The sequence below is a fragment of the Balaenoptera ricei genome, chromosome 1, assembly GCF_028023285.1.
Source record: "Balaenoptera ricei isolate mBalRic1 chromosome 1, mBalRic1.hap2, whole genome shotgun sequence".
Lineage (NCBI taxonomy): Eukaryota > Metazoa > Chordata > Mammalia > Artiodactyla > Balaenopteridae > Balaenoptera > Balaenoptera ricei.
In genome coordinates this window covers 126,014,938-126,159,116 of record NC_082639.1, presented here as the reverse complement: position 1 = coordinate 126,159,116, position 144,179 = coordinate 126,014,938, and positions in this window count along the sequence as shown.

Below are 144,179 nucleotides of genomic sequence, written 5' to 3'. Positions count from 1 at the left end.
GTGGTAAATGTACCATATGGAATAGTAGCTTCGCGAAAAAAATGAACAATGCCGTTTTTACGACTACAGTGGAGCCTAGAAATAATCATATAAGGTTAAGTAAGTCAAAAGGGTATGACAAATATCCTATGATATCATTTATACATGTTATCCTAAGATTGCTACCAATGAACATATTTCCACAGAAAAAGACACTCACAGACTTATCAAATAAACTAATGGTTAGCCAAAATGAAAGGTGGGAGGATGGGTAAATTAGGACTATGGGGTTCACATACATATACTAATGTATGTTAAATGTATATAAACATATAACAGATAAACTTTATGAATTATATAATCACGAATACCTTTAAAATATACATTCTGTGATCACATACATGGTAACAGGATCCGAAGATGAACAGACATATGTAGGAATCATGAAGCAGATTCTGTACAGCCAGACAATCAAAACACTCCAATCAAATTTACCCCGATAAGAAATAGAAATTATATTTAAAAAACAAACATAAGTAAGGAGACATAAACTTCTGGGGGCATGTTCAAGCACATTCCACTCTAATTTACAACCTCGGAACCCTACCTCCAGGAAGACTCTGTTGCCAAAGTCACAAGAGTTGAGAACGTAATAATGCTGCTGCCTTGTGGCTGTTTCCCACAAGAGCAACTTTAAACCCAGTGCCAATGGTTGCTTATATAGTCACAAGGACTGCAGGGCTGTAAATGACACAGGCCCTCAAAACATCCCCTGGCATAGGGAATAGGCAAGAAAATTCAAGACATGAGAAATTTTTCAAGAAATCAATAAGAGGAGGGAAGTTGTACTCTCTCTTTAAAAAAAAGGAAAAGAATAAAAAGGACATGCGTAAAGCTCAGTATAAGGAATTATTAGCCACATGCAAATTCAAATTCAAAAAGGTTTCAGCTCACACCAGTCAGGACCATCAGCAAAAAGTCTACAAACTATAAATGCTGAAGGGGTTTTAGAGAACTGTGTACCTTCTAGCTGCTGGTGGGATTTAAAGTGGTAACAGCACTAACGCAAACTGAATGGAGCTGCTTGAAAAGGTAAAAATTGAGCTATCATATGATGCGGCAGGGCACCTTTTGGGCCTATAAGACCACCAGAATCAGAAAGACAGAGGCAGGCAAATGTGCACTGCAGCAATACTGAAATAGCCAAGACATGGAAGCAAAAAAAGGTCCATAAACAGATGAATGGACAAAGAAGAAGTGGTACATGGACAGAATGGAATGGTAGCCGTGGGAAAAAATGAACAATGCCGTTTTCAGGACGACAGTTGAGCCTGTAAATAGTCATATAACTTTAAGTAAGTAAAAAGGGTAAGACAAATATCCTATGATATCATTTATACATGTTATCCTAAGATTGCTACCAATGAACATATTTCCACAGAAAAAGACACTCACAGACTTATCAAATAAACTAATGGTTAGCCAAAATGAAAGGTGGGAGGATGGGTAAATTAGGACTATGGGGTTAACATACATATACTAATGTATGTTAAATGTATATAAACATATAACAGATAAACTATATGTATTATATAATCACCAAGACCTTTAAAATATACATTTTGTAATCACATACATGGTAACAGGATCCGAAGATGAACAGACATATGCATGAATCATTGAGCAGATTCTGTACAGCCAGACAATCAAAACACTCTAATCAAATTGACTCCGATAAGAAATAGAATTTAAACTTAAAAAACAAACATAAGTAAGGAGACATAAACTTCTGGGGGCTTGTCCCAGCACATTCCACTCTAATTTACAACCTCGGAACACGACCTCCAGGAAGACTCTGTTGCACTACTAACAAGAGTTGAGAACGTAATAATGCTACCGCCTTGTGGCTGTTTCCCACAACAGCAGCTTTAAACCCAGTGCTAATGGTTGCTTATATAGTCACAAGGACTGAAGGGCTGTAAATGACACACGCCCTCAAAAATGCCCTGGGGTAGGGAATAGGCAAGAAAATTCAACACATGAGAATTTTTTCAAGAAGTCAATAAGAGGAGGGAAGTTGTACTCTTTAAAAAAAAAGGAAAAGAAAAAAAGGACATGCCTAAAGCTCAGTATAAGGAATTATTAGCCACATGCAAATTCAAAGTCAAAAAGGGTGCAGCTCACACCGGTCATGACCATCAGCAAAAAGTCTACAAACGATAAATGCTGAAGGGGTTTTAGAGAACTGTGTACTTTCTAGCTGCTGGTGGGATGTAAAGTGGTAACAGCACTAACGCAAACTGAATCGAGCTGCTTGAAGAGGTAAAAATTGAGCTACCATATGATGCGGCAGGGCACCTTTGGGCCTATAACCTAAGACCACCAGAATCGGAAAGAGAGATGCAGGCAAATGTGCACTGAAACAACATTGAAATAGCCAAGACATGGAAGGAAAAAAAATGTCCATAAACAGATGAATGGACAAAGAAGAAGTGGTAAATGTACCATATGGAATAGTAGCTTCGCGAAAAAAATGAACAATGCCGTTTTTACGACTACAGTGGAGCCTAGAAATAATCATATAAGGTTAAGTAAGTCAAAAGGGTATGACAAATATCCTATGATATCATTTGTACATGTTATCCTAAGATTGCTACCAATGAACATATTTCCACAGAAAAAGACACTCACAGACTTATCAAATAAACTAATGGTTAGCCAAAATGAAAGGTGGGAGGATGGGTAAATTAGGACTATGGGGTTCACATACATATACTAATGTTATGTTAAATGTATATAAACATATAACAGATAAACTATATTAATTATATAATCACCAATACCTTTAAAATATACATTCTGTAATCACATACATGGTAACAGGATCCGAAGATGAACAGACATATGTAGGAGTCTTTTAGCAGATTCTGTACAGCCAGACAATCAAAACACTCTAATCAAATTTACTCCGATAAGAAATAGAAATTAAATTTAATAAACAAACATAAGTAAGGAGACATAAACTTCTGTGGGCTTGTCCCAGCACATTCCACTCTAATTTACAACCTTGGAACACTACCTCCAGGAAGACTCTATTGCTGTAGTAACAAGAGTTGAGAACGTAATAATGCTGCCGCCTTGTGGCTGTTTCCCACAACAGCAGTTTTAAACCCAGTGCTAATGGTTGCTTAATAGTCACAACGACTGCAGGGGTCTAAATGACAAATGCCCTCAAAAATTGCCCTGGGGTAGGGAATAGGCAAGAAAATTCAACACATGAGAAATTTTTCAAGAAGTCAATATGAAGAGGGAAGTTGTATTCACTCTTTAACAAAAAAAGGAAAAGAAGAAAAAGGATATGCCTAAAGCTCAGTATAAGGAATTATTAGCCACATGCGTATCCAACCTCCAAAAAGGTTTCAGCTCACACCAGTCAAATGGCCATCAGCAAAAATCTACAAACTATAAATGCTGAAGGGGTTTTAGAGAACTGTGTAACTCCTAGATGCTGGTGGGATATAAAGTGGTAACAGCACTAACAAAAACTGAATGGAGCTGCTTTACAAGGTAAAAATTGAGCTACCATATGATGCGAAAGGGTACCTTTTGAGCCTATAAACTAAGACCACCAGAATGAGAAAAACAGAGGCAGGCAAATGTGCACTGCAGCAATATTAAAATAGCCAAGACATGGAAGCAAAAAAAGGTCCATCAACAGATGAATGGAAAAAGAAGAAGTGGTATATGGACAGAATGGAATAGTAGCCTCGGGAAAAATATGAACAATGCCGTTTTCAGGACTACAGTTGGGCCTAGAAATAATCATATAACGTTAAGTAAGTCAAAAGGGTATGAGAAATATCCTATGATATCATTTATACATGTTATCCTAAGATTGCTACCAATGAACACATTTCCACAGAAAAAAGACACAGACTTATCAAATAAACTAAAGGTTAGCCAAAATGAAAGGTGGGAAGATGGGTAAATTAGGACTATGGGGTTAACATACATATACTAATGTATGTTAAATGTATATAAACATATAACATATAAACTATATGAATTATATAATCACCAATACCTTCAAAATATACCTTGTGTAATCTCATACATGGTAACAGGATCCAAAGATGATCAGACATATGTGTGACTCATTGAGCAGATTCTGTACAGCCAGACAATCAAAACACTCGAATCAAATTTACTCCGATAAGAAATAGAATTTAAACTTAAAAAACAAACATAAGTAAGGAGACATAAACTTCTGGGGGCTTGTCCCAGCACATTCCACTCTAATTTACAACCTCGGAACACGACCTCCAGGAAGACTCTTTTGCACTACTAACAAGAGTTGAGAACGGAATAATGCTGCCGCCTTGTGGCTGTTTCCCACAACAGCAGCTTTAAACCCAGTGCTAATGGTTGCTTATATAGTCACAAGGACTGCAGGGCTGTAAATGACACACGCCCTCAAAAATGCCCTGGGGTAGGGAATAGGCAAGAAAATTCAACACATGAGAATTTTTTCAAGAAGTCAATAAGAGGAGGGAAGTTGTACTCACTCTTTAAAAAAAAAGGAAAAGAAAAAAAGGACATGCCTAAAGCTCAGTATAAGGAATTATTAGCCACATGCAAATTCAAAGTCAAAAAGGGTGCAGCTCACACCGGTCATGACCATCAGCAAAAAGTCTACAAACGATAAATGCTGAAGGGGTTTTAGAGAACTGTGTACTTTCTAGCTGCTGGTGGGATGTAAAGTGGTAACAGCACTAACGCAAACTGAATCGAGCTGCTTGAAGAGGTAAAAATTGAGCTACCATATGATGCGGCAGGGCACCTTTGGGCCTATAACCTAAGACCACCAGAATCGGAAAGACAGATGCAGGCAAATGTGCACTGAAACAATATTGAAATAGCCAAGACATGAAAGGAAAAAAAATGTCCATAAACAGATGAATGGACAAAGACGAAGTGGTAAATGTACCATATGGAATAGTAGCTTCGCGAAAAAAATGAACAATGCCGTTTTTACGACTACAGTGGAGCCTAGAAATAATCATATAAGGTTAAGTAAGTCAAAAGGGTATGACAAATATCCTATGATATCATTTATACATGTTATCCTAAGATTGCTACCAATGAACATATTTCCACAGAAAAAGACACTCACAGACTTATCAAATAAACTAATGGTTAGCCAAAATGAAAGGTGGGAGGATGGGTAAATTAGGACTATGGGGTTAACATACATATACTAATGTTATGTTAAATGTATATAAACATATAACAGATAAACTATATTAATTATATAATCACCAATACCTTTAATATATACATTCTGTAATCACATACATGGTAACAGGATCCGAAGATGAACAGACATATGTAGGAGTCTTTTAGCAGATTCTGTACAGCCAGACAATCAAAACACTCTAATCAAATTTACTCCGATAAGAAATAGAAATTAAATTTAATAAACAAACATAAGTAAGGAGACATAAACTTCTGGGGGCTTGTCCCAGCACATTCCACTCTAATTTACAACCTTGCAACACTACCCCCAGGAAGACTCTATTGCTGTAGTAACAAGAGTTGAGAACGTAATAATGCTGCCGCCTTGTGACTGTTTCCCACAACAGCAGTTTTAAACCCAGTGCTAATGGTTGCTTAATAGTCACAACGACTGCAGGGGTCTAAATGACACATGCCCTCAAAAATTGCCCTGGGGTAGGGAATAGGCAAGAAAATTCAACACATGAGAAATTTTTCAAGAAGTCAATATGAAGAGGGAAGTTGTATTCACTCTTTAACAAAAAAAGGAAAAGAAGAAAAAGGATATGCCTAAAGCTCAGTATAAGGAATTATTAGCCACATGCGTATCCAACCTCCAAAAAGGTTTCAGCTCACACCAGTCAAATGGCCATCAGCAAAAATCTACAAACTATAAATGCTGAAGGGGTTTTAGAGAACTGTGTAACTCCTAGATGCTGGTGGGATATAAAGTGGTAACAGCACTAACAAAAACTAAATGGAGCTGCTTTACAAGGTAAAAATTGAGCTACCATATGATGTGAAAGGGTACCTTTTGAGCCTATAAACTAAGACCACCAGAATGAGAAAGACAGAGGCAGGCAAATGTGCACTGCAGCAATACTAAAATAGCCAAGACATGGAAGCAAAAAAAGGTCCATCAACAGATGAATGGAAAAAGAAGAAGTGGTATATGGACAGAATGGAATAGTAGCCTCGGGAAAAATATGAACAATGCCGTTTTCAGGACTACAGTTGGGCCTAGAAATAATCATATAACGTTAAGTAAGTCAAAAGGGTATGAGAAATATCCTATGATATCATTTATACATGTTATCCTAAGATTGCTACCAATGAACATATTTCCACAGAAAAAGACACTCACAGACTTATCAAATAAACTAATGGTTAGCCAAAATGAAAGGTGGGAGGATGGGTAAATTAGGACTATGGGGTTCACATACATATACTAATGTATGTTAAATGTATATAAACATATAACAGATAAACTTTATGAATTATATAATCACGAATACCTTTAAAATATACATTCTGTGATCACATACATGGTAACAGGATCCGAAGATGAAGAGACATATGTAGGAATCTTTGAGTAGATTCTGTACAGCCAGACAATCAAAACACTCCAATCAAATTTGCTCCGATAAAAAATAGAAATTAAATTTAAAAAACAAACATAAATAAGGAGACATAAACTTCTGGGGGCATGTTCAAGCACATTCCACTCTAATTTACAACCTCGGAACCCTACCTCCAGGAAGACTCTGTTGCCAAAGTCACAAGAGTTGAGAACGTAATAATGCTGCCGCCTTGTGGCTGTTTCCCACAAGAGCAACTTTAAACCCAGTGCCAATGGTTGCTTATATAGTCACAAGGACTGCAGGGCTGTAAATGACAGAGGCCCTCAAAACATCCCCTGGCGTAGGGAATAGGCAAGAAAATTCAAGACATGAGAAATTTTTCAAGAAATCAATAAGAGGAGGGAAGTTGTACTCACTCTTTAAAAAAAAGGAAAAGAAAAAAAAGGACATGCGTAAAGCTCAGTAAAAGGAATTATTAGCCACATGCAAATTCAAATTCGAAAAGGTTTCAGCTCACACCAGTCAGGACCATCAGCAAAAAGTCTACAAACTATAAATGCTGAAGGGGTTTTAGAGAACTGTGTACCTTCTAGCTGCTGCTGGGATTTAACGTGGTAACAGCACTAACAAAAACTGAATGGAGCTGCTTGAAAAGGTAAAAGTTGAGCTATCATATGATGCGGCAGGGCACCTTTTGGGCCTATAAACTAAGACCACCAGAATCAGAAAGACAGAGGCAGGCAAATGTGCACTGCAGCAATACTGAAATAGCCAAGACATGGAAGCAAAAAAAGGTCCATAAACAGATGAATGGACAAAGAAGAAGTGGTATATGGACAGAATGGAATGGTAGCCTTGGGAAAAAATGAACAATGCCGTTTTCAGGACTACAGTTGAGCCTGTAAATATTCATATAACTTTAAGTAAGTAAAAAGGGTATGACAAATATCCTATGATATCATTTATACATGTTATCCTAAGATTGCTACCAATGAACATATTTCCACAGAAAAAGACACTCACAGACTTATCAAATAAACTAATGGTTAGCCAAAATGAAAGGTGGGAGGATGGGTAAATTAGGACTATGGGGTTAACATACATATACTAATGTATGTTAAATGTATATAAACATATAACAGATAAATTTTATGAATTATATAATCACGAATACCTTTAAAATATACATTCTGTGATCACATACATGGTAACAGGATCCGAAGATGAACAAACATATGTAGGAATCATTAAGCAGATTCTGTACAGCCAGACAATCAAAACACTCCAATCAAATTTACCCCGATAAGAAATAGAAATTATATTTAAAAAACAAACATAAGTAAGGAGACATAAACTTCTGCGGCTTGTCCCAGCACATTCCACTCTAATTTACAACCTCAGAACCCTACCTCCAGGAAGACTCTGTTGCCAAAGTCACAAGAGTTGAGAACGTAATAATGCTGCCGCCTTGTGGCTGTTTCCCAGAAGAGCAGCTTTAAACCCAGTGCCAATGGTTGCTTATATAGTCACAAGGACTGCACGCTGTAAAGGCCACAGGCCCTCAACAATGCCCTGGGGTAGGGAATAGGCAAGAAAATTCAACACATGAGAAGTTTTTCAAGAAATCAATCAGAGGAGGGAAGTAGTACTCACTCTTTAAAAAAAAAGGAAAAGAAAAAAAAGGACATGCGTAAAGCTCAGTATAAGGAATTATTAGCCACATGCAAATTCAAATTCAAAAAGGTTTCAGCTCACACCAGTCAGGACCATCAGCAAAAAGTCTACAAACTATAAATGCTGAAGGGGTTTTAGAGACCTGTGTACCTTCTAGCTGCTGCTGGGATTTAAAGTGGTAACAGCACTAACGCAAACTGAATGGAGCTGCTTGAAAAGGTGAAAATTGAGCTACCATATGATGCGGCAGGGCAACTTTTGGGCCTATAAACTAAGACCACCAGAATCAGAAAGACAGAGGCAGGCAAATGTGCACTGCAGCAATACTGAAATAGCCAAGACATGGAAGCAAAAAAAGGTCCATAAACAGATGAATGGGCAAAGAAGAAGTGGTATATGGACAGAATGGAATGGTAGCCTTGGGAAAAAATGAAGAATGCCGTTTTCAGGACTACAGTAGAGCCTATAAATATTCATATAACTTTAAGTAAGTAAAAAGGGTATGACAAATATCGTATGATATCATTTATACATGTTATCCTAAGATTGCTACCAATGAACATATTTCCACAGAAAAAGACACTCACAGACTTATCAAATAAACTAAAGGTTAGCCAAAATGAAAGGTGGGAAGATGGGTAAATTAGGACTATGGGGTTAACATACATATACTAATGTATGTTAAATGTATATAAACATATAACATATAAACTATATGAATTATATAATCACCTATACCTTCAAAATATACATTCTGTAAACAAACACATGGTAACAGCATGTGAAGACGAACTGACATATGTATGAATCATTGAGCAGATTCTGTACAGCCAGACAATGAAAACACTCTAATCAAATTTCCTCCGATAAGAAATAGAAATTAAATTTAAAAAAGAAACCTAAGTAAGGAGACATAAACTTCTGGGGGCTTGTCCCAGCACATTCCACTCTAATTTACAACCTCAGAACACTACCTCCAGGAAAAGTCTGTTGCCCTATTAACAAGAGATGAGAACGTAATAATGCTGCTGCCTTGTGGCTGTTTCCCACAAGAGCAGCTTTAAACCCAGTGCTAATGGTTGCTTATATAGTCACAAGGACTGCAGGGCTGTAAATGACACACGCCCTCAAAAATGCCCTGGGGTAGGGAATAGGCAAGAAAATTCAACACATGAGAATTTTTTCAAGAAGTCAATAAGAGGAGGGAAGTTGTACTCACTCTTTAAACAAAAAGGAAAAGAAAAAAAGGACATGCCTAAAGCTCAGTATAAGGAATTATTAGCCACATGCAAATTCAAAGTCAAAAAGGGTGCAGCTCACACCGGTCATGACCATCAGCAAAAAGTCTACAAACGATAAATGCTGAAGGGGTTTTAGAGAACTGTGTACTTTCTAGCTGCTGGTGGGATGTAAAGTGGTAACAGCACTAACGCAAACTGAATCGAGCTGCTTGAAGAGGTAAAAATTGAGCTACCATATGATGCGGCAGGGCACCTTTGGGCCTATAACCTAAGACCACCAGAATCGGAAAGACAGATGCAGGCAAATGTGCACTGAAACAATATTGAAATAGCCAAGACATGAAAGGAAAAAAAATGTCCATAAACAGATGAATGGACAAAGACGAAGTGGTAAATGTACCATATGGAATAGTAGCTTCGCGAAAAAAATGAACAATGCCGTTTTTACGACTACAGTGGAGCCTAGAAATAATCATATAAGGTTAAGTAAGTCAAAAGGGTATGACAAATATCCTATGATATCATTTATACATGTTATCCTAAGATTGCTACCAATGAACATATTTCCACAGAAAAAGACACTCACAGACTTATCAAATAAACTAATGGTTAGCCAAAATGAAAGGTGGGAGGATGGGTAAATTAGGACTATGGGGTTAACATACATATACTAATGTTATGTTAAATGTATATAAACATATAACAGATAAACTATATTAATTATATAATCACCAATACCTTTAAAATATACATTCTGTAATCACATACATGGTAACAGGATCCGAAGATGAACAGACATATGTAGGAGTCTTTTAGCAGATTCTGTACAGCCAGACAATCAAAACACTCTAATCAAATTTACTCCGATAAGAAATAGAAATTAAATTTAATAAACAAACATAAGTAAGGAGACATAAACTTCTGGGGGCTTGTCCCAGCACATTCCACTCTAATTTACAACCTTGCAACACTACCTCCAGGAAGACTCTATTGCTGTAGTAACAAGAGTTGAGAACGTAATAATGCTGCCGCCTTGTGGCTGTTTCCCACAACAGCAGTTTTAAACCCAGTGCTAATGGTTGCTTAATAGTCACAACGACTGCAGGGGTCTAAATGACACATGCCCTCAAAAATTGCCCTGGGGTAGGGAATAGGCAAGAAAATTCAACACATGAGAAATTTTTCAAGAAGTCAATATGAAGAGGGAAGTTGTATTCACTCTTTAACAAAAAAAGGAAAAGAAGAAAAAGGATATGCCTAAAGCTCAGTATAAGGAATTATTAGCCACATGCGTATCCAACCTCCAAAAAGGTTTCAGCTCACACCAGTCAAATGGCCATCAGCAAAAATCTACAAACTATAAATGCTGAAGGGGTTTTAGAGAACTGTGTAACTCCTAGGTGCTGGTGGGATATAAAGTGGTAACAGCACTAACAAAAACTAAATGGAGCTGCTTTACAAGGTAAAAATTGAGCTACCATATGATGTGAAAGGGTACCTTTTGAGCCTATAAACTAAGACCACCAGAATGAGAAAGACAGAGGCAGGCAAATGTGCACTGCAGCAATACTAAAATAGCCAAGACATGGAAGCAAAAAAAGGTCCATCAACAGATGAATGGAAAAAGAAGAAGTGGTATATGGACAGAATGGAATAGTAGCCTCGGGAAAAATATGAACAATGCCGTTTTCAGGACTACAGTTGGGCCTAGAAATAATCATATAACGTTAAGTAAGTCAAAAGGGTATGAGAAATATCCTATGATATCATTTATACATGTTATCCTAAGATTGCTACCAATGAACATATTTCCACAGAAAAAGACACTCACAGACTTATCAAATAAACTAATGGTTAGCCAAAATGAAAGGTGGGAGGATGGGTAAATTAGGACTATGGGGTTCACATACATATACTAATGTATGTTAAATGTATATAAACATATAACAGATAAACTTTATGAATTATATAATCACGAATACCTTTAAAATATACATTCTGTGATCACATACATGGTAACAGGATCCGAAGATGAACAGACATATGTAGGAATCATTAAGCAGATTCTGTACAGCCAGACAATCAAAACACTCCAATCAAATTTACCCCGATAAGAAATAGAAATTATATTTAAAAAACAAACATAAGTAAGGAGACATAAACTTCTGCGGCTTGTCCCAGCACATTCCACTCTAATTTACAACCTCGGAACCCTACCTCCAGGAAGACTCTGTTGCCAAAGTCACAAGAGTTGAGAACGTAATAATGCTGCCGCCTTGTGGCTGTTTCCCACAAGAGCAGCTTTAAACCCAGTGCCAATGGTTGCTTATATAGTCACAAGGACTGCACGCTGTAAATGCCACAGGCCCTCAACAATGCCCTGGGGTAGGGAATAGGCAAGAAAATTCAACACATGAGAAGTTTTTCAAGAAATCAATCAGAGGAGGGAAGTTGTACTCACTCTTTAAAAAAAAAGGAAAAGAAAAAAAAGGACATGCGTAAAGCTCAGTATAAGGAATTATTAGCCACATGCAAATTCAAATTCAAAAAGGTTTCAGCTCACACCAGTCAGGACCATCAGCAAAAAGTCTACAAACTATAAATGCTGAAGGGGTTTTAGAGACCTGTGTACCTTCTAGCTGCTGCTGGGATTTAAAGTGGTAACAGCACTAACGCAAACTGAATGGAGCTGCTTGAAAAGGTGAAAATTGAGCTACCATATGATGCGGCAGGGCAACTTTTGGGCCTATAAACTAAGACCACCAGAATCAGAAAGACAGAGGCAGGCAAATGTGCACTGCAGCAATACTGAAATAGCCAAGACATGGAAGCAAAAAAAGGTCCATAAACAGATGAATGGGCAAAGAAGAAGTGGTATATGGACAGAATGGAATGGTAGCCTTGGGAAAAAATGAAGAATGCCGTTTTCAGGACTACAGTAGAGCCTATAAATATTCATATAACTTTAAGTAAGTAAAAAGGGTATGACAAATATCGTATGATATCATTTATACATGTTATCCTAAGATTGCTACCAATGAACATATTTCCACAGAAAAAGACACTCACAGACTTATCAAATAAACTAAAGGTTAGCCAAAATGAAAGGTGGGAAGATGGGTAAATTAGGACTATGGGGTTAACATACATATACTAATGTATGTTAAATGTATATAAACATATAACATATAAACTATATGAATTATATAATCACCTATACCTTCAAAATATACATTCTGTAAACAAACACATGGTAACAGCATGTGAAGACGAACTGACATATGTATGAATCATTGAGCAGATTCTGTACAGCCAGACAATGAAAACACTCTAATCAAATTTCCTCCGATAAGAAATAGAAATTAAATTTAAAAAAGAAACCTAAGTAAGGAGACATAAACTTCTGGGGGCTTGTCCCAGCACATTCCACTCTAATATACAACCTCAGAACACTACCTCCAGGAAAAGTCTGTTGCCCTATTAACAAGCGATGAGAACGTAATAATGCTGCTGCCTTGTGGCTGTTTCCCACAACAGCAGCTTTAAACCCAGTGCTAATGGTTGCTTATATAGTCACAAGGACTGCAGGGCTGTAAATGACACACGCCCTCAAAAATGCCCTGGGGTAGGGAATAGGCAAGAAAATTCAACACATGAGAATTTTTTCAAGAAGTCAATAAGAGGAGGGAAGTTGTACTCACTCTTTAAAAAAAAAGGAAAAGAAAAAAAGGACATGCCTAAAGCTCAGTATAAGGAATTATTAGCCACATGCAAATTCAAAGTCAAAAAGGGTGCAGCTCACACCGGTCATGACCATCAGCAAAAAGTCTACAAACGATAAATGCTGAAGGGGTTTTAGAGAACTGTGTACTTTCTAGCTGCTGGTGGGATGTAAAGTGGTAACAGCACTAACGCAAACTGAATCGAGCTGCTTGAAGAGGTAAAAATTGAGCTACCATATGATGCGGCAGGGCACCTTTGGGCCTATAACCTAAGACCACCAGAATCGGAAAGACAGATGCAGGCAAATGTGCACTGAAACAATATTGAAATAGCCAAGACATGAAAGGAAAAAAAATGTCCATAAACAGATGAATGGACAAAGACGAAGTGGTAAATGTACCATATGGAATAGTAGCTTCGCGAAAAAAATGAACAATGCCGTTTTTACGACTACAGTGGAGCCTAGAAATAATCATATAAGGTTAAGTAAGTCAAAAGGGTATGACAAATATCCTATGATATCATTTATACATGTTATCCTAAGATTGCTACCAATGAACATATTTCCACAGAAAAAGACACTCACAGACTTATCAAATAAACTAATGGTTAGCCAAAATGAAAGGTGGGAGGATGGGTAAATTAGGACTATGGGGTTAACATACATATACTAATGTTATGTTAAATGTATATAAACATATAACAGATAAACTATATTAATTATATAATCACCAATACCTTTAAAATATACATTCTGTAATCACATACATGGTAACAGGATCCGAAGATGAACAGACATATGTAGGAGTCTTTTAGCAGATTCTGTACAGCCAGACAATCAAAACACTCTAATCAAATTTACTCCGATAAGAAATAGAAATTAAATTTAATAAACAAACATAAGTAAGGAGACATAAACTTCTGGGGGCTTGTCCCAGCACATTCCACTCTAATTTACAACCTTGCAACACTACCTCCAGGAAGACTCTATTGCTGTAGTAACAAGAGTTGAGAACGTAATAATGCTGCCGCCTTGTGGCTGTTTCCCACAACAGCAGTTTTAAACCCAGTGCTAATGGTTGCTTAATAGTCACAACGACTGCAGGGGTCTAAATGACACATGCCCTCAAAAATTGCCCTGGGGTAGGGAATAGGCAAGAAAATTCAACACATGAGAAATTTTTCAAGAAGTCAATATGAAGAGGGAAGTTGTATTCACTCTTTAACAAAAAAAGGAAAAGAAGAAAAAGGATATGCCTAAAGCTCAGTATAAGGAATTATTAGCCACATGCGTATCCAACCTCCAAAAAGGTTTCAGCTCACACCAGTCAAATGGCCATCAGCAAAAATCTACAAACTATAAATGCTGAAGGGGTTTTAGAGAACTGTGTAACTCCTAGATGCTGGTGGGATATAAAGTGGTAACAGCACTAACAAAAACTAAATGGAGCTGCTTTACAAGGTAAAAATTGAGCTACCATATGATGTGAAAGGGTACCTTTTGAGCCTATAAACTAAGACCACCAGAATGAGAAAGGCAGAGGCAGGCAAATGTGCACTGCAGCAATACTAAAATAGCCAAGACATGGAAGCAAAAAAAGGTCCATCAACAGATGAATGGAAAAAGAAGAAGTGGTATATGGACAGAATGGAATAGTAGCCTCGGGAAAAATATGAACAATGCCGTTTTCAGGACTACAGTTGGGCCTAGAAATAATCATATAACATTAAGTAAGTCAAAAGGGTATGAGAAATATCCTATGATATCATTTATACATGTTATCCTAAGATTGCTACCAATGAACATATTTCCACAGAAAAAGACACTCACAGACTTATCAAATAAACTAATGGTTAGCCAAAATGAAAGGTGGGAGGATGGGTAAATTAGGACTATGGGGTTCACATACATATACTAATGTATGTTAAATGTATATAAACATATAACAGATAAACTTTATGAATTATATAATCACGAATACCTTTAAAATATACATTCTGTGATCACATACATGGTAACAGGATCCGAAGATGAACAGACATATGTAGGAATCATTAAGCAGATTCTGTACAGCCAGACAATCAAAACACTCCAATCAAATTTACCCCGATAAGAAATAGAAATTATATTTAAAAAACAAACATAAGTAAGGAGACATAAACTTCTGCGGCTTGTCCCAGCACATTCCACTCTAATTTACAACCTCGGAACCCTACCTCCAGGAAGACTCTGTTGCCAAAGTCACAAGAGTTGAGAACGTAATAATGCTGCCGCCTTGTGGCTGTTTCCCACAAGAGCAGCTTTAAACCCAGTGCCAATGGTTGCTTATATAGTCACAAGGACTGCACGCTGTAAATGCCACAGGCCCTCAACAATGCCCTGGGGTAGGGAATAGGCAAGAAAATTCAACACATGAGAAGTTTTTCAAGAAATCAATCAGAGGAGGGAAGTTGTACTCACTCTTTAAAAAAAAAGGAAAAGAAAAAAAAGGACATGCGTAAAGCTCAGTATAAGGAATTATTAGCCACATGCAAATTCAAATTCAAAAAGGTTTCAGCTCACACCAGTCAGGACCATCAGCAAAAAGTCTACAAACTATAAATGCTGAAGGGGTTTTAGAGACCTGTGTACCTTCTAGCTGCTGCTGGGATTTAAAGTGGTAACAGCACTAACGCAAACTGAATGGAGCTGCTTGAAAAGGTGAAAATTGAGCTACCATATGATGCGGCAGGGCAACTTTTGGGCCTATAAACTAAGACCACCAGAATCAGAAAGACAGAGGCAGGCAAATGTGCACTGCAGCAATACTGAAATAGCCAAGACATGGAAGCAAAAAAAGGTCCATAAACAGATGAATGGGCAAAGAAGAAGTGGTATATGGACAGAATGGAATGGTAGCCTTGGGAAAAAATGAAGAATGCCGTTTTCAGGACTACAGTAGAGCCTATAAATATTCATATAACTTTAAGTAAGTAAAAAGGGTATGACAAATATCGTATGATATCATTTATACATGTTATCCTAAGATTGCTACCAATGAACATATTTCCACAGAAAAAGACACTCACAGACTTATCAAATAAACTAAAGGTTAGCCAAAATGAAAGGTGGGAAGATGGGTAAATTAGGACTATGGGGTTAACATACATATACTAATGTATGTTAAATGTATATAAACATATAACATATAAACTATATGAATTATATAATCACCTATACCTTCAAAATATACATTCTGTAAACAAACACATGGTAACAGCATGTGAAGACGAACTGACATATGTATGAATCATTGAGCAGATTCTGTACAGCCAGACAATGAAAACACTCTAATCAAATTTCCTCCGATAAGAAATAGAAATTAAATTTAAAAAAGAAACCTAAGTAAGGAGACATAAACTTCTGGGGGCTTGTCCCAGCACATTCCACTCTAATATACAACCTCAGAACACTACCTCCAGGAAAAGTCTGTTGCCCTATTAACAAGCGATGAGAACGTAATAATGCTGCTGCCTTGTGGCTGTTTCCCACAACAGCAGCTTTAAACCCAGTGCTAATGGTTGCTTATATAGTCACAAGGACTGCAGGGCTGTAAATGACACACGCCCTCAAAAATGCCCTGGGGTAGGGAATAGGCAAGAAAATTCAACACATGAGAATTTTTTCAAGAAGTCAATAAGAGGAGGGAAGTTGTACTCACTCTTTAAAAAAAAAGGAAAAGAAAAAAAGGACATGCCTAAAGCTCAGTATAAGGAATTATTAGCCACATGCAAATTCAAAGTCAAAAAGGGTGCAGCTCACACCGGTCATGACCATCAGCAAAAAGTCTACAAACGATAAATGCTGAAGGGGTTTTAGGGAACTGTGTACTTTCTAGCTGCTGGTGGGATGTAAAGTGGTAACAGCACTAACGCAAACTGAATCGAGCTGCTTGAAGAGGTAAAAATTGAGCTACCATATGATGCGGCAGGGCACCTTTGGGCCTATAACCTAAGACCACCAGAATCGGAAAGACAGATGCAGGCAAATGTGCACTGAAACAATATTGAAATAGCCAAGACATGAAAGGAAAAAAAATGTCCATAAACAGATGAATGGACAAAGACGAAGTGGTAAATGTACCATATGGAATAGTAGCTTCGCGAAAAAAATGAACAATGCCGTTTTTACGACTACAGTGGAGCCTAGAAATAATCATATAAGGTTAAGTAAGTCAAAAGGGTATGACAAATATCCTATGATATCATTTATACATGTTATCCTAAGATTGCTACCAATGAACATATTTCCACAGAAAAAGACACTCACAGACTTATCAAATAAACTAATGGTTAGCCAAAATGAAAGGTGGGAGGATGGGTAAATTAGGACTATGGGGTTAACATACATATACTAATGTTATGTTAAATGTATATAAACATATAACAGATAAACTATATTAATTATATAATCACCAATACCTTTAAAATATACATTCTGTAATCACATACATGGTAACAGGATCCGAAGATGAACAGACATATGTAGGAGTCTTTTAGCAGATTCTGTACAGCCAGACAATCAAAACACTCTAATCAAATTTACTCCGATAAGAAATAGAAATTAAATTTAATAAACAAACATAAGTAAGGAGACATAAACTTCTGGGGGCTTGTCCCAGCACATTCCACTCTAATTTACAACCTTGCAACACTACCTCCAGGAAGACTCTATTGCTGTAGTAACAAGAGTTGAGAACGTAATAATGCTGCCGCCTTGTGGCTGTTTCCCACAACAGCAGTTTTAAACCCAGTGCTAATGGTTGCTTAATAGTCACAACGACTGCAGGGGTCTAAATGACACATGCCCTCAAAAATTGCCCTGGGGTAGGGAATAGGCAAGAAAATTCAACACATGAGAAATTTTTCAAGAAGTCAATATGAAGAGGGAAGTTGTATTCACTCTTTAACAAAAAAAGGAAAAGAAGAAAAAGGATATGCCTAAAGCTCAGTATAAGGAATTATTAGCCACATGCGTATCCAACCTCCAAAAAGGTTTCAGCTCACACCAGTCAAATGGCCATCAGCAAAAATCTACAAACTATAAATGCTGAAGGGGTTTTAGAGAACTGTGTAACTCCTAGATGCTGGTGGGATATAAAGTGGTAACAGCACTAACAAAAACTAAATGGAGCTGCTTTACAAGGTAAAAATTGAGCTACCATATGATGTGAAAGGGTACCTTTTGAGCCTATAAACTAAGACCACCAGAATGAGAAAGACAGAGGCAGGCAAATGTGCACTGCAGCAATACTAAAATAGCCAAGACATGGAAGCAAAAAAAGGTCCATCAACAGATGAATGGAAAAAGAAGAAGTGGTATATGGACAGAATGGAATAGTAGCCTCGGGAAAAATATGAACAATGCCGTTTTCAGGACTACAGTTGGGCCTAGAAATAATCATATAACGTTAAGTAAGTCAAAAGGGTATGAGAAATATCCTATGATATCATTTATACATGTTATCCTAAGATTGCTACCAATGAACATATTTCCACAGAAAAAGACACTCACAGACTTATCAAATAAACTAATGGTTAGCCAAAATGAAAGGTGGGAGGATGGGTAAATTAGGACTATGGGGTTCACATACATATACTAATGTATGTTAAATGTATATAAACATATAACAGATAAACTTTATGAATTATATAATCACGAATACCTTTAAAATATACATTCTGTGATCACATACATGGTAACAGGATCCGAAGATGAACAGACATATGTAGGAATCTTTGAGTAGATTCTGTACAGCCAGACAATCAAAACACTCCAATCAAATTTGCTCCGATAAAAAATAGAAATTAAATTTAAAAAACAAACATAAATAAGGAGACATAAACTTCTGGGGGCATGTTCAAGCACATTCCACTCTAATTTACAACCTCGGAACCCTACCTCCAGGAAGACTCTGTTGCCAAAGTCACAAGAGTTGAGAACGTAATAATGCTGCCGCCTTGTGGCTGTTTCCCACAAGAGCAACTTTAAACCCAGTGCCAATGGTTGCTTATATAGTCACAAGGACTGCAGGGCTGTAAATGACACAGGCCCTCAAAACATCCCCTGGCGTAGGGAATAGGCAAGAAAATTCAAGACATGAGAAATTTTTCAAGAAATCAATAAGAGGAGGGAAGTTGTACTCACTCTTTAAAAAAAAGGAAAAGAAAAAAAAGGACATGCGTAAAGCTCAGTAAAAAGAATTATTAGCCACATGCAAATTCAAATTCAAAAAGGTTTCAGCTCACACCAGTCAGGACCATCAGCAAAAAGTCTACAAACTATAAATGCTGAAGGGGTTTTAGAGAACTGTGTACCTTCTAGCTGCTGGTGGGATTTAAAGTGGTAACAGCACTAACGCAAACTGAATGGAGCTGCTTGAAAAGGTAAAAGTTGAGCTATCATATGATGCGGCAGGGCACCTTTTGGGCCTATAAACTAAGACCACCAGAATCAGAAAGACAGAGGGAGGCAAATGTGCACTGCAGCAATACTGAAATAGCCAAGACATGGAAGCAAAAAAAGGTCCATAAACAGATGAATGGACAAAGAAGAAGTGGTATATGGACAGAATGGAATGGTAGCCTTGGGAAAAAATGAACAAGCCGTTTTCAGGACTACAGTTGAGCCTGTAAATATTCATATAACTTTAAGTAAGTAAAAAGGGTATGACAAATATCCTATGATATCATTTATACATGTTATCCTAAGATTGCTACCAATGAACATATTTCCACAGAAAAAGACACTCACAGACTTATCAAATAAACTAATGGTTAGCCAAAATGAAAGGTGGGAGGATGGGTAAATTAGGACTATGGGGTTAACATACATATACTAATGTATGTTAAATGTATATAAACATATAACAGATAAACTTTATGAATTATATAATCACGAATACCTTTAAAATATACATTCTGTGATCACATACATGGTAACAGGATCCGAAGATGAACAGACATATGTAGGAATCATTAAGCAGATTCTGTACAGCCAGACAATCAAAACACTCCAATCAAATTTACCCCGATAAGAAATAGAAATTATATTTAAAAAACAAACATAAGTAAGGAGACATAAACTTCTGCGGCTTGTCCCAGCACATTCCACTCTAATTTACAACCTCGGAACCCTACCTCCAGGAAGACTCTGTTGCCAAAGTCACAAGAGTTGAGAACGTAATAATGCTGCCGCCTTGTGGCTGTTTCCCACAAGAGCAGCTTTAAACCCAGTGCCAATGGTTGCTTATATAGTCACAAGGACTGCACGCTGTAAATGCCACAGGCCCTCAACAATGCCCTGGGGTAGGGAATAGGCAAGAAAATTCAACACATGAGAAGTTTTTCAAGAAATCAATCAGAGGAGGGAAGTTGTACTCACTCTTTAAAAAAAAAGGAAAAGAAAAAAAAGGACATGCGTAAAGCTCAGTATAAGGAATTATTAGCCACATGCAAATTCAAATTCAAAAAGGTTTCAGCTCACACCAGTCAGGACCATCAGCAAAAAGTCTACAAACTATAAATGCTGAAGGGGTTTTAGAGACCTGTGTACCTTCTAGCTGCTGCTGGGATTTAAAGTGGTAACAGCACTAACGCAAACTGAATGGAGCTGCTTGAAAAGGTAAAAATTGAGCTACCATATGATGCGGCAGGGCAACTTTTGGGCCTATAAACTAAGACCACCAGAATCAGAAAGACAGAGGCAGGCAAATGTGCACTGCAGCAATACTGAAATAGCCAAGACATGGAAGCAAAAAAAGGTCCATAAACAGATGAATGGGCAAAGAAGAAGTGGTATATGGACAGAATGGAATGGTAGCCTTGGGAAAAAATGAAGAATGCCGTTTTCAGGACTACAGTAGAGCCTATAAATATTCATATAACTTTAAGTAAGTAAAAAGGGTATGACAAATATCGTATGATATCATTTATACATGTTATCCTAAGATTGCTACCAATGAACATATTTCCACAGAAAAAGACACTCACAGACTTATCAAATAAACTAAAGGTTAGCCAAAATGAAAGGTGGGAAGATGGGTAAATTAGGACTATGGGGTTAACATACATATACTAATGTATGTTAAATGTATATAAACATATAACATATAAACTATATGAATTATATAATCACCTATACCTTCAAAATATACATTCTGTAAACAAACACATGGTAACAGCATGTGAAGACGAACTGACATATGTATGAATCATTGAGCAGATTCTGTACAGCCAGACAATGAAAACACTCTAATCAAATTTCCTCCAATAAGAAATAGAAATTAAATTTAAAAAAGAAACCTAAGTAAGGAGACATAAACTTCTGGGGGCTTGTCCCAGCACATTCCACTCTAATTTACAACCTCAGAACACTACCTCCAGGAAAAGTCTGTTGCCCTATGAACAAGAGATGAGAACGTAATAATGCTGCTGCCTTGTGGCTGTTTCCCACAACAGCAGCTTTAAACCCAGTGCTAATGGTTGCTTATATAGTCACAAGGACTGCAGGGCTGTAAATGACACACGCCCTCAAAAATGCCCTGGGGTAGGGAATAGGCAAGAAAATTCAACACATGAGAATTTTTTCAAGAAGTCAATAAGAGGAGGGAAGTTGTACTCACTCTTTAAAAAAAAAGGAAAAGAAAAAAAGGACATGCCTAAAGCTCAGTATAAGGAATTATTAGCCACATGCAAATTCAGTCAAAAAGGGTGCAGCTCACACCGGTCATGACCATCAGCAAAAAGTCTACAAACGATAAATGCTGAAGGGGTTTTAGAGAACTGTGTACTTTCTAGCTGCTGGTGGGATGTAAAGTGGTAACAGCACTAACGCAAACTGAATCGAGCTGCTTGAAGAGGTAAAAATTGAGCTACCATATGATGCGGCAGGGCACCTTTGGGCCTATAACCTAAGACCACCAGAATCGGAAAGACAGATGCAGGCAAATGTGCACTGAAACAATATTGAAATAGCCAAGACATGGAAGGAAAAAAAATGTCCATAAACAGATGAATGGACAAAGAAGAAGTGGTAAATGTACCATATGGAATAGTAGCTTCGCGAAAAAAATGAACAATGCCGTTTTTACGACTACAGTGGAGCCTAGGAATAATCATATAAGGTTAAGTAAGTCAAAAGGGTATGACAAATATCCTATGATATCATTTATACATGTTATCCTAAGATTGCTACCAATGAACATATTTCCACAGAAAAAGACACTCACAGACTTATCAAATAAACTAATGGTTAGCCAAAATGAAAGGTGGGAGGATGGGTAAATTAGGACTATGGGGTTAACATACATATACTAATGTATGTTAAATGTATATAAACATATAACAGATAAACTTTATGAATTATATAATCACGAATACCTTTAAAATATACATTCTGTGATCACATACATGGTAACAGGATCCGAAGATGAACAGACATATGTAGGAATCATTAAGCAGATTCTGTACAGCCAGACAATCAAAACACTCCAATCAAATTTACCCCGATAAGAAATAGAAATTATATTTAAAAAACAAACATAAGTAAGGAGACATAAACTTCTGGGGGCATGTTCAAGCACATTCCACTCTAATTTACAACCTCGGAACCCTACCTCCAGGAAGACTCTGTTGCCAAAGTCACAAGAGTTGAGAACGTAATAATGCTGCCGCCTTGTGGCTGTTTCCCACAAGAGCAACTTTAAACCCAGTGCCAATGGTTGCTTATATAGTCACAAGGACTGCAGGGCTGTAAATGACACAGGCCCTCAAAACATCCCCTGGCATAGGGAACAGGCAAGAAAATTCAAGACATGAGAAATTTTTCAAGAAATCAATAAGAGGAGGGAAGTTGTACTCACTCTTTAAAAAAAAGGAAAAGAAAAAAAAGGACATGCGTAAAGCTCAGTATAAGGAATTATTAGCCACATGCAAATTCAAATTCAAAAAGGTTTCAGCTCACACCAGTCAGGACCATCAGCAAAAAGTCTACAAACTATAAATGCTGAAGGGGTTTTAGAGAACTGTGTACCTTCTAGCTGCTGGTGGGATTTAAAGTGGTAACAGCACTAACGCAAACTGAATGGAGCTGCTTGAAAAGGTAAAAATTGAGCTATCATATGATGTGGCAGGGCACCTTTTGGGCCTATAAGACCACCAGAATCAGAAAGACAGAGGCAGGCAAATGTGCACTGCAGCAATACTGAAATAGCCAAGACATGGAAGCAAAAAAAGGTCCATAAACAGATGAATGGACAAAGAAGAAGTGGTATATGGACAGAATGGAATGGTAGCCTTGGGAAAAAATGAACAATGCCGTTTTCAGGACTACAGTTGAGCCTGTAAATAGTCATATAACTTTAAGTAAGTAAAAAGGGTATGACAAATATCCTATGATATCATTTATACACGTTATCCTAAGATTGCTACCAATGAACATATTTCCACAGAAAAAGACACTCACAGATTAATCAAATAAACTAATGGTTAGCCAAAATGAAAGGTGGGAGGATGGGTAAATTAGGACTATGGGGTTAACATACATATACTAATGTATGTTAAATGTATATAAACATATAACAGATAAACTATATGTATTATATAATCACCAGGACCTTTAAAATATACATTTTGGGGCTTCCCTGGTGGTGCAGTGGTTGAGAATCTGCCTGCCAATGCAGGGGACATGGGTTCGAGCCCTGGTCTGGGAAGATCCCACATGCCGCGGAGCAACTAAGCCCGTGTGCCGCAACTACTGAGCCTGCGCGTCTGGAGCCTGTGCTCCGCAACAAGAGAGGCCACGATAGTAAGAGGCCCGCGCACCGCGATGAAGACTGGCCCCCGCTCGCCGCAACTAGAGAAAGCCCTCGCACAGAAACGAAGACCCAACACAGCCAAAAATAAATAAATAAATTTATAAAAAAAAAAAAAATAAAATATACATTTTGTAATCACATACATGGTAACAGGATCCGAAGATGAACAGACATATGCATGAATCATTGAGCAGATTCTGTACAGCCAGACAATCAAAACACTCTAATCAAATTTACTCCGATAAGAAATAGAATTTAAACTTAAAAAACAAACATAAGTAAGGAGACATAAACTTCTGGGGGCTTGTCCCAGCACATTCCACTCTAATTTACAACCTCGGAACACGACCTCCAGGAAGACTCTGTTGCACTACTAACAAGAGTTGAGAACGTAATAATGCTGCCGCCTTGTGGCTGTTTCCCACAACAGCAGCTTTAAACCCAGTGCTATTGGTTGCTTAATAGTCACAACGACTGCAGGGGTCTAAATGACACCTGCCCTCAAAAATTGCCCTGGGGTAGGGAATAGGCAAGAAAATTCAACACATGAGAAATTTTTTAAGAAGTCAATATGAAGAGGGAAGTTGTATTCACTCTTTAACAAAAAAAGGAAAAGAAGAAAAAGGATATGCCTAAAGCTCAGTATAAGGAATTATTAGCCACATGCGTATCCAACCTCCAAAAAGGTTTCAGCTCACACCAGTCAAATGGCCATCAGCAAAAATCTACAAACTATAAATGCTGAAGGGGTTTTAGAGAACTGTGTAACTCCTAGATGCTGGTGGGATATAAAGTGGTAACAGCACTAAAAAAAACTGAATGGAGCTGCTTTACAAGGTAAAAGTTGAGCTACCATATGATGCGAAAGGGTACCTTTTGAGCCTATAAACTAAGACCACCAGAATGAGAAAGACAGAGGCAGGCAAATGTGCACTGCAGCAATACTAAAATAGCCAAGACATGGAAGCAAAAAAAGGTCCATAAACAAATGAATGGACAAAGAAGAAGTGGTATATAGACAGAATGGAATAGTAGCCTCGGGAAAAAAATGAACAATGCCGTTTTCAGGACTACAGTTGAGCCTAGAAATAATCATATAACGTTAAGTAAGTAAAAAGGGTATGACACATATCCTGTGATATCATTTATGCATGTTATCCTAAGATTGCTACCAATGAACATATTTCCACAGAAAAAGACACTCACAGACTTATCAAATAAACTAATGGTTAGCCAAAATGAAAGGTGGGAGGATGGGTAAGTTAGGACTATGGGGTTAACATACATATACTAATGTATGTTAAATGTATATAAACATATAACAGATAAACTTTATGAATTATATAATCACGAATACCTTTAAAATATACATTATGTGATCACATACATGGTAACAGGATCCAAAGATGAACAGACATATGTAGGAATCATTAAGCAGATTCTGTACAGCCAGACAATCAAAACACTCCAATCAAATTTACCCCGATAAGAAATAGAAATTATATTTAAAAAACAAACATAAGTAAGGAGACATAAACTTCTGCGGCTTGTCCCAGCACATTCCACTCTAATTTACAACCTCGGAACCCTACCTCCAGGAAGACTCTGTTGCCAAAGTCACAAGAGTTGAGAACGTAATAATGCTGCCGCCTTGTGGCTGTTTCCCACAAGAGCAGCTTTAAACCCAGTGCCAATGGTTGCTTATATAGTCACAAGGACGGCACGCTGTAAATGCCACAGGCCCTCAACAATGCTCTGGGGTAGGGAATAGGCAAGAAAATTCAACACATGAGAAGTTTTTCAAGAAATCAATCAGAGGAGGGAAGTTGTACTCACTCTTTAAAAAAAAAGGAAAAGAATAAAAAGGACATGCGTAAAGCTCAGTATAAGGAATTATTAGCCACATGCAAATTCAAATTCAAAAAGGTTTCAGCTCACACCAGTCAGGACCATCAGCAAAAAGTCTACAAACTATAAATGCTGAAGGGGTTTTAGAGACCTGTGTACCTTCTAGCTGCTGCTGGGATTTAAAGTGGTAACAGCACTAACGCAAACTGAATGGAGCTGCTTGAAAAGGTAAAAATTGAGCTACCATATGATGCGGCAGGGCAACTTTTGGGCCTATAAACTAAGACCACCAGAATCAGAAAGACAGAGGCAGGCAAATGTGCACTGCAGCAATACTGAAATAGCCAAGACATGGAAGCAAGAAAAGGTCCATAAACAGATGAATGGGCAAAGAAGAAGTGGTATATGGACAGAATGGAATGGTAGCCTTGGGAAAAAATGAAGAATGCCGTTTTCAGGACTACAGTAGAGCCTATAAATATTCATATAACTTTAAGTAAGTAAAAAGGGTATGACAAATATCGTATGATATCATTTATACATGTTATCCTAAGATTGCTACCAATGAACATATTTCCACAGAAAAAGACACTCACAGACTTATCAAATAAACTAATGGTTAGCCAAAATGAAAGGTGGGAGGATGGGTAAATTAGGACTATGGGGTTAACATACATATACTAATGTTATGTTAAATGTATATAAACATATAACAGATAAATTTTATGAATTATATAATCACGAATACCTTTAAAATATACATTCTGTAAACAAACACATGGTAACAGCATGTGAAGACGAACTGACATATGTATGAATCATTGAGCAGATTCTGTACAGCCAGACAATGAAAACACTCTAATCAAATTTCCTCCAATAAGAAATAGAAATTAAATTTAAAAAAGAAACCTAAGTAAGGAGACATAAACTTCTGGGGGCTTGTCCCAGCACATTCCACTCTAATTTACAACCTCAGAACACTACCTCCAGGAAAAGTCTGTTGCCCTATTAACAAGAGATGAGAACGTAATAATGCTGCTGCCTTGTGGCTGTTTCCCACAACAGCAGCTTTAAACCCAGTGCTAATGGTTGCTTATATAGTCACAAGGACTGCAGGGCTGTAAATGACACACGCCCTCAAAAATGCCCTGGGGTAGGGAATAGGCAAGAAAATTCAACACATGAGAATTTTTTCAAGAAGTCAATAAGAGGAGGGAAGTTGTACTCACTCTTTAAAAAAAAAGGAAAAGAAAAAAAGGACATGCCTAAAGCTCAGTATAAGGAATTATTAGCCACATGCAAATTCAAAGTCAAAAAGGGTGCAGCTCACACCGGTCATGACCATCAGCAAAAAGTCTACAAACGATAAATGCTGAAGGGGTTTTAGAGAACTGTGTACTTTCTAGCTGCTGGTGGGATGTAAAGTGGTAACAGCACTAACGCAAACTGAATCGAGCTGCTTGAAGAGGTAAAAATTGAGCTACCATATGATGCGGCAGGGCACCTTTGGGCCTATAACCTAAGACCACCAGAATCGGAAAGACAGATGCAGGCAAATGTGCACTGAAACAATATTGAAATAGCCAAGACATGAAAGGAAAAAAAATGTCCATAAACAGATGAATGGACAAAGACGAAGTGGTAAATGTACCATATGGAATAGTAGCTTCGCGAAAAAAATGAACAATGCCGTTTTTACGACTACAGTGGAGCCTAGGAATAATCATATAAGGTTAAGTAAGTCAAAAGGGTATGACAAATATCCTATGATATCATTTATACATGTTATCCTAAGATTGCTACCAATGAACATATTTCCACAGAAAAAGACACTCACAGACTTATCAAATAAACTAATGGTTAGCCAAAATGAAAGGTGGGAGGATGGGTAAATTAGGACTATGGGGTTAACATACATATACTAATGTTATGTTAAATGTATATAAACATATAACAGATAAACTATATTAATTATATAATCACCAATACCTTTAAAATATACATTCTGTAATCACATACATGGTAACAGGATCCGAAGATGAACAGACATATGTAGGAGTCTTTTAGCAGATTCTGTACAGCCAGACAATCAAAACACTCTAATCAAATTTACTCCGATAAGAAATAGAAATTAAATTTAATAAACAAACATAAGTAAGGAGACATAAACTTCTGGGGGCTTGTCCCAGCACATTCCACTCTAATTTACAACCTTGCAACACTACCTCCAGGAAGACTCTATTGCTGTAGTAACAAGAGTTGAGAACGTAATAATGCTGCCGCCTTGTGGCTGTTTCCCACAACAGCAGTTTTAAACCCAGTGCTAATGGTTGCTTAATAGTCACAACGACTGCAGGGGTCTAAATGACACATGCCCTCAAAAATTGCCCTGGGGTAGGGAATAGGCAAGAAAATTCAACACATGAGAAATTTTTCAAGAAGTCAATATGAAGAGGGAAGTTGTATTCACTCTTTAACAAAAAAAGGAAAAGAAGAAAAAGGATATGCCTAAAGCTCAGTATAAGGAATTATTAGCCACATGCGTATCCAACCTCCAAAAAGGTTTCAGCTCACACCAGTCAAATGGCCATCAGCAAAAATCTACAAACTATAAATGCTGAAGGGGTTTTAGAGAACTGTGTAACTCCTAGATGCTGGTGGGATATAAAGTGGTAACAGCACTAACAAAAACTAAATGGAGCTGCTTTACAAGGTAAAAATTGAGCTACCATATGATGTGAAAGGGTACCTTTTGAGCCTATAAACTAAGACCACCAGAATGAGAAAGACAGAGGCAGGCAAATGTGCACTGCAGCAATACTAAAATAGCCAAGACATGGAAGCAAAAAAAGGTCCATCAACAGATGAATGGAAAAAGAAGAAGTGGTATATGGACAGAATGGAATAGTAGCCTCGGGAAAAATATGAACAATGCCGTTTTCAGGACTACAGTTGGGCCTAGAAATAATCATATAACGTTAAGTAAGTCAAAAGGGTATGAGAAATATCCTATGATATCATTTATACATGTTATCCTAAGATTGCTACCAATGAACATATTTCCACAGAAAAAGACACTCACAGACTTATCAAATAAACTAATGGTTAGCCAAAATGAAAGGTGGGAGGATGGGTAAATTAGGACTATGGGGTTCACATACATATACTAATGTATGTTAAATGTATATAAACATATAACAGATAAACTTTATGAATTATATAATCACGAATACCTTTAAAATATACATTCTGTGATCACATACATGGTAACAGGATCCGAAGATGAACAGACATATGTAGGAATCTTTGAGTAGATTCTGTACAGCCAGACAATCAAAACACTCCAATCAAATTTGCTCCGATAAAAAATAGAAATTAAATTTAAAAAACAAACATAAATAAGGAGACATAAACTTCTGGGGGCATGTTCAAGCACATTCCACTCTAATTTACAACCTCGGAACCCTACCTCCAGGAAGACTCTGTTGCCAAAGTCACAAGAGTTGAGAACGTAATAATGCTGCCGCCTTGTGGCTGTTTCCCACAAGAGCAACTTTAAACCCAGTGCCAATGGTTGCTTATATAGTCACAAGGACTGCAGGGCTGTAAATGACACAGGCCCTCAAAACATCCCCTGGCGTAGGGAATAGGCAAGAAAATTCAAGACATGAGAAATTTTTCAAGAAATCAATAAGAGGAGGGAAGTTGTACTCACTCTTTAAAAAAAAGGAAAAGAAAAAAAAGGACATGCGTAAAGCTCAGTAAAAAGAATTATTAGCCACATGCAAATTCAAATTCAAAAAGGTTTCAGCTCACACCAGTCAGGACCATCAGCAAAAAGTCTACAAACTATAAATGCTGAAGGGGTTTTAGAGAACTGTGTACCTTCTAGCTGCTGGTGGGATTTAAAGTGGTAACAGCACTAACGCAAACTGAATGGAGCTGCTTGAAAAGGTAAAAGTTGAGCTATCATATGATGCGGCAGGGCACCTTTTGGGCCTATAAACTAAGACCACCAGAATCAGAAAGACAGAGGCAGGCAAATGTGCACTGCAGCAATACTGAAATAGCCAAGACATGGAAGCAAAAAAAGGTCCATAAACAGATGAATGGACAAAGAAGAAGTGGTATATGGACAGAATGGAATGGTAGCCTTGGGAAAAAATGAACAATGCCGTTTTCAGGACTACAGTTGAGCCTGTAAATATTCATATAACTTTAAGTAAGTAAAAAGGGTATGACAAATATCCTATGATATCATTTATACATGTTATCCTAAGATTGCTACCAATGAACATATTTCCACAGAAAAAGACACTCACAGACTTATCAAATAAACTAATGGTTAGCCAAAATGAAAGGTGGGAGGATGGGTAAATTAGGACTATGGGGTTAACATACATATACTAATGTATGTTAAATGTATATAAACATATAACAGATAAACTTTATGAATTATATAATCACGAATACCTTTAAAATATACATTCTGTGATCACATACATGGTAACAGGATCCGAAGATGAACAGACATATGTAGGAATCATTAAGCAGATTCTGTACAGCCAGACAATCAAAACACTCCAATCAAATTTACCCCGATAAGAAATAGAAATTATATTTAAAAAACAAACATAAGTAAGGAGACATAAACTTCTGCGGCTTGTCCCAGCACATTCCACTCTAATTTACAACCTCGGAACCCTACCTCCAGGAAGACTCTGTTGCCAAAGTCACAAGAGTTGAGAACGTAATAATGCTGCCGCCTTGTGGCTGTTTCCCACAAGAGCAGCTTTAAACCCAGTGCCAATGGTTGCTTATATAGTCACAAGGACTGCACGCTGTAAATGCCACAGGCCCTCAACAATGCCCTGGGGTAGGGAATAGGCAAGAAAATTCAACACATGAGAAGTTTTTCAAGAAATCAATCAGAGGAGGGAAGTTGTACTCACTCTTTAAAAAAAAAGGAAAAGAAAAAAAAGGACATGCGTAAAGCTCAGTATAAGGAATTATTAGCCACATGCAAATTCAAATTCAAAAAGGTTTCAGCTCACACCAGTCAGGACCATCAGCAAAAAGTCTACAAACTATAAATGCTGAAGGGGTTTTAGAGACCTGTGTACCTTCTAGCTGCTGCTGGGATTTAAAGTGGTAACAGCACTAACGCAAACTGAATGGAGCTGCTTGAAAAGGTAAAAATTGAGCTACCATATGATGCGGCAGGGCAACTTTTGGGCCTATAAACTAAGACCACCAGAATCAGAAAGACAGAGGCAGGCAAATGTGCACTGCAGCAATACTGAAATAGCCAAGACATGGAAGCAAAAAAAGGTCCATAAACAGATGAATGGGCAAAGAAGAAGTGGTATATGGACAGAATGGAATGGTAGCCTTGGGAAAAAATGAAGAATGCCGTTTTCAGGACTACAGTAGAGCCTATAAATATTCATATAACTTTAAGTAAGTAAAAAGGGTATGACAAATATCGTATGATATCATTTATACATGTTATCCTAAGATTGCTACCAATGAACATATTTCCACAGAAAAAGACACTCACAGACTTATCAAATAAACTAAAGGTTAGCCAAAATGAAAGGTGGGAAGATGGGTAAATTAGGACTATGGGGTTAACATACATATACTAATGTATGTTAAATGTATATAAACATATAACATATAAACTATATGAATTATATAATCACCTATACCTTCAAAATATACATTCTGTAAACAAACACATGGTAACAGCATGTGAAGACGAACTGACATATGTATGAATCATTGAGCAGATTCTGTACAGCCAGACAATGAAAACACTCTAATCAAATTTCCTCCAATAAGAAATAGAAATTAAATTTAAAAAAGAAACCTAAGTAAGGAGACATAAACTTCTGGGGGCTTGTCCCAGCACATTCCACTCTAATTTACAACCTCAGAACACTACCTCCAGGAAAAGTCTGTTGCCCTATTAACAAGAGATGAGAACGTAATAATGCTGCTGCCTTGTGGCTGTTTCCCACAACAGCAGCTTTAAACCCAGTGCTAATGGTTGCTTATATAGTCACAAGGACTGCAGGGCTGTAAATGACACACGCCCTCAAAAATGCCCTGGGGTAGGGAATAGGCAAGAAAATTCAACACATGAGAATTTTTTCAAGAAGTCAATAAGAGGAGGGAAGTTGTACTCACTCTTTAAAAAAAAAGGAAAAGAAAAAAAGGACATGCCTAAAGCTCAGTATAAGGAATTATTAGCCACATGCAAATTCAGTCAAAAAGGGTGCAGCTCACACCGGTCATGACCATCAGCAAAAAGTCTACAAACGATAAATGCTGAAGGGGTTTTAGAGAACTGTGTACTTTCTAGCTGCTGGTGGGATGTAAAGTGGTAACAGCACTAACGCAAACTGAATCGAGCTGCTTGAAGAGGTAAAAATTGAGCTACCATATGATGCGGCAGGGCACCTTTGGGCCTATAACCTAAGACCACCAGAATCGGAAAGACAGATGCAGGCAAATGTGCACTGAAACAATATTGAAATAGCCAAGACATGGAAGGAAAAAAAATGTCCATAAACAGATGAATGGACAAAGAAGAAGTGGTAAATGTACCATATGGAATAGTAGCTTCGCGAAAAAAATGAACAATGCCGTTTTTACGACTACAGTGGAGCCTAGGAATAATCATATAAGGTTAAGTAAGTCAAAAGGGTATGACAAATATCCTATGATATCATTTATACATGTTATCCTAAGATTGCTACCAATGAACATATTTCCACAGAAAAAGACACTCACAGACTTATCAAATAAACTAATGGTTAGCCAAAATGAAAGGTGGGAGGATGGGTAAATTAGGACTATGGGGTTAACATACATATACTAATGTATGTTAAATGTATATAAACATATAACAGATAAACTTTATGAATTATATAATCACGAATACCTTTAAAATATACATTCTGTGATCACATACATGGTAACAGGATCCGAAGATGAACAGACATATGTAGGAATCATTAAGCAGATTCTGTACAGCCAGACAATCAAAACACTCCAATCAAATTTACCCCGATAAGAAATAGAAATTATATTTAAAAAACAAACATAAGTAAGGAGACATAAACTTCTGGGGGCATGTTCAAGCACATTCCACTCTAATTTACAACCTCGGAACCCTACCTCCAGGAAGACTCTGTTGCCAAAGTCACAAGAGTTGAGAACGTAATAATGCTGCCGCCTTGTGGCTGTTTCCCACAAGAGCAACTTTAAACCCAGTGCCAATGGTTGCTTATATAGTCACAAGGACTGCAGGGCTGTAAATGACACAGGCCCTCAAAACATCCCCTGGCATAGGGAACAGGCAAGAAAATTCAAGACATGAGAAATTTTTCAAGAAATCAATAAGAGGAGGGAAGTTGTACTCACTCTTTAAAAAAAAGGAAAAGAAAAAAAAGGACATGCGTAAAGCTCAGTATAAGGAATTATTAGCCACATGCAAATTCAAATTCAAAAAGGTTTCAGCTCACACCAGTCAGGACCATCAGCAAAAAGTCTACAAACTATAAATGCTGAAGGGGTTTTAGAGAACTGTGTACCTTCTAGCTGCTGGTGGGATTTAAAGTGGTAACAGCACTAACGCAAACTGAATGGAGCTGCTTGAAAAGGTAAAAATTGAGCTATCATATGATGCGGCAGGGCACCTTTTGGGCCTATAAGACCACCAGAATCAGAAAGACAGAGGCAGGCAAATGTGCACTGCAGCAATACTGAAATAGCCAAGACATGGAAGCAAAAAAAGGTCCATAAACAGATGAATGGACAAAGAAGAAGTGGTATATGGACAGAATGGAATGGTAGCCTTGGGAAAAAATGAACAATGCCGTTTTCAGGACTACAGTTGAGCCTGTAAATAGTCATATAACTTTAAGTAAGTAAAAAGGGTATGACAAATATCCTATGATATCATTTATACACGTTATCCTAAGATTGCTACCAATGAACATATTTCCACAGAAAAAGACACTCACAGATTAATCAAATAAACTAATGGTTAGCCAAAATGAAAGGTGGGAGGATGGGTAAATTAGGACTATGGGGTTAACATACATATACTAATGTATGTTAAATGTATATAAACATATAACAGATAAACTATATGTATTATATAATCACCAGGACCTTTAAAATATACATTTTGGGGCTTCCCTGGTGGTGCAGTGGTTGAGAATCTGCCTGCCAATGCAGGGGACATGGGTTCGAGCCCTGGTCTGGGAAGATCCCACATGCCGCGGAGCAACTAAGCCCGTGTGCCGCAACTACTGAGCCTGCGCGTCTGGAGCCTGTGCTCCGCAACAAGAGAGGCCACGATAGTAAGAGGCCCGCGCACCGCGATGAAGACTGGCCCCCGCTCGCCTCAACTAGAGAAAGCCCTCGCACAGAAACGAAGACCCAACACAGCCAAAAATAAATAAATAAATTTATAAAAAAAAAAAAATAAAATATACATTTTGTAATCACATACATGGTAACAGGATCCGAAGATGAACAGACATATGCATGAATCATTGAGCAGATTCTGTACAGCCAGACAATCAAAACACTCTAATCAAATTTACTCCGATAAGAAATAGAATTTAAACTTAAAAAACAAACATAAGTAAGGAGACATAAACTTCTGGGGGCTTGTCCCAGCACATTCCAATCTAATTTACAACCTCGGAACACGACCTCCAGGAAGACTCTGTTGCACTACTAACAAGAGTTGAGAACGTAATAATGCTGCCGCCTTGTGGCTGTTTCCCACAACAGCAGCTTTAAACCCAGTGCTATTGGTTGCTTAATAGTCACAACGACTGCAGGGGTCTAAATGACACCTGCCCTCAAAAATTGCCCTGGGGTAGGGAATAGGCAAGAAAATTCAACACATGAGAAATTTTTTAAGAAGTCAATATGAAGAGGGAAGTTGTATTCACTCTTTAACAAAAAAAGGAAAAGAAGAAAAAGGATATGCCTAAAGCTCAGTATAAGGAATTATTAGCCACATGCGTATCCAACCTCCAAAAAGGTTTCAGCTCACACCAGTCAAATGGCCATCAGCAAAAATCTACAAACTATAAATGCTGAAGGGGTTTTAGAGAACTGTGTAACTCCTAGATGCTGGTGGGATATACAGTGGTAACAGCACTAAAAAAAACTGAATGGAGCTGCTTTACAAGGTAAAAGTTGAGCTACCATATGATGCGAAAGGGTACCTTTTGAGCCTATAAACTAAGACCACCAGAATGAGAAAGACAGAGGCAGGCAAATGTGCACTGCAGCAATACTAAAATAGCCAAGACATGGAAGCAAAAAAAGGTCCATAAACAAATGAATGGACAAAGAAGAAGTGGTATATAGACAGAATGGAATAGTAGCCTCGGGAAAAAAATGAACAATGCCGTTTTCAGGACTACAGTTGAGCCTAGAAATAATCATATAACGTTAAGTAAGTAAAAAGGGTATGACACATATCCTGTGATATCATTTATGCATGTTATCCTAAGATTGCTACCAATGAACATATTTCCACAGAAAAAGACACTCACAGACTTATCAAATAAACTAATGGTTAGCCAAAATGAAAGGTGGGAGGATGGGTAAGTTAGGACTATGGGGTTAACATACATATACTAATGTATGTTAAATGTATATAAACATATAACAGATAAACTTTATGAATTATATAATCACGAATACCTTTAAAATATACATTATGTGATCACATACATGGTAACAGGATCCAAAGATGAACAGACATATGTAGGAATCATTAAGCAGATTCTGTACAGCCAGACAATCAAAACACTCCAATCAAATTTACCCCGATAAGAAATAGAAATTATATTTAAAAAACAAACATAAGTAAGGAGACATAAACTTCTGCGGCTTGTCCCAGCACATTCCACTCTAATTTACAACCTCGGAACCCTACCTCCAGGAAGACTCTGTTGCCAAAGTCACAAGAGTTGAGAACGTAATAATGCTGCCGCCTTGTGGCTGTTTCCCACAAGAGCAGCTTTAAACCCAGTGCCAATGGTTGCTTATATAGTCACAAGGACGGCACGCTGTAAATGCCACAGGCCCTCAACAATGCTCTGGGGTAGGGAATAGGCAAGAAAATTCAACACATGAGAAGTTTTTCAAGAAATCAATCAGAGGAGGGAAGTTGTACTCACTCTTTAAAAAAAAAGGAAAAGAATAAAAAGGACATGCGTAAAGCTCAGTATAAGGAATTATTAGCCACATGCAAATTCAAATTCAAAAAGGTTTCAGCTCACACCAGTCAGGACCATCAGCAAAAAGTCTACAAACTATAAATGCTGAAGGGGTTTTAGAGACCTGTGTACCTTCTAGCTGCTGCTGGGATTTAAAGTGGTAACAGCACTAACGCAAACTGAATGGAGCTGCTTGAAAAGGTAAAAATTGAGCTACCATATGATGCGGCAGGGCAACTTTTGGGCCTATAAACTAAGACCAGCAGAATCAGAAAGACAGAGGCAGGCAAATGTGCACTGCAGCAATACTGAAATAGCCAAGACATGGAAGCAAGAAAAGGTCCATAAACAGATGAATGGGCAAAGAAGAAGTGGTATATGGACAGAATGGAATGGTAGCCTTGGGAAAAAATGAAGAATGCCGTTTTCAGGACTACAGTAGAGCCTATAAATATTCATATAACTTTAAGCAAGTAAAAAGGGTATGACAAATATCGTATGATATCATTTATACATGTTATCCTAAGATTGCTACCAATGAACATATTTCCACAGAAAAAGACACTCACAGACTTATCAAATAAACTAATGGTTAGCCAAAATGAAAGGTGGGAGGATGGGTAAATTAGGACTATGGGGTTAACATACATATACTAATGTTATGTTAAATGTATATAAACATATAACAGATAAATTTTATGAATTATATAATCACGAATACCTTTAAAATATACATTCTGTAAACAAACACATGGTAACAGCATGTGAAGACGAACTGACATATGTATGAATCATTGAGCAGATTCTGTACAGCCAGACAATGAAAACACTCTAATCAAATTTCCTCCAATAAGAAATAGAAATTAAATTTAAAAAAGAAACCTAAGTAAGGAGACATAAACTTCTGGGGGCTTGTCCCAGCACATTCCACTCTAATTTACAACCTCAGAACACTACCTCCAGGAAAAGTCTGTTGCCCTATTAACAAGAGATGAGAACGTAATAATGCTGCTGCCTTGTGGCTGTTTCCCACAACAGCAGCTTTAAACCCAGTGCTAATGGTTGCTTATATAGTCACAAGGACTGCAGGGCTGTAAATGACACACGCCCTCAAAAATGCCCTGGGGTAGGGAATAGGCAAGACAATTCAACACATGAGAATTTTTTCAAGAAGTCAATAAGAGGAGGGAAGTTGTACTCACTCTTTAAAAAAAAAGGAAAAGAAAAAAAGGACATGCCTAAAGCTCAGTATAAGGAATTATTAGCCACATGCAAATTCAAAGTCAAAAAGGGTGCAGCTCACACCGGTCATGACCATCAGCAAAAAGTCTACAAACGATAAATGCTGAAGGGGTTTTAGAGAACTGTGTACTTTCTAGCTGCTGGTGGGATGTAAAGTGGTAACAGCACTAACGCAAACTGAATCGAGCTGCTTGAAGAGGTAAAAATTGAGCTACCATATGATGCGGCAGGGCACCTTTGGGCCTATAACCTAAGACCACCAGAATCGGAAAGACAGATGCAGGCAAATGTGCACTGAAACAATATTGAAATAGCCAAGACATGAAAGGAAAAAAAATGTCCATAAACAGATGAATGGACAAAGACGAAGTGGTAAATGTACCATATGGAATAGTAGCTTCGCGAAAAAAATGAACAATGCCGTTTTTACGACTACAGTGGAGCCTAGAAATAATCATATAAGGTTAAGTAAGTCAAAAGGGTATGACAAATATCCTATGATATCATTTATACATGTTATCCTAAGATTGCTACCAATGAACATATTTCCACAGAAAAAGACACTCACAGACTTATCAAATAAACTAATGGTTAGCCAAAATGAAAGGTGGGAGGATGGGTAAATTAGGACTATGGGGTTAACATACATATACTAATGTTATGTTAAATGTATATAAACATATAACAGATAAACTATATTAATTATATAATCACCAATACCTTTAAAATATACATTCTGTAATCACATACATGGTAACAGGATCCGAAGATGAACAGACATATGTAGGAGTCTTTTAGCAGATTCTGTACAGCCAGACAATCAAAACACTCGAATCAAATTTACTCCGATAAGAAATAGAAATTAAATTTAATAAACAAACATAAGTAAGGAGACATAAACTTCTGGGGGCTTGTCCCAGCACATTCCACTCTAATTTACAACCTTGCAACACTACCTCCAGGAAGACTCTATTGCTGTAGTAACAAGAGTTGAGAACGTAATAATGCTGCCGCCTTGTGGCTGTTTCCCACAACAGCAGTTTTAAACCCAGTGCTAATGGTTGCTTAATAGTCACAACGACTGCAGGGGTCTAAATGACACATGCCCTCAAAAATTGCCCTGGGGTAGGGAATAGGCAAGAAAATTCAACACATGAGAAATTTTTCAAGAAGTCAATATGAAGAGGGAAGTTGTATTCACTCTTTAACAAAAAAAGGAAAAGAAGAAAAAGGATATGCCTAAAGCTCAGTATAAGGAATTATTAGCCACATGCGTATCCAACCTCCAAAAAGGTTTCAGCTCACACCAGTCAAATGGCCATCAGCAAAAATCTACAAACTATAAATGCTGAAGGGGTTTTAGAGAACTGTGTAACTCCTAGATGCTGGTGGGATATAAAGTGGTAACAGCACTAACAAAAACTAAATGGAGCTGCTTTACAAGGTAAAAATTGAGCTACCATATGATGTGAAAGGGTACCTTTTGAGCCTATAAACTAAGACCACCAGAATGAGAAAGACAGAGGCAGGCAAATGTGCACTGCAGCAATACTAAAATAGCCAAGACATGGAAGCAAAAAAAGGTCCATCAACAGATGAATGGAAAAAGAAGAAGTGGTATATGGACAGAATGGAATAGTAGCCTCGGGAAAAATATGAACAATGCCGTTTTCAGGACTACAGTTGGGCCTAGAAATAATCATATAACGTTAAGTAAGTCAAAAGGGTATGAGAAATATCCTATGATATCATTTATACATGTTATCCTAAGATTGCTACCAATGAACATATTTCCACAGAAAAAGACACTCACAGACTTATCAAATAAACTAATGGTTAGCCAAAATGAAAGGTGGGAGGATGGGTAAATTAGGACTATGGGGTTAACATACATATACTAATGTATGTTAAATGTATATAAACATATAACAGATAAACTTTATGAATTATATAATCACGAATACCTTTAAAATATACATTCTGTGATCACATACATGGTAACAGGATCCGAAGATGAAGAGACATATGTAGGAATCTTTGAGTAGATTCTGTACAGCCAGACAATCAAAACACTCCAATCAAATTTGCTCCGATAAAAAATAGAAATTAAATTTAAAAAACAAACATAAATAAGGAGACATAAACTTCTGGGGGCATGTTCAAGCACATTCCACTCTAATTTACAACCTCGGAACCCTACCTCCAGGAAGACTCTGTTGCCAAAGTCACAAGAGTTGAGAACGTAATAATGCTGCCGCCTTGTGGCTGTTTCCCACAAGAGCAACTTTAAACCCAGTGCCAATGGTTGCTTATATAGTCACAAGGACTGCAGGGCTGTAAATGACACAGGCCCTCAAAACATCCCCTGGCGTAGGGAATAGGCAAGAAAATTCAAGACATGAGAAATTTTTCAAGAAATCAATAAGAGGAGGGAAGTTGTACTCACTCTTTAAAAAAAAGGAAAAGAAAAAAAAGGACATGCGTAAAGCTCAGTAAAAAGAATTATTAGCCACATGCAAATTCAAATTCAAAAAGGTTGCAGCTCACACCAGTCAGGACCATCAGCAAAAAGTCTACAAACTATAAATGCTGAAGGGGTTTTAGAGAACTGTGTACCTTCTAGCTGCTGGTGGGATTTAAAGTGGTAACAGCACTAACGCAAACTGAATGGAGCTGCTTGAAAAGGTAAAAGTTGAGCTATCATATGATGCGGCAGGGCACCTTTTGGGCCTATAAACTAAGACCACCAGAATCAGAAAGACAGAGGCAGGCAAATGTGCACTGCAGCAATACTGAAATAGCCAAGACATGGAAGCAAAAAAAGGTCCATAAACAGATGAATGGACAAAGAAGAAGTGGTATATGGACAGAATGGAATGGTAGCCTTGGGAAAAAATGAACAATGCCGTTTTCAGGACTACAGTTGAGCCTGTAAATATTCATATAACTTTAAGTAAGTAAAAAGGGTATGACAAATATCCTATGATATCATTTATACATGTTATCCTAAGATTGCTACCAATGAACATATTTCCACAGAAAAAGACACTCACAGACTTATCAAATAAACTAATGGTTAGCCAAAATGAAAGGTGGGAGGATGGGTAAATTAGGACTATGGGGTTAACATACATATACTAATGTATGTTAAATGTATATAAACATATAACAGATAAACTTTATGAATTATATAATCACGAATACCTTTAAAATATACATTCTGTGATCACATACATGGTAACAGGATCCGAAGATGAACAGACATATGTAGGAATCATTAAGCAGATTCTGTACAGCCAGACAATCAAAACACTCCAATCAAATTTACCCCGATAAGAAATAGAAATTATATTTAAAAAACAAACATAAGTAAGGAGACATAAACTTCTGCGGCTTGTCCCAGCACATTCCACTCTAATTTACAACCTCGGAACCCTACCTCCAGGAAGACTCTGTTGCCAAAGTCACAAGAGTTGAGAACGTAATAATGCTGCCGCCTTGTGGCTGTTTCCCACAAGAGCAGCTTTAAACCCAGTGCCAATGGTTGCTTATATAGTCACAAGGACTGCACGCTGTAAATGCCACAGGCCCTCAACAATGCCCTGGGGTAGGGAATAGGCAAGAAAATTCAACACATGAGAAGTTTTTCAAGAAATCAATCAGAGGAGGGAAGTTGTACTCACTCTTTAAAAAAAAAGGAAAAGAAAAAAAAGGACATGCGTAAAGCTCAGTATAAGGAATTATTAGCCACATGCAAATTCAAATTCAAAAAGGTTTCAGCTCACACCAGTCAGGACCATCAGCAAAAAGTCTACAAACTATAAATGCTGAAGGGGTTTTAGAGACCTGTGTACCTTCTAGCTGCTGCTGGGATTTAAAGTGGTAACAGCACTAACGCAAACTGAATGGAGCTGCTTGAAAAGGTAAAAATTGAGCTACCATATGATGCGGCAGGGCAACTTTTGGGCCTATAAACTAAGACCACCAGAATCAGAAAGACAGAGGCAGGCAAATGTGCACTGCAGCAATACTGAAATAGCCAAGACATGGAAGAAAAAAAAGGTCCATAAACAGATGAATGGGCAAAGAAGAAGTGGTATATGGACAGAATGGAATGGTAGCCTTGGGAAAAAATGAAGAATGCCGTTTTCAGGACTACAGTAGAGCCTATAAATATTCATATAACTTTAAGTAAGTAAAAAGGGTATGACAAATATCGTATGATATCATTTATACATGTTATCCTAAGATTGCTACCAATGAACATATTTCCACAGAAAAAGACACTCACAGACTTATCAAATAAACTAAAGGTTAGCCAAAATGAAAGGTGGGAAGATGGGTAAATTAGGACTATGGGGTTAACATACATATACTAATGTATGTTAAATGTATATAAACATATAACATATAAACTATATGAATTATATAATCACCTATACCTTCAAAATATACATTCTGTAAACAAACACATGGTAACAGCATGTGAAGACGAACTGACATATGTATGAATCATTGAGCAGATTCTGTACAGCCAGACAATGAAAACACTCTAATCAAATTTCCTCCAATAAGAAATAGAAATTAAATTTAAAAAAGAAACCTAAGTAAGGAGACATAAACTTCTGGGGGCTTGTCCCAGCACATTCCACTCTAATTTACAACCTCAGAACACTACCTCCAGGAAAAGTCTGTTGCCCTATTAACAAGAGATGAGAACGTAATAATGCTGCTGCCTTGTGGCTGTTTCCCACAACAGCAGCTTTAAACCCAGTGCTAATGGTTGCTTATATAGTCACAAGGACTGCAGGGCTGTAAATGACACACGCCCTCAAAAATGCCCTGGGGTAGGGAATAGGCAAGACAATTCAACACATGAGAATTTTTTCAAGAAGTCAATAAGAGGAGGGAAGTTGTACTCACTCTTTAAAAAAAAAGGAAAAGAAAAAAAGGACATGCCTAAAGCTCAGTATAAGGAATTATTAGCCACATGCAAATTCAGTCAAAAAGGGTGCAGCTCACACCGGTCATGACCATCAGCAAAAAGTCTACAAACGATAAATGCTGAAGGGGTTTTAGAGAACTGTGTACTTTCTAGCTGCTGGTGGGATGTAAAGTGGTAACAGCACTAACGCAAACTGAATCGAGCTGCTTGAAGAGGTAAAAATTGAGCTACCATATGATGCGGCAGGGCACCTTTGGGCCTATAACCTAAGACCACCAGAATCGGAAAGACAGATGCAGGCAAATGTGCACTGAAACAATATTGAAATAGCCAAGACATGGAAGGAAAAAAAATGTCCATAAACAGATGAATGGACAAAGAAGAAGTGGTAAATGTACCATATGGAATAGTAGCTTCGCGAAAAAAATGAACAATGCCGTTTTTACGACTACAGTGGAGCCTAGGAATAATCATATAAGGTTAAGTAAGTCAAAAGGGTATGACAAATATCCTATGATATCATTTATACATGTTATCCTAAGATTGCTACCAATGAACATATTTCCACAGAAAAAGACACTCACAGACTTATCAAATAAACTAATGGTTAGCCAAAATGAAAGGTGGGAGGATGGGTAAATTAGGACTATGGGGTTAACATACATATACTAATGTATGTTAAATGTATATAAACATATAACAGATAAACTTTATGAATTATATAATCACGAATACCTTTAAAATATACATTCTGTGATCACATACATGGTAACAGGATCCGAAGATGAACAGACATATGTAGGAATCATTAAGCAGATTCTGTACAGCCAGACAATCAAAACACTCCAATCAAATTTACCCCGATAAGAAATAGAAATTATATTTAAAAAACAAACATAAGTAAGGAGACATAAACTTCTGGGGGCATGTTCAAGCACATTCCACTCTAATTTACAACCTCGGAACCCTACCTCCAGGAAGACTCTGTTGCCAAAGTCACAAGAGTTGAGAACGTAATAATGCTGCCGCCTTGTGGCTGTTTCCCACAAGAGCAACTTTAAACCCAGTGCCAATGGTTGCTTATATAGTCACAAGGACTGCAGGGCTGTAAATGACACAGGCCCTCAAAACATCCCCTGGCATAGGGAACAGGCAAGAAAATTCAAGACATGAGAAATTTTTCAAGAAATCAATAAGAGGAGGGAAGTTGTACTCACTCTTTAAAAAAAAGGAAAAGAAAAAAAAGGACATGCGTAAAGCTCAGTATAAGGAATTATTAGCCACATGCAAATTCAAATTCAAAAAGGTTTCAGCTCACACCAGTCAGGACCATCAGCAAAAAGTCTACAAACTATAAATGCTGAAGGGGTTTTAGAGAACTGTGTACCTTCTAGCTGCTGGTGGGATTTAAAGTGGTAACAGCACTAACGCAAACTGAATGGAGCTGCTTGAAAAGGTAAAAATTGAGCTATCATATGATGCGGCAGGGCACCTTTTGGGCCTATAAGACCACCAGAATCAGAAAGACAGAGGCAGGCAAATGTGCACTGCAGCAATACTGAAATAGCCAAGACATGGAAGCAAAAAAAGGTCCATAAACAGATGAATGGACAAAGAAGAAGTGGTATATGGACAGAATGGAATGGTAGCCTTGGGAAAAAATGAACAATGCCGTTTTCAGGACTACAGTTGAGCCTGTAAATAGTCATATAACTTTAAGTAAGTAAAAAGGGTATGACAAATATCCTATGATATCATTTATACACGTTATCCTAAGATTGCTACCAATGAACATATTTCCACAGAAAAAGACACTCACAGATTAATCAAATAAACTAATGGTTAGCCAAAATGAAAGGTGGGAGGATGGGTAAATTAGGACTATGGGGTTAACATACATATACTAATGTATGTTAAATGTATATAAACATATAACAGATAAACTATATGTATTATATAATCACCAGGACCTTTAAAATATACGTTTTGGGGCTTCCCTGGTGGTGCAGTGGTTGAGAATCTGCCTGCCAATGCAGGGGACATGGGTTCGAGCCCTGGTCTGGGAAGATCCCACATGCCGCGGAGCAACTAAGCCCGTGTGCCGCAACTACTGAGCCTGCGCGTCTGGAGCCTGTGCTCCGCAACAAGAGAGGCCACGATAGTAAGAGGCCCGCGCACCGCGATGAAGACTGGCCCCCGCTCGCCTCAACTAGAGAAAGCCCTCGCACAGAAACGAAGACCCAACACAGCCAAAAATAAATAAATAAATTTATAAAAAAAAAAAAAAAAAAATATACATTTTGTAATCACATACATGGTAACAGGATCCGAAGATGAACAGACATATGCATGAATCATTGAGCAGATTCTGTACAGCCAGACAATCAAAACACTCTAATCAAATTTACTCCGATAAGAAATAGAATTTAAACTTAAAAAACAAACATAAGTAAGGAGACATAAACTTCTGGGGGCTTGTCCCAGCACATTCCAATCTAATTTACAACCTCGGAACACGACCTCCAGGAAGACTCTGTTGCACTACTAACAAGAGTTGAGAACGTAATAATGCTGCCGCCTTGTGGCTGTTTCCCACAACAGCAGCTTTAAACCCAGTGCTATTGGTTGCTTAATAGTCACAACGACTGCAGGGGTCTAAATGACACCTGCCCTCAAAAATTGCCCTGGGGTAGGGAATAGGCAAGAAAATTCAACACATGAGAAATTTTTTAAGAAGTCAATATGAAGAGGGAAGTTGTATTCACTCTTTAACAAAAAAAGGAAAAGAAGAAAAAGGATATGCCTAAAGCTCAGTATAAGGAATTATTAGCCACATGCGTATCCAACCTCCAAAAAGGTTTCAGCTCACACCAGTCAAATGGCCATCAGCAAAAATCTACAAACTATAAATGCTGAAGGGGTTTTAGAGAACTGTGTAACTCCTAGATGCTGGTGGGATATACAGTGGTAACAGCACTAAAAAAAACTGAATGGAGCTGCTTTACAAGGTAAAAGTTGAGCTACCATATGATGCGAAAGGGTACCTTTTGAGCCTATAAACTAAGACCACCAGAATGAGAAAGACAGAGGCAGGCAAATGTGCACTGCAGCAATACTAAAATAGCCAAGACATGGAAGCAAAAAAAGGTCCATAAACAAATGAATGGACAAAGAAGAAGTGGTATATAGACAGAATGGAATAGTAGCCTCGGGAAAAAAATGAACAATGCCGTTTTCAGGACTACAGTTGAGCCTAGAAATAATCATATAACGTTAAGTAAGTAAAAAGGGTATGACACATATCCTGTGATATCATTTATGCATGTTATCCTAAGATTGCTACCAATGAACATATTTCCACAGAAAAAGACACTCACAGACTTATCAAATAAACTAATGGTTAGCCAAAATGAAAGGTGGGAGGATGGGTAAGTTAGGACTATGGGGTTAACATACATATACTAATGTATGTTAAATGTATATAAACATATAACAGATAAACTTTATGAATTATATAATCACGAATACCTTTAAAATATACATTATGTGATCACATACATGGTAACAGGATCCAAAGATGAACAGACATATGTAGGAATCATTAAGCAGATTCTGTACAGCCAGACAATCAAAACACTCCAATCAAATTTACCCCGATAAGAAATAGAAATTATATTTAAAAAACAAACATAAGTAAGGAGACATAAACTTCTGCGGCTTGTCCCAGCACATTCCACTCTAATTTACAACCTCGGAACCCTACCTCCAGGAAGACTCTGTTGCCAAAGTCACAAGAGTTGAGAACGTAATAATGCTGCCGCCTTGTGGCTGTTTCCCACAAGAGCAGCTTTAAACCCAGTGCCAATGGTTGCTTATATAGTCACAAGGACGGCACGCTGTAAATGCCACAGGCCCTCAACAATGCTCTGGGGTAGGGAATAGGCAAGAAAATTCAACACATGAGAAGTTTTTCAAGAAATCAATCAGAGGAGGGAAGTTGTACTCACTCTTTAAAAAAAAAGGAAAAGAATAAAAAGGACATGCGTAAAGCTCAGTATAAGGAATTATTAGCCACATGCAAATTCAAATTCAAAAAGGTTTCAGCTCACACCAGTCAGGACCATCAGCAAAAAGTCTACAAACTATAAATGCTGAAGGGGTTTTAGAGACCTGTGTACCTTCTAGCTGCTGCTGGGATTTAAAGTGGTAACAGCACTAACGCAAACTGAATGGAGCTGCTTGAAAAGGTAAAAATTGAGCTACCATATGATGCGGCAGGGCAACTTTTGGGCCTATAAACTAAGACCAGCAGAATCAGAAAGACAGAGGCAGGCAAATGTGCACTGCAGCAATACTGAAATAGCCAAGACATGGAAGCAAGAAAAGGTCCATAAACAGATGAATGGGCAAAGAAGAAGTGGTATATGGACAGAATGGAATGGTAGCCTTGGGAAAAAATGAAGAATGCCGTTTTCAGGACTACAGTAGAGCCTATAAATATTCATATAACTTTAAGTAAGTAAAAAGGGTATGACAAATATCGTATGATATCATTTATACATGTTATCCTAAGATTGCTACCAATGAACATATTTCCACAGAAAAAGACACTCACAGACTTATCAAATAAACTAATGGTTAGCCAAAATGAAAGGTGGGAGGATGGGTAAATTAGGACTATGGGGTTAACATACATATACTAATGTTATGTTAAATGTATATAAACATATAACAGATAAATTTTATGAATTATATAATCACGAATACCTTTAAAATATACATTCTGTAAACAAACACATGGTAACAGCATCTGAAGACGAACTGACATATGTATGAATCATTGAGCAGATTCTGTACAGCCAGACAATGAAAACACTCTAATCAAAATTCCTCCGATAAGAAATAGAAATTAAATTTAAAAAAGAAACCTAAGTAAGGAGACATAAACTTCTGGGGGCTTGTCCCAGCACATTCCACTCTAATTTACAACCTCAGAACACTACCTCCAGGAAAAGTCTGTTGCCCTATGAACAAGAGATGAGAACGTAATAATGCTGCTGCCTTGTGGCTGTTTCCCACAACAGCAGCTTTAAACCCAGTGCTAATGGTTGCTTATATAGTCACAAGGACTGCAGGGCTGTAAATGACACACGCCCTCAAAAATGCCCTGGGGTAGGGAATAGGCAAGAAAATTCAACACATGAGAATTTTTTCAAGAAGTCAATCAGAGGAGGGAAGTTGTACTCTTTAAAAAAAAAGGAAAAGAAAAAAAGGACATGCCTAAAGCTCAGTATAAGGAATTATTAGCCACATGCAAATTCAAAGTCAAAAAGGGTGCAGCTCACACCGGTCATGACCATCAGCAAAAAGTCTACAAACGATAAATGCTGAAGGGGTTTTAGAGAACTGTGTACTTTCTAGCTGCTGGTGGGATGTAAAGTGGTAACAGCACTAACGCAAACTGAATCGAGCTGCTTGAAGAGGTAAAAATTGAGCTACCATATGATGCGGCAGGGCACCTTTGGGCCTATAACCTAAGACCACCAGAATCGGAAAGAGAGATGCAGGCAAATGTGCACTGAAACAACATTGAAATAGCCAAGACATGGAAGGAAAAAAATGTCCATAAACAGATGAATGGACAAAGAAGAAGAGGTAAATGTACCATATGGAATAGTAGCTTCGCGAAAAAAATGAACAATGCCGTTTTTAAGACTACAGTGGAGCCTAGAAATAATCATATAAGGTTAAGTAAGTCAAAAGGGTATGACAAATATCCTATGATATCATTTATACATGTTATCCTAAGATTGCTACCAATGAACATATTTCCACAGAAAAAGACACTCACAGACTTATCAAATAAACTAATGGTTAGCCAAAATGAAAGGTGGGAGGATGGGTAAATTAGGACTATGGGGTTAACATACATATACTAATGTTATGTTAAATGTATATAAACATATAACAGATAAACTATATTAATTATATAATCACCAATACCTTTAAAATATACATTCTGTAATCACATACATGGTAACAGGATCCGAAGATGAACAGACATATGTAGGAGTCTTTTAGCAGATTCTGTACAGCCAGACAATCAAAACACTCTAATCAAATTTACTCCGATAAGAAATAGAAATTAAATTTAATAAACAAACATAAGTAAGGAGACATAAACTTCTGGGGGCTTGTCCCAGCACATTCCACTCTAATTTACAACCTTGCAACACTACCTCCAGGAAGACTCTATTGCTGTAGTAACAAGAGTTGAGAACGTAATAATGCTGCCGCCTTGTGGCTGTTTCCCACAACAGCAGTTTTAAACCCAGTGCTAATGGTTGCTTAATAGTCACAACGACTGCAGGGGTCTAAATGACACATGCCCTCAAAAATTGCCCTGGGGTAGGGAATAGGCAAGAAAATTCAACACATGAGAAATTTTTCAAGAAGTCAATATGAAGAGGGAAGTTGTATTCACTCTTTAACAAAAAAAGGAAAAGAAGAAAAAGGATATGCCTAAAGCTCAGTATAAGGAATTATTAGCCACATGCGTATCCAACCTCCAAAAAGGTTTCAGCTCACACCAGTCAAATGGCCATCAGCAAAAATCTACAAACTATAAATGCTGAAGGGGTTTTAGAGAACTGTGTAACTCCTAGATGCTGGTGGGATATAAAGTGGTAACAGCACTAACAAAAACTGAATGGAGCTGCTTTACAAGGTAAAAATTGAGCTACCATATGATGCGAAAGGGTACCTTTTGAGCCTATAAACTAAGACCACCAGAATGAGAAAGACAGAGGCAGGCAAATGTGCACTGCAGCAATACTAAAATAGCCAAGACATGGAAGCAAAAAAAGGTCCATCAACAGATGAATGGAAAAAGAAGAAGTGGTATATGGACAGAATGGAATAGTAGCCTCGGGAAAAATATGAACAATGCCGTTTTCAGGACTACAGTTGGGCCTAGAAATAATCATATAACGTTAAGTAAGTCAAAAGGGTATGAGAAATATCCTATGATATCATTTATACATGTTATCCTAAGATTGCTACCAATGAACACATTTCCACAGAAAAAAGACACAGACTTATCAAATAAACTAAAGGTTAGCCAAAATGAAAGGTGGGAAGATGGGTAAATTAGGACTATGGGGTTAACATACATATACTAATGTATGTTAAATGTATATAAACATATAACATATAAACTATATGAATTATATAATCACCAATACCTTCAAAATATACCTTGTGTAATCTCATACATGGTAACAGGATCCAAAGATGATCAGACATATGTGTGACTCATTGAGCAGATTCTGTACAGCCAGACAATCAAAACACTCGAATCAAATTTACTCCGATAAGAAATAGAATTTAAACTTAAAAAACAAACATAAGTAAGGAGACATAAACTTCTGGGGGCTTGTCCCAGCACATTCCACTCTAATTTACAACCTCGGAACACGACCTCCAGGAAGACGCTGTTGCACTACTAACAAGAGTTGAGAACGTAATAATGCTGCCGCCTTGTGGCTGTTTCCCACAACAGCAGCTTTAAACCCAGTGCTAATGGTTGCTTATATAGTCACAAGGACTGCAGGGCTGTAAATGACACACGCCCTCAAAAATGCCCTGGGGTAGGGAATAGGCAAGAAAATTCAACACATGAGAATTTTTTCAAGAAGTCAATAAGAGGAGGGAAGTTGTACTCACTCTTTAAAAAAAAAGGAAAAGAAAAAAAGGACATGCCTAAAGCTCAGTATAAGGAATTATTAGCCACATGCAAATTCAAAGTCAAAAAGGGTGCAGCTCACACCGGTCATGACCATCAGCAAAAAGTCTACAAACGATAAATGCTGAAGGGGTTTTAGAGAACTGTGTACTTTCTAGCTGCAGGTGGGATGTAAAGTGGTAACAGCACTAACGCAAACTGAATCGAGCTGCTTGAAGAGGTAAAAATTGAGCTACCATATGATGCGGCAGGGCACCTTTGGGCCTATAACCTAAGACCACCAGAATCGGAAAGACAGATGCAGGCAAATGTGCACTGAAACAATATTGAAATAGCCAAGACATGAAAGGAAAAAAAATGTCCATAAACAGATGAATGGACAAAGAAGAAGTGGTAAATGTACCATATGGAATAGTAGCTTCGCGAAAAAAATGAACAATGCCGTTTTTACGACTACAGTGGAGCCTAGGAATAATCATATAAGGTTAAGTAAGTCAAAAGGGTATGACAAATATCCTATGATATCATTTATACATGTTATCCTAAGATTGCTACCAATGAACATATTTCCACAGAAAAAGACACTCACAGACTTATCAAATAAACTAATGGTTAGCCAAAATGAAAGGTGGGAGGATGGGTAAATTAGGACTATGGGGTTAACATACATATACTAATGTATGTTAAATGTATATAAACATATAACAGATAAACTTTATGAATTATATAATCACGAATACCTTTAAAATATACATTCTGTGATCACATACATGGTAACAGGATCCGAAGATGAACAGACATATGTAGGAATCATTAAGCAGATTCTGTACAGCCAGACAATCAAAACACTCCAATCAAATTTACCCCGATAAGAAATAGAAATTATATTTAAAAAACAAACATAAGTAAGGAGACATAAACTTCTGGGGGCATGTTCAAGCACATTCCACTCTAATTTACAACCTCGGAACCCTACCTCCAGGAAGACTCTGTTGCCAAAGTCACAAGAGTTGAGAACGTAATAATGCTGCCGCCTTGTGGCTGTTTCCCACAAGAGCAACTTTAAACCCAGTGCCAATGGTTGCTTATATAGTCACAAGGACTGCAGGGCTGTAAATGACACAGGCCCTCAAAACATCCCCTGGCATAGGGAATAGGCAAGAAAATTCAAGACATGAGAAATTTTTCAAGAAATCAATAAGAGGAGGGAAGTTGTACTCACTCTTTAAAAAAAAGGAAAAGAAAAAAAAGGACATGCGTAAAGCTCAGTATAAGGAATTATTAGCCACATGCAAATTCAAATTCAAAAAGGTTTCAGCTCACACCAGTCAGGACCATCAGCAAAAAGTCTACAAACTATAAATGCTGAAGGGGTTTTAGAGAACTGTGTACCTTCTAGCTGCTGGTGGGATTTAAAGTGGGAACAGCACTAACGCAAACTGAATGGAGCTGCTTGAAAAGGTAAAAATTGACCTATCATATGATGCGGCAGGGCAACTTTTGCGCCTATAAGACCACCAGAATCAGAAAGACAGAGGCAGGCAAATGTGCACTGCAGCAATACTGAAATAGCCAAGACATGGAAGCAAAAAAAGGTCCATAAACAGATGAATGGACAAAGAAGAAGTGGTATATGGACAGAATGGAATGGTAGCCTTGGGAAAAAATGAACAATGCCGTTTTCAGGACTACAGTTGAGCCTGTAAATAGTCATATAACTTTAAGTAAGTAAAAAGGGTATGACAAATATCCTATGATATCATTTATACATGTTATCCTAAGATTGCTACCAATGAACATATTTCCACAGAAAAAGACACTCACAGACTTATCAAATAAACTAATGGTTAGCCAAAATGAAAGGTGGGAGGATGGGTAAATTAGGACTATGGGGTTAACATACATATACAAATGTTATGTTAAATGTATATAAACATATAACAGATAAACTATATTAATTATATAATCACCAATACCTTTAAAATATACATTCTGTAATCACATACATGGTAACAGGATCCGAAGATGAACAGACATATGTAGGAGTCTTTTAGCAGATTCTGTACAGCCAGACAATCAAAACACTCTAATCAAATTTACTCCGATAAGAAATAGAAATTAAATTTAATAAACAAACATAAGTAAGGAGACATAAACTTCTGGGGGCTTGTCCCAGCACATTCCACTCTAATTTACAACCTTGCAACACTACCTCCAGGAAGACTCTATTGCTGTAGTAACAAGAGTTGAGAACGTAATAATGCTGCCGCCTTGTGGCTGTTTCCCACAACAGCAGTTTTAAACCCAGTGCTAATGGTTGCTTAATAGTCACAACGACTGCAGGGGTCTAAATGACACATGCCCTCAAAAATTGCCCTGGGGTAGGGAATAGGCAAGAAAATTCAACACATGAGAAATTTTTCAAGAAGTCAATATGAAGAGGGAAGTTGTATTCACTCTTTAACAAAAAAAGGAAAAGAAGAAAAAGGATATGCCTAAAGCTCAGTATAAGGAATTATTAGCCACATGCGTATCCAACCTCCAAAAAGGTTTCAGCTCACACCAGTCAAATGGCCATCAGCAAAAATCTACAAACTATAAATGCTGAAGGGGTTTTAGAGAACTGTATAACTCCTAGATGCTGGTGGGATATAAAGTGGTAACAGCACTAACAAAAACTGAATGGAGCTGCTTTACAAGGTAAAAATTGAGCTACCATATGATGCGAAAGGGTACCTTTTGAGCCTATAAACTAAGACCACCAGAATGAGAAAGACAGAGGCAGGCAAATGTGCACTGCAGCAATACTAAAATAGCCAAGACATGGAAGCAAAAAAAGGTCCATCAACAGATGAATGGAAAAAGAAGAAGTGGTATATGGACAGAATGGAATAGTAGCCTCGGGAAAAATATGAACAATGCCGTTTTCAGGACTACAGTTGGGCCTAGAAATAATCATATAACGTTAAGTAAGTCAAAAGGGTATGAGAAATATCCTATGATATCATTTATACATGTTATCCTAAGATTGCTACCAATGAACACATTTCCACAGAAAAAAGACACAGACTTATCAAATAAACTAAAGGTTAGCCAAAATGAAAGGTGGGAAGATGGGTAAATTAGGACTATGGGGTTAACATACATATACTAATGTATGTTAAATGTATATAAACATATAACATATAAACTATATGAATTATATAATCACCAATACCTTCAAAATATACCTTGTGTAATCTCATACATGGTAACAGGATCCAAAGATGATCAGACATATGTGTGACTCATTGAGCAGATTCTGTACAGCCAGACAATCAAAACACTCGAATCAAATTTACTCCGATAAGAAATAGAATTTAAACTTAAAAAACAAACATAAGTAAGGAGACATAAACTTCTGGGGGCATGTTCAAGCACATTCCACTCTAATTTACAACCTCGGAACCCTACCTCCAGGAAGACTCTGTTGCCAAAGTCACAAGAGTTGAGAACGTAATAATGCTGCCGCCTTGTGGCTGTTTCCCACAAGAGCAACTTTAAACCCAGTGCCAATGGTTGCTTATATAGTCACAAGGACTGCAGGGCTGTAAATGACACAGGCCCTCAAAACATCCCCTGGCATAGGGAATAGGCAAGAAAATTCAAGACATGAGAAATTTTTCAAGAAATCAATAAGAGGAGGGAAGTTGTACTCACTCTTTAAAAAAAAGGAAAAGAAAAAAAAGGACATGCGTAAAGCTCAGTATAAGGAATTATTACCCACATGCAAATTCAAATTCAAAAAGGTTTCAGCTCACACCAGTCAGGACCATCAGCAAAAAGTCTACAAACTATAAATGCTGAAGGGGTTTTAGAGAACTGTGTACCTTCTAGCTGCTGGTGGGATTTAAAGTGGTAACAGCACTAACGCAAACTGAATGGAGCTGCTTGAAAAGGTAAAAATTGAGCTATCATATGATGCGGCAGGGCACCTTTTGGGCCTATAAGACCACCAGAATCAGAAAGACAGAGGCAGGCAAATGTGCACTGCAGCAATACTGAAATAGCCAAGACATGGAAGCAAAAAAAGGTCCATAAACAGATGAATGGACAAAGAAGAAGTGGTATATGGACAGAATGGAATGGTAGCCTTGGGAAAAAATGAACAATGCCGTTTTCAGGACTACAGTAGAGCCTGTAAATATTCATATAACTTTAAGTAAGTAAAAAGGGTATGACAAATATCCTATGATATCATTTATACATGTTATCCTAAGATTGCTACCAATGAACATATTTCCACAGAAAAAGACACTCACAGACTTATCAAATAAACTAAAGGTTAGCCAAAATGAAAGGTGGGAAGATGGGTAAATTAGGACTATGGGGTTAACATACATATACTAATGTATGTTAAATGTATATAAACATATAACATATAAACTATATGAATTATATAATCACCTATACCTTCAAAATATACATTCTGTAAACAAACACATGGTAACAGCATGTGAAGACGAACTGACATATGTATGAATCATTGAGCAGATTCTGTACAGCCAGACAATGAAAACACTCTAATCAAATTTCCTCCGATAAGAAATAGAAATTAAATTTAAAAAAGAAACCTAAGTAAGGAGACATAAACTTCTGGGGGCTTGTCCCAGCACATTCCACTCTAATTTACAACCTCAGAACACTACCTCCAGGAAAACTCTGTTGCCCTATTAACAAGCGATGAGAACGTAATAATGCTGCTGCCTTGTGGCTGTTTCCCACAACAGCAGCTTTAAACCCAGTGCTAATGGTTGCTTATATAGTCACAAGGACTGCAGGGCTGTAAATGACACACGCCCGCAAAAATGCCCTGGGGTAGGGAATAGGCAAGAAAATTCAACACATGAGAATTTTTTCAAGAAGTCAATAAGAGGAGGGAAGTTGTACTCACTCTTTAAAAAAAAAGGAAAAGAAAAAAAGGACATGCCTAAAGCTCAGTATAAGGAATTATTAGCCACATGCAAATTCAAAGTCAAAAAGGGTGCAGCTCACACCGGTCATGACCATCAGCAAAAAGTCTACAAACGATAAATGCTGAAGGGGTTTTAGAGAACTGTGTACTTTCTAGCTGCTGGTGGGATGTAAAGTGGTAACAGCACTAACGCAAACTGAATCGAGCTGCTTGAAGAGGTAAAAATTGAGCTACCATATGATGCGGCAGGGCACCTTTGGGCCTATAACCTAAGACCACCAGAATCGGAAAGACAGATGCAGGCAAATGTGCACTGAAACAATATTGAAATAGCCAAGACATGAAAGGAAAAAAAATGTCCATAAACAGATGAATGGACAAAGACGAAGTGGTAAATGTACCATATGGAATAGTAGCTTCGCGAAAAAAATGAACAATGCCGTTTTTACGACTACAGTGGAGCCTAGAAATAATCATATAAGGTTAAGTAAGTCAAAAGGGTATGACAAATATCCTATGATATCATTTATACATGTTATCCTAAGATTGCTACCAATGAACATATTTCCACAGAAAAAGACACTCACAGACTTATCAAATAAACTAATGGTTAGCCAAAATGAAAGGTGGGAGGATGGGTAAATTAGGACTATGGGGTTAACATACATATACTAATGTTATGTTAAATGTATATAAACATATAACAGATAAACTATATTAATTATATAATCACCAATACCTTTAAAATATACATTCTGTAATCACATACATGGTAACAGGATCCGAAGATGAACAGACATATGTAGGAGTCTTATAGCAGATTCTGTACAGCCAGACAATCAAAACACTCTAATCAAATTTACTCCGATAAGAAATAGAAATTAAATTTAATAAACAAACATAAGTAAGGAGACATAAACTTCTGGGGGCTTGTCCCAGCACATTCCACTCTAATTTACAACCTTGCAACACTACCTCCAGGAAGACTCTATTGCTGTAGTAACAAGAGTTGAGAACGTAATAATGCTGCCGCCTTGTGGCTGTTTCCCACAACAGCAGTTTTAAACCCAGTGCTAATGGTTGCTTAATAGTCACAACGACTGCAGGGGTCTAAATGACACATGCCCTCAAAAATTGCCCTGGGGTAGGGAATAGGCAAGAAAATTCAACACATGAGAAATTTTTCAAGAAGTCAATATGAAGAGGGAAGTTGTATTCACTCTTTAACAAAAAAAGGAAAAGAAGAAAAAGGATATGCCTAAAGCTCAGTATAAGGAATTATTAGCCACATGCGTATCCAACCTCCAAAAAGGTTTCAGCTCACACCAGTCAAATGGCCATCAGCAAAAATCTACAAACTATAAATGCTGAAGGGGTTTTAGAGAACTGTGTAACTCCTAGATGCTGGTGGGATATAAAGTGGTAACAGCACTAACAAAAACTAAATGGAGCTGCTTTACAAGGTAAAAATTGAGCTACCATATGATGTGAAAGGGTACCTTTTGAGCCTATAAACTAAGACCACCAGAATGAGAAAGACAGAGGCAGGCAAATGTGCACTGCAGCAATACTAAAATAGCCAAGACATGGAAGCAAAAAAAGGTCCATCAACAGATGAATGGAAAAAGAAGAAGTGGTATATGGACAGAATGGAATAGTAGCCTCGGGAAAAATATGAACAATGCCGTTTTCAGGACTACAGTTGGGCCTAGAAATAATCATATAACGTTAAGTAAGTCAAAAGGGTTTGAGAAATATCCTATGATATCATTTATCCATGTTATCCTAAGATTGCTACCAATGAACATATTTCCACAGAAAAAGACACTCACAGACTTATCAAATAAACTAATGGTTAGCCAAAATGAAAGGTGGGAGGATGGGTAAATTAGGACTATGGGGTTCACATACATATACTAATGTATGTTAAATGTATATAAACATATAACAGATAAACTTTATGAATTATATAATCACCAATACCTTTAAAATATACATTCTGTGATCACATACATGGTAACAGGATCCGAAGATGAACAGACATATGTAGGAATCTTTGAGTAGATTCTGTACAGCCAGACAATCAAAACACTCCAATCAAATTTGCTCCGATAAAAAATAGAAATTAAATTTAAAAAACAAACATAAATAAGGAGACATAAACTTCTGGGGGCATGTTCAAGCACATTCCACTCTAATTTACAACCTCGGAACCCTACCTCCAGGAAGACTCTGTTGCCAAAGTCACAAGAGTTGAGAACGTAATAATGCTGCCGCCTTGTGGCTGTTTCCCACAAGAGCAACTTTAAACCCAGTGCCAATGGTTGCTTATATAGTCACAAGGACTGCAGGGCTGTAAATGACACAGGCCCTCAAAACATCCCCTGGCGTAGGGAATAGGCAAGAAAATTCAAGACATGAGAAATTTTTCAAGAAATCAATAAGAGGAGGGAAGTTGTACTCACTCTTTAAAAAAAAGGAAAAGAAAAAAAAGGACATGCGTAAAGCTCAGTAAAAAGAATTATTAGCCACATGCAAATTCAAATTCAAAAAGGTTTCAGCTCACACCAGTCAGGACCATCAGCAAAAAGTCTACAAACTATAAATGCTGAAGGGGTTTTAGAGAACTGTGTACCTTCTAGCTGCTGGTGGGATTTAAAGTGGTAACAGCACTAACGCAAACTGAATGGAGCTGCTTGAAAAGGTAAAAGTTGAGCTATCATATGATGCGGCAGGGCACCTTTTGGGCCTATAAACTAAGACCACCAGAATCAGAAAGACAGAGGCAGGCAAATGTGCACTGCAGCAATACTGAAATAGCCAAGACATGGAAGCAAAAAAAGGTCCATAAACAGATGAATGGACAAAGAAGAAGTGGTATATGGACAGAATGGAATGGTAGCCTTGGGAAAAAATGAACAATGCCGTTTTCAGGACTACAGTTGAGCCTGTAAATATTCATATAACTTTAAGTAAAAAGGGTATGACAAATATCCTATGATATCATTTATACATGTTATCCTAAGATTGCTACCAATGAACATATTTCCACAGAAAAAGACACTCACAGACTTATCAAATAAACTAATGGTTAGCCAAAATGAAAGGTGGGAGGATGGGTAAATTAGGACTATGGGGTTAACATACATATACTAATGTATGTTAAATGTATATAAACATATAACAGATAAACTTTATGAATTATATAATCACGAATACCTTTAAAATATACATTCTGTGATCACATACATGGTAACAGGATCCGAAGATGAACAGACATATTTAGGAATCATTACGCAGATTCTGTACAGCCAGACAATCAAAACACTCCAATCAAATTTACCCCGATAAGAAATAGAAATTATATTTAAAAAACAAACATAAGTAAGGAGACATAAACTTCTGCGGCTTGTCCCAGCACATTCCACTCTAATTTACAACCTCGGAACCCTACCTCCAGGAAGACTCTGTTGCCAAAGTCACAAGAGTTGAGAACGTAATAATGCTGCCGCCTTGTGGCTGTTTCCCACAAGAGCAGCTTTAAACCCAGTGCCAATGGTTGCTTATATAGTCACAAGGACTGCACGCTGTAAATGCCACAGGCCCTCAACAATGCCCTGGGGTAGGGAATAGGCAAGAAAATTCAACACATGAGAAGTTTTTCAAGAAATCAATCAGAGGAGGGAAGTTGTACTCACTCTTTAAAAAAAAAGGAAAAGAAAAAAAAGGACATGCGTAAAGCTCAGTATAAGGAATTATTAGCCACATGCAAATTCAAATTCAAAAAGGTTTCAGCTCACACCAGTCAGGACCATCAGCAAAAAGTCTACAAACTATAAATGCTGAAGGGGTTTTAGAGACCTGTGTACCTTCTAGCTGCTGCTGGGATTTAAAGTGGTAACAGCACTAACGCAAACTGAATGGAGCTGCTTGAAAAGGTAAAAATTGAGCTACCATATGATGCGGCAGGGCAACTTTTGGGCCTATAAACTAAGACCACCAGAATCAGAAAGACAGAGGCAGGCAAATGTGCACTGCAGCAATACTGAAATAGCCAAGACATGGAAGCAAAAAAAGGTCCATAAACAGAAGAATGGGCAAAGAAGAAGTGGTATATGGACAGAATGGAATGGTAGCCTTGGGAAAAAATGAACAATGCCGTTTTCAGGACTACAGTTGAGCCTGTAAATAGTCATATAACTTTAAGTAAGTAAAAAGGGTATGACAAATATCCTATGATATCATTTATACACGTTATCCTAAGATTGCTACCAATGAACATATTTCCACAGAAAAAGACACTCACAGATTAATCAAATAAACTAATGGTTAGCCAAAATGAAAGGTGGGAGGATGGGTAAATTAGGACTATGGGGTTAACATACATATACTAATGTATGTTAAATGTATATAAACATATAACAGATAAACTATATGTATTATATAATCACCAGGACCTTTAAAATATACATTTTGGGGCTTCCCTGGTGGTGCAGTGGTTGAGAATCTGCCTGCCAATGCAGGGGACATGGGTTCGAGCCCTGGTCTGGGAAGATCCCACATGCCGCGGAGCAACTAAGCCAGTGTGCCGCAACTACTGAGCCTGCGCGTCTGGAGCCTGTGCTCCGCAACAAGAGAGGCCACGATAGTAAGAGGCCCGCGCACCGCGATGAAGACTGGCCCCCGCTCGCCGCAACTAGAGAAAGCCCTCGCACAGAAACGAAGACCCAACACAGCCAAAAATAAATAAATAAATTTATAAAAAAAAAAAAATAAAATATACATTTTGTAATCACATACATGGTAACAGGATCCGAAGATGAACAGACATATGCATGAATCATTGAGCAGATTCTGTACAGCCAGACAATCAAAACACTCTAATCAAATTTACTCCGATAAGAAATAGAATTTAAACTTAAAAAACAAACATAAGTAAGGAGACATAAACTTCTGGGGGCTTGTCCCAGCACATTCCACTCTAATTTACAACCTCGGAACACGACCTCCAGGAAGACTCTGTTGCACTACTAACAAGAGTTGAGAACGTAATAATGCTGCCGCCTTGTGGCTGTTTCCCACAACAGCAGCTTTAAACCCAGTGCTATTGGTTGCTTAATAGTCACAACGACTGCAGGGGTCTAAATGACACCTGCCCTCAAAAATTGCCCTGGGGTAGGGAATAGGCAAGAAAATTCAACACATGAGAAATTTTTTAAGAAGTCAATATGAAGAGGGAAGTTGTATTCACTCTTTAACAAAAAAAGGAAAAGAAGAAAAAGGATATGCCTAAAGCTCAGTATAAGGAATTATTAGCCACATGCGTATCCAACCTCCAAAAAGGTTTCAGCTCACACCAGTCAAATGGCCATCAGCAAAAATCTACAAACTATAAATGCTGAAGGGGTTTTAGAGAACTGTGTAACTCCTAGATGCTGGTGGGATATAAAGTGGTAACAGCACTAAAAAAAACTGAATGGAGCTGCTTTACAAGGTAAAAGTTGAGCTACCATATGATGCGAAAGGGTACCTTTTGAGCCTATAAACTAAGACCACCAGAATGAGAAAGACAGAGGCAGGCAAATGTGCACTGCAGCAATACTAAAATAGCCAAGACATGGAAGCAAAAAAAGGTCCATAAACAAATGAATGGACAAAGAAGAAGTGGTATATAGACAGAATGGAATAGTAGCCTCGGGAAAAAAATGAACAATGCCGTTTTCAGGACTACAGTTGAGCCTAGAAATAATCATATAACGTTAAGTAAGTAAAAAGGGTATGACACATATCCTGTGATATCATTTATGCATGTTATCCTAAGATTGCTACCAATGAACATATTTCCACAGAAAAAGACACTCACAGACTTATCAAATAAACTAATGGTTAGCCAAAATGAAAGGTGGGAGGATGGGTAAGTTAGGACTATGGGGTTAACATACATATACTAATGTATGTTAAATGTATATAAACATATAACAGATAAACTTTATGAATTATATAATCACGAATACCTTTAAAATATACATTATGTGATCACATACATGGTAACAGGATCCGAAGATGAACAGACATATGTAGGAATCATTAAGCAGATTCTGTACAGCCAGACAATCAAAACACTCCAATCAAATTTACCCCGATAAGAAATAGAAATTATATTTAAAAAACAAACATAAGTAAGGAGACATAAACTTCTGCGGCTTGTCCCAGCACATTCCACTCTAATTTACAACCTCAGAACCCTACCTCCAGGAAGACTCTGTTGCCAAAGTCACAAGAGTTGAGAACGTAATAATGCTGCCGCCTTGTGGCTGTTTCCCACAAGAGCAGCTTTAAACCCAGTGCCAATGGTTGCTTATATAGTCACAAGGACGGCACGCTGTAAATGCCACAGGCCCTCAACAATGCTCTGGGGTAGGGAATAGGCAAGAAAATTCAACACATGAGAAGTTTTTCAAGAAATCAATCAGAGGAGGGAAGTTGTACTCACTCTTTAAAAAAAAAGGAAAAGAATAAAAAGGACATGCGTAAAGCTCAGTATAAGGAATTATTAGCCACATGCAAATTCAAATTCAAAAAGGTTTCAGCTCACACCAGTCAGGACCATCAGCAAAAAGTCTACAAACTATAAATGCTGAAGGGGTTTTAGAGACCTGTGTACCTTCTAGCTGCTGCTGGGATTTAAAGTGGTAACAGCACTAACGCAAACTGAATGGAGCTGCTTGAAAAGGTAAAAATTGAGCTACCATATGATGCGGCAGGGCAACTTTTGGGCCTATAAACTAAGACCAGCAGAATCAGAAAGACAGAGGCAGGCAAATGTGCACTGCAGCAATACTGAAATAGCCAAGACATGGAAGCAAGAAAAGGTCCATAAACAGATGAATGGGCAAAGAAGAAGTGGTATATGGACAGAATGGAATGGTAGCCTTGGGAAAAAATGAAGAATGCCGTTTTCAGGACTACAGTAGAGCCTATAAATATTCATATAACTTTAAGTAAGTAAAAAGGGTATGACAAATATCGTATGATATCATTTATACATGTTATCCTAAGATTGCTACCAATGAACATATTTCCACAGAAAAAGACACTCACAGACTTATCAAATAAACTAATGGTTAGCCAAAATGAAAGGTGGGAGGATGGGTAAATTAGGACTATGGGGTTAACATACATATACTAATGTTATGTTAAATGTATATAAACATATAACAGATAAATTTTATGAATTATATAATCACGAATACCTTTAAAATATACATTCTGTAAACAAACACATGGTAACAGCATGTGAAGACGAACTGACATATGTATGAATCATTGAGCAGATTCTGTACAGCCAGACAATGAAAACACTCTAATCAAATTTCCTCCAATAAGAAATAGAAATTAAATTTAAAAAAGAAACCTAAGTAAGGAGACATAAACTTCTGGGGGCTTGTCCCAGCACATTCCACTCTAATTTACAACCTCAGAACACTACCTCCAGGAAAAGTCTGTTGCCCTATGAACAAGAGATGAGAACGTAATAATGCTGCTGCCTTGTGGCTGTTTCCCACAACAGCAGCTTTAAACCCAGTGCTAATGGTTGCTTATATAGTCACAAGGACTGCAGGGCTGTAAATGACACACGCCCTCAAAAATGCCCTGGGGTAGGGAATAGGCAAGAAAATTCAACACATGAGAATTTTTTCAAGAAGTCAATAAGAGGAGGGAAGTTGTACTCACTCTTTAAAAAAAAAGGAAAAGAAAAAAAGGACATGCCTAAAGCTCAGTATAAGGAATTATTAGCCACATGCAAATTCAAAGTCAAAAAGGGTGCAGCTCACACCGGTCATGACCATCAGCAAAAAGTCTACAAACGATAAATGCTGAAGGGGTTTTAGAGAACTGTGTACTTTCTAGCTGCTGGTGGGATGTAAAGTGGTAACAGCACTAACGCAAACTGAATCGAGCTGCTTGAAGAGGTAAAAATTGAGCTACCATATGATGCGGCAGGGCACCTTTGGGCCTATAACCTAAGACCACCAGAATCGGAAAGACAGATGCAGGCAAATGTGCACTGAAACAATATTGAAATAGCCAAGACATGAAAGGAAAAAAAATGTCCATAAACAGATGAATGGACAAAGACGAAGTGGTAAATGTACCATATGGAATAGTAGCTTCGCGAAAAAAATGAACAATGCCGTTTTTACGACTACAGTGGAGCCTAGGAATAATCATATAAGGTTAAGTAAGTCAAAAGGGTATGACAAATATCCTATGATATCATTTATACATGTTATCCTAAGATTGCTACCAATGAACATATTTCCACAGAAAAAGACACTCACAGACTTATCAAATAAACTAATGGTTAGCCAAAATGAAAGGTGGGAGGATGGGTAAATTAGGACTATGGGGTTAACATACATATACTAATGTTATGTTAAATGTATATAAACATATAACAGATAAACTATATTAATTATATAATCACCAATACCTTTAAAATATACATTCTGTAATCACATACATGGTAACAGGATCCGAAGATGAACAGACATATGTAGGAGTCTTTTAGCAGATTCTGTACAGCCAGACAATCAAAACACTCTAATCAAATTTACTCCGATAAGAAATAGAAATTAAATTTAATAAACAAACATAAGTAAGGAGACATAAACTTCTGGGGGCTTGTCCCAGCACATTCCACTCTAATTTACAACCTTGCAACACTACCTCCAGGAAGACTCTATTGCTGTAGTAACAAGAGTTGAGAACGTAATAATGCTGCCGCCTTGTGGCTGTTTCCCACAACAGCAGTTTTAAACCCAGTGCTAATGGTTGCTTAATAGTCACAACGACTGCAGGGGTCTAAATGACACATGCCCTCAAAAATTGCCCTGGGGTAGGGAATAGGCAAGAAAATTCAACACATGAGAAATTTTTCAAGAAGTCAATATGAAGAGGGAAGTTGTATTCACTCTTTAACAAAAAAAGGAAAAGAAGAAAAAGGATATGCCTAAAGCTCAGTATAAGGAATTATTAGCCACATGCGTATCCAACCTCCAAAAAGGTTTCAGCTCACACCAGTCAAATGGCCATCAGCAAAAATCTACAAACTATAAATGCTGAAGGGGTTTTAGAGAACTGTGTAACTCCTAGATGCTGGTGGGATATAAAGTGGTAACAGCACTAACAAAAACTAAATGGAGCTGCTTTACAAGGTAAAAATTGAGCTACCATATGATGTGAAAGGGTACCTTTTGAGCCTATAAACTAAGACCACCAGAATGAGAAAGACAGAGGCAGGCAAATGTGCACTGCAGCAATACTAAAATAGCCAAGACATGGAAGCAAAAAAAGGTCCATCAACAGATGAATGGAAAAAGAAGAAGTGGTATATGGACAGAATGGAATAGTAGCCTCGGGAAAAATATGAACAATGCCGTTTTCAGGACTACAGTTGGGCCTAGAAATAATCATATAACGTTAAGTAAGTCAAAAGGGTATGAGAAATATCCTATGATATCATTTATACATGTTATCCTAAGATTGCTACCAATGAACATATTTCCACAGAAAAAGACACTCACAGACTTATCAAATAAACTAATGGTTAGCCAAAATGAAAGGTGGGAGGATGGGTAAATTAGGACTATGGGGTTCACATACATATACTAATGTATGTTAAATGTATATAAACATATAACAGATAAACTTTATGAATTATATAATCACGAATACCTTTAAAATATACATTCTGTGATCACATACATGGTAACAGGATCCGAAGATGAACAGACATATGTAGGAATCTTTGAGTAGATTCTGTACAGCCAGACAATCAAAACACTCCAATCAAATTTGCTCCGATAAAAAATAGAAATTAAATTTAAAAAACAAACATAAATAAGGAGACATAAACTTCTGGGGGCATGTTCAAGCACATTCCACTCTAATTTACAACCTCGGAACCCTACCTCCAGGAAGACTCTGTTGCCAAAGTCACAAGAGTTGAGAACGTAATAATGCTGCCGCCTTGTGGCTGTTTCCCACAAGAGCAACTTTAAACCCAGTGCCAATGGTTGCTTATATAGTCACAAGGACTGCAGGGCTGTAAATGACACAGGCCCTCAAAACATCCCCTGGCGTAGGGAATAGGCAAGAAAATTCAAGACATGAGAAATTTTTCAAGAAATCAATAAGAGGAGGGAAGTTGTACTCACTCTTTAAAAAAAAGGAAAAGAAAAAAAAGGACATGCGTAAAGCTCAGTAAAAAGAATTATTAGCCACATGCAAATTCAAATTCAAAAAGGTTTCAGCTCACACCAGTCAGGACCATCAGCAAAAAGTCTACAAACTATAAATGCTGAAGGGGTTTTAGAGAACTGTGTACCTTCTAGCTGCTGGTGGGATTTAAAGTGGTAACAGCACTAACGCAAACTGAATGGAGCTGCTTGAAAAGGTAAAAGTTGAGCTATCATATGATGCGGCAGGGCACCTTTTGGGCCTATAAACTAAGACCACCAGAATCAGAAAGACAGAGGCAGGCAAATGTGCACTGCAGCAATACTGAAATAGCCAAGACATGGAAGCAAAAAAAGGTCCATAAACAGATGAATGGACAAAGAAGAAGTGGTATATGGACAGAATGGAATGGTAGCCTTGGGAAAAAATGAACAATGCCGTTTTCAGGACTACAGTTGAGCCTGTAAATATTCATATAACTTTAAGTAAGTAAAAAGGGTATGACAAATATCCTATGATATCATTTATACATGTTATCCTAAGATTGCTACCAATGAACATATTTCCACAGAAAAAGACACTCACAGACTTATCAAATAAACTAATGGTTAGCCAAAATGAAAGGTGGGAGGATGGGTAAATTAGGACTATGGGGTTAACATACATATACTAATGTATGTTAAATGTATATAAACATATAACAGATAAACTTTATGAATTATATAATCACGAATACCTTTAAAATATACATTCTGTGATCACATACATGGTAACAGGATCCGAAGATGAACAGACATATGTAGGAATCATTAAGCAGATTCTGTACAGCCAGACAATCAAAACACTCCAATCAAATTTACCCCGATAAGAAATAGAAATTATATTTAAAAAACAAACATAAGTAAGGAGACATAAACTTCTGCGGCTTGTCCCAGCACATTCCACTCTAATTTACAACCTCGGAACCCTACCTCCAGGAAGACTCTGTTGCCAAAGTCACAAGAGTTGAGAACGTAATAATGCTGCCGCCTTGTGGCTGTTTCCCACAAGAGCAGCTTTAAACCCAGTGCCAATGGTTGCTTATATAGTCACAAGGACTGCACGCTGTAAATGCCACAGGCCCTCAACAATGCCCTGGGGTAGGGAATAGGCAAGAAAATTCAACACATGAGAAGTTTTTCAAGAAATCAATCAGAGGAGGGAAGTTGTACTCACTCTTTAAAAAAAAAGGAAAAGAAAAAAAAGGACATGCGTAAAGCTCAGTATAAGGAATTATTAGCCACATGCAAATTCAAATTCAAAAAGGTTTCAGCTCACACCAGTCAGGACCATCAGCAAAAAGTCTACAAACTATAAATGCTGAAGGGGTTTTAGAGACCTGTGTACCTTCTAGCTGCTGCTGGGATTTAAAGTGGTAACAGCACTAACGCAAACTGAATGGAGCTGCTTGAAAAGGTAAAAATTGAGCTACCATATGATGCGGGAGGGCAACTTTTGGGCCTATAAACTAAGACCACCAGAATCAGAAAGACAGAGGCAGGCAAATGTGCACTGCAGCAATACTGAAATAGCCAAGACATGGAAGCAAAAAAAGGTCCATAAACAGATGAATGGGCAAAGAAGAAGTGGTATATGGACAGAATGGAATGGTAGCCTTGGGAAAAAATGAAGAATGCCGTTTTCAGGACTACAGTAGAGCCTATAAATATTCATATAACTTTAAGTAAGTAAAAAGGGTATGACAAATATCGTATGATATCATTTATACATGTTATCCTAAGATTGCTACCAATGAACATATTTCCACAGAAAAAGACACTCACAGACTTATCAAATAAACTAAAGGTTAGCCAAAATGAAAGGTGGGAAGATGGGTAAATTAGGACTATGGGGTTAACATACATATACTAATGTATGTTAAATGTATATAAACATATAACATATAAACTATATGAATTATATAATCACCTATACCTTCAAAATATACATTCTGTAAACAAACACATGGTAACAGCATGTGAAGACGAACTGACATATGTATGAATCATTGAGCAGATTCTGTACAGCCAGACAATGAAAACACTCTAATCAAATTTCCTCCAATAAGAAATAGAAATTAAATTTAAAAAAGAAACCTAAGTAAGGAGACATAAACTTCTGGGGGCTTGTCCCAGCACATTCCACTCTAATTTACAACCTCAGAACACTACCTCCAGGAAAAGTCTGTTGCCCTATTAACAAGAGATGAGAACGTAATAATGCTGCTGCCTTGTGGCTGTTTCCCACAACAGCAGCTTTAAACCCAGTGCTAATGGTTGCTTATATAGTCACAAGGACTGCAGGGCTGTAAATGACACACGCCCTCAAAAATGCCCTGGGGTAGGGAATAGGCAAGAAAATTCAACACATGAGAATTTTTTCAAGAAGTCAATAAGAGGAGGGAAGTTGTACTCACTCTTTAAAAAAAAAGGAAAAGAAAAAAAGGACATGCCTAAAGCTCAGTATAAGGAATTATTAGCCACATGCAAATTCAGTCAAAAAGGGTGCAGCTCACACCGGTCATGACCATCAGCAAAAAGTCTACAAACGATAAATGCTGAAGGGGTTTTAGAGAACTGTGTACTTTCTAGCTGCTGGTGGGATGTAAAGTGGTAACAGCACTAACGCAAACTGAATCGAGCTGCTTGAAGAGGTAAAAATTGAGCTACCATATGATGCGGCAGGGCACCTTTGGGCCTATAACCTAAGACCACCAGAATCGGAAAGACAGATGCAGGCAAATGTGCACTGAAACAATATTGAAATAGCCAAGACATGGAAGGAAAAAAAATGTCCATAAACAGATGAATGGACAAAGAAGAAGTGGTAAATGTACCATATGGAATAGTAGCTTCGCGAAAAAAATGAACAATGCCGTTTTTACGACTACAGTGGAGCCTAGGAATAATCATATAAGGTTAAGTAAGTCAAAAGGGTATGACAAATATCCTATGATATCATTTATACATGTTATCCTAAGATTGCTACCAATGAACATATTTCCACAGAAAAAGACACTCACAGACTTATCAAATAAACTAATGGTTAGCCAAAATGAAAGGTGGGAGGATGGGTAAATTAGGACTATGGGGTTAACATACATATACTAATGTATGTTAAATGTATATAAACATATAACAGATAAACTTTATGAATTATATAATCACGAATACCTTTAAAATATACATTCTGTGATCACATACATGGTAACAGGATCCGAAGATGAACAGACATATGTAGGAATCATTAAGCAGATTCTGTACAGCCAGACAATCAAAACACTCCAATCAAATTTACCCCGATAAGAAATAGAAATTATATTTAAAAAACAAACATAAGTAAGGAGACATAAACTTCTGCGGCTTGTCCCAGCACATTCCACTCTAATTTACAACCTCGGAACCCTACCTCCAGGAAGACTCTGTTGCCAAAGTCACAAGAGTTGAGAACGTAATAATGCTGCCGCCTTGTGGCTGTTTCCCACAAGAGCAACTTTAAACCCAGTGCCAATGGTTGCTTATATAGTCACAAGGACTGCAGGGCTGTAAATGACACAGGCCCTCAAAACATCCCCTGGCATAGGGAACAGGCAAGAAAATTCAAGACATGAGAAATTTTTCAAGAAATCAATAAGAGGAGGGAAGTTGTACTCACTCTTTAAAAAAAAGGAAAAGAAAAAAAAGGACATGCGTAAAGCTCAGTATAAGGAATTATTAGCCACATGCAAATTCAAATTCAAAAAGGTTTCAGCTCACACCAGTCAGGACCATCAGCAAAAAGTCTACAAACTATAAATGCTGAAGGGGTTTTAGAGAACTGTGTACCTTCTAGCTGCTGGTGGGATTTAAAGTGGTAACAGCACTAACGCAAACTGAATGGAGCTGCTTGAAAAGGTAAAAATTGAGCTATCATATGATGCGGCAGGGCACCTTTTGGGCCTATAAGACCACCAGAATCAGAAAGACAGAGGCAGGCAAATGTGCACTGCAGCAATACTGAAATAGCCAAGACATGGAAGCAAAAAAAGGTCCATAAACAGATGAATGGACAAAGAAGAAGTGGTATATGGACAGAATGGAATGGTAGCCTTGGGAAAAAATGAACAATGCCGTTTTCAGGACTACAGTTGAGCCTGTAAATAGTCATATAACTTTAAGTAAGTAAAAAGGGTATGACAAATATCCTATGATATCATTTATACACGTTATCCTAAGATTGCTACCAATGAACATATTTCCACAGAAAAAGACACTCACAGATTAATCAAATAAACTAATGGTTAGCCAAAATGAAAGGTGGGAGGATGGGTAAATTAGGACTATGGGGTTAACATACATATACTAATGTATGTTAAATGTATATAAACATATAACAGATAAACTATATGTATTATATAATCACCAGGACCTTTAAAATATACATTTTGGGGCTTCCCTGGTGGTGCAGTGGTTGAGAATCTGCCTGCCAATGCAGGGGACATGGGTTCGAGCCCTGGTCTGGGAAGATCCCACATGCCGCGGAGCAACTAAGCCCGTGTGCCGCAACTACTGAGCCTGCGCGTCTGGAGCCTGTGCTCCGCAACAAGAGAGGCCACGATAGTAAGAGGCCCGCGCACCGCGATGAAGACTGGCCCCCGCTCGCCTCAACTAGAGAAAGCCCTCGCACAGAAACGAAGACTCAACACAGCCAAAAATAAATAAATAAATTTATAAAAAAAAAAAAATAAAATATACATTTTGTAATCACATACATGGTAACAGGATCCGAAGATGAACAGACATATGCATGAATCATTGAGCAGATTCTGTACAGCCAGACAATCAAAACACTCTAATCAAATTTACTCCGATAAGAAATAGAATTTAAACTTAAAAAACAAACATAAGTAAGGAGACATAAACTTCTGGGGGCTTGTCCCAGCACATTCCAATCTAATTTACAACCTCGGAACACGACCTCCAGGAAGACTCTGTTGCACTACTAACAAGAGTTGAGAACGTAATAATGCTGCCGCCTTGTGGCTGTTTCCCACAACAGCAGCTTTAAACCCAGTGCTATTGGTTGCTTAATAGTCACAACGACTGCAGGGGTCTAAATGACACCTGCCCTCAAAAATTGCCCTGGGGTAGGGAATAGGCAAGAAAATTCAACACATGAGAAATTTTTTAAGAAGTCAATATGAAGAGGGAAGTTGTATTCACTCTTTAACAAAAAAAGGAAAAGAAGAAAAAGGATATGCCTAAAGCTCAGTATAAGGAATTATTAGCCACATGCGTATCCAACCTCCAAAAAGGTTTCAGCTCACACCAGTCAAATGGCCATCAGCAAAAATCTACAAACTATAAATGCTGAAGGGGTTTTAGAGAACTGTGTAACTCCTAGATGCTGGTGGGATATACAGTGGTAACAGCACTAAAAAAAACTGAATGGAGCTGCTTTACAAGGTAAAAGTTGAGCTACCATATGATGCGAAAGGGTACCTTTTGAGCCTATAAACTAAGACCACCAGAATGAGAAAGACAGAGGCAGGCAAATGTGCACTGCAGCAATACTAAAATAGCCAAGACATGGAAGCAAAAAAAGGTCCATAAACAAATGAATGGACAAAGAAGAAGTGGTATATAGACAGAATGGAATAGTAGCCTCGGGAAAAAAATGAACAATGCCGTTTTCAGGACTACAGTTGAGCCTAGAAATAATCATATAACGTTAAGTAAGTAAAAAGGGTATGACACATATCCTGTGATATCATTTATGCATGTTATCCTAAGATTGCTACCAATGAACATATTTCCACAGAAAAAGACACTCACAGACTTATCAAATAAACTAATGGTTAGCCAAAATGAAAGGTGGGAGGATGGGTAAGTTAGGACTATGGGGTTAACATACATATACTAATGTATGTTAAATGTATATAAACATATAACAGATAAACTTTATGAATTATATAATCACGAATACCTTTAAAATATACATTATGTGATCACATACATGGTAACAGGATCCAAAGATGAACAGACATATGTAGGAATCATTAAGCAGATTCTGTACAGCCAGACAATCAAAACACTCCAATCAAATTTACTCCGATAAGAAATAGAAATTAAATTTAATAAACAAACATAAGTAAGGAGACATAAACTTCTGGGGGCTTGTCCCAGCACATTCCACTCTAATTTACAACCTTGCAACACTACCTCCAGGAAGACTCTATTGCTGTAGTAACAAGAGTTGAGAACGTAATAATGCTGCCGCCTTGTGGCTGTTTCCCACAACAGCAGTTTTAAACCCAGTGCTAATGGTTGCTTAATAGTCACAACGACTGCAGGGGTCTAAATGACACATGCCCTCAAAAATTGCCCTGGGGTAGGGAATAGGCAAGAAAATTCAACACATGAGAAATTTTTCAAGAAGTCAATATGAAGAGGGAAGTTGTATTCACTCTTTAACAAAAAAAGGAAAAGAAGAAAAAGGATATGCCTAAAGCTCAGTATAAGGAATTATTAGCCACATGCGTATCCAACCTCCAAAAAGGTTTCAGCTCACACCAGTCAAATGGCCATCAGCAAAAATCTACAAACTATAAATGCTGAAGGGGTTTTAGAGAACTGTGTAACTCCTAGATGCTGGTGGGATATAAAGTGGTAACAGCACTAACAAAAACTAAATGGAGCTGCTTTACAAGGTAAAAATTGAGCTACCATATGATGTGAAAGGGTACCTTTTGAGCCTATAAACTAAGACCACCAGAATGAGAAAGACAGAGGCAGGCAAATGTGCACTGCAGCAATACTAAAATAGCCAAGACATGGAAGCAAAAAAAGGTCCATCAACAGATGAATGGAAAAAGAAGAAGTGGTATATGGACAGAATGGAATAGTAGCCTCGGGAAAAATATGAACAATGCCGTTTTCAGGACTACAGTTGGGCCTAGAAATAATCATATAACGTTAAGTAAGTCAAAAGGGTATGAGAAATATCCTATGATATCATTTATACATGTTATCCTAAGATTGCTACCAATGAACATATTTCCACAGAAAAAGACACTCACAGACTTATCAAATAAACTAATGGTTAGCCAAAATGAAAGGTGGGAGGATGGGTAAATTAGGACTATGGGGTTCACATACATATACTAATGTATGTTAAATGTATATAAACATATAACAGATAAACTTTATGAATTATATAATCACGAATACCTTTAAAATATACATTCTGTGATCACATACATGGTAACAGGATCCGAAGATGAAGAGACATATGTAGGAATCTTTGAGTAGATTCTGTACAGCCAGACAATCAAAACACTCCAATCAAATTTGCTCCGATAAAAAATAGAAATTAAATTTAAAAAACAAACATAAATAAGGAGACATAAACTTCTGGGGGCATGTTCAAGCACATTCCACTCTAATTTACAACCTCGGAACCCTACCTCCAGGAAGACTCTGTTGCCAAAGTCACAAGAGTTGAGAACGTAATAATGCTGCCGCCTTGTGGCTGTTTCCCACAAGAGCAACTTTAAACCCAGTGCCAATGGTTGCTTATATAGTCACAAGGACTGCAGGGCTGTAAATGACACAGGCCCTCAAAACATCCCCTGGCGTAGGGAATAGGCAAGAAAATTCAAGACATGAGAAATTTTTCAAGAAATCAATAAGAGGAGGGAAGTTGTACTCACTCTTTAAAAAAAAGGAAAAGAAAAAAAAGGACATGCGTAAAGCTCAGTAAAAAGAATTATTAGCCACATGCAAATTCAAATTCAAAAAGGTTTCAGCTCACACCAGTCAGGACCATCAGCAAAAAGTCTACAAACTATAAATGCTGAAGGGGTTTTAGAGAACTGTGTACCTTCTAGCTGCTGGTGGGATTTAAAGTGGTAACAGCACTAACGCAAACTGAATGGAGCTGCTTGAAAAGGTAAAAGTTGAGCTATCATATGATGCGGCAGGGCACCTTTTGGGCCTATAAACTAAGACCACCAGAATCAGAAAGACAGAGGCAGGCAAATGTGCACTGCAGCAATACTGAAATAGCCAAGACATGGAAGCAAAAAAAGGTCCATAAACAGATGAATGGACAAAGAAGAAGTGGTATATGGACAGAATGGAATGGTAGCCTTGGGAAAAAATGAACAATGCCGTTTTCAGGACTACAGTTGAGCCTGTAAATATTCATATAACTTTAAGTAAGTAAAAAGGGTATGACAAATATCCTATGATATCATTTATACATGTTATCCTAAGATTGCTACCAATGAACATATTTCCACAGAAAAAGACACTCACAGACTTATCAAATAAACTAATGGTTAGCCAAAATGAAAGGTGGGAGGATGGGTAAATTAGGACTATGGGGTTAACATACATATACTAATGTATGTTAAATGTATATAAACATATAACAGATAAACTTTATGAATTATATAATCACGAATACCTTTAAAATATACATTCTGTGATCACATACATGGTAACAGGATCCGAAGATGAACAGACATATGTAGGAATCATTAAGCAGATTCTGTACAGCCAGACAATCAAAACACTCCAATCAAATTTACCCCGATAAGAAATAGAAATTATATTTAAAAAACAAACATAAGTAAGGAGACATAAACTTCTGCGGCTTGTCCCAGCACATTCCACTCTAATTTACAACCTCGGAACCCTACCTCCAGGAAGACTCTGTTGCCAAAGTCACAAGAGTTGAGAACGTAATAATGCTGCCGCCTTGTGGCTGTTTCCCACAAGAGCAGCTTTAAACCCAGTGCCAATGGTTGCTTATATAGTCACAAGGACTGCACGCTGTAAATGCCACAGGCCCTCAACAATGCCCTGGGGTAGGGAATAGGCAAGAAAATTCAACACATGAGAAGTTTTTCAAGAAATCAATCAGAGGAGGGAAGTTGTACTCACTCTTTAAAAAAAAAGGAAAAGAAAAAAAAGGACATGCGTAAAGCTCAGTATAAGGAATTATTAGCCACATGCAAATTCAAATTCAAAAAGGTTTCAGCTCACACCAGTCAGGACCATCAGCAAAAAGTCTACAAACTATAAATGCTGAAGGGGTTTTAGAGACCTGTGTACCTTCTAGCTGCTGCTGGGATTTAAAGTGGTAACAGCACTAACGCAAACTGAATGGAGCTGCTTGAAAAGGTAAAAATTGAGCTACCATATGATGCGGGAGGGCAACTTTTGGGCCTATAAACTAAGACCACCAGAATCAGAAAGACAGAGGCAGGCAAATGTGCACTGCAGCAATACTGAAATAGCCAAGACATGGAAGCAAAAAAAGGTCCATAAACAGATGAATGGGCAAAGAAGAAGTGGTATATGGACAGAATGGAATGGTAGCCTTGGGAAAAAATGAAGAATGCCGTTTTCAGGACTACAGTAGAGCCTATAAATATTCATATAACTTTAAGTAAGTAAAAAGGGTATGACAAATATCGTATGATATCATTTATACATGTTATCCTAAGATTGCTACCAATGAACATATTTCCACAGAAAAAGACACTCACAGACTTATCAAATAAACTAAAGGTTAGCCAAAATGAAAGGTGGGAAGATGGGTAAATTAGGACTATGGGGTTAACATACATATACTAATGTATGTTAAATGTATATAAACATATAACATATAAACTATATGAATTATATAATCACCTATACCTTCAAAATATACATTCTGTAAACAAACACATGGTAACAGCATGTGAAGACGAACTGACATATGTATGAATCATTGAGCAGATTCTGTACAGCCAGACAATGAAAACACTCTAATCAAATTTCCTCCAATAAGAAATAGAAATTAAATTTAAAAAAGAAACCTAAGTAAGGAGACATAAACTTCTGGGGGCTTGTCCCAGCACATTCCACTCTAATTTACAACCTCAGAACACTACCTCCAGGAAAAGTCTGTTGCCCTATTAACAAGAGATGAGAACGTAATAATGCTGCTGCCTTGTGGCTGTTTCCCACAACAGCAGCTTTAAACCCAGTGCTAATGGTTGCTTATATAGTCACAAGGACTGCAGGGCTGTAAATGACACACGCCCTCAAAAATGCCCTGGGGTAGGGAATAGGCAAGAAAATTCAACACATGAGAATTTTTTCAAGAAGTCAATAAGAGGAGGGAAGTTGTACTCACTCTTTAAAAAAAAAGGAAAAGAAAAAAAGGACATGCCTAAAGCTCAGTATAAGGAATTATTAGCCACATGCAAATTCAGTCAAAAAGGGTGCAGCTCACACCGGTCATGACCATCAGCAAAAAGTCTACAAACGATAAATGCTGAAGGGGTTTTAGAGAACTGTGTACTTTCTAGCTGCTGGTGGGATGTAAAGTGGTAACAGCACTAACGCAAACTGAATCGAGCTGCTTGAAGAGGTAAAAATTGAGCTACCATATGATGCGGCAGGGCACCTTTGGGCCTATAACCTAAGACCACCAGAATCGGAAAGACAGATGCAGGCAAATGTGCACTGAAACAATATTGAAATAGCCAAGACATGGAAGGAAAAAAAATGTCCATAAACAGATGAATGGACAAAGAAGAAGTGGTAAATGTACCATATGGAATAGTAGCTTCGCGAAAAAAATGAACAATGCCGTTTTTACGACTACAGTGGAGCCTAGGAATAATCATATAAGGTTAAGTAAGTCAAAAGGGTATGACAAATATCCTATGATATCATTTATACATGTTATCCTAAGATTGCTACCAATGAACATATTTCCACAGAAAAAGACACTCACAGACTTATCAAATAAACTAATGGTTAGCCAAAATGAAAGGTGGGAGGATGGGTAAATTAGGACTATGGGGTTAACATACATATACTAATGTATGTTAAATGTATATAAACATATAACAGATAAACTTTATGAATTATATAATCACGAATACCTTTAAAATATACATTCTGTGATCACATACATGGTAACAGGATCCGAAGATGAACAGACATATGTAGGAATCATTAAGCAGATTCTGTACAGCCAGACAATCAAAACACTCCAATCAAATTTACCCCGATAAGAAATAGAAATTATATTTAAAAAACAAACATAAGTAAGGAGACATAAACTTCTGGGGGCATGTTCAAGCACATTCCACTCTAATTTACAACCTCGGAACCCTACCTCCAGGAAGACTCTGTTGCCAAAGTCACAAGAGTTGAGAACGTAATAATGCTGCCGCCTTGTGGCTGTTTCCCACAAGAGCAACTTTAAACCCAGTGCCAATGGTTGCTTATATAGTCACAAGGACTGCAGGGCTGTAAATGACACAGGCCCTCAAAACATCCCCTGGCATAGGGAACAGGCAAGAAAATTCAAGACATGAGAAATTTTTCAAGAAATCAATAAGAGGAGGGAAGTTGTACTCACTCTTTAAAAAAAAGGAAAAGAAAAAAAAGGACATGCGTAAAGCTCAGTATAAGGAATTATTAGCCACATGCAAATTCAAATTCAAAAAGGTTTCAGCTCACACCAGTCAGGACCATCAGCAAAAAGTCTACAAACTATAAATGCTGAAGGGGTTTTAGAGAACTGTGTACCTTCTAGCTGCTGGTGGGATTTAAAGTGGTAACAGCACTAACGCAAACTGAATGGAGCTGCTTGAAAAGGTAAAAATTGAGCTATCATATGATGCGGCAGGGCACCTTTTGGGCCTATAAGACCACCAGAATCAGAAAGACAGAGGCAGGCAAATGTGCACTGCAGCAATACTGAAATAGCCAAGACATGGAAGCAAAAAAAGGTCCATAAACAGATGAATGGACAAAGAAGAAGTGGTATATGGACAGAATGGAATGGTAGCCTTGGGAAAAAATGAACAATGCCGTTTTCAGGACTACAGTTGAGCCTGTAAATAGTCATATAACTTTAAGTAAGTAAAAAGGGTATGACAAATATCCTATGATATCATTTATACACGTTATCCTAAGATTGCTACCAATGAACATATTTCCACAGAAAAAGACACTCACAGATTAATCAAATAAACTAATGGTTAGCCAAAATGAAAGGTGGGAGGATGGGTAAATTAGGACTATGGGGTTAACATACATATACTAATGTATGTTAAATGTATATAAACATATAACAGATAAACTATATGTATTATATAATCACCAGGACCTTTAAAATATACGTTTTGGGGCTTCCCTGGTGGTGCAGTGGTTGAGAATCTGCCTGCCAATGCAGGGGACATGGGTTCGAGCCCTGGTCTGGGAAGATCCCACATGCCGCGGAGCAACTAAGCCCGTGTGCCGCAACTACTGAGCCTGCGCGTCTGGAGCCTGTGCTCCGCAACAAGAGAGGCCACGATAGTAAGAGGCCCGCGCACCGCGATGAAGACTGGCCCCCGCTCGCCTCAACTAGAGAAAGCCCTCGCACAGAAACGAAGACCCAACACAGCCAAAAATAAATAAATAAATTTATAAAAAAAAAAAAAATAAAATATACATTTTGTAATCACATACATGGTAACAGGATCCGAAGATGAACAGACATATGCATGAATCATTGAGCAGATTCTGTACAGCCAGACAATCAAAACACTCTAATCAAATTTACTCCGATAAGAAATAGAATTTAAACTTAAAAAACAAACATAAGTAAGGAGACATAAACTTCTGGGGGCTTGTCCCAGCACATTCCAATCTAATTTACAACCTCGGAACACGACCTCCAGGAAGACTCTGTTGCACTACTAACAAGAGTTGAGAACGTAATAATGCTGCCGCCTTGTGGCTGTTTCCCACAACAGCAGCTTTAAACCCAGTGCTATTGGTTGCTTAATAGTCACAACGACTGCAGGGGTCTAAATGACACCTGCCCTCAAAAATTGCCCTGGGGTAGGGAATAGGCAAGAAAATTCAACACATGAGAAATTTTTTAAGAAGTCAATATGAAGAGGGAAGTTGTATTCACTCTTTAACAAAAAAAGGAAAAGAAGAAAAAGGATATGCCTAAAGCTCAGTATAAGGAATTATTAGCCACATGCGTATCCAACCTCCAAAAAGGTTTCAGCTCACACCAGTCAAATGGCCATCAGCAAAAATCTACAAACTATAAATGCTGAAGGGGTTTTAGAGAACTGTGTAACTCCTAGATGCTGGTGGGATATACAGTGGTAACAGCACTAAAAAAAACTGAATGGAGCTGCTTTACAAGGTAAAAGTTGAGCTACCATATGATGCGAAAGGGTACCTTTTGAGCCTATAAACTAAGACCACCAGAATGAGAAAGACAGAGGCAGGCAAATGTGCACTGCAGCAATACTAAAATAGCCAAGACATGGAAGCAAAAAAAGGTCCATAAACAAATGAATGGACAAAGAAGAAGTGGTATATAGACAGAATGGAATAGTAGCCTCGGGAAAAAAATGAACAATGCCGTTTTCAGGACTACAGTTGAGCCTAGAAATAATCATATAACGTTAAGTAAGTAAAAAGGGTATGACACATATCCTGTGATATCATTTATGCATGTTATCCTAAGATTGCTACCAATGAACATATTTCCACAGAAAAAGACACTCACAGACTTATCAAATAAACTAATGGTTAGCCAAAATGAAAGGTGGGAGGATGGGTAAGTTAGGACTATGGGGTTAACATACATATACTAATGTATGTTAAATGTATATAAACATATAACAGATAAACTTTATGAATTATATAATCACGAATACCTTTAAAATATACATTATGTGATCACATACATGGTAACAGGATCCGAAGATGAACAGACATATGTAGGAATCATTAAGCAGATTCTGTACAGCCAGACAATCAAAACACTCCAATCAAATTTACCCCGATAAGAAATAGAAATTATATTTAAAAAACAAACATAAGTAAGGAGACATAAACTTCTGCGGCTTGTCCCAGCACATTCCACTCTAATTTACAACCTCGGAACCCTACCTCCAGGAAGACTCTGTTGCCAAAGTCACAAGAGTTGAGAACGTAATAATGCTGCCGCCTTGTGGCTGTTTCCCACAAGAGCAGCTTTAAACCCAGTGCAAATGGTTGCTTATATAGTCACAAGGACTGCACGCTGTAAATGCCACAGGCCCTCAACAATGCTCTGGGGTAGGGAATAGGCAAGAAAATTCAACACATGAGAAGTTTTTCAAGAAATCAATCAGAGGAGGGAAGTTGTACTCACTCTTTAAAAAAAAAGGAAAAGAATAAAAAGGACATGCGTAAAGCTCAGTATAAGGAATTATTAGCCACATGCAAATTCAAATTCAAAAAGGTTTCAGCTCACACCAGTCAGGACCATCAGCAAAAAGTCTACAAACTATAAATGCTGAAGGGGTTTTAGAGACCTGTGTACCTTCTAGCTGCTGCTGGGATTTAAAGTGGTAACAGCACTAACGCAAACTGAATGGAGCTGCTTGAAAAGGTAAAAATTGAGCTACCATATGATGCGGCAGGGCAACTTTTGGGCCTATAAACTAAGACCAGCAGAATCAGAAAGACAGAGGCAGGCAAATGTGCACTGCAGCAATACTGAAATAGCCAAGACATGGAAGCAAGAAAAGGTCCATAAACAGATGAATGGGCAAAGAAGAAGTGGTATATGGACAGAATGGAATGGTAGCCTTGGGAAAAAATGAAGAATGCCGTTTTCAGGACTACAGTAGAGCCTATAAATATTCATATAACTTTAAGTAAGTAAAAAGGGTATGACAAATATCGTATGATATCATTTATACATGTTATCCTAAGATTGCTACCAATGAACATATTTCCACAGAAAAAGACACTCACAGACTTATCAAATAAACTAATGGTTAGCCAAAATGAAAGGTGGGAGGATGGGTAAATTAGGACTATGGGGTTAACATACATATACTAATGTTATGTTAAATGTATATAAACATATAACAGATAAATTTTATGAATTATATAATCACGAATACCTTTAAAATATACATTCTGTAAACAAACACATGGTAACAGCATCTGAAGACGAACTGACATATGTATGAATCATTGAGCAGATTCTGTACAGCCAGACAATGAAAACACTCTAATCAAAATTCCTCCGATAAGAAATAGAAATTAAATTTAAAAAAGAAACCTAAGTAAGGAGACATAAACTTCTGGGGGCTTGTCCCAGCACATTCCACTCTAATTTACAACCTCAGAACACTACCTCCAGGAAAAGTCTGTTGCCCTATGAACAAGAGATGAGAACGTAATAATGCTGCTGCCTTGTGGCTGTTTCCCACAACAGCAGCTTTAAACCCAGTGCTAATGGTTGCTTATATAGTCACAAGGACTGCAGGGCTGTAAATGACACACGCCCTCAAAAATGCCCTGGGGTAGGGAATAGGCAAGAAAATTCAACACATGAGAATTTTTTCAAGAAGTCAATCAGAGGAGGGAAGTTGTACTCTTTAAAAAAAAAGGAAAAGAAAAAAAGGACATGCCTAAAGCTCAGTATAAGGAATTATTAGCCACATGCAAATTCAAAGTCAAAAAGGGTGCAGCTCACACCGGTCATGACCATCAGCAAAAAGTCTACAAACGATAAATGCTGAAGGGGTTTTAGAGAACTGTGTACTTTCTAGCTGCTGGTGGGATGTAAAGTGGTAACAGCACTAACGCAAACTGAATCGAGCTGCTTGAAGAGGTAAAAATTGAGCTACCATATGATGCGGCAGGGCACCTTTGGGCCTATAACCTAAGACCACCAGAATCGGAAAGAGAGATGCAGGCAAATGTGCACTGAAACAACATTGAAATAGCCAAGACATGGAAGGAAAAAAATGTCCATAAACAGATGAATGGACAAAGAAGAAGAGGTAAATGTACCATATGGAATAGTAGCTTCGCGAAAAAAATGAACAATGCCGTTTTTAAGACTACAGTGGAGCCTAGAAATAATCATATAAGGTTAAGTAAGTCAAAAGGGTATGACAAATATCCTATGATATCATTTATACATGTTATCCTAAGATTGCTACCAATGAACATATTTCCACAGAAAAAGACACTCACAGACTTATCAAATAAACTAATGGTTAGCCAAAATGAAAGGTGGGAGGATGGGTAAATTAGGACTATGGGGTTAACATACATATACTAATGTTATGTTAAATGTATATAAACATATAACAGATAAACTATATTAATTATATAATCACCAATACCTTTAAAATATACATTCTGTAATCACATACATGGTAACAGGATCCGAAGATGAACAGACATATGTAGGAGTCTTTTAGCAGATTCTGTACAGCCAGACAATCAAAACACTCTAATCAAATTTACTCCGATAAGAAATAGAAATTAAATTTAATAAACAAACATAAGTAAGGAGACATAAACTTCTGGGGGCTTGTCCCAGCACATTCCACTCTAATTTACAACCTTGCAACACTACCTCCAGGAAGACTCTATTGCTGTAGTAACAAGAGTTGAGAACGTAATAATGCTGCCGCCTTGTGGCTGTTTCCCACAACAGCAGTTTTAAACCCAGTGCTAATGGTTGCTTAATAGTCACAACGACTGCAGGGGTCTAAATGACACATGCCCTCAAAAATTGCCCTGGGGTAGGGAATAGGCAAGAAAATTCAACACATGAGAAATTTTTCAAGAAGTCAATATGAAGAGGGAAGTTGTATTCACTCTTTAACAAAAAAAGGAAAAGAAGAAAAAGGATATGCCTAAAGCTCAGTATAAGGAATTATTAGCCACATGCGTATCCAACCTCCAAAAAGGTTTCAGCTCACACCAGTCAAATGGCCATCAGCAAAAATCTACAAACTATAAATGCTGAAGGGGTTTTAGAGAACTGTGTAACTCCTAGATGCTGGTGGGATATAAAGTGGTAACAGCACTAACAAAAACTGAATGGAGCTGCTTGAAAAGGTAAAAATTGAGCTATCATATGATGCGGCAGGGCACCTTTTGGGCCTATAAGACCACCAGAATCAGAAAGACAGAGGCAGGCAAATGTGCACTGCAGCAATACTGAAATAGCCAAGACATGGAAGCAAAAAAAGGTCCATAAACAGATGAATGGACAAAGAAGAAGTGGTATATGGACAGAATGGAATGGTAGCCTTGGGAAAAAATGAACAATGCCGTTTTCAGGACTACAGTAGAGCCTGTAAATATTCATATAACTTTAAGTAAGTAAAAAGGGTATGACAAATATCCTATGATATCATTTATACATGTTATCCTAAGATTGCTACCAATGAACATATTTCCACAGAAAAAGACACTCACAGACTTATCAAATAAACTAAAGGTTAGCCAAAATGAAAGGTGGGAAGATGGGTAAATTAGGACTATGGGGTTAACATACATATACTAATGTATGTTAAATGTATATAAACATATAACATATAAACTATATGAATTATATAATCACCTATACCTTCAAAATATACATTCTGTAAACAAACACATGGTAACAGCATGTGAAGACGAACTGACATATGTATGAATCATTGAGCAGATTCTGTACAGCCAGACAATGAAAACACTCTAATCAAATTTCCTCCGATAAGAAATAGAAATTAAATTTAAAAAAGAAACCTAAGTAAGGAGACATAAACTTCTGGGGGCTTGTCCCAGCACATTCCACTCTAATTTACAACCTTGCAACACTACCTCCAGGAAGACTCTATTGCTGTAGTAACAAGAGTTGAGAACGTAATAATGCTGCCGCCTTGTGGCTGTTTCCCACAACAGCAGTTTTAAACCCAGTGCTAATGGTTGCTTAATAGTCACAACGACTGCAGGGGTCTAAATGACACATGCCCTCAAAAATTGCCCTGGGGTAGGGAATAGGCAAGAAAATTCAACACATGAGAAATTTTTCAAGAAGTCAATATGAAGAGGGAAGTTGTATTCACTCTTTAACAAAAAAAGGAAAAGAAGAAAAAGGATATGCCTAAAGCTCAGTATAAGGAATTATTAGCCACATGCGTATCCAACCTCCAAAAAGGTTTCAGCTCACACCAGTCAAATGGCCATCAGCAAAAATCTACAAACTATAAATGCTGAAGGGGTTTTAGAGAACTGTGTAACTCCTAGATGCTGGTGGGATATAAAGTGGTAACAGCACTAACAAAAACTAAATGGAGCTGCTTTACAAGGTAAAAATTGAGCTACCATATGATGTGAAAGGGTACCTTTTGAGCCTATAAACTAAGACCACCAGAATGAGAAAGACAGAGGCAGGCAAATGTGCACTGCAGCAATACTAAAATAGCCAAGACATGGAAGCAAAAAAAGGTCCATCAACAGATGAATGGAAAAAGAAGAAGTGGTATATGGACAGAATGGAATAGTAGCCTCGGGAAAAATATGAACAATGCCGTTTTCAGGACTACAGTTGGGCCTAGAAATAATCATATAACGTTAAGTAAGTAAAAAGGGTATGACACATATCCTATGATATCATTTATCCATGTTATCCTAAGATTGCTACCAATGAACATATTTCCACAGAAAAAGACACTCACAGACTTATCAAATAAACTAATGGTTAGCCAAAATGAAAGGTGGGAGGATGGGTAAATTAGGACTATGGGGTTCACATACATATACTAATGTATGTTAAATGTATATAAACATATAACAGATAAACTTTATGAATTATATAATCACCAATACCTTTAAAATATACATTCTGTGATCACATACATGGTAACAGGATCCGAAGATGAACAGACATATGTAGGAATCTTTGAGTAGATTCTGTACAGCCAGACAATCAAAACACTCCAATCAAATTTGCTCCGATAAAAAATAGAAATTAAATTTAAAAAACAAACATAAATAAGGAGACATAAACTTCTGGGGGCATGTTCAAGCACATTCCACTCTAATTTACAACCTCGGAACCCTACCTCCAGGAAGACTCTGTTGCCAAAGTCACAAGAGTTGAGAACGTAATAATGCTGCCGCCTTGTGGCTGTTTCCCACAAGAGCAACTTTAAACCCAGTGCCAATGGTTGCTTATATAGTCACAAGGACTGCAGGGCTGTAAATGACACAGGCCCTCAAAACATCCCCTGGCGTAGGGAATAGGCAAGAAAATTCAAGACATGAGAAATTTTTCAAGAAATCAATAAGAGGAGGGAAGTTGTACTCACTCTTTAAAAAAAAGGAAAAGAAAAAAAAGGACATGCGTAAAGCTCAGTAAAAAGAATTATTAGCCACATGCAAATTCAAATTCAAAAAGGTTTCAGCTCACACCAGTCAGGACCATCAGCAAAAAGTCTACAAACTATAAATGCTGAAGGGGTTTTAGAGAACTGTGTACCTTCTAGCTGCTGGTGGGATTTAAAGTGGTAACAGCACTAACGCAAACTGAATGGAGCTGCTTGAAAAGGTAAAAGTTGAGCTATCATATGATGCGGCAGGGCACCTTTTGGGCCTATAAACTAAGACCACCAGAATCAGAAAGACAGAGGCAGGCAAATGTGCACTGCAGCAATACTGAAATAGCCAAGACATGGAAGCAAAAAAAGGTCCATAAACAGATGAATGGACAAAGAAGAAGTGGTATATGGACAGAATGGAATGGTAGCCTTGGGAAAAAATGAACAATGCCGTTTTCAGGACTACAGTTGAGCCTGTAAATATTCATATAACTTTAAGTAAAAAGGGTATGACAAATATCCTATGATATCATTTATACATGTTATCCTAAGATTGCTACCAATGAACATATTTCCACAGAAAAAGACACTCACAGACTTATCAAATAAACTAATGGTTAGCCAAAATGAAAGGTGGGAGGATGGGTAAATTAGGACTATGGGGTTAACATACATATACTAATGTATGTTAAATGTATATAAACATATAACAGATAAACTTTATGAATTATATAATCACGAATACCTTTAAAATATACATTCTGTGATCACATACATGGTAACAGGATCCGAAGATGAACAGACATATTTAGGAATCATTACGCAGATTCTGTACAGCCAGACAATCAAAACACTCCAATCAAATTTACCCCGATAAGAAATAGAAATTATATTTAAAAAACAAACATAAGTAAGGAGACATAAACTTCTGCGGCTTGTCCCAGCACATTCCACTCTAATTTACAACCTCGGAACCCTACCTCCAGGAAGACTCTGTTGCCAAAGTCACAAGAGTTGAGAACGTAATAATGCTGCCGCCTTGTGGCTGTTTCCCACAAGAGCAGCTTTAAACCCAGTGCCAATGGTTGCTTATATAGTCACAAGGACTGCACGCTGTAAATGCCACAGGCCCTCAACAATGCCCTGGGGTAGGGAATAGGCAAGAAAATTCAACACATGAGAAGTTTTTCAAGAAATCAATCAGAGGAGGGAAGTTGTACTCACTCTTTAAAAAAAAAGGAAAAGAAAAAAAAGGACATGCGTAAAGCTCAGTATAAGGAATTATTAGCCACATGCAAATTCAAATTCAAAAAGGTTTCAGCTCACACCAGTCAGGACCATCAGCAAAAAGTCTACAAACTATAAATGCTGAAGGGGTTTTAGAGACCTGTGTACCTTCTAGCTGCTGCTGGGATTTAAAGTGGTAACAGCACTAACGCAAACTGAATGGAGCTGCTTGAAAAGGTAAAAATTGAGCTACCATATGATGCGGCAGGGCAACTTTTGGGCCTATAAACTAAGACCACCAGAATCAGAAAGACAGAGGCAGGCAAATGTGCACTGCAGCAATACTGAAATAGCCAAGACATGGAAGCAAAAAAAGGTCCATAAACAGATGAATGGGCAAAGAAGAAGTGGTATATGGACAGAATGGAATGGTAGCCTTGGGAAAGAATGAAGAATGCCGTTTTCAGGACTACAGTAGAGCCTATAAATATTCATATAACTTTAAGTAAGTAAAAAGGGTATGACAAATATCGTATGATATCATTTATACATGTTATCCTAAGATTGCTACCAATGAACATATTTCCACAGAAAAAGACACTCACAGACTTATCAAATAAACTAAAGGTTAGCCAAAATGAAAGGTGGGAAGATGGGTAAATTAGGACTATGGGGTTAACATACATATACTAATGTATGTTAAATGTATATAATCATATAACATATAAACTATATGAATTATATAATCACCTATACCTTCAAAATATACATTCAGTAAACAAACACATGGTAACAGCATGTGAAGACGAACTGACATATGTATGAATCATTGAGCAGATTCTGTACAGCCAGACAATGAAAACACTCTAATCAAATTTCCTCCGATAAGAAATAGAAATTAAATTTAAAAAAGAAACCTAAGTAAGGAGACATAAACTTCTGGGGGCTTGTCCCAGCACATTCCACTCTAATTTACAACCTCAGAACACTACCTCCAGGAAAAGTCTGTTGCCCTATTAACAAGAGATGAGAACGTAATAATGCTGCTGCCTTGTGGCTGTTTCCCACAACAGCAGCTTTAAACCCAGTGCTAATGGTTGCTTATATAGTCACAAGGACTGCAGGGCTGTAAATGACACACGCCCTCAAAAATGCCCTGGGGTAGGGAATAGGCAAGAAAATTCAACACATGAGAATTTTTTCAAGAAGTCAATAAGAGGAGGGAAGTTGTACTCACTCTTTAAAAAAAAGGAAAAGAAAAAAAGGACATGCCTAAAGCTCAGTATAAGGAATTATTAGCCACATGCAAATTCAGTCAAAAAGGGTGCAGCTCACACCGGTCATGACCATCAGCAAAAAGTCTACAAACGATAAATGCTGAAGGGGTTTTAGAGAACTGTGTACTTTCTAGCTGCTGGTGGGATGTAAAGTGGTAACAGCACTAACGCAAACTGAATCGAGCTGCTTGAAGAGGTAAAAATTGAGCTACCATATGATGCGGCAGGGCACCTTTGGGCCTATAACCTAAGACCACCAGAATCGGAAAGACAGATGCAGGCAAATGTGCACTGAAACAATATTGAAATAGCCAAGACATGGAAGGAAAAAAAATGTCCATAAACAGATGAATGGACAAAGAAGAAGTGGTAAATGTACCATATGGAATAGTAGCTTCGCGAAAAAAATGAACAATGCCGTTTTTACGACTACAGTGGAGCCTAGGAATAATCATATAAGGTTAAGTAAGTCAAAAGGGTATGACAAATATCCTATGATATCATTTATACATGTTATCCTAAGATTGCTACCAATGAACATATTTCCACAGAAAAAGACACTCACAGACTTATCAAATAAACTAATGGTTAGCCAAAATGAAAGGTGGGAGGATGGGTAAATTAGGACTATGGGGTTAACATACATATACTAATGTATGTTAAATGTATATAAACATATAACAGATAAACTTTATGAATTATATAATCACGAATACCTTTAAAATATACATTCTGTGATCACATACATGGTAACAGGATCCGAAGATGAACAGACATATGTAGGAATCATTAAGCAGATTCTGTACAGCCAGACAATCAAAACACTCCAATCAAATTTACCCCGATAAGAAATAGAAATTATATTTAAAAAACAAACATAAGTAAGGAGACATAAACTTCTGGGGGTATGTTCAAGCACATTCCACTCTAATTTACAACCTCGGAACCCTACCTCCAGGAAGACTCTGTTGCCAAAGTCACAAGAGTTGAGAACGTAATAATGCTGCCGCCTTGTGGCTGTTTCCCACAAGAGCAACTTTAAACCCAGTGCCAATGGTTGCTTATATAGTCACAAGGACTGCAGGGCTGTAAATGACACAGGCCCTCAAAACATCCCCTGGCATAGGGAACAGGCAAGAAAATTCAAGACATGAGAAATTTTTCAAGAAATCAATAAGAGGAGGGAAGTTGTACTCACTCTTTAAAAAAAAGGAAAAGAAAAAAAAGGACATGCGTAAAGCTCAGTATAAGGAATTATTAGCCACATGCAAATTCAAATTCAAAAAGGTTTCAGCTCACACCAGTCAGGACCATCAGCAAAAAGTCTACAAACTATAAATGCTGAAGGGGTTTTAGAGAACTGTGTACCTTCTAGCTGCTGGTGGGATTTAAAGTGGTAACAGCACTAACGCAAACTGAATGGAGCTGCTTGAAAAGGTAAAAATTGAGCTATCATATGATGCGGCAGGGCACCTTTTGGGCCTATAAGACCACCAGAATCAGAAAGACAGAGGCAGGCAAATGTGCACTGCAGCAATACTGAAATAGCCAAGACATGGAAGCAAAAAAAGGTCCATAAACAGATGAATGGACAAAGAAGAAGTGGTATATGGACAGAATGGAATGGTAGCCTTGGGAAAAAATGAACAATGCCGTTTTCAGGACTACAGTTGAGCCTGTAAATAATCATATAACTTTAAGTAAGTAAAAAGGGTATGACAAATATCCTATGATATCATTTATACACGTTATCCTAAGATTGCTACCAATGAACATATTTCCACAGAAAAAGACACTCACAGATTAATCAAATAAACTAATGGTTAGCCAAAATGAAAGGTGGGAGGATGGGTAAATTAGGACTATGGGGTTAACATACATATACTAATGTATGTTAAATGTATATAAACATATAACAGATAAACTGTATGTATTATATAATCACCAGGACCTTTAAAATATACATTTTGTAATCACATACATGGTAACAGGATCCGAAGATGAACAGACATATGCATGAATCATTGAGCAGATTCTGTACAGCCAGACAATCAAAACACTCTAATCAAATTTACTCCGATAAGAAATAGAATTTAAACTTAAAAAACAAACATAAGTAAGGAGACATAAACTTCTGGGGGCTTGTCCCAGCACATTCCACTCTAATTTACAACCTCGGAACACGACCTCCAGGAAGACTCTGTTGCACTACTAACAAGAGTTGAGAACGTAATAATGCTGCCGCCTTGTGGCTGTTTCCCACAACAGCAGCTTTAAACCCAGTGCTAATGGTTGCTTATATAGTCACAAGGACTGCAGGGCTGTAAATGACACACGCCCTCAAAAATGCCCTGGGGTAGGGAATAGGCAAGAAAATTCAACACATGAGAATTTTTTCAAGAGGTCAATAAGAGGAGGGAAGTTGTACTCACTCTTTAAAAAAAAAGGAAAAGAAAAAAAGGACATGCCTAAAGCTCAGTATAAGGAATTATTAGCCACATGCAAATTCAAAGTCAAAAAGGGTGCAGCTCACACCGGTCATGACCATCAGCAAAAAGTCTACAAACGATAAATGCTGAAGGGGTTTTAGAGAACTGTGTACTTTCTAGTTGCTGGTGGGATGTAAAGTGGTAACAGCACTAACGCAAACTGAATCGAGCTGCTTGAAGAGGTAAAAATTGAGCTACCATATGATGCGGCAGGGCACCTTTGGGCCTATAACCTAAGACCACCAGAATCGGAAAGACAGATGCAGGCAAATGTGCACTGAAACAATATTGAAATAGCCAAGACATGAAAGGAAAAAAAATGTCCATAAACAGATGAATGGACAAAGAAGAAGTGGTAAATGTACCATATGGAATAGTAGCTTCGCGAAAAAAATGAACAATGCCGTTTTTACGACTACAGTGGAGCCTAGAAATAATCATATAAGGTTAAGTAAGTCAAAAGGGTATGACAAATATCCTATGATATCATTTATACATGTTATCCTAAGATTGCTACCAATGAACATATTTCCACAGAAAAAGACACTCACAGACTTATCAAATAAACTAATGGTTAGCCAAAATGAAAGGTGGGAGGATGGGTAAATTAGGACTATGGGGTTAACATACATATACTAATGTTATGTTAAATGTATATAAACATATAACAGATAAACTATATTAATTATATAATCACCAATACCTTTAAAATATACATTCTGTAATCACATACATGGTAACAGGATCCGAAGATGAACAGACATATGTAGGAGTCTTTTAGCAGATTCTGTACAGCCAGACAATCAAAACACTCGAATCAAATTTACTCCGATAAGAAATAGAAATTAAATTTAATAAACAAACATAAGTAAGGAGACATAAACTTCTGGGGGCTTGTCCCAGCACATTCCACTCTAATTTACAACCTTGCAACACTACCTCCAGGAAGACTCTATTGCTGTAGTAACAAGAGTTGAGAACGTAATAATGCTGCCGCCTTGTGGCTGTTTCCCACAACAGCAGTTTTAAACCCAGTGCTAATGGTTGCTTAATAGTCACAACGACTGCAGGGGTCTAAATGACACCTGCCCTCAAAAATTGCCCTGGGGTAGGGAATAGGCAAGAAAATTCAACACATGAGAAATTTTTTAAGAAGTCAATATGAAGAGGGAAGTTGTATTCACTCTTTAACAAAAAAAGGAAAAGAAGAAAAAGGATATGCCTAAAGCTCAGTATAAGGAATTATTAGCCACATGCGTATCCAACCTCCAAAAAGGTTTCAGCTCACACCAGTCAAATGGCCATCAGCAAAAATCTACAAACTATAAATGCTGAAGGGGTTTTAGAGAACTGTGTAACTCCTAGATGCTGGTGGGATATAAAGTGGTAACAGCACTAAAAAAAACTGAATGGAGCTGCTTTACAAGGTAAAAGTTGAACTACCATATGATGCGAAAGGGTACCTTTTGAGCCTATAAACTAAGACCACCAGAATGAGAAAGACAGAGGCAGGCAAATGTGCACTGCAGCAATACTAATATAGCCAAGACATGGAAGCAAAAAAAGGTCCATAAACAAATGAATGGACAAAGAAGAAGTGGTATATAGACAGAATGGAATAGTAGCCTCGGGAAAAAAATGAACAATGCCGTTTTCAGGACTACAGTTGAGCCTAGAAATAATCATATAACGTTAAGTAAGTAAAAAGGGTATGACACATATCCTGTGATATCATTTATGCATGTTATCCTAAGATTGCTACCAATGAACATATTTCCACAGAAAAAGACACTCACAGACTTATCAAATAAACTAATGGTTAGCCAAAATGAAAGGTGGGAGGATGGGTAAGTTAGGACTATGGGGTTAACATACATATACTAATGTATGTTAAATGTATATAAACATATAACAGATAAACTTTATGAATTATATAATCACGAATACCTTTAAAATATACATTATGTGATCACATACATGGTAACAGGATCCGAAGATGAACAGACATATGTAGGAATCATTAAGCAGATTCTGTACAGCCAGACAATCAAAACACTCCAATCAAATTTACCCCGATAAGAAATAGAAATTATATTTAAAAAACAAACATAAGTAAGGAGACATAAACTTCTGCGGCTTGTCCCAGCACATTCCACTCTAATTTACAACCTCGGAACCCTACCTCCAGGAAGACTCTGTTGCCAAAGTCACAAGAGTTGAGAACGTAATAATGCTGCCGCCTTGTGGCTGTTTCCCACAAGAGCAGCTTTAAACCCAGTGCCAATGGTTGCTTATATAGTCACAAGGACGGCACGCTGTAAATGCCACAGGCCCTCAACAATGCTCTGGGGTAGGGAATAGGCAAGAAAATTCAACACATGAGAAGTTTTTCAAGAAATCAATCAGAGGAGGGAAGTTGTACTCACTCTTTAAAAAAAAAGGAAAAGAATAAAAAGGACATGCGTAAAGCTCAGTATAAGGAATTATTAGCCACATGCAAATTCAAATTCAAAAAGGTTTCAGCTCACACCAGTCAGGACCATCAGCAAAAAGTCTACAAACTATAAATGCTGAAGGGGTTTTAGAGACCTGTGTACCTTCTAGCTGCTGCTGGGATTTAAAGTGGTAACAGCACTAACGCAAACTGAATGGAGCTGCTTGAAAAGGTAAAAATTGAGCTACCATATGATGCGGCAGGGCAACTTTTGGGCCTATAAACTAAGACCAGCAGAATCAGAAAGACAGAGGCAGGCAAATGTGCACTGCAGCAATACTGAAATAGTCAAGACATGGAAGCAAGAAAAGGTCCATAAACAGATGAATGGGCAAAGAAGAAGTGGTATATGGACAGAATGGAATGGTAGCCTTGGGAAAAAATGAAGAATGCCGTTTTCAGGACTACAGTAGAGCCTATAAATATTCATATAACTTTAAGTAAGTAAAAAGGGTATGACAAATATCGTATGATATCATTTATACATGTTATCCTAAGATTGCTACCAATGAACATATTTCCACAGAAAAAGACACTCACAGACTTATCAAATAAACTAATGGTTAGCCAAAATGAAAGGTGGGAGGATGGGTAAATTAGGACTATGGGGTTAACATACATATACTAATGTTATGTTAAATGTATATAAACATATAACAGATAAATTTTATGAATTATATAATCACGAATACCTTTAAAATATACATTCTGTAAACAAACACATGGTAACAGCATCTGAAGACGAACTGACATATGTATGAATCATTGAGCAGATTCTGTACAGCCAGACAATGAAAACACTCTAATCAAATTTCCTCCGATAAGAAATAGAAATTAAATTTAAAAAAGAAACCTAAGTAAGGAGACATAAACTTCTGGGGGCTTGTCCCAGCACATTCCACTCTAATTTACAACCTCAGAACACTACCTCCAGGAAAAGTCTGTTGCCCTATGAACAAGAGATGAGAACGTAATAATGCTGCTGCCTTGTGGCTGTTTCCCACAACAGCAGCTTTAAACCCAGTGCTAATGGTTGCTTATATAGTCACAAGGACTGCAGGGCTGTAAATGACACACGCCCTCAAAAATGCCCTGGGGTAGGGAATAGGCAAGAAAATTCAACACATGAGAATTTTTTCAAGAAGTCAATCAGAGGAGGGAAGTTGTACTCTTTAAAAAAAAAGGAAAAGAAAAAAAGGACATGCCTAAAGCTCAGTATAAGGAATTATTAGCCACATGCAAATTCAAAGTCAAAAAGGGTGCAGCTCACACCGGTCATGACCATCAGCAAAAAGTCTACAAACGATAAATGCTGAAGGGGTTTTAGAGAACTGTGTACTTTCTAGCTGCTGGTGGGATGTAAAGTGGTAACAGCACTAACGCAAACTGAATCGAGCTGCTTGAAGAGGTAAAAATTGAGCTACCATATGATGCGGCAGGGCACCTTTGGGCCTATAACCTAAGACCACCAGAATCGGAAAGAGAGATGCAGGCAAATGTGCACTGAAACAACATTGAAATAGCCAAGACATGGAAGGAAAAAAATGTCCATAAACAGATGAATGGACAAAGAAGAAGAGGTAAATGTACCATATGGAATAGTAGCTTCGCGAAAAAAATGAACAATGCCGTTTTTAAGACTACAGTGGAGCCTAGAAATAATCATATAAGGTTAAGTAAGTCAAAAGGGTATGACAAATATCCTATGATATCATTTATACATGTTATCCTAAGATTGCTACCAATGAACATATTTCCACAGAAAAAGACACTCACAGACTTATCAAATAAACTAATGGTTAGCCAAAATGAAAGGTGGGAGGATGGGTAAATTAGGACTATGGGGTTAACATACATATACTAATGTTATGTTAAATGTATATAAACATATAACAGATAAACTATATTAATTATATAATCACCAATACCTTTAAAATATACATTCTGTAATCACATACATGGTAACAGGATCCGAAGATGAACAGACATATGTAGGAGTCTTTTAGCAGATTCTGTACAGCCAGACAATCAAAACACTCGAATCAAATTTACTCCGATAAGAAATAGAAATTAAATTTAATAAACAAACATAAGTAAGGAGACATAAACTTCTGGGGGCTTGTCCCAGCACATTCCACTCTAATTTACAACCTTGCAACACTACCTCCAGGAAGACTCTATTGCTGTAGTAACAAGAGTTGAGAACGTAATAATGCTGCCGCCTTGTGGCTGTTTCCCACAACAGCAGTTTTAAACCCAGTGCTAATGGTTGCTTAATAGTCACAACGACTGCAGGGGTCTAAATGACACATGCCCTCAAAAATTGCCCTGGGGTAGGGAATAGGCAAGAAAATTCAACACATGAGAAATTTTTCAAGAAGTCAATATGAAGAGGGAAGTTGTATTCACTCTTTAACAAAAAAAGGAAAAGAAGAAAAAGGATATGCCTAAAGCTCAGTATAAGGAATTATTAGCCACATGTGTATCCAACCTCCAAAAAGGTTTCAGCTCACACCAGTCAAATGGCCATCAGCAAAAATCTACAAACTATAAATGCTGAAGGGGTTTTAGAGAACTGTGTAACTCCTAGATGCTGGTGGGATATAAAGTGGTAACAGCACTAACAAAAACTAAATGGAGCTGCTTTACAAGGTAAAAATTGAGCTACCATATGATGTGAAAGGGTACCTTTTGAGCCTATAAACTAAGACCACCAGAATGAGAAAGACAGAGGCAGGCAAATGTGCACTGCAGCAATACTAAAATAGCCAAGACATGGAAGCAAAAAAAGGTCCATCAACAGATGAATGGAAAAAGAAGAAGTGGTATATGGACAGAATGGAATAGTAGCCTCGGGAAAAATATGAACAATGCCGTTTTCAGGACTACAGTTGGGCCTAGAAATAATCATATAACGTTAAGTAAGTCAAAAGGGTATGAGAAATATCCTATGATATCATTTATACATGTTATCCTAAGATTGCTACCAATGAACATATTTCCACAGAAAAAGACACTCACAGACTTATCAAATAAACTAATGGTTAGCCAAAATGAAAGGTGGGAGGATGGGTAAATTAGGACTATGGGGTTCACATACATATACTAATGTATGTTAAATGTATATAAACATATAACAGATAAACTTTATGAATTATATAATCACGAATACCTTTAAAATATACATTCTGTGATCACATACATGGTAACAGGATCCGAAGATGAACAGACATATGTAGGAATCTTTGAGTAGATTCTGTACAGCCAGACAATCAAAACACTCCAATCAAATTTGCTCCGATAAGAAATAGAAATTAAATTTAAAAAACAAACATAAATAAGGAGACATAAACTTCTGGGGGCATGTTCAAGCACATTCCACTCTAATTTACAACCTCGGAACCCTACCTCCAGGAAGACTCTGTTGCCAAAGTCACAAGAGTTGAGAACGTAATAAGGCTGCCGCCTTGTGGCTGTTTCCCACAAGAGCAACTTTAAACCCAGTGCCAATGGTTGCTTATATAGTCACAAGGACTGCAGGGCTGTAAATGACACAGGCCCTCAAAACATCCCCTGGCGTAGGGAATAGGCAAGAAAATTCAAGACATGAGAAATTTTTCAAGAAATCAATAAGAGGAGGGAAGTTGTACTCACTCTTTAAAAAAAAGGAAAAGAAAAAAAAGGACATGCGTAAAGCTCAGTAAAAGGAATTATTAGCCACATGCAAATTCAAATTCAAAAAGGTTTCAGCTCACACCAGTCAGGACCATCAGCAAAAAGTCTACAAACTATAAATGCTGAAGGGGTTTTAGAGAACTGTGTACTTTCTAGCTGCTGGTGGGATGTAAAGTGGTAACAGCACTAACGCAAACTGAATCGAGCTGCTTGAAGAGGTAAAAATTGAGCTACCATATGATGCGGCAGGGCACCTTTGGGCCTATAACCTAAGACCACCAGAATCGGAAAGACAGATGCAGGCAAATGTGCACTGAAACAATATTGAAATAGCCAAGACATGGAAGGAAAAAAAATGTCCATAAACAGATGAATGGACAAAGAAGAAGTGGTAAATGTACCATATGGAATAGTAGCTTCGCGAAAAAAATGAACAATGCCGTTTTTACGACTACAGTGGAGCCTAGGAATAATCATATAAGGTTAAGTAAGTCAAAAGGGTATGACAAATATCCTATGATATCATTTATACATGTTATCCTAAGATTGCTACCAATGAACATATTTCCACAGAAAAAGACACTCACAGACTTATCAAATAAACTAATGGTTAGCCAAAATGAAAGGTGGGAGGATGGGTAAATTAGGACTATGGGGTTAACATACATATACTAATGTATGTTAAATGTATATAAACATATAACAGATAAACTTTATGAATTATATAATCACGAATACCTTTAAAATATACATTCTGTGATCACATACATGGTAACAGGATCCGAAGATGAACAGACATATGTAGGAATCATTAAGCAGATTCTGTACAGCCAGACAATCAAAACACTCCAATCAAATTTACCCCGATAAGAAATAGAAATTATATTTAAAAAACAAACATAAGTAAGGAGACATAAACTTCTGGGGGTATGTTCAAGCACATTCCACTCTAATTTACAACCTCGGAACCCTACCTCCAGGAAGACTCTGTTGCCAAAGTCACAAGAGTTGAGAACGTAATAATGCTGCTGCCTTGTGGCTGTTTCCCACAAGAGCAACTTTAAACCCAGTGCCAATGGTTGCTTATATAGTCACAAGGACTGCAGGGCTGTAAATGACACAGGCCCTCAAAACATCCCCTGGCATAGGGAACAGGCAAGAAAATTCAAGACATGAGAAATTTTTCAAGAAATCAATAAGAGGAGGGAAGTTGTACTCACTCTTTAAAAAAAAGGAAAAGAAAAAAAAGGACATGCGTAAAGCTCAGTATAAGGAATTATTAGCCACATGCAAATTCAAATTCAAAAAGGTTTCAGCTCACACCAGTCAGGACCATCAGCAAAAAGTCTACAAACTATAAATGCTGAAGGGGTTTTAGAGAACTGTGTACCTTCTAGCTGCTGGTGGGATTTAAAGTGGTAACAGCACTAACGCAAACTGAATGGAGCTGCTTGAAAAGGTAAAAATTGAGCTATCATATGATGCGGCAGGGCACCTTTTGGGCCTATAAGACCACCAGAATCAGAAAGACAGAGGCAGGCAAATGTGCACTGCAGCAATACTGAAATAGCCAAGACATGGAAGCAAAAAAAGGTCCATAAACAGATGAATGGACAAAGAAGAAGTGGTATATGGACAGAATGGAATGGTAGCCTTGGGAAAAAATGAACAATGCCGTTTTCAGGACTACAGTTGAGCCTGTAAATAATCATATAACTTTAAGTAAGTAAAAAGGGTATGACAAATATCCTATGATATCATTTATACACGTTATCCTAAGATTGCTACCAATGAACATATTTCCACAGAAAAAGACACTCACAGATTAATCAAATAAACTAATGGTTAGCCAAAATGAAAGGTGGGAGGATGGGTAAATTAGGACTATGGGGTTAACATACATATACTAATGTATGTTAAATGTATATAAACATATAACAGATAAACTGTATGTATTATATAATCACCAGGACCTTTAAAATATACATTTTGTAATCACATACATGGTAACAGGATCCGAAGATGAACAGACATATGCATGAATCATTGAGCAGATTCTGTACAGCCAGACAATCAAAACACTCTAATCAAATTTACTCCGATAAGAAATAGAATTTAAACTTAAAAAACAAACATAAGTAAGGAGACATAAACTTCTGGGGGCTTGTCCCAGCACATTCCACTCTAATTTACAACCTCGGAACACGACCTCCAGGAAGACTCTGTTGCACTACTAACAAGAGTTGAGAACGTAATAATGCTGCCGCCTTGTGGCTGTTTCCCACAACAGCAGCTTTAAACCCAGTGCTAATGGTTGCTTATATAGTCACAAGGACTGCAGGGCTGTAAATGACACACGCCCTCAAAAATGCCCTGGGGTAGGGAATAGGCAAGAAAATTCAACACATGAGAATTTTTTCAAGAGGTCAATAAGAGGAGGGAAGTTGTACTCACTCTTTAAAAAAAAAGGAAAAGAAAAAAAGGACATGCCTAAAGCTCAGTATAAGGAATTATTAGCCACATGCAAATTCAAATTCAAAAAGGTTTCAGCTCACACCAGTCAGGACCATCAGCAAAAAGTCTACAAACTATAAATGCTGAAGGGGTTTTAGAGACCTGTGTACCTTCTAGCTGCTGCTGGGATTTAAAGTGGTAACAGCACTAACGCAAACTGAATGGAGCTGCTTGAAAAGGTAAAAATTGAGCTACCATATGATGCGGCAGGGCAACTTTTGGGCCTATAAACTAAGACCAGCAGAATCAGAAAGACAGAGGCAGGCAAATGTGCACTGCAGCAATACTGAAATAGCCAAGACATGGAAGCAAGAAAAGGTCCATAAACAGATGAATGGGCAAAGAAGAAGTGGTATATGGCCAGAATGGAATGGTAGCCTTGGGAAAAAATGAAGAATGCCGTTTTCAGGACTACAGTAGAGCCTATAAATATTCATATAACTTTAAGTAAGTAAAAAGGGTATGACAAATATCGTATGATATCATTTATACATGTTATCCTAAGATTGCTACCAATGAACATATTTCCACAGAAAAAGACACTCACAGACTTATCAAATAAACTAATGGTTAGCCAAAATGAAAGGTGGGAGGATGGGTAAATTAGGACTATGGGGTTAACATACATATACTAATGTTATGTTAAATGTATATAAACATATAACAGATAAATTTTATGAATTATATAATCACGAATACCTTTAAAATATACATTCTGTAAACAAACACATGGTAACAGCATGTGAAGACGAACTGACATATGTATGAATCATTGAGCAGATTCTGTACAGCCAGACAATGAAAACACTCTAATCAAATTTCCTCCAATAAGAAATAGAAATTAAATTTAAAAAAGAAACCTAAGTAAGGAGACATAAACTTCTGGGGGCTTGTCCCAGCACATTCCACTCTAATTTACAACCTCAGAACACTACCTCCAGGAAAAGTCTGTTGCCCTATTAACAAGAGATGAGAACGTAATAATGCTGCTGCCTTGTGGCTGTTTCCCACAACAGCAGCTTTAAACCCAGTGCTAATGGTTGCTTATATAGTCACAAGGACTGCAGGGCTGTAAATGACACACGCCCTCAAAAATGCCCTGGGGTAGGGAATAGGCAAGACAATTCAACACATGAGAATTTTTTCAAGAAGTCAATAAGAGGAGGGAAGTTGTACTCACTCTTTAAAAAAAAAGGAAAAGAAAAAAAGGACATGCCTAAAGCTCAGTATAAGGAATTATTAGCCACATGCAAATTCAAAGTCAAAAAGGGTGCAGCTCACACCGGTCATGACCATCAGCAAAAAGTCTACAAACGATAAATGCTGAAGGGGTTTTAGAGAACTGTGTACTTTCTAGCTGCTGGTGGGATGTAAAGTGGTAACAGCACTAACGCAAACTGAATCGAGCTGCTTGAAGAGGTAAAAATTGAGCTACCATATGATGCGGCAGGGCACCTTTGGGCCTATAACCTAAGACCACCAGAATCGGAAAGACAGATGCAGGCAAATGTGCACTGAAACAATATTGAAATAGCCAAGACATGAAAGGAAAAAAAATGTCCATAAACAGATGAATGGACAAAGACGAAGTGGTAAATGTACCATATGGAATAGTAGCTTCGCGAAAAAAATGAACAATGCCGTTTTTACGACTACAGTGGAGCCTAGAAATAATCATATAAGGTTAAGTAAGTCAAAAGGGTATGACAAATATCCTATGATATCATTTATACATGTTATCCTAAGATTGCTACCAATGAACATATTTCCACAGAAAAAGACACTCACAGACTTATCAAATAAACTAATGGTTAGCCAAAATGAAAGGTGGGAGGATGGGTAAATTAGGACTATGGGGTTAACATACATATACTAATGTTATGTTAAATGTATATAAACATATAACAGATAAACTATATTAATTATATAATCACCAATACCTTTAAAATATACATTCTGTAATCACATACATGGTAACAGGATCCGAAGATGAACAGACATATGTAGGAGTCTTTTAGCAGATTCTGTACAGCCAGACAATCAAAACACTCGAATCAAATTTACTCCGATAAGAAATAGAAATTAAATTTAATAAACAAACATAAGTAAGGAGACATAAACTTCTGGGGGCTTGTCCCAGCACATTCCACTCTAATTTACAACCTTGCAACACTACCTCCAGGAAGACTCTATTGCTGTAGTAACAAGAGTTGAGAACGTAATAATGCTGCCGCCTTGTGGCTGTTTCCCACAACAGCAGTTTTAAACCCAGTGCTAATGGTTGCTTAATAGTCACAACGACTGCAGGGGTCTAAATGACACATGCCCTCAAAAATTGCCCTGGGGTAGGGAATAGGCAAGAAAATTCAACACATGAGAAATTTTTCAAGAAGTCAATATGAAGAGGGAAGTTGTATTCACTCTTTAACAAAAAAAGGAAAAGAAGAAAAAGGATATGCCTAAAGCTCAGTATAAGGAATTATTAGCCACATGCGTATCCAACCTCCAAAAAGGTTTCAGCTCACACCAGTCAAATGGCCATCAGCAAAAATCTACAAACTATAAATGCTGAAGGGGTTTTAGAGAACTGTGTAACTCCTAGATGCTGGTGGGATATAAAGTGGTAACAGCACTAACAAAAACTAAATGGAGCTGCTTTACAAGGTAAAAATTGAGCTACCATATGATGTGAAAGGGTACCTTTTGAGCCTATAAACTAAGACCACCAGAATGAGAAAGACAGAGGCAGGCAAATGTGCACTGCAGCAATACTAAAATAGCCAAGACATGGAAGCAAAAAAAGGTCCATCAACAGATGAATGGAAAAAGAAGAAGTGGTATATGGACAGAATGGAATAGTAGCCTCGGGAAAAATATGAACAATGCCGTTTTCAGGACTACAGTTGGGCCTAGAAATAATCATATAACGTTAAGTAAGTCAAAAGGGTATGAGAAATATCCTATGATATCATTTATACATGTTATCCTAAGATTGCTACCAATGAACATATTTCCACAGAAAAAGACACTCACAGACTTATCAAATAAACTAATGGTTAGCCAAAATGAAAGGTGGGAGGATGGGTAAATTAGGACTATGGGGTTCACATACATATACTAATGTATGTTAAATGTATATAAACATATAACAGATAAACTTTATGAATTATATAATCACGAATACCTTTAAAATATACATTCTGTGATCACATACATGGTAACAGGATCCGAAGATGAAGAGACATATGTAGGAATCTTTGAGTAGATTCTGTACAGCCAGACAATCAAAACACTCCAATCAAATTTGCTCCGATAAAAAATAGAAATTAAATTTAAAAAACAAACATAAATAAGGAGACATAAACTTCTGGGGGCATGTTCAAGCACATTCCACTCTAATTTACAACCTCGGAACCCTACCTCCAGGAAGACTCTGTTGCCAAAGTCACAAGAGTTGAGAACGTAATAATGCTGCCGCCTTGTGGCTGTTTCCCACAAGAGCAACTTTAAACCCAGTGCCAATGGTTGCTTATATAGTCACAAGGACTGCAGGGCTGTAAATGACACAGGCCCTCAAAACATCCCCTGGCGTAGGGAATAGGCAAGAAAATTCAAGACATGAGAAATTTTTCAAGAAATCAATAAGAGGAGGGAAGTTGTACTCACTCTTTAAAAAAAAGGAAAAGAAAAAAAAGGACATGCGTAAAGCTCAGTAAAAAGAATTATTAGCCACATGCAAATTCAAATTCAAAAAGGTTTCAGCTCACACCAGTCAGGACCATCAGCAAAAAGTCTACAAACTATAAATGCTGAAGGGGTTTTAGAGAACTGTGTACCTTCTAGCTGCTGGTGGGATTTAAAGTGGTAACAGCACTAACGCAAACTGAATGGAGCTGCTTGAAAAGGTAAAAGTTGAGCTATCATATGATGCGGCAGGGCACCTTTTGGGCCTATAAACTAAGACCACCAGAATCAGAAAGACAGAGGCAGGCAAATGTGCACTGCAGCAATACTGAAATAGCCAAGACATGGAAGCAAAAAAAGGTCCATAAACAGATGAATGGACAAAGAAGAAGTGGTATATGGACAGAATGGAATGGTAGCCTTGGGAAAAAATGAACAATGCCGTTTTCAGGACTACAGTTGAGCCTGTAAATATTCATATAACTTTAAGTAAGTAAAAAGGGTATGACAAATATCCTATGATATCATTTATACATGTTATCCTAAGATTGCTACCAATGAACATATTTCCACAGAAAAAGACACTCACAGACTTATCAAATAAACTAATGGTTAGCCAAAATGAAAGGTGGGAGGATGGGTAAATTAGGACTATGGGGTTAACATACATATACTAATGTATGTTAAATGTATATAAACATATAACAGATAAACTTTATGAATTATATAATCACGAATACCTTTAAAATATACATTCTGTGATCACATACATGGTAACAGGATCCGAAGATGAACAGACATATGTAGGAATCATTAAGCAGATTCTGTACAGCCAGACAATCAAAACACTCCAATCAAATTTACCCCGATAAGAAATAGAAATTATATTTAAAAAACAAACATAAGTAAGGAGACATAAACTTCTGCAGCTTGTCCCAGCACATTCCACTCTAATTTACAACCTCGGAACCCTACCTCCAGGAAGACTCTGTTGCCAAAGTCACAAGAGTTGAGAACGTAATAATGCTGCCGCCTTGTGGCTGTTTCCCACAAGAGCAGCTTTAAACCCAGTGCCAATGGTTGCTTATATAGTCACAAGGACTGCACGCTGTAAATGCCACAGGCCCTCAACAATGCCCTGGGGTAGGGAATAGGCAAGAAAATTCAACACATGAGAAGTTTTTCAAGAAATCAATCAGAGGAGGGAAGTTGTACTCACTCTTTAAAAAAAAAGGAAAAGAAAAAAAAGGACATGTGTAAAGCTCAGTATAAGGAATTATTAGCCACATGCAAATTCAAATTCAAAAAGGTTTCAGCTCACACCAGTCAGGACCATCAGCAAAAAGTCTACAAACTATAAATGCTGAAGGGGTTTTAGAGACCTGTGTACCTTCTAGCTGCTGCTGGGATTTAAAGTGGTAACAGCACTAACGCAAACTGAATGGAGCTGCTTGAAAAGGTAAAAATTGAGCTACCATATGATGCGGCAGGGCAACTTTTGGGCCTATAAACTAAGACCACCAGAATCAGAAAGACAGAGGCAGGCAAATGTGCACTGCAGCAATACTGAAATAGCCAAGACATGGAAGCAAAAAAAGGTCCATAAACAGATGAATGGGCAAAGAAGAAGTGGTATATGGACAGAATGGAATGGTAGCCTTGGGAAAAAATGAAGAATGCCGTTTTCAGGACTACAGTAGAGCCTATAAATATTCATATAACTTTAAGTAAGTAAAAAGGGTATGACAAATATCGTATGATATCATTTATACATGTTATCCTAAGATTGCTACCAATGAACATATTTCCACAGAAAAAGACACTCACAGACTTATCAAATAAACTAAAGGTTAGCCAAAATGAAAGGTGGGAAGATGGGTAAATTAGGACTATGGGGTTAACATACATATACTAATGTATGTTAAATGTATATAAACATATAACATATAAACTATATGAATTATATAATCACCTATACCTTCAAAATATACATTCTGTAAACAAACACATGGTAACAGCATGTGAAGACGAACTGACATATGTATGAATCATTGAGCAGATTCTGTACAGCCAGACAATGAAAACACTCTAATCAAATTTCCTCCAATAAGAAATAGAAATTAAATTTAAAAAAGAAACCTAAGTAAGGAGACATAAACTTCTGGGGGCTTGTCCCAGCACATTCCACTCTAATTTACAACCTCAGAACACTACCTCCAGGAAAAGTCTGTTGCCCTATTAACAAGAGATGAGAACGTAATAATGCTGCTGCCTTGTGGCTGTTTCCCACAACAGCAGCTTTAAACCCAGTGCTAATGGTTGCTTATATAGTCACAAGGACTGCAGGGCTGTAAATGACACACGCCCTCAAAAATGCCCTGGGGTAGGGAATAGGCAAGAAAATTCAACACATGAGAATTTTTTCAAGAAGTCAATAAGAGGAGGGAAGTTGTACTCACTCTTTAAAAAAAAAGGAAAAGAAAAAAAGGACATGCCTAAAGCTCAGTATAAGGAATTATTAGCCACATGCAAATTCAGTCAAAAAGGGTGCAGCTCACACCGGTCATGACCATCAGCAAAAAGTCTACAAACGATAAATGCTGAAGGGGTTTTAGAGAACTGTGTACTTTCTAGCTGCTGGTGGGATGTAAAGTGGTAACAGCACTAACGCAAACTGAATCGAGCTGCTTGAAGAGGTAAAAATTGAGCTACCATATGATGCGGCAGGGCACCTTTGGGCCTATAACCTAAGACCACCAGAATCGGAAAGACAGATGCAGGCAAATGTGCACTGAAACAATATTGAAATAGCCAAGACATGGAAGGAAAAAAAATGTCCATAAACAGATGAATGGACAAAGAAGAAGTGGTAAATGTACCATATGGAATAGTAGCTTCGCGAAAAAAATGAACAATGCCGTTTTTACGACTACAGTGGAGCCTAGGAATAATCATATAAGGTTAAGTAAGTCAAAAGGGTATGACAAATATCCTATGATATCATTTATACATGTTATCCTAAGATTGCTACCAATGAACATATTTCCACAGAAAAAGACACTCACAGACTTATCAAATAAACTAATGGTTAGCCAAAATGAAAGGTGGGAGGATGGGTAAATTAGGACTATGGGGTTAACATACATATACTAATGTATGTTAAATGTATATAAACATATAACAGATAAACTTTATGAATTATATAATCACGAATACCTTTAAAATATACATTCTGTGATCACATACATGGTAACAGGATCCGAAGATGAACAGACATATGTAGGAATCATTAAGCAGATTCTGTACAGCCAGACAATCAAAACACTCCAATCAAATTTACCCCGATAAGAAATAGAAATTATATTTAAAAAACAAACATAAGTAAGGAGACATAAACTTCTGGGGGCATGTTCAAGCACATTCCACTCTAATTTACAACCTCGGAACCCTACCTCCAGGAAGACTCTGTTGCCAAAGTCACAAGAGTTGAGAACGTAATAATGCTGCCGCCTTGTGGCTGTTTCCCACAAGAGCAACTTTAAACCCAGTGCCAATGGTTGCTTATATAGTCACAAGGACTGCAGGGCTGTAAATGACACAGGCCCTCAAAACATCCCCTGGCATAGGGAACAGGCAAGAAAATTCAAGACATGAGAAATTTTTCAAGAAATCAATAAGAGGAGGGAAGTTTTACTCACTCTTTAAAAAAAAGGAAAAGAAAAAAAAGGACATGCGTAAAGCTCAGTATAAGGAATTATTAGCCACATGCAAATTCAAATTCAAAAAGGTTTCAGCTCACACCAGTCAGGACCATCAGCAAAAAGTCTACAAACTATAAATGCTGAAGGGGTTTTAGAGAACTGTGTACCTTCTAGCTGCTGGTGGGATTTAAAGTGGTAACAGCACTAACGCAAACTGAATGGAGCTGCTTGAAAAGGTAAAAATTGAGCTATCATATGATGCGGCAGGGCACCTTTTGGGCCTATAAGACCACCAGAATCAGAAAGACAGAGGCAGGCAAATGTGCACTGCAGCAATACTGAAATAGCCAAGACATGGAAGCAAAAAAAGGTCCATAAACAGATGAATGGACAAAAAAGAAGTGGTATATGGACAGAATGGAATGGTAGCCTTGGGAAAAAATGAACAATGCCGTTTTCAGGACTACAGTTGAGCCTGTAAATAGTCATATAACTTTAAGTAAGTAAAAAGGGTATGACAAATATCCTATGATATCATTTATACACGTTATCCTAAGATTGCTACCAATGAACATATTTCCACAGAAAAAGACACTCACAGATTAATCAAATAAACTAATGGTTAGCCAAAATGAAAGGTGGGAGGATGGGTAAATTAGGACTATGGGGTTAACATACATATACTAATGTATGTTAAATGTATATAAACATATAACAGATAAACTATATGTATTATATAATCACCAGGACCTTTAAAATATACGTTTTGGGGCTTCCCTGGTGGTGCAGTGGTTGAGAATCTGCCTGCCAATGCAGGGGACATGGGTTCGAGCCCTGGTCTGGGAAGATCCCACATGCCGCGGAGCAACTAAGCCCGTGTGCCGCAACTACTGAGCCTGCGCGTCTGGAGCCTGTGCTCCGCAACAAGAGAGGCCACGATAGTAAGAGGCCCGCGCACCGCGATGAAGACTGGCCCCCGCTCGCCTCAACTAGAGAAAGCCCTCGCACAGAAACGAAGACCCAACACAGCCAAAAATAAATAAATAAATTTATAAAAAAAAAAAAAATAAAATATACATTTTGTAATCACATACATGGTAACAGGATCCGAAGATGAACAGACATATGCATGAATCATTGAGCAGATTCTGTACAGCCAGACAATCAAAACACTCTAATCAAATTTACTCCGATAAGAAATAGAATTTAAACTTAAAAAACAAACATAAGTAAGGAGACATAAACTTCTGGGGGCTTGTCCCAGCACATTCCAATCTAATTTACAACCTCGGAACACGACCTCCAGGAAGACTCTGTTGCACTACTAACAAGAGTTGAGAACGTAATAATGCTGCCGCCTTGTGGCTGTTTCCCACAACAGCAGCTTTAAACCCAGTGCTATTGGTTGCTTAATAGTCACAACGACTGCAGGGGTCTAAATGACACCTGCCCTCAAAAATTGCCCTGGGGTAGGGAATAGGCAAGAAAATTCAACACATGAGAAATTTTTTAAGAAGTCAATATGAAGAGGGAAGTTGTATTCACTCTTTAACAAAAAAAGGAAAAGAAGAAAAAGGATATGCCTAAAGCTCAGTATAAGGAATTATTAGCCACATGCGTATCCAACCTCCAAAAAGGTTTCAGCTCACACCAGTCAAATGGCCATCAGCAAAAATCTACAAACTATAAATGCTGAAGGGGTTTTAGAGAACTGTGTAACTCCTAGATGCTGGTGGGATATACAGTGGTAACAGCACTAAAAAAAACTGAATGGAGCTGCTTTACAAGGTAAAAGTTGAGCTACCATATGATGCGAAAGGGTACCTTTTGAGCCTATAAACTAAGACCACCAGAATGAGAAAGACAGAGGCAGGCAAATGTGCACTGCAGCAATACTAAAATAGCCAAGACATGGAAGCAAAAAAAGGTCCATAAACAAATGAATGGACAAAGAAGAAGTGGTATATAGACAGAATGGAATAGTAGCCTCGGGAAAAAAATGAACAATGCCGTTTTCAGGACTACAGTTGAGCCTAGAAATAATCATATAACGTTAAGTAAGTAAAAAGGGTATGACACATATCCTGTGATATCATTTATGCATGTTATCCTAAGATTGCTACCAATGAACATATTTCCACAGAAAAAGACACTCACAGACTTATCAAATAAACTAATGGTTAGCCAAAATGAAAGGTGGGAGGATGGGTAAGTTAGGACTATGGGGTTAACATACATATACTAATGTATGTTAAATGTATATAAACATATAACAGATAAACTTTATGAATTATATAATCACGAATACCTTTAAAATATACATTATGTGATCACATACATGGTAACAGGATCCAAAGATGAACAGACATATGTAGGAATCATTAAGCAGATTCTGTACAGCCAGACAATCAAAACACTCCAATCAAATTTACCCCGATAAGAAATAGAAATTATATTTAAAAAACAAACATAAGTAAGGAGACATAAACTTCTGCGGCTTGTCCCAGCACATTCCACTCTAATTTACAACCTCGGAACCCTACCTCCAGGAAGACTCTGTTGCCAAAGTCACAAGAGTTGAGAACGTAATAATGCTGCCGCCTTGTGGCTGTTTCCCACAAGAGCAGCTTTAAACCCAGTGCCAATGGTTGCTTATATAGTCACAAGGACGGCACGCTGTAAATGCCACAGGCCCTCAACAATGCTCTGGGGTAGGGAATAGGCAAGAAAATTCAACACATGAGAAGTTTTTCAAGAAATCAATCAGAGGAGGGAAGTTGTACTCACTCTTTAAAAAAAAAGGAAAAGAATAAAAAGGACATGCGTAAAGCTCAGTATAAGGAATTATTAGCCACATGCAAATTCAAATTCAAAAAGGTTTCAGCTCACACCAGTCAGGACCATCAGCAAAAAGTCTACAAACTATAAATGCTGAAGGGGTTTTAGAGACCTGTGTACCTTCTAGCTGCTGCTGGGATTTAAAGTGGTAACAGCACTAACGCAAACTGAATGGAGCTGCTTGAAAAGGTAAAAATTGAGCTACCATATGATGCGGCAGGGCAACTTTTGGGCCTATAAACTAAGACCAGCAGAATCAGAAAGACAGAGGCAGGCAAATGTGCACTGCAGCAATACTGAAATAGCCAAGACATGGAAGCAAGAAAAGGTCCATAAACAGATGAATGGGCAAAGAAGAAGTGGTATATGGACAGAATGGAATGGTAGCCTTGGGAAAAAATGAAGAATGCCGTTTTCAGGACTACAGTAGAGCCTATAAATATTCATATAACTTTAAGTAAGTAAAAAGGGTATGACAAATATCGTATGATATCATTTATACATGTTATCCTAAGATTGCTACCAATGAACATATTTCCACAGAAAAAGACACTCACAGACTTATCAAATAAACTAATGGTTAGCCAAAATGAAAGGTGGGAGGATGGGTAAATTAGGACTATGGGGTTAACATACATATACTAATGTTATGTTAAATGTATATAAACATATAACAGATAAATTTTATGAATTATATAATCACGAATACCTTTAAAATATACATTCTGTAAACAAACACATGGTAACAGCATCTGAAGACGAACTGACATATGTATGAATCATTGAGCAGATTCTGTACAGCCAGACAATGAAAACACTCTAATCAAAATTCCTCCGATAAGAAATAGAAATTAAATTTAAAAAAGAAACCTAAGTAAGGAGACATAAACTTCTGGGGGCTTGTCCCAGCACATTCCACTCTAATTTACAACCTCAGAACACTACCTCCAGGAAAAGTCTGTTGCCCTATGAACAAGAGATGAGAACGTAATAATGCTGCTGCCTTGTGGCTGTTTCCCACAACAGCAGCTTTAAACCCAGTGCTAATGGTTGCTTATATAGTCACAAGGACTGCAGGGCTGTAAATGACACACGCCCTCAAAAATGCCCTGGGGTAGGGAATAGGCAAGAAAATTCAACACATGAGAATTTTTTCAAGAAGTCAATCAGAGGAGGGAAGTTGTACTCTTTAAAAAAAAAGGAAAAGAAAAAAAGGACATGCCTAAAGCTCAGTATAAGGAATTATTAGCCACATGCAAATTCAAAGTCAAAAAGGGTGCAGCTCACACCGGTCATGACCATCAGCAAAAAGTCTACAAACGATAAATGCTGAAGGGGTTTTAGAGAACTGTGTACTTTCTAGCTGCTGGTGGGATGTAAAGTGGTAACAGCACTAACGCAAACTGAATCGAGCTGCTTGAAGAGGTAAAAATTGAGCTACCATATGATGCGGCAGGGCACCTTTGGGCCTATAACCTAAGACCACCAGAATCGGAAAGAGAGATGCAGGCAAATGTGCACTGAAACAACATTGAAATAGCCAAGACATGGAAGGAAAAAAATGTCCATAAACAGATGAATGGACAAAGAAGAAGAGGTAAATGTACCATATGGAATAGTAGCTTCGCGAAAAAAATGAACAATGCCGTTTTTAAGACTACAGTGGAGCCTAGAAATAATCATATAAGGTTAAGTAAGTCAAAAGGGTATGACAAATATCCTATGATATCATTTATACATGTTATCCTAAGATTGCTACCAATGAACATATTTCCACAGAAAAAGACACTCACAGACTTATCAAATAAACTAATGGTTAGCCAAAATGAAAGGTGGGAGGATGGGTAAATTAGGACTATGGGGTTAACATACATATACTAATGTTATGTTAAATGTATATAAACATATAACAGATAAACTATATTAATTATATAATCACCAATACCTTTAAAATATACATTCTGTAATCACATACATGGTAACAGGATCCGAAGATGAACAGACATATGTAGGAGTCTTTTAGCAGATTCTGTACAGCCAGACAATCAAAACACTCTAATCAAATTTACTCCGATAAGAAATAGAAATTAAATTTAATAAACAAACATAAGTAAGGAGACATAAACTTCTGGGGGCTTGTCCCAGCACATTCCACTCTAATTTACAACCTTGCAACACTACCTCCAGGAAGACTCTATTGCTGTAGTAACAAGAGTTGAGAACGTAATAATGCTGCCGCCTTGTGGCTGTTTCCCACAACAGCAGTTTTAAACCCAGTGCTAATGGTTGCTTAATAGTCACAACGACTGCAGGGGTCTAAATGACACATGCCCTCAAAAATTGCCCTGGGGTAGGGAATAGGCAAGAAAATTCAACACATGAGAAATTTTTCAAGAAGTCAATATGAAGAGGGAAGTTGTATTCACTCTTTAACAAAAAAAGGAAAAGAAGAAAAAGGATATGCCTAAAGCTCAGTATAAGGAATTATTAGCCACATGCGTATCCAACCTCCAAAAAGGTTTCAGCTCACACCAGTCAAATGGCCATCAGCAAAAATCTACAAACTATAAATGCTGAAGGGGTTTTAGAGAACTGTGTAACTCCTAGATGCTGGTGGGATATAAAGTGGTAACAGCACTAACAAAAACTGAATGGAGCTGCTTTACAAGGTAAAAATTGAGCTACCATATGATGCGAAAGGGTACCTTTTGAGCCTATAAACTAAGACCACCAGAATGAGAAAGACAGAGGCAGGCAAATGTGCACTGCAGCAATACTAAAATAGCCAAGACATGGAAGCAAAAAAAGGTCCATCAACAGATGAATGGAAAAAGAAGAAGTGGTATATGGACAGAATGGAATAGTAGCCTCGGGAAAAATATGAACAATGCCGTTTTCAGGACTACAGTTGGGCCTAGAAATAATCATATAACGTTAAGTAAGTCAAAAGGGTATGAGAAATATCCTATGATATCATTTATACATGTTATCCTAAGATTGCTACCAATGAACACATTTCCACAGAAAAAAGACACAGACTTATCAAATAAACTAAAGGTTAGCCAAAATGAAAGGTGGGAAGATGGGTAAATTAGGACTATGGGGTTAACATACATATACTAATGTATGTTAAATGTATATAAACATATAACATATAAACTATATGAATTATATAATCACCAATACCTTCAAAATATACCTTGTGTAATCTCATACATGGTAACAGGATCCAAAGATGATCAGACATATGTGTGACTCATTGAGCAGATTCTGTACAGCCAGACAATCAAAACACTCGAATCAAATTTACTCCGATAAGAAATAGAATTTAAACTTAAAAAACAAACATAAGTAAGGAGACATAAACTTCTGGGGGCTTGTCCCAGCACATTCCACTCTAATTTACAACCTCGGAACACGACCTCCAGGAAGACGCTGTTGCACTACTAACAAGAGTTGAGAACGTAATAATGCTGCCGCCTTGTGGCTGTTTCCCACAACAGCAGCTTTAAACCCAGTGCTAATGGTTGCTTATATAGTCACAAGGACTGCAGGGCTGTAAATGACACACGCCCTCAAAAATGCCCTGGGGTAGGGAATAGGCAAGAAAATTCAACACATGAGAATTTTTTCAAGAAGTCAATAAGAGGAGGGAAGTGGTACTCACTCTTTAAAAAAAAAGGAAAAGAAAAAAAGGACATGCCTAAAGCTCAGTATAAGGAATTATTAGCCACATGCAAATTCAAAGTCAAAAAGGGTGCAGCTCACACCGGTCATGACCATCAGCAAAAAGTCTACAAACGATAAATGCTGAAGGGGTTTTAGAGAACTGTGTACTTTCTAGCTGCAGGTGGGATGTAAAGTGGTAACAGCACTAACGCAAACTGAATCGAGCTGCTTGAAGAGGTAAAAATTGAGCTACCATATGATGCGGCAGGGCACCTTTGGGCCTATAACCTAAGACCACCAGAATCGGAAAGACAGATGCAGGCAAATGTGCACTGAAACAATATTGAAATAGCCAAGACATGAAAGGAAAAAAAATGTCCATAAACAGATGAATGGACAAAGAAGAAGTGGTAAATGTACCATATGGAATAGTAGCTTCGCGAAAAAAATGAACAATGCCGTTTTTACGACTACAGTGGAGCCTAGGAATAATCATATAAGGTTAAGTAAGTCAAAAGGGTATGACAAATATCCTATGATATCATTTATACATGTTATCCTAAGATTGCTACCAATGAACATATTTCCACAGAAAAAGACACTCACAGACTTATCAAATAAACTAATGGTTAGCCAAAATGAAAGGTGGGAGGATGGGTAAATTAGGACTATGGGGTTAACATACATATACTAATGTATGTTAAATGTATATAAACATATAACAGATAAACTTTATGAATTATATAATCACGAATACCTTTAAAATATACATTCTGTGATCACATACATGGTAACAGGATCCGAAGATGAACAGACATATGTAGGAATCATTAAGCAGATTCTGTACAGCCAGACAATCAAAACACTCCAATCAAATTTACCCTGATAAGAAATAGAAATTATATTTAAAAAACAAACATAAGTAAGGAGACATAAACTTCTGGGGGCATGTTCAAGCACATTCCACTCTAATTTACAACCTCGGAACCCTACCTCCAGGAAGACTCTGTTGCCAAAGTCACAAGAGTTGAGAACGTAATAATGCTGCCGCCTTGTGGCTGTTTCCCACAAGAGCAACTTTAAACCCAGTGCCAATGGTTGCTTATATAGTCACAAGGACTGCAGGGCTGTAAATGACACAGGCCCTCAAAACATCCCCTGGCATAGGGAATAGGCAAGAAAATTCAAGACATGAGAAATTTTTCAAGAAATCAATAAGAGGAGGGAAGTTGTACTCACTCTTTAAAAAAAAGGAAAAGAAAAAAAAGGACATGCGTAAAGCTCAGTATAAGGAATTATTAGCCACATGCAAATTCAAATTCAAAAAGGTTTCAGCTCACACCAGTCAGGACCATCAGCAAAAAGTCTACAAACTATAAATGCTGAAGGGGTTTTAGAGAACTGTGTACCTTCTAGCTGCTGGTGGGATTTAAAGTGGGAACAGCACTAACGCAAACTGAATGGAGCTGCTTGAAAAGGTAAAAATTGACCTATCATATGATGCGGCAGGGCAACTTTTGCGCCTATAAGACCACCAGAATCAGAAAGACAGAGGCAGGCAAATGTGCACTGCAGCAATACTGAAATAGCCAAGACATGGAAGCAAAAAAAGGTCCATAAACAGATGAATGGACAAAGAAGAAGTGGTATATGGACAGAATGGAATGGTAGCCTTGGGAAAAAATGAACAATGCCGTTTTCAGGACTACAGTTGAGCCTGTAAATAGTCATATAACTTTAAGTAAGTAAAAAGGGTATGACAAATATCCTATGATATCATTTATACATGTTATCCTAAGATTGCTACCAATGAACATATTTCCACAGAAAAAGACACTCACAGACTTATCAAATAAACTAATGGTTCGCCAAAATGAAAGGTGGGAGGATGGGTAAATTAGGACTATGGGGTTAACATACATATACAAATGTTATGTTAAATGTATATAAACATATAACAGATAAACTATATTAATTATATAATCACCAATACCTTTAAAATATACATTCTGTAATCACATACATGGTAACAGGATCCGAAGATGAACAGACATATGTAGGAGTCTTTTAGCAGATTCTGTACAGCCAGACAATCAAAACACTCTAATCAAATTTACTCCGATAAGAAATAGAAATTAAATTTAATAAACAAACATAAGTAAGGAGACATAAACTTCTGGGGGCTTGTCCCAGCACATTCCACTCTAATTTACAACCTTGCAACACTACCTCCAGGAAGACTCTATTGCTGTAGTAACAAGAGTTGAGAACGTAATAATGCTGCCGCCTTGTGGCTGTTTCCCACAACAGCAGTTTTAAACCCAGTGCTAATGGTTGCTTAATAGTCACAACGACTGCAGGGGTCTAAATGACACATGCCCTCAAAAATTGCCCTGGGGTAGGGAATAGGCAAGAAAATTCAACACATGAGAAATTTTTCAAGAAGTCAATATGAAGAGGGAAGTTGTATTCACTCTTTAACAAAAAAAGGAAAAGAAGAAAAAGGATATGCCTAAAGCTCAGTATAAGGAATTATTAGCCACATGCGTATCCAACCTCCAAAAAGGTTTCAGCTCACACCAGTCAAATGGCCATCAGCAAAAATCTACAAACTATAAATGCTGAAGGGGTTTTAGAGAACTGTATAACTCCTAGATGCTGGTGGGATATAAAGTGGTAACAGCACTAACAAAAACTGAATGGAGCTGCTTTACAAGGTAAAAATTGAGCTACCATATGATGCGAAAGGGTACCTTTTGAGCCTATAAACTAAGACCACCAGAATGAGAAAGACAGAGGCAGGCAAATGTGCACTGCAGCAATACTAAAATAGCCAAGACATGGAAGCAAAAAAAGGTCCATCAACAGATGAATGGAAAAAGAAGAAGTGGTATATGGACAGAATGGAATAGTAGCCTCGGGAAAAATATGAACAATGCCGTTTTCAGGACTACAGTTGGGCCTAGAAATAATCATATAACGTTAAGTAAGTCAAAAGGGTATGAGAAATATCCTATGATATCATTTATACATGTTATCCTAAGATTGCTACCAATGAACACATTTCCACAGAAAAAAGACACAGACTTATCAAATAAACTAAAGGTTAGCCAAAATGAAAGGTGGGAAGATGGGTAAATTAGGACTATGGGGTTAACATACATATACTAATGTATGTTAAATGTATATAAACATATAACATATAAACTATATGAATTATATAATCACCAATACCTTCAAAATATACCTTGTGTAATCTCATACATGGTAACAGGATCCAAAGATGATCAGACATATGTGTGACTCATTGAGCAGATTCTGTACAGCCAGACAATCAAAACACTCGAATCAAATTTACTCCGATAAGAAATAGAATTTAAACTTAAAAAACAAACATAAGTAAGGAGACATAAACTTCTGGGGGCATGTTCAAGCACATTCCACTCTAATTTACAACCTCGGAACCCTACCTCCAGGAAGACTCTGTTGCCAAAGTCACAAGAGTTGAGAACGTAATAATGCTGCCGCCTTGTGGCTGTTTCCCACAAGAGCAACTTTAAACCCAGTGCCAATGGTTGCTTATATAGTCACAAGGACTGCAGGGCTGTAAATGACACAGGCCCTCAAAACATCCCCTGGCATAGGGAATAGGCAAGAAAATTCAAGACATGAGAAATTTTTCAAGAAATCAATAAGAGGAGGGAAGTTGTACTCACTCTTTAAAAAAAAGGAAAAGAAAAAAAAGGACATGCGTAAAGATCAGTATAAGGAATTATTACCCACATGCAAATTCAAATTCAAAAAGGTTTCAGCTCACACCAGTCAGGACCATCAGCAAAAAGTCTACAAACTATAAATGCTGAAGGGGTTTTAGAGAACTGTGTACCTTCTAGCTGCTGGTGGGATTTAAAGTGGTAACAGCACTAACGCAAACTGAATGGAGCTGCTTGAAAAGGTAAAAATTGAGCTATCATATGATGCGGCAGGGCACCTTTTGGGCCTATAAGACCACCAGAATCAGAAAGACAGAGGCAGGCAAATGTGCACTGCAGCAATACTGAAATAGCCAAGACATGGAAGCAAAAAAAGGTCCATAAACAGATGAATGGACAAAGAAGAAGTGGTATATGGACAGAATGGAATGGTAGCCTTGGGAAAAAATGAACAATGCCGTTTTCAGGACTACAGTAGAGCCTGTAAATATTCATATAACTTTAAGTAAGTAAAAAGGGTATGACAAATATCCTATGATATCATTTATACATGTTATCCTAAGATTGCTACCAATGAACATATTTCCACAGAAAAAGACACTCACAGACTTATCAAATAAACTAAAGGTTAGCCAAAATGAAAGGTGGGAAGATGGGTAAATTAGGACTATGGGGTTAACATACATATACTAATGTATGTTAAATGTATATAAACATATAACATATAAACTATATGAATTATATAATCACCTATACCTTCAAAATATACATTCTGTAAACAAACACATGGTAACAGCATGTGAAGACGAACTGACATATGTATGAATCATTGAGCAGATTCTGTACAGCCAGACAATGAAAACACTCTAATCAAATTTCCTCCGATAAGAAATAGAAATTAAATTTAAAAAAGAAACCTAAGTAAGGAGACATAAACTTCTGGGGGCTTGTCCCAGCACATTCCACTCTAATTTACAACCTCAGAACACTACCTCCAGGAAAACTCTGTTGCCCTATTAACAAGCGATGAGAACGTAATAATGCTGCTGCCTTGTGGCTGTTTCCCACAACAGCAGCTTTAAACCCAGTGCTAATGGTTGCTTATATAGCCACAAGGACTGCAGGGCTGTAAATGACACACGCCCGCAAAAATGCCCTGGGGTAGGGAATAGGCAAGAAAATTCAACACATGAGAATTTTTTCAAGAAGTCAATAAGAGGAGGGAAGTTGTACTCACTCTTTAAAAAAAAAGGAAAAGAAAAAAAGGACATGCCTAAAGCTCAGTATAAGGAATTATTAGCCACATGCAAATTCAAAGTCAAAAAGGGTGCAGCTCACACCGGTCATGACCATCAGCAAAAAGTCTACAAACGATAAATGCTGAAGGGGTTTTAGAGAACTGTGTACTTTCTAGCTGCTGGTGGGATGTAAAGTGGTAACAGCACTAACGCAAACTGAATCGAGCTGCTTGAAGAGGTAAAAATTGAGCTACCATATGATGCGGCAGGGCACCTTTGGGCCTATAACCTAAGACCACCAGAATCGGAAAGACAGATGCAGGCAAATGTGCACTGAAACAATATTGAAATAGCCAAGACATGAAAGGAAAAAAAATGTCCATAAACAGATGAATGGACAAAGACGAAGTGGTAAATGTACCATATGGAATAGTAGCTTCGCGAAAAAAATGAACAATGCCGTTTTTACGACTACAGTGGAGCCTAGAAATAATCATATAAGGTTAAGTAAGTCAAAAGGGTATGACAAATATCCTATGATATCATTTATACATGTTATCCTAAGATTGCTACCAATGAACATATTTCCACAGAAAAAGACACTCACAGACTTATCAAATAAACTAATGGTTAGCCAAAATGAAAGGTGGGAGGATGGGTAAATTAGGACTATGGGGTTAACATACATATACTAATGTTATGTTAAATGTATATAAACATATAACAGATAAACTATATTAATTATATAATCACCAATACCTTTAAAATATACATTCTGTAATCACATACATGGTAACAGGATCCGAAGATGAACAGACATATGTAGGAGTCTTATAGCAGATTCTGTACAGCCAGACAATCAAAACACTCTAATCAAATTTACTCCGATAAGAAATAGAAATTAAATTTAATAAACAAACATAAGTAAGGAGACATAAACTTCTGGGGGCTTGTCCCAGCACATTCCACTCTAATTTACAACCTTGCAACACTACCTCCAGGAAGACTCTATTGCTGTAGTAACAAGAGTTGAGAACGTAATAATGCTGCCGCCTTGTGGCTGTTTCCCACAACAGCAGTTTTAAACCCAGTGCTAATGGTTGCTTAATAGTCACAACGACTGCAGGGGTCTAAATGACACATGCCCTCAAAAATTGCCCTGGGGTAGGGAATAGGCAAGAAAATTCAACACATGAGAAATTTTTCAAGAAGTCAATATGAAGAGGGAAGTTGTATTCACTCTTTAACAAAAAAAGGAAAAGAAGAAAAAGGATATGCCTAAAGCTCAGTATAAGGAATTATTAGCCACATGCGTATCCAACCTCCAAAAAGGTTTCAGCTCACACCAGTCAAATGGCCATCAGCAAAAATCTACAAACTATAAATGCTGAAGGGGTTTTAGAGAACTGTGTAACTCCTAGATGCTGGTGGGATATAAAGTGGTAACAGCACTAACAAAAACTAAATGGAGCTGCTTTACAAGGTAAAAATTGAGCTACCATATGATGTGAAAGGGTACCTTTTGAGCCTATAAACTAAGACCACCAGAATGAGAAAGACAGAGGCAGGCAAATGTGCACTGCAGCAATACTAAAATAGCCAAGACATGGAAGCAAAAAAAGGTCCATCAACAGATGAATGGAAAAAGAAGAAGTGGTATATGGACAGAATGGAATAGTAGCCTCGGGAAAAATATGAACAATGCCGTTTTCAGGACTACAGTTGGGCCTAGAAATAATCATATAACGTTAAGTAAGTCAAAAGGGTATGAGAAATATCCTATGATATCATTTATCCATGTTATCCTAAGATTGCTACCAATGAACATATTTCCACAGAAAAAGACACTCACAGACTTATCAAATAAACTAATGGTTAGCCAAAATGAAAGGTGGGAGGATGGGTAAATTAGGACTATGGGGTTCACATACATATACTAATGTATGTTAAATGTATATAAACATATAACAGATAAACTTTATGAATTATATAATCACCAATACCTTTAAAATATACATTCTGTGATCACATACATGGTAACAGGATCCGAAGATGAACAGACATATGTAGGAATCTTTGAGTAGATTCTGTACAGCCAGACAATCAAAACACTCCAATCAAATTTGCTCCGATAAAAAATAGAAATTAAATTTAAAAAACAAACATAAATAAGGAGACATAAACTTCTGGGGGCATGTTCAAGCACATTCCACTCTAATTTACAACCTCGGAACCCTACCTCCAGGAAGACTCTGTTGCCAAAGTCACAAGAGTTGAGAACGTAATAATGCTGCCGCCTTGTGGCTGTTTCCCACAAGAGCAACTTTAAACCCAGTGCCAATGGTTGCTTATATAGTCACAAGGACTGCAGGGCTGTAAATGACACAGGCCCTCAAAACATCCCCTGGCGTAGGGAATAGGCAAGAAAATTCAAGACATGAGAAATTTTTCAAGAAATCAATAAGAGGAGGGAAGTTGTACTCACTCTTTAAAAAAAAGGAAAAGAAAAAAAAGGACATGCGTAAAGCTCAGTAAAAAGAATTATTAGCCACATGCAAATTCAAATTCAAAAAGGTTTCAGCTCACACCAGTCAGGACCATCAGCAAAAAGTCTACAAACTATAAATGCTGAAGGGGTTTTAGAGAACTGTGTACCTTCTAGCTGCTGGTGGGATTTAAAGTGGTAACAGCACTAACGCAAACTGAATGGAGCTGCTTGAAAAGGTAAAAGTTGAGCTATCATATGATGCGGCAGGGCACCTTTTGGGCCTATAAACTAAGACCACCAGAATCAGAAAGACAGAGGCAGGCAAATGTGCACTGCAGCAATACTGAAATAGCCAAGACATGGAAGCAAAAAAAGGTCCATAAACAGATGAATGGACAAAGAAGAAGTGGTATATGGACAGAATGGAATGGTAGCCTTGGGAAAAAATGAACAATGCCGTTTTCAGGACTACAGTTGAGCCTGTAAATATTCATATAACTTTAAGTAAAAAGGGTATGACAAATATCCTATGATATCATTTATACATGTTATCCTAAGATTGCTACCAATGAACATATTTCCACAGAAAAAGACACTCACAGACTTATCAAATAAACTAATGGTTAGCCAAAATGAAAGGTGGGAGGATGGGTAAATTAGGACTATGGGGTTAACATACATATACTAATGTATGTTAAATGTATATAAACATATAACAGATAAACTTTATGAATTATATAATCACGAATACCTTTAAAATATACATTCTGTGATCACATACATGGTAACAGGATCCGAAGATGAACAGACATATTTAGGAATCATTACGCAGATTCTGTACAGCCAGACAATCAAAACACTCCAATCAAATTTACCCCGATAAGAAATAGAAATTATATTTAAAAAACAAACATAAGTAAGGAGACATAAACTTCTGCGGCTTGTCCCAGCACATTCCACTCTAATTTACAACCTCGGAACCCTACCTCCAGGAAGACTCTGTTGCCAAAGTCACAAGAGTTGAGAACGTAATAATGCTGCCGCCTTGTGGCTGTTTCCCACAAGAGCAGCTTTAAACCCAGTGCCAATGGTTGCTTATATAGTCACAAGGACTGCACGCTGTAAATGCCACAGGCCCTCAACAATGCCCTGGGGTAGGGAATAGGCAAGAAAATTCAACACATGAGAAGTTTTTCAAGAAATCAATCAGAGGAGGGAAGTTGTACTCACTCTTTAAAAAAAAAGGAAAAGAAAAAAAAGGACATGCGTAAAGCTCAGTATAAGGAATTATTAGCCACATGCAAATTCAAATTCAAAAAGGTTTCAGCTCACACCAGTCAGGACCATCAGCAAAAAGTCTACAAACTATAAATGCTGAAGGGGTTTTAGAGACCTGTGTACCTTCTAGCTGCTGCTGGGATTTAAAGTGGTAACAGCACTAACGCAAACTGAATGGAGCTGCTTGAAAAGGTAAAAATTGAGCTACCATATGATGCGGCAGGGCAACTTTTGGGCCTATAAACTAAGACCACCAGAATCAGAAAGACAGAGGCAGGCAAATGTGCACTGCAGCAATACTGAAATAGCCAAGACATGGAAGCAAAAAAAGGTCCATAAACAGATGAATGGGCAAAGAAGAAGTGGTATATGGACAGAATGGAATGGTAGCCTTGGGAAAGAATGAAGAATGCCGTTTTCAGGACTACAGTAGAGCCTATAAATATTCATATAACTTTAAGTAAGTAAAAAGGGTATGACAAATATCGTATGATATCATTTATACATGTTATCCTAAGATTGCTACCAATGAACATATTTCCACAGAAAAAGACACTCACAGACTTATCAAATAAACTAAAGGTTAGCCAAAATGAAAGGTGGGAAGATGGGTAAATTAGGACTATGGGGTTAACATACATATACTAATGTATGTTAAATGTATATAATCATATAACATATAAACTATATGAATTATATAATCACCTATACCTTCAAAATATACATTCAGTAAACAAACACATGGTAACAGCATGTGAAGACGAACTGACATATGTATGAATCATTGAGCAGATTCTGTACAGCCAGACAATGAAAACACTCTAATCAAATTTCCTCCGATAAGAAATAGAAATTAAATTTAAAAAAGAAACCTAAGTAAGGAGACATAAACTTCTGGGGGCTTGTCCCAGCACATTCCACTCTAATTTACAACCTCAGAACACTACCTCCAGGAAAAGTCTGTTGCCCTATTAACAAGAGATGAGAACGTAATAATGCTGCTGCCTTGTGGCTGTTTCCCACAACAGCAGCTTTAAACCCAGTGCTAATGGTTGCTTATATAGTCACAAGGACTGCAGGGCTGTAAATGACACACGCCCTCAAAAATGCCCTGGGGTAGGGAATAGGCAAGAAAATTCAACACATGAGAATTTTTTCAAGAAGTCAATAAGAGGAGGGAAGTTGTACTCACTCTTTAAAAAAAAGGAAAAGAAAAAAAGGACATGCCTAAAGCTCAGTATAAGGAATTATTAGCCACATGCAAATTCAGTCAAAAAGGGTGCAGCTCACACCGGTCATGACCATCAGCAAAAAGTCTACAAACGATAAATGCTGAAGGGGTTTTAGAGAACTGTGTACTTTCTAGCTGCTGGTGGGATGTAAAGTGGTAACAGCACTAACGCAAACTGAATCGAGCTGCTTGAAGAGGTAAAAATTGAGCTACCATATGATGCGGCAGGGCACCTTTGGGCCTATAACCTAAGACCACCAGAATCGGAAAGACAGATGCAGGCAAATGTGCACTGAAACAATATTGAAATAGCCAAGACATGGAAGGAAAAAAAATGTCCATAAACAGATGAATGGACAAAGAAGAAGTGGTAAATGTACCATATGGAATAGTAGCTTCGCGAAAAAAATGAACAATGCCGTTTTTACGACTACAGTGGAGCCTAGGAATAATCATATAAGGTTAAGTAAGTCAAAAGGGTATGACAAATATCCTATGATATCATTTATACATGTTATCCTAAGATTGCTACCAATGAACATATTTCCACAGAAAAAGACACTCACAGACTTATCAAATAAACTAATGGTTAGCCAAAATGAAAGGTGGGAGGATGGGTAAATTAGGACTATGGGGTTAACATACATATACTAATGTATGTTAAATGTATATAAACATATAACAGATAAACTTTATGAATTATATAATCACGAATACCTTTAAAATATACATTCTGTGATCACATACATGGTAACAGGATCCGAAGATGAACAGACATATGTAGGAATCATTAAGCAGATTCTGTACAGCCAGACAATCAAAACACTCCAATCAAATTTACCCCGATAAGAAATAGAAATTATATTTAAAAAACAAACATAAGTAAGGAGACATAAACTTCTGGGGGTATGTTCAAGCACATTCCACTCTAATTTACAACCTCGGAACCCTACCTCCAGGAAGACTCTGTTGCCAAAGTCACAAGAGTTGAGAACGTAATAATGCTGCCGCCTTGTGGCTGTTTCCCACAAGAGCAACTTTAAACCCAGTGCCAATGGTTGCTTATATAGTCACAAGGACTGCAGGGCTGTAAATGACACAGGCCCTCAAAACATCCCCTGGCATAGGGAACAGGCAAGAAAATTCAAGACATGAGAAATTTTTCAAGAAATCAATAAGAGGAGGGAAGTTGTACTCACTCTTTAAAAAAAAGGAAAAGAAAAAAAAGGACATGCGTAAAGCTCAGTATAAGGAATTATTAGCCACATGCAAATTCAAATTCAAAAAGGTTTCAGCTCACACCAGTCAGGACCATCAGCAAAAAGTCTACAAACTATAAATGCTGAAGGGGTTTTAGAGAACTGTGTACCTTCTAGCTGCTGGTGGGATTTAAAGTGGTAACAGCACTAACGCAAACTGAATGGAGCTGCTTGAAAAGGTAAAAATTGAGCTATCATATGATGCGGCAGGGCACCTTTTGGGCCTATAAGACCACCAGAATCAGAAAGACAGAGGCAGGCAAATGTGCACTGCAGCAATACTGAAATAGCCAAGACATGGAAGCAAAAAAAGGTCCATAAACAGATGAATGGACAAAGAAGAAGTGGTATATGGACAGAATGGAATGGTAGCCTTGGGAAAAAATGAACAATGCCGTTTTCAGGACTACAGTTGAGCCTGTAAATAATCATATAACTTTAAGTAAGTAAAAAGGGTATGACAAATATCCTATGATATCATTTATACACGTTATCCTAAGATTGCTACCAATGAACATATTTCCACAGAAAAAGACACTCACAGATTAATCAAATAAACTAATGGTTAGCCAAAATGAAAGGTGGGAGGATGGGTAAATTAGGACTATGGGGTTAACATACATATACTAATGTATGTTAAATGTATATAAACATATAACAGATAAACTGTATGTATTATATAATCACCAGGACCTTTAAAATATACATTTTGTAATCACATACATGGTAACAGGATCCGAAGATGAACAGACATATGCATGAATCATTGAGCAGATTCTGTACAGCCAGACAATCAAAACACTCTAATCAAATTTACTCCGATAAGAAATAGAATTTAAACTTAAAAAACAAACATAAGTAAGGAGACATAAACTTCTGGGGGCTTGTCCCAGCACATTCCACTCTAATTTACAACCTCGGAACACGACCTCCAGGAAGACTCTGTTGCACTACTAACAAGAGTTGAGAACGTAATAATGCTGCCGCCTTGTGGCTGTTTCCCACAACAGCAGCTTTAAACCCAGTGCTAATGGTTGCTTATATAGTCACAAGGACTGCAGGGCTGTAAATGACACACGCCCTCAAAAATGCCCTGGGGTAGGGAATAGGCAAGAAAATTCAACACATGAGAATTTTTTCAAGAGGTCAATAAGAGGAGGGAAGTTGTACTCACTCTTTAAAAAAAAAGGAAAAGAAAAAAAGGACATGCCTAAAGCTCAGTATAAGGAATTATTAGCCACATGCAAATTCAAAGTCAAAAAGGGTGCAGCTCACACCGGTCATGACCATCAGCAAAAAGTCTACAAACGATAAATGCTGAAGGGGTTTTAGAGAACTGTGTACTTTCTAGTTGCTGGTGGGATGTAAAGTGGTAACAGCACTAACGCAAACTGAATCGAGCTGCTTGAAGAGGTAAAAATTGAGCTACCATATGATGCGGCAGGGCACCTTTGGGCCTATAACCTAAGACCACCAGAATCGGAAAGACAGATGCAGGCAAATGTGCACTGAAACAATATTGAAATAGCCAAGACATGAAAGGAAAAAAAATGTCCATAAACAGATGAATGGACAAAGAAGAAGTGGTAAATGTACCATATGGAATAGTAGCTTCGCGAAAAAAATGAACAATGCCGTTTTTACGACTACAGTGGAGCCTAGAAATAATCATATAAGGTTAAGTAAGTCAAAAGGGTATGACAAATATCCTATGATATCATTTATACATGTTATCCTAAGATTGCTACCAATGAACATATTTCCACAGAAAAAGACACTCACAGACTTATCAAATAAACTAATGGTTAGCCAAAATGAAAGGTGGGAGGATGGGTAAATTAGGACTATGGGGTTAACATACATATACTAATGTTATGTTAAATGTATATAAACATATAACAGATAAACTATATTAATTATATAATCACCAATACCTTTAAAATATACATTCTGTAATCACATACATGGTAACAGGATCCGAAGATGAACAGACATATGTAGGAGTCTTTTAGCAGATTCTGTACAGCCAGACAATCAAAACACTCGAATCAAATTTACTCCGATAAGAAATAGAAATTAAATTTAATAAACAAACATAAGTAAGGAGACATAAACTTCTGGGGGCTTGTCCCAGCACATTCCACTCTAATTTACAACCTTGCAACACTACCTCCAGGAAGACTCTATTGCTGTAGTAACAAGAGTTGAGAACGTAATAATGCTGCCGCCTTGTGGCTGTTTCCCACAACAGCAGTTTTAAACCCAGTGCTAATGGTTGCTTAATAGTCACAACGACTGCAGGGGTCTAAATGACACCTGCCCTCAAAAATTGCCCTGGGGTAGGGAATAGGCAAGAAAATTCAACACATGAGAAATTTTTTAAGAAGTCAATATGAAGAGGGAAGTTGTATTCACTCTTTAACAAAAAAAGGAAAAGAAGAAAAAGGATATGCCTAAAGCTCAGTATAAGGAATTATTAGCCACATGCGTATCCAACCTCCAAAAAGGTTTCAGCTCACACCAGTCAAATGGCCATCAGCAAAAATCTACAAACTATAAATGCTGAAGGGGTTTTAGAGAACTGTGTAACTCCTAGATGCTGGTGGGATATAAAGTGGTAACAGCACTAAAAAAAACTGAATGGAGCTGCTTTACAAGGTAAAAGTTGAACTACCATATGATGCGAAAGGGTACCTTTTGAGCCTATAAACTAAGACCACCAGAATGAGAAAGACAGAGGCAGGCAAATGTGCACTGCAGCAATACTAATATAGCCAAGACATGGAAGCAAAAAAAGGTCCATAAACAAATGAATGGACAAAGAAGAAGTGGTATATAGACAGAATGGAATAGTAGCCTCGGGAAAAAAATGAACAATGCCGTTTTCAGGACTACAGTTGAGCCTAGAAATAATCATATAACGTTAAGTAAGTAAAAAGGGTATGACACATATCCTGTGATATCATTTATGCATGTTATCCTAAGATTGCTACCAATGAACATATTTCCACAGAAAAAGACACTCACAGACTTATCAAATAAACTAATGGTTAGCCAAAATGAAAGGTGGGAGGATGGGTAAGTTAGGACTATGGGGTTAACATACATATACTAATGTATGTTAAATGTATATAAACATATAACAGATAAACTTTATGAATTATATAATCACGAATACCTTTAAAATATACATTATGTGATCACATACATGGTAACAGGATCCGAAGATGAACAGACATATGTAGGAATCATTAAGCAGATTCTGTACAGCCAGACAATCAAAACACTCCAATCAAATTTACCCCGATAAGAAATAGAAATTATATTTAAAAAACAAACATAAGTAAGGAGACATAAACTTCTGGGGGTATGTTCAAGCACATTCCACTCTAATTTACAACCTCGGAACCCTACCTCCAGGAAGACTCTGTTGCCAAAGTCACAAGAGTTGAGAACGTAATAATGCTGCCGCCTTGTGGCTGTTTCCCACAAGAGCAAATTTAAACCCAGTGCCAATGGTTGCTTATATAGTCACAAGGACTGCAGGGCTGTAAATGACACAGGCCCTCAAAACATCCCCTGGCATAGGGAACAGGCAAGAAAATTCAAGACATGAGAAATTTTTCAAGAAATCAATAAGAGGAGGGAAGTTGTACTCACTCTTTAAAAAAAAGGAAAAGAAAAAAAAGGACATGCGTAAAGCTCAGTATAAGGAATTATTAGCCACATGCAAATTCAAATTCAAAAAGGTTTCAGCTCACACCAGTCAGGACCATCAGCAAAAAGTCTACAAACTATAAATGCTGAAGGGGTTTTAGAGAACTGTGTACCTTCTAGCTGCTGGTGGGATTTAAAGTGGTAACAGCACTAACGCAAACTGAATGGAGCTGCTTGAAAAGGTAAAAATTGAGCTATCATATGATGCGGCAGGGCACCTTTTGGGCCTATAAGACCACCAGAATCAGAAAGACAGAGGCAGGCAAATGTGCACTGCAGCAATACTGAAATAGCCAAGACATGGAAGCAAAAAAAGGTCCATAAACAGATGAATGGACAAAGAAGAAGTGGTATATGGACAGAATGGAATGGTAGCCTTGGGAAAAAATGAACAATGCCGTTTTCAGGACTACAGTTGAGCCTGTAAATAGTCATATAACTTTAAGTAAGTAAAAAGGGTATGACAAATATCCTATGATATCATTTATACACGTTATCCTAAGATTGCTACCAATGAACATATTTCCACAGAAAAAGACACTCACAGATTAATCAAATAAACTAATGGTTAGCCAAAATGAAAGGTGGGAGGATGGGTAAATTAGGACTATGGGGTTAACATACATATACTAATGTATGTTAAATGTATATAAACATATAACAGATAAACTGTATGTATTATATAATCACCAGGACCTTTAAAATATACATTTTGTAATCACATACATGGTAACAGGATCCGAAGATGAACAGACATATGCATGAATCATTGAGCAGATTCTGTACAGCCAGACAATCAAAACACTCTAATCAAATTTACTCCGATAAGAAATAGAATTTAAACTTAAAAAACAAACATAAGTAAGGAGACATAAACTTCTGGGGGCTTGTCCCAGCACATTCCACTCTAATTTACAACCTCGGAACACGACCTCCAGGAAGACTCTGTTGCACTACTAACAAGAGTTGAGAACGTAATAATGCTGCCGCCTTGTGGCTGTTTCCCACAACAGCAGCTTTAAACCCAGTGCTAATGGTTGCTTATATAGTCACAAGGACTGCAGGGCTGTAAATGACACACGCCCTCAAAAATGCCCTGGGGTAGGGAATAGGCAAGAAAATTCAACACATGAGAATTTTTTCAAGAGGTCAATAAGAGGAGGGAAGTTGTACTCACTCTTTAAAAAAAAAGGAAAAGAAAAAAAGGACATGCCTAAAGCTCAGTATAAGGAATTATTAGCCACATGCAAATTCAAAGTCAAAAAGGGTGCAGCTCACACCGGTCATGACCATCAGCAAAAAGTCTACAAACGATAAATGCTGAAGGGGTTTTAGAGAACTGTGTACTTTCTAGTTGCTGGTGGGATGTAAAGTGGTAACAGCACTAACGCAAACTGAATCGAGCTGCTTGAAGAGGTAAAAATTGAGCTACCATATGATGCGGCAGGGCACCTTTGGGCCTATAACCTAAGACCACCAGAATCGGAAAGACAGATGCAGGCAAATGTGCACTGAAACAATATTGAAATAGCCAAGACATGAAAGGAAAAAAAATGTCCATAAACAGATGAATGGACAAAGAAGAAGTGGTAAATGTACCATATGGAATAGTAGCTTCGCGAAAAAAATGAACAATGCCGTTTTTACGACTACAGTGGAGCCTAGAAATAATCATATAAGGTTAAGTAAGTCAAAAGGGTATGACAAATATCCTATGATATCATTTATACATGTTATCCTAAGATTGCTACCAATGAACATATTTCCACAGAAAAAGACACTCACAGACTTATCAAATAAACTAATGGTTAGCCAAAATGAAAGGTGGGAGGATGGGTAAATTAGGACTATGGGGTTAACATACATATACTAATGTTATGTTAAATGTATATAAACATATAACAGATAAACTATATTAATTATATAATCACCAATACCTTTAAAATATACATTCTGTAATCACATACATGGTAACAGGATCCGAAGATGAACAGACATATGTAGGAGTCTTTTAGCAGATTCTGTACAGCCAGACAATCAAAACACTCGAATCAAATTTACTCCGATAAGAAATAGAAATTAAATTTAATAAACAAACATAAGTAAGGAGACATAAACTTCTGGGGGCTTGTCCCAGCACATTCCACTCTAATTTACAACCTTGCAACACTACCTCCAGGAAGACTCTATTGCTGTAGTAACAAGAGTTGAGAACGTAATAATGCTGCCGCCTTGTGGCTGTTTCCCACAACAGCAGTTTTAAACCCAGTGCTAATGGTTGCTTAATAGTCACAACGACTGCAGGGGTCTAAATGACACCTGCCCTCAAAAATTGCCCTGGGGTCGGGAATAGGCAAGAAAATTCAACACATGAGAAATTTTTTAAGAAGTCAATATGAAGAGGGAAGTTGTATTCACTCTTTAACAAAAAAAGGAAAAGAAGAAAAAGGATATGCCTAAAGCTCAGTATAAGGAATTATTAGCCACATGCGTATCCAACCTCCAAAAAGGTTTCAGCTCACACCAGTCAAATGGCCATCAGCAAAAATCTACAAACTATAAATGCTGAAGGGGTTTTAGAGAACTGTGTAACTCCTAGATGCTGGTGGGATATAAAGTGGTAACAGCACTAAAAAAAACTGAATGGAGCTGCTTTACAAGGTAAAAGTTGAACTACCATATGATGCGAAAGGGTACCTTTTGAGCCTATAAACTAAGACCACCAGAATGAGAAAGACAGAGGCAGGCAAATGTGCACTGCAGCAATACTAAAATAGCCAAGACATGGAAGCAAAAAAAGGTCCATAAACAAATGAATGGACAAAGAAGAAGTGGTATATAGACAGAATGGAATAGTAGCCTCGGGAAAAAAATGAACAATGCCGTTTTCAGGACTACAGTTGAGCCTAGAAATAATCATATAACGTTAAGTAAGTAAAAAGGGTATGACACATATCCTGTGATATCATTTATGCATGTTATCCTAAGATTGCTACCAATGAACATATTTCCACAGAAAAAGACACTCACAGACTTATCAAATAAACTAATGGTTAGCCAAAATGAAAGGTGGGAGGATGGGTAAGTTAGGACTATGGGGTTAACATACATATACTAATGTATGTTAAATGTATATAAACATATAACAGATAAACTTTATGAATTATATAATCACGAATACCTTTAAAATATACATTATGTGATCACATACATGGTAACAGGATCCGAAGATGAACAGACATATGTAGGAATCATTAAGCAGATTCTGTACAGCCAGACAATCAAAACACTCCAATCAAATTTACCCCGATAAGAAATAGAAATTATATTTAAAAAACAAACATAAGTAAGGAGACATAAACTTCTGCGGCTTGTCCCAGCACATTCCACTCTAATTTACAACCTCGGAACCCTACCTCCAGGAAGACTCTGTTGCCAAAGTCACAAGAGTTGAGAACGTAATAATGCTGCCGCCTTGTGGCTGTTTCCCACAAGAGCAGCTTTAAACCCAGTGCCAATGGTTGCTTATATAGTCACAAGGACGGCACGCTGTAAATGCCACAGGCCCTCAACAATGCTCTGGGGTAGGGAATAGGCAAGAAAATTCAACACATGAGAAGTTTTTCAAGAAATCAATCAGAGGAGGGAAGTTGTACTCACTCTTTAAAAAAAAAGGAAAAGAATAAAAAGGACATGCGTAAAGCTCAGTATAAGGAATTATTAGCCACATGCAAATTCAAATTCAAAAAGGTTTCAGCTCACACCAGTCAGGACCATCAGCAAAAAGTCTACAAACTATAAATGCTGAAGGGGTTTTAGAGACCTGTGTACCTTCTAGCTGCTGCTGGGATTTAAAGTGGTAACAGCACTAACGCAAACTGAATGGAGCTGCTTGAAAAGGTAAAAATTGAGCTACCATATGATGCGGCAGGGCAACTTTTGGGCCTATAAACTAAGACCAGCAGAATCAGAAAGACAGAGGCAGGCAAATGTGCACTGCAGCAATACTGAAATAGTCAAGACATGGAAGCAAGAAAAGGTCCATAAACAGATGAATGGGCAAAGAAGAAGTGGTATATGGACAGAATGGAATGGTAGCCTTGGGAAAAAATGAAGAATGCCGTTTTCAGGACTACAGTAGAGCCTATAAATATTCATATAACTTTAAGTAAGTAAAAAGGGTATGACAAATATCGTATGATATCATTTATACATGTTATCCTAAGATTGCTACCAATGAACATATTTCCACAGAAAAAGACACTCACAGACTTATCAAATAAACTAATGGTTAGCCAAAATGAAAGGTGGGAGGATGGGTAAATTAGGACTATGGGGTTAACATACATATACTAATGTTATGTTAAATGTATATAAACATATAACAGATAAATTTTATGAATTATATAATCACGAATACCTTTAAAATATACATTCTGTAAACAAACACATGGTAACAGCATCTGAAGACGAACTGACATATGTATGAATCATTGAGCAGATTCTGTACAGCCAGACAATGAAAACACTCTAATCAAATTTCCTCCGATAAGAAATAGAAATTAAATTTAAAAAAGAAACCTAAGTAAGGAGACATAAACTTCTGGGGGCTTGTCCCAGCACATTCCACTCTAATTTACAACCTCAGAACACTACCTCCAGGAAAAGTCTGTTGCCCTATGAACAAGAGATGAGAACGTAATAATGCTGCTGCCTTGTGGCTGTTTCCCACAACAGCAGCTTTAAACCCAGTGCTAATGGTTGCTTATATAGTCACAAGGACTGCAGGGCTGTAAATGACACACGCCCTCAAAAATGCCCTGGGGTAGGGAATAGGCAAGAAAATTCAACACATGAGAATTTTTTCAAGAAGTCAATCAGAGGAGGGAAGTTGTACTCTTTAAAAAAAAAGGAAAAGAAAAAAAGGACATGCCTAAAGCTCAGTATAAGGAATTATTAGCCACATGCAAATTCAAAGTCAAAAAGGGTGCAGCTCACACCGGTCATGACCATCAGCAAAAAGTCTACAAACGATAAATGCTGAAGGGGTTTTAGAGAACTGTGTACTTTCTAGCTGCTGGTGGGATGTAAAGTGGTAACAGCACTAACGCAAACTGAATCGAGCTGCTTGAAGAGGTAAAAATTGAGCTACCATATGATGCGGCAGGGCACCTTTGGGCCTATAACCTAAGACCACCAGAATCGGAAAGAGAGATGCAGGCAAATGTGCACTGAAACAACATTGAAATAGCCAAGACATGGAAGGAAAAAAATGTCCATAAACAGATGAATGGACAAAGAAGAAGAGGTAAATGTACCATATGGAATAGTAGCTTCGCGAAAAAAATGAACAATGCCGTTTTTAAGACTACAGTGGAGCCTAGAAATAATCATATAAGGTTAAGTAAGTCAAAAGGGTATGACAAATATCCTATGATATCATTTATACATGTTATCCTAAGATTGCTACCAATGAACATATTTCCACAGAAAAAGACACTCACAGACTTATCAAATAAACTAATGGTTAGCCAAAATGAAAGGTGGGAGGATGGGTAAATTAGGACTATGGGGTTAACATACATATACTAATGTTATGTTAAATGTATATAAACATATAACAGATAAACTATATTAATTATATAATCACCAATACCTTTAAAATATACATTCTGTAATCACATACATGGTAACAGGATCCGAAGATGAACAGACATATGTAGGAGTCTTTTAGCAGATTCTGTACAGCCAGACAATCAAAACACTCGAATCAAATTTACTCCGATAAGAAATAGAAATTAAATTTAATAAACAAACATAAGTAAGGAGACATAAACTTCTGGGGGCTTGTCCCAGCACATTCCACTCTAATTTACAACCTTGCAACACTACCTCCAGGAAGACTCTATTGCTGTAGTAACAAGAGTTGAGAACGTAATAATGCTGCCGCCTTGTGGCTGTTTCCCACAACAGCAGTTTTAAACCCAGTGCTAATGGTTGCTTAATAGTCACAACGACTGCAGGGGTCTAAATGACACATGCCCTCAAAAATTGCCCTGGGGTAGGGAATAGGCAAGAAAATTCAACACATGAGAAATTTTTCAAGAAGTCAATATGAAGAGGGAAGTTGTATTCACTCTTTAACAAAAAAAGGAAAAGAAGAAAAAGGATATGCCTAAAGCTCAGTATAAGGAATTATTAGCCACATGTGTATCCAACCTCCAAAAAGGTTTCAGCTCACACCAGTCAAATGGCCATCAGCAAAAATCTACAAACTATAAATGCTGAAGGGGTTTTAGAGAACTGTGTAACTCCTAGATGCTGGTGGGATATAAAGTGGTAACAGCACTAACAAAAACTAAATGGAGCTGCTTTACAAGGTAAAAATTGAGCTACCATATGATGTGAAAGGGTACCTTTTGAGCCTATAAACTAAGACCACCAGAATGAGAAAGACAGAGGCAGGCAAATGTGCACTGCAGCAATACTAAAATAGCCAAGACATGGAAGCAAAAAAAGGTCCATCAACAGATGAATGGAAAAAGAAGAAGTGGTATATGGACAGAATGGAATAGTAGCCTCGGGAAAAATATGAACAATGCCGTTTTCAGGACTACAGTTGGGCCTAGAAATAATCATATAACGTTAAGTAAGTCAAAAGGGTATGAGAAATATCCTATGATATCATTTATACATGTTATCCTAAGATTGCTACCAATGAACATATTTCCACAGAAAAAGACACTCACAGACTTATCAAATAAACTAATGGTTAGCCAAAATGAAAGGTGGGAGGATGGGTAAATTAGGACTATGGGGTTCACATACATATACTAATGTATGTTAAATGTATATAAACATATAACAGATAAACTTTATGAATTATATAATCACGAATACCTTTAAAATATACATTCTGTGATCACATACATGGTAACAGGATCCGAAGATGAACAGACATATGTAGGAATCTTTGAGTAGATTCTGTACAGCCAGACAATCAAAACACTCCAATCAAATTTGCTCCGATAAGAAATAGAAATTAAATTTAAAAAACAAACATAAATAAGGAGACATAAACTTCTGGGGGCATGTTCAAGCACATTCCACTCTAATTTACAACCTCGGAACCCTACCTCCAGGAAGACTCTGTTGCCAAAGTCACAAGAGTTGAGAACGTAATAAGGCTGCCGCCTTGTGGCTGTTTCCCACAAGAGCAACTTTAAACCCAGTGCCAATGGTTGCTTATATAGTCACAAGGACTGCAGGGCTGTAAATGACACAGGCCCTCAAAACATCCCCTGGCGTAGGGAATAGGCAAGAAAATTCAAGACATGAGAAATTTTTCAAGAAATCAATAAGAGGAGGGAAGTTGTACTCACTCTTTAAAAAAAAGGAAAAGAAAAAAAAGGACATGCGTAAAGCTCAGTAAAAGGAATTATTAGCCACATGCAAATTCAAATTCAAAAAGGTTTCAGCTCACACCAGTCAGGACCATCAGCAAAAAGTCTACAAACTATAAATGCTGAAGGGGTTTTAGAGAACTGTGTACCTTCTAGCTGCTGGTGGGATTTAAAGTGGTAACAGCACTAACGCAAACTGAATGGAGCTGCTTGAAAAGGTAAAAGTTGAGCTATCATATGATGCGGCAGGGCACCTTTTGGGCCTATAAACTAAGACCACCAGAATCAGAAAGACAGAGGCAGGCAAATGTGCACTGCAGCAATACTGAAATAGCCAAGACATGGAAGCAAAAAAAGGTCCATAAACAGATGAATGGACAAAGAAGAAGTGGTATATGGACAGAATGGAATGGTAGCCTTGGGAAAAAATGAACAATGCCGTTTTCAGGACTACAGTTGAGCCTGTAAATATTCATATAACTTTAAGTAAGTAAAAAGGGTATGACAAATATCCTATGATATCATTTATACATGTTATCCTAAGATTGCTACCAATGAACATATTTCCACAGAAAAAGACACTCACAGACTTATCAAATAAACTAATGGTTAGCCAAAATGAAAGGTGGGAGGATGGGTAAATTAGGACTATGGGGTTAACATACATATACTAATGTATGTTAAATGTATATAAACATATAACAGATAAACTTTATGAATTATATAATCACGAATACCTTTAAAATATACATTCTGTGATCACATACATGGTAACAGGATCCGAAGATGAACAGACATATGTAGGAATCATTAAGCAGATTCTGTACAGCCAGACAATCAAAACACTCCAATCAAATTTACCCCGATAAGAAATAGAAATTATATTTAAAAAACAAACATAAGTAAGGAGACATAAACTTCTGCGGCTTGTCCCAGCACATTCCACTCTAATTTACAACCTCGGAACCCTACCTCCAGGAAGACTCTGTTGCCAAAGTCACAAGAGTTGAGAACGTAATAATGCTGCCGCCTTGTGGCTGTTTCCCACAAGAGCAGCTTTAAACCCAGTGCCAATGGTTGCTTATATAGTCACAAGGACGGCACGCTGTAAATGCCACAGGCCCTCAACAATGCTCTGGGGTAGGGAATAGGCAAGAAAATTCAACACATGAGAAGTTTTTCAAGAAATCAATCAGAGGAGGGAAGTTGTACTCACTCTTTAAAAAAAAAGGAAAAGAATAAAAAGGACATGCGTAAAGCTCAGTATAAGGAATTATTAGCCACATGCAAATTCAAATTCAAAAAGGTTTCAGCTCACACCAGTCAGGACCATCAGCAAAAAGTCTACAAACTATAAATGCTGAAGGGGTTTTAGAGACCTGTGTACCTTCTAGCTGCTGCTGGGATTTAAAGTGGTAACAGCACTAACGCAAACTGAATGGAGCTGCTTGAAAAGGTAAAAATTGAGCTACCATATGATGCGGCAGGGCAACTTTTGGGCCTATAAACTAAGACCAGCAGAATCAGAAAGACAGAGGCAGGCAAATGTGCACTGCAGCAATACTGAAATAGTCAAGACATGGAAGCAAGAAAAGGTCCATAAACAGATGAATGGGCAAAGAAGAAGTGGTATATGGACAGAATGGAATGGTAGCCTTGGGAAAAAATGAAGAATGCCGTTTTCAGGACTACAGTAGAGCCTATAAATATTCATATAACTTTAAGTAAGTAAAAAGGGTATGACAAATATCGTATGATATCATTTATACATGTTATCCTAAGATTGCTACCAATGAACATATTTCCACAGAAAAAGACACTCACAGACTTATCAAATAAACTAATGGTTAGCCAAAATGAAAGGTGGGAGGATGGGTAAATTAGGACTATGGGGTTAACATACATATACTAATGTTATGTTAAATGTATATAAACATATAACAGATAAATTTTATGAATTATATAATCACGAATACCTTTAAAATATACATTCTGTAAACAAACACATGGTAACAGCATCTGAAGACGAACTGACATATGTATGAATCATTGAGCAGATTCTGTACAGCCAGACAATGAAAACACTCTAATCAAATTTCCTCCGATAAGAAATAGAAATTAAATTTAAAAAAGAAACCTAAGTAAGGAGACATAAACTTCTGGGGGCTTGTCCCAGCACATTCCACTCTAATTTACAACCTCAGAACACTACCTCCAGGAAAAGTCTGTTGCCCTATGAACAAGAGATGAGAACGTAATAATGCTGCTGCCTTGTGGCTGTTTCCCACAACAGCAGCTTTAAACCCAGTGCTAATGGTTGCTTATATAGTCACAAGGACTGCAGGGCTGTAAATGACACACGCCCTCAAAAATGCCCTGGGGTAGGGAATAGGCAAGAAAATTCAACACATGAGAATTTTTTCAAGAAGTCAATCAGAGGAGGGAAGTTGTACTCTTTAAAAAAAAAGGAAAAGAAAAAAAGGACATGCCTAAAGCTCAGTATAAGGAATTATTAGCCACATGCAAATTCAAAGTCAAAAAGGGTGCAGCTCACACCGGTCATGACCATCAGCAAAAAGTCTACAAACGATAAATGCTGAAGGGGTTTTAGAGAACTGTGTACTTTCTAGCTGCTGGTGGGATGTAAAGTGGTAACAGCACTAACGCAAACTGAATCGAGCTGCTTGAAGAGGTAAAAATTGAGCTACCATATGATGCGGCAGGGCACCTTTGGGCCTATAACCTAAGACCACCAGAATCGGAAAGAGAGATGCAGGCAAATGTGCACTGAAACAACATTGAAATAGCCAAGACATGGAAGGAAAAAAATGTCCATAAACAGATGAATGGACAAAGAAGAAGAGGTAAATGTACCATATGGAATAGTAGCTTCGCGAAAAAAATGAACAATGCCGTTTTTAAGACTACAGTGGAGCCTAGAAATAATCATATAAGGTTAAGTAAGTCAAAAGGGTATGACAAATATCCTATGATATCATTTATACATGTTATCCTAAGATTGCTACCAATGAACATATTTCCACAGAAAAAGACACTCACAGACTTATCAAATAAACTAATGGTTAGCCAAAATGAAAGGTGGGAGGATGGGTAAATTAGGACTATGGGGTTAACATACATATACTAATGTTATGTTAAATGTATATAAACATATAACAGATAAACTATATTAATTATATAATCACCAATACCTTTAAAATATACATTCTGTAATCACATACATGGTAACAGGATCCGAAGATGAACAGACATATGTAGGAGTCTTTTAGCAGATTCTGTACAGCCAGACAATCAAAACACTCGAATCAAATTTACTCCGATAAGAAATAGAAATTAAATTTAATAAACAAACATAAGTAAGGAGACATAAACTTCTGGGGGCTTGTCCCAGCACATTCCACTCTAATTTACAACCTTGCAACACTACCTCCAGGAAGACTCTATTGCTGTAGTAACAAGAGTTGAGAACGTAATAATGCTGCCGCCTTGTGGCTGTTTCCCACAACAGCAGTTTTAAACCCAGTGCTAATGGTTGCTTAATAGTCACAACGACTGCAGGGGTCTAAATGACACATGCCCTCAAAAATTGCCCTGGGGTAGGGAATAGGCAAGAAAATTCAACACATGAGAAATTTTTCAAGAAGTCAATATGAAGAGGGAAGTTGTATTCACTCTTTAACAAAAAAAGGAAAAGAAGAAAAAGGATATGCCTAAAGCTCAGTATAAGGAATTATTAGCCACATGTGTATCCAACCTCCAAAAAGGTTTCAGCTCACACCAGTCAAATGGCCATCAGCAAAAATCTACAAACTATAAATGCTGAAGGGGTTTTAGAGAACTGTGTAACTCCTAGATGCTGGTGGGATATAAAGTGGTAACAGCACTAACAAAAACTAAATGGAGCTGCTTTACAAGGTAAAAATTGAGCTACCATATGATGTGAAAGGGTACCTTTTGAGCCTATAAACTAAGACCACCAGAATGAGAAAGACAGAGGCAGGCAAATGTGCACTGCAGCAATACTAAAATAGCCAAGACATGGAAGCAAAAAAAGGTCCATCAACAGATGAATGGAAAAAGAAGAAGTGGTATATGGACAGAATGGAATAGTAGCCTCGGGAAAAATATGAACAATGCCGTTTTCAGGACTACAGTTGGGCCTAGAAATAATCATATAACGTTAAGTAAGTCAAAAGGGTATGAGAAATATCCTATGATATCATTTATACATGTTATCCTAAGATTGCTACCAATGAACATATTTCCACAGAAAAAGACACTCACAGACTTATCAAATAAACTAATGGTTAGCCAAAATGAAAGGTGGGAGGATGGGTAAATTAGGACTATGGGGTTCACATACATATACTAATGTATGTTAAATGTATATAAACATATAACAGATAAACTTTATGAATTATATAATCACGAATACCTTTAAAATATACATTCTGTGATCACATACATGGTAACAGGATCCGAAGATGAACAGACATATGTAGGAATCTTTGAGTAGATTCTGTACAGCCAGACAATCAAAACACTCCAATCAAATTTGCTCCGATAAGAAATAGAAATTAAATTTAAAAAACAAACATAAATAAGGAGACATAAACTTCTGGGGGCATGTTCAAGCACATTCCACTCTAATTTACAACCTCGGAACCCTACCTCCAGGAAGACTCTGTTGCCAAAGTCACAAGAGTTGAGAACGTAATAAGGCTGCCGCCTTGTGGCTGTTTCCCACAAGAGCAACTTTAAACCCAGTGCCAATGGTTGCTTATATAGTCACAAGGACTGCAGGGCTGTAAATGACACAGGCCCTCAAAACATCCCCTGGCGTAGGGAATAGGCAAGAAAATTCAAGACATGAGAAATTTTTCAAGAAATCAATAAGAGGAGGGAAGTTGTACTCACTCTTTAAAAAAAAGGAAAAGAAAAAAAAGGACATGCGTAAAGCTCAGTAAAAGGAATTATTAGCCACATGCAAATTCAAATTCAAAAAGGTTTCAGCTCACACCAGTCAGGACCATCAGCAAAAAGTCTACAAACTATAAATGCTGAAGGGGTTTTAGAGAACTGTGTACCTTCTAGCTGCTGGTGGGATTTAAAGTGGTAACAGCACTAACGCAAACTGAATGGAGCTGCTTGAAAAGGTAAAAGTTGAGCTATCATATGATGCGGCAGGGCACCTTTTGGGCCTATAAACTAAGACCACCAGAATCAGAAAGACAGAGGCAGGCAAATGTGCACTGCAGCAATACTGAAATAGCCAAGACATGGAAGCAAAAAAAGGTCCATAAACAGATGAATGGACAAAGAAGAAGTGGTATATGGACAGAATGGAATGGTAGCCTTGGGAAAAAATGAACAATGCCGTTTTCAGGACTACAGTTGAGCCTGTAAATATTCATATAACTTTAAGTAAGTAAAAAGGGTATGACAAATATCCTATGATATCATTTATACATGTTATCCTAAGATTGCTACCAATGAACATATTTCCACAGAAAAAGACACTCACAGACTTATCAAATAAACTAATGGTTAGCCAAAATGAAAGGTGGGAGGATGGGTAAATTAGGACTATGGGGTTAACATACATATACTAATGTATGTTAAATGTATATAAACATATAACAGATAAACTTTATGAATTATATAATCACGAATACCTTTAAAATATACATTCTGTGATCACATACATGGTAACAGGATCCGAAGATGAACAGACATATGTAGGAATCATTAAGCAGATTCTGTACAGCCAGACAATCAAAACACTCCAATCAAATTTACCCCGATAAGAAATAGAAATTATATTTAAAAAACAAACATAAGTAAGGAGACATAAACTTCTGCGGCTTGTCCCAGCACATTCCACTCTAATTTACAACCTCGGAACCCTACCTCCAGGAAGACTCTGTTGCCAAAGTCACAAGAGTTGAGAACGTAATAATGCTGCCGCCTTGTGGCTGTTTCCCACAAGAGCAGCTTTAAACCCAGTGCCAATGGTTGCTTATATAGTCACAAGGACGGCACGCTGTAAATGCCACAGGCCCACAACAATGCTCTGGGGTAGGGAATAGGCAAGAAAATTCAACACATGAGAAGTTTTTCAAGAAATCAATCAGAGGAGGGAAGTTGTACTCACTCTTTAAAAAAAAAGGAAAAGAATAAAAAGGACATGCGTAAAGCTCAGTATAAGGAATTATTAGCCACATGCAAATTCAAATTCAAAAAGGTTTCAGCTCACACCAGTCAGGACCATCAGCAAAAAGTCTACAAACTATAAATGCTGAAGGGGTTTTAGAGACCTGTGTACCTTCTAGCTGCTGCTGGGATTTAAAGTGGTAACAGCACTAACGCAAACTGAATGGAGCTGCTTGAAAAGGTAAAAATTGAGCTACCATATGATGCGGCAGGGCAACTTTTGGGCCTATAAACTAAGACCAGCAGAATCAGAAAGACAGAGGCAGGCAAATGTGCACTGCAGCAATACTGAAATAGTCAAGACATGGAAGCAAGAAAAGGTCCATAAACAGATGAATGGGCAAAGAAGAAGTGGTATATGGACAGAATGGAATGGTAGCCTTGGGAAAAAATGAAGAATGCCGTTTTCAGGACTACAGTAGAGCCTATAAATATTCATATAACTTTAAGTAAGTAAAAAGGGTATGACAAATATCGTATGATATCATTTATACATGTTATCCTAAGATTGCTACCAATGAACATATTTCCACAGAAAAAGACACTCACAGACTTATCAAATAAACTAATGGTTAGCCAAAATGAAAGGTGGGAGGATGGGTAAATTAGGACTATGGGGTTAACATACATATACTAATGTTATGTTAAATGTATATAAACATATAACAGATAAATTTTATGAATTATATAATCACGAATACCTTTAAAATATACATTCTGTAAACAAACACATGGTAACAGCATCTGAAGACGAACTGACATATGTATGAATCATTGAGCAGATTCTGTACAGCCAGACAATGAAAACACTCTAATCAAATTTCCTCCGATAAGAAATAGAAATTAAATTTAAAAAAGAAACCTAAGTAAGGAGACATAAACTTCTGGGGGCTTGTCCCAGCACATTCCACTCTAATTTACAACCTCAGAACACTACCTCCAGGAAAAGTCTGTTGCCCTATGAACAAGAGATGAGAACGTAATAATGCTGCTGCCTTGTGGCTGTTTCCCACAACAGCAGCTTTAAACCCAGTGCTAATGGTTGCTTATATAGTCACAAGGACTGCAGGGCTGTAAATGACACACGCCCTCAAAAATGCCCTGGGGTAGGGAATAGGCAAGAAAATTCAACACATGAGAATTTTTTCAAGAAGTCAATCAGAGGAGGGAAGTTGTACTCTTTAAAAAAAAAGGAAAAGAAAAAAAGGACATGCCTAAAGCTCAGTATAAGGAATTATTAGCCACATGCAAATTCAAAGTCAAAAAGGGTGCAGCTCACACCGGTCATGACCATCAGCAAAAAGTCTACAAACGATAAATGCTGAAGGGGTTTTAGAGAACTGTGTACTTTCTAGCTGCTGGTGGGATGTAAAGTGGTAACAGCACTAACGCAAACTGAATCGAGCTGCTTGAAGAGGTAAAAATTGAGCTACCATATGATGCGGCAGGGCACCTTTGGGCCTATAACCTAAGACCACCAGAATCGGAAAGAGAGATGCAGGCAAATGTGCACTGAAACAACATTGAAATAGCCAAGACATGGAAGGAAAAAAATGTCCATAAACAGATGAATGGACAAAGAAGAAGAGGTAAATGTACCATATGGAATAGTAGCTTCGTGAAAAAAATGAACAATGCCGTTTTTAAGACTACAGTGGAGCCTAGAAATAATCATATAAGGTTAAGTAAGTCAAAAGGGTATGACAAATATCCTATGATATCATTTATACATGTTATCCTAAGATTGCTACCAATGAACATATTTCCACAGAAAAAGACACTCACAGACTTATCAAATAAACTAATGGTTAGCCAAAATGAAAGGTGGGAGGATGGGTAAATTAGGACTATGGGGTTAACATACATATACTAATGTTATGTTAAATGTATATAAACATATAACAGATAAACTATATTAATTATATAATCACCAATACCTTTAAAATATACATTCTGTAATCACATACATGGTAACAGGATCCGAAGATGAACAGACATATGTAGGAGTCTTTTAGCAGATTCTGTACAGCCAGACAATCAAAACACTCGAATCAAATTTACTCCGATAAGAAATAGAAATTAAATTTAATAAACAAACATAAGTAAGGAGACATAAACTTCTGGGGGCTTGTCCCAGCACATTCCACTCTAATTTACAACCTTGCAACACTACCTCCAGGAAGACTCTATTGCTGTAGTAACAAGAGTTGAGAACGTAATAATGCTGCCGCCTTGTGGCTGTTTCCCACAACAGCAGTTTTAAACCCAGTGCTAATGGTTGCTTAATAGTCACAACGACTGCAGGGGTCTAAATGACACATGCCCTCAAAAATTGCCCTGGGGTAGGGAATAGGCAAGAAAATTCAACACATGAGAAATTTTTCAAGAAGTCAATATGAAGAGGGAAGTTGTATTCACTCTTTAACAAAAAAAGGAAAAGAAGAAAAAGGATATGCCTAAAGCTCAGTATAAGGAATTATTAGCCACATGTGTATCCAACCTCCAAAAAGGTTTCAGCTCACACCAGTCAAATGGCCATCAGCAAAAATCTACAAACTATAAATGCTGAAGGGGTTTTAGAGAACTGTGTAACTCCTAGATGCTGGTGGGATATAAAGTGGTAACAGCACTAACAAAAACTAAATGGAGCTGCTTTACAAGGTAAAAATTGAGCTACCATATGATGTGAAAGGGTACCTTTTGAGCCTATAAACTAAGACCACCAGAATGAGAAAGACAGAGGCAGGCAAATGTGCACTGCAGCAATACTAAAATAGCCAAGACATGGAAGCAAAAAAAGGTCCATCAACAGATGAATGGAAAAAGAAGAAGTGGTATATGGACAGAATGGAATAGTAGCCTCGGGAAAAATATGAACAATGCCGTTTTCAGGACTACAGTTGGGCCTAGAAATAATCATATAACGTTAAGTAAGTCAAAAGGGTATGAGAAATATCCTATGATATCATTTATACATGTTATCCTAAGATTGCTACCAATGAACATATTTCCACAGAAAAAGACACTCACAGACTTATCAAATAAACTAATGGTTAGCCAAAATGAAAGGTGGGAGGATGGGTAAATTAGGACTATGGGGTTCACATACATATACTAATGTATGTTAAATGTATATAAACATATAACAGATAAACTTTATGAATTATATAATCACGAATACCTTTAAAATATACATTCTGTGATCACATACATGGTAACAGGATCCGAAGATGAACAGACATATGTAGGAATCTTTGAGTAGATTCTGTACAGCCAGACAATCAAAACACTCCAATCAAATTTGCTCCGATAAGAAATAGAAATTAAATTTAAAAAACAAACATAAATAAGGAGACATAAACTTCTGGGGGCATGTTCAAGCACATTCCACTCTAATTTACAACCTCGGAACCCTACCTCCAGGAAGACTCTGTTGCCAAAGTCACAAGAGTTGAGAACGTAATAAGGCTGCCGCCTTGTGGCTGTTTCCCACAAGAGCAACTT